This window comes from Aethalodelphis obliquidens, unplaced genomic scaffold, assembly GCF_003676395.1.
Source record: "Aethalodelphis obliquidens isolate GAN/ISIS:26980383/991018 unplaced genomic scaffold, ASM367639v1 scaffold2, whole genome shotgun sequence".
In the NCBI taxonomy this organism is placed as follows: domain Eukaryota; kingdom Metazoa; phylum Chordata; class Mammalia; order Artiodactyla; family Delphinidae; genus Aethalodelphis; species Aethalodelphis obliquidens.
Window position 1 is genome coordinate 43338825 of NW_020837946.1, and position 144179 is coordinate 43483003.

Below are 144179 nucleotides of genomic sequence, written 5' to 3' on the forward strand. Positions count from 1 at the left end.
TACATGACCTAAATGTAGCATATTATTTTCACATTTCATAGTTTTTAAATAATTCCTGACAATAATATCATTCAAATTTTATTTTGCTGAACCTGTTGGAATTTGCTTCACTTGGAAAAGCACACTGTTTCAATTTCAATCAGCTTTCAGTTATAGAATCTTAAAAGTAATCATCTGACACAGAAGACATCCAACACTGTTCTATTTGCTTTCTCCATATCATATCTTTTCCATAAAAAGAAATTTATTCTGCACGAGAAATGTCTACAGAAGCAAGAAAAACGCATTCATTTAGGGAGTTACTCCCGTAGCCGAAAATCAAGACTGGAAAAATTTGGCCAAAAGATCCCACTTTTCTGTGCTTTTTTGTTTGTTTTGGGTCCCTCTCTCTTCAGTTTTCTTTTGCAGTTTTTTGAATAGGAAACTTCTTGGGAGTCTATTAAGGGTTCAAAATTTAGACAATAAAACAAATCACTTGTTCCCAGTAAACAGCACCATGCCTTGCAGTAGTAAGTGTCATAATTTTAGCTGACTGAGACTTCAGGAGACTGTCAGCTAATCTCATGGTTGATATCCAACTTATAATTGCACAGTGCAGTGTGCATTTATGTGTTGCAAGATTCTCACCAGAGATTGTTGTTTGGTATTTCTACTCAAGAACACCAAAGGAACAAGACAGCTTACATTTAGCCTATTATTCAAGGAGTTACTTAATTAACCAGCATGATATTCCCAATTAATTCCAGTGTGTCCACATGAATTCCTGTAGACTGGAGTCCCAAGATGGTCAACAAGCTAGTTACCTTTTAAACCAGCTCTGAATTTAAAATAATTTCTGTTGTGGGAAATCATGTAGGATTTAATCATTAAACAGCTAATTGGTTTGTTTCAGAGAACACTGTTGCAAAATCACTTGAAAATGTGGCCATTTTGCTACCTACCAGGCCATCAGTCACTAGCTGGGCTGAAGGTGTACCTTTTCTTCTATTCTATAGCAATGTGCTTAGCTTTACATGGATAATACCAATGTCTTCTCCCTGTTGCTAAAAAACCACAGTTATAAGTCAATGAATCTTTTAATCTGTGATATTAGGAAATCCATAAAATTCAGAGGCCAAGAAATTTCCTTTGGAAAACAATGTTCTGGTGTTTTAGTTTTCCAGGGATGCTGTAACAACGTACCACAGACTCAGTGGCTTAAAAAACAGAAACCTATTTTCTCACAATTCTAGAGGCTATTAGTCCACGATCAAAGTGTCAGCAGGGTTGGTTCCTTCTGAGGGCTGTGAGGGAGGGACCTGTTTCAGACCTCTCTCCTTGCCTTGTAGATAGGCACCTTCTCCCTAAATCTTCACATTGTCTTTCCTCTGTACACTGTGTCTTCTGTCTAAATTTCCTTATCTATATAAGGACAACAGTGATATTAGGTTAAGGCCCACCCATAAGACCTTATTTCAATTTAATTACCTCTTTCAAGACCCTATCTCCAAATATGATTACATTCTGAAGTACTAGGGTTGGGGGGGGTGGTTAAAACTTCAATACACAAATTTTTAGGGGAACATGATTCACCCCATAACATCTGGAGACAAGGTTTTATGGATCTTAAAGGTCTTTAGCCCCTATTTGAGTCAGTGTAGACACTGGCTCTCAGGCAAAGTGAGTCCCAAATGCGTCCCCAAACCACACCAGTACTGCCCGACATGCACCCTGGGCTTGCTTTCTTCTATTTTTTTACTTCAGCTCCAGCTTCATCACATCTGCTCCTCAGAAGGCTGCTGGGAGAAGGCTCACTGTGGTCACCAGCCTGTGAGATCTCCAGAGTCTTTGTCCAGGGTGCAGGGTCTACTCTCACAGCTGCCAGTCCTTGGGGTGCCACAGCCATGCTCCCAACCACACTTGTCGTCTGGGCTCCTGAAGCAGCCCTGACTGTCCTCAAAGTCTCACAAAGTCTTCTTGACTAACTCACTCAGCTCCAGCCTCCAAACCTCACCACACAGAGGACCCCAAATCAGTCCAAGGGATTTGGAGGAGAGACTTCATTCTGCCCTTCTCCAGCCTTCTCCCCACTCCACCTCAGCCCATAAAACCTACAAAATGTCCTCATGGTTTCAAGACAGGGACTTTAACTCTGAGGAATGGAAACAAGCAACCTCTGGCTTACAAATGTATGTGGGGTGGTGAGGGTGGGCAGTGTGGGTGGGTGGGTGGTAAAATGCTGTGCAGGTGGGGAGAAGGTGTGTGGTGTGTTTGTATGTATAGGCAGTATTGGTATTTTAGCACAGAAGTTGATTTTTCAGTCCTAGCTCTGAATGATCAGCCTGTCTACAGACATTTACAGATGTGTTAAGATAATCATAGAATCTTAAAGAGTCTTAAGAAATCTTACAGATCCTTAAAATATTATCTTTAGAGTTTATGTGAAAAAACTGGGGCACAGAAATATTAAATGTCCAAAATTACATAATAGTTCATAAAAGATTAAATTTTATATGTCTGAATGCTAACATATTGTCTAATGATCTGATACTGAGTTATAACTGTGTAAAGAGTTTCATATGAAAGCACTTTGGAGTGTCTGCCCAGTTCATGACATCCCCCTAAAATATTCCCTGCCCCCCCCACCACCCCTCCCCACCTAAAGTGGATGAATCTCCACTCTCTTTTCCACAGTTGGTTGGACTGGAGTGGACACCTGACCCAGGCTATGCCAATCAGAATTCCTCCCCTGGGAATTTGGAATTAACTTGGAGATAGAAAGCAGCCATGTGTGTGATCTTATGATGAGGTAAGGTTCTCCACTGCCCAGTAGTATCCAAGTAAAGGGAGAGTGGCATCTTGCTCCCACAATCACTACCCGCCTTTGAGGTCAGGGCCCACCCTCTGTGGTGAAAAACTTAGGAATGTCCCACTCTGTTGAAATGGCTGATAGTTCACATGGGCAGATCAGTTGGAGATCCTTAACTTCTTAAGTCTAGGAGGCCCTCTTCTGCTGGATGGGCCAAGGTGATGTGATGTGCTAGCTGCTGTCAGTGGAAGGACCTCTACAGGTAGCAAAGCACAGAGCCCAGCTAATTGTGGCTCCCTTACACAAGGACCAGGGCAAGTGTAGCCTCACTCCAGTGGTGACCCAAGGTCTGCAGGCCTGGCTGGCTCCCCCATGTGGCTCCCAGCCCTGCTGAGTAAGGTACTCACATCTCCAGGCAAACTCTGCTTCCATCCATGTGGCTCCCCCAAGGTCCTGGTCCCTCATCCCCGGCTCCACTGACCTGCCTCCCTTCTCCCTGGGGGTAGGGGGTAGTTACATTCAGCATCTTCTTCCAGCCTCTTTCCAAGGTATTGTTGTTAGGATATAAATTCTATACCCTGCTTCCTTCAAGGCCTTTTCTTTCATTTCTCACAATGTTTTCTTCTCTCAACAAAACCTACCTCATTCAAATCAAAAGCTTTGGCTTCTGTACATGTCTTCATGAAGACTTTGGCTTTTATGCAAGACTTCTATGAAGTCTTCAGGGAAATTTGTCTACTGTGGGCTGGTATTCCAGAAATAACCCTTATGGGTGAAGAACTTTGGTATCTGGCTGCGCTATGACTCCCAGAGTGGTACCCACCACTATACCGAGAGTTCAGGGACCTGAACACCGCGGGTGCCATCACCCAGTGCTACCAAGATGTAGCACCTGGCACCGCGCCCAGGCCCACTGGATCCAGATCTTTGATGCTGCCCAGCAGTGGTCAAGTGGTTCCATGACTCCAAGGTCAAGTTCCCACTGCCTCATTGGGTCCTGAGTCACTAGAACAAACCACGCTTCACCATCAAGAGGCTCAACACCCTCCTATTTTTTTTTCTTTTCCATTATGGGTTATTACAGGATATTGAATATAGTTCCCTGTGCTATACAGTAGGACCTTGTTGTTTATCCATTCTACATAATAGTTTTTATCTGCTAATCCCAAACACCCAGTCCATCCTTCTCCCACCTCCCCTCCCCTTTGGCAACCACAAGTCTGTTCTCTATGCCTGTCAACACCTCTTTTAGATGCAGAGCCTCCCCACCCAAGTCTGCCCAAATAAACTCCTTGGGAAGGTGGGGGGAGAAGGGCAGAGAATAATAGGAAATATCTGTACCTTCCTCTCCATTTTACTGTGAATCTTAAACTATTCTAAAATGTAAAGACTTACCCAAAAAAAGAAGAAAAAAAAAGTTGCTGCTTCCAGTACTATTGTTGCTGACAGACTCTTACAAAAGAGCTTATTTTGTTAAAAAACAAAACAAACATTGACTGTTTCTTTATCTTTGCATACTGGCTGGAACATTCTTAATTCTCTTTCAGTCAGTGTGGATGGCTCTGGAGGAGCAGAAAGAACTACAAAACAGAAACACACACACAAATTCTTATTTCAAAAACTCACCTCCTAAGTGGGTAAACTCGCTATTGCTGGCAGTCATATTCCACTTCATGAATTAAGGAACAGGTAAAAGCCAGGTGGCAGGGATAAAAAGGAAGTAGACTTAGAGAAGCAGAGAAGACAGTGGGAACAGAACTATGTGGGTTCCTGATAGTGTCAGTTTCCTAGTTTCTGCCCAACAGAGCTGTCCTTTTATCCTCATATTCTTAAACATCACTATATTTTTTTAATAAGTTTCTAATTTTTCTTAAGCTAGCTCAAATGAGCTTACGTATTTAGCAATCAGAGCAGTGCTAATGAATACAGTTTTAAAGTTTCAAAGCTAATCTACATTTTCCCAACTGTCCCAAGTTGTCTTTCCCAACTGTCCCAACACTTTAAAATATATTAATAGATGGTCAAATGGTCCTACAATTTTTATTGTGAAAATCTGTGTTATTGACTGCAACTCTATGGTTAACATTTTCTTGATGAAGAGTTCAGAATGCAGTTGTCACATAAAATCTTAAGTGTTGGTATCCATCTGGAAAGAGATACAGGCAAGAGAGTAGACTAGCTCCCTGATGCTAACTGGTAGCTGCTGGGCTATGGATGTCTTCTCCAGATAAAGGCTCCCTCTGAGCATGAGGAGTAGCAGGAAGAGACTGGACTTTGGGAGCAAGCGTCAGTGCTCCAACCTCAGTCACTACCAACAAGTAGTTGATTCCCTTGCCTCGACTTGAGATCTGCCATATGCTAGGGATGAAAGTCATTTCCTTTCCCTATTATTTTCACTCTTCCTGACACCCTCTTTTAAGGAAAGCTTATGGGAAATTTTGCTCCCATGACTCTTCCTGCCTTAAGCTGGAGCAATCAAATCCCCCCTGGAGGAAATTTGGAATTGGGCTTTCAATCTTAGTTGGGATCTGGACAGAAAGTCGTGCTTAGCTGGGCAGCCATGAATATTCTGAAGCAGACACTGCTAGTGGGACAGATGAAGCACATGTGCAGAGGGAAGGGGAAACTAGGAAACATTTAGCTTCTCTGAGACAGTGGAAACAAATAAACATCACTTCTGAATTCCCAGCTTCTTGGGTATTGGTTCTTCCTGAGGCTGTACCGATATCCTGCCCTGGATTCCTTGCGATATACTTGTATTCTTCCAAAAAACTTCCCTGTGTGCCTAAACTGATTTGAATGGACTCTTTTGCGTCAACCAAGAGCTCACACTAGTCATTATGTAATTGACAGAGTATGTAGTCTGTCACTTATTCACCTGATTCTCAGAACAGGTTAATATCAAAAAAAAAAAAAAAGAAGAGCATAATCCAAGTTTATTTCTTCCCTTTCCATGTATCTTTTCAAGGAAAGAAGGGTTTTTCAATTTCTCAAATTTCTTTTTAATATGAGCAAAGATTTAAGAACTTGTTATATAAAGTGCCATTGTATTTTAGTTGTTGGCCTAGATATGAGAACCAAAAATTACCTATGCTTAAGATATGGGATGACAGATTCAGGAGTTCCTATTTTAAATAATACTGAGGCCATCAGATCCTTTTCCTCACAAATTTCAACTACTTATGGGGTGATGTTGTGCCAGAAATCTCCTACCATCTGTAGGATCCAGGTTGAACTCTAATGAATAAAAAAAGCTAACTGAAAATGGAATGCTATCTTTGTCCAAAATAGACATAGACAGCTTGGTTGTAGCTTTCCTAGACAGTTAAATCCAGAAGAGACCAATGAGGTCAGGGATTCCTAACCTGGAGTCCATTCTATATTGGGTGAGTCTATGAGTCCACTGAAATTTATGCAAAAGTTAAGGCCTGGGTGCATTATGAGGAGAGGATCAATATACTTCATCAGATTATCAGAAGGACATGAGTGGACAACCAGTGAAAACCCAACCTTCTTTTTACTGAAGAGGAAATTAAAGTACAGCAAAGATGTGATCTGATAAGTCACACATTAAGACAATGGCAGAGCCAAAGACTGGAATCCAGCATCCCGAACCTCAGTCAGTGTTCTTTTGCTGCAGGACAGCACCTCCCATGTGCTTGAATAAAACCCTTTTTGTTTTTTTAAATCGGATTGTAACAAATAAGCAAAGCATGTTCTTTAAGGAAAGAAAGGTTGCAGACTCCAATAATGTTTTTTCTTCAGTTACTATTAGCAATAACTTAAACATTATAAGGATAGCCTCCTGGATTCTTGGGGATACCCATGGAATCAGGTAAGACAATATCTGTACCTCATAAAAGACTGTGACTGTTTACAACACTTTTATGTCTCTTATATGCCATAATTCCACTGCAGTCCTGGGATCTGGAGAGCATCTCTTATGATCCACATCTTACAAATGAGAGAACTGAAGGGCAAAAAGTTTTAATGACTTGTTTAAAAGTCTCGTCACCTGAAGATAAAACCAGTTATAAAACAGAGGCTTTCTGGGGACTACCCTGGTGGCAGAGTGGTTAAGAATCCGCCTGCCAATGCAGGGGACACAGGTTTGAGCCCTGGTCTGTGAAGATCCCACATGCTGCGGAGCAACTAAGCCTGTGCACCACAACTACTGAGCCTGCACTCCAGAGCCTGCGAGCCACAAGTACTGAGCCCGAATGCCACAACTACTGAAGCCCGCACACCTCAGTGAAGAGTAGCCCCCACTCACCGCAACTAGATAAAGCCCGTGCGCAGCAACAAAGACCCAACACAGCCAAAAATTGATTAATTAATTAATTAATTTTTAAAAAACAGAGGCTTTCTGACCCCCAGTCCTTAACCTATATAGCACATGTCTTTGAATTACCAAAGTGTACTTCTCTGGTTAAAGGAAATGCAGCTATAGATGTAGAGATATAAGTGACTTGTTGATGGCAAATAAATGGTAGATGAGCCAGAACTCAAATTCATGTTTCCTGAATTTTCTCTGACCACTAATAGTAAAGTGTTTTGTTTTGTTTAGGGGTACACTCTTCACCTAGTGGAGAGGCAGGATGGTGCAGGAGAGAGAGCACTGGACTAGGGAGACAGGGACCTAGGGTCTCACCGTGGGTCTATCACCTCTCAGTTGTGAGACCTTTGACAAGTCACTTAACAGCTGGGCCCAGGTTCGTTTAGGGAATTGGGCAGATGATTTTAACATTCTACCCTCTTTCAATAGAAACAGTTCCTTAGACTCTTCCATCTATATGTGTGTATATATGTATCACTACCCATGTTATAAATTCTACCTCAGAATTCTGGTGCCCCATCTGCAGTCAGAACAAACATAAAATGGACATCTTGTGAGAGATTTTGAGAGAATAAAGTGACTTTCAAAAGCTACTTTTATTAAGTTAAAAATAGCAAATTACAAAGAATGAGGCTAGTGTAATTTTCTAACTCAAAGATTTTTACAAAAGCTAATGACCTTGTACTTTAAGAATAGTGGATTGTAGGCTACTACATAGAATAGTTCAAGAATAGCAGATTGTAGGCTACTAAAATATTAGTTTTTATAGCTCTTTACTCCCAATTCCAATGTTGAGTTTGGGCAGATCCTATCTTCCCAAAGCTGCCAGGATGTGGTTGGGCACATATTCCTTCTTAGGCTCTGCTATGTATACATTCACTCCCTTTGTTGGCAGAAGCAAAGAGCAGATGTAACCAGTTTCCCTTCATAGAATTAAAGTCACAAGTTCATCATTTCTGTGAGATCAGGGAGAATATGTTTTGGCTAAACTACAGCTATTAGAGTGTTTTAATCATAACTCAAAGCTGCCCTTAGCATGAGGAAAACAAGTACATTCTAGAGGTTAAAATGTATTTTAAATCTTTAAAAATACATATACATTGGTGAACTTCTGTTTTCTTCTAAACATTCTCTTCATTCTTGTTTTTTACTACCTATTTTTGAAGACATAAAAACTGCAAATAAGCAGTGATAAAATAAATGAAGTGTTTTAGAACAAATAAACACAGATTATTATAAACAGCCAGATGTTTACTTTGGTAGCCTGGCATCATGGGTCGAGTCATTAGTATTTTACAGTTAAAAGCTCATTTTACTGAGATGCATAGAAAAACAAAAAACCCAAATGTTTTCTTTTACACAAACTTGTTCTGCTGTGAAGTTTGGTGTTCCTGATCAGTTGTTGTGGGATTCTACTTCAGCCTTTTGAGATGCAGACTGTGTGACAGGGGCTGAGCTGAGGAGCTTAAGGGATCCAGATGCACTGAATTCTGACTTGCATCGTGAGCTGGGGTGTGTCAAATAGCTCTAAGTAAATCTGTCTAATCTGTGATGAAGGAGGGATGTGGTGTTTATCAAGGAATAGGCCACCCTTAGATTTGCATAAAAGATGCCCTATATCAAGGCCATTACTAATTTTCATACTCTATTTACTTTTATCAGTATGTTGTATTTTACTTTAGCGAATTGCATTAGACAGTTGCACCAATTCTTTTCCCCAATTACCCTGTTTGGTAGCACACTCTTAAAGGTTAACAATGCCCTACTGAATAATCACATCCAACAGCCTGTTCTCATCCTAAGTGACTCTTGTCTAATTTGACATTACTGATCACCTCTACTCTGTAGCTTCCAGGATGTTACTCTCTCTCTCTGTTCTTCTCTCTAACTGCCCTTTTGTATCTCTGGCGGTTCTTCTCATTCCACATGCTCCATATGAGTTAATATTTCCCAGGATTCTATGTTTAACTTTCTCCTATTTCTACCCTCTCTCATTCACTCCCATGGCTTCAACTACCATTTATAAGACACACTACCATTTATAACCCCCCAATCCATGACCCCAGTCTTGACCTGAGCTCCAGGCTTTCCTCATCTCCAGACTTTTGTTTCCAAGTAAATCCTAAATAGCTCCACTAAGATAAACTGATGGCCTCTCAAACTCAGCATGTCAAACAGAGCTCATTGTCCCCTCCTCCCCGTGGAAGGCAGCCTTCAAGATGGCCCACAATGATACCCATTCCTGGTGTGCACATCCTTGAGTGAAGGCAGAGTATGGGTCTGGATGGTGGGCACAGTTTGTAATTTTTTCTCTTATTCTTTAAATTTGTTCAGAATAATGTCGTCTGTTTTATATTATAAATGTTTCAAGTTCAGGAATCATACCTTAATTTGTTCTTAACATCACCTTGTCCTTAGATGCATGCCTAAAAAATGTTCGTGATAATTTTTGTTGGATTTAGAAAACCCTTGAGTTTTAAGAAAATATTTAACAAAACAACACACGATTTCTCTATCTTAAAAAAAGACTCTCCATTTAAGAAACAAAGTAACAATCTTTACATTTGACTTCGAATTTATCTTAAGCCGTCAGTGCCTATGCTGCTTCTTCCTCAACCTTCTGTAATTGTCTCATTGGAGCCCTCACATTGGTCCACATAAAGGGGCTGGAGGCAACCTATATTTTTTAAATACACAGTCTGATTTTCTTTCCTCATTAAAGACAGAAATCAAAGCAGAAACAATTGTCACCTGCAAACTAATTCCTTCTCAAAGTATCAGTGAGCTCCTAAACCTCTCAGTGCAGTTTTTCTTTCATAAAATGAGAAAAATAATGCCAAATTTGCTGGTTTGTGGAAAGGATTAATTTGGTCACAATTATAATGATAAAGATAGCCTTGCAAGCTTTAAATAAAGGTGCTATTTCTAGAATTTTTCCACTCATTTCAGGAAAGGATAATAAACTAGATTTCACAATTGTAAAATTAGCTTTTTCCCTTTGTAATAAATAATTTGTGGGTGAAATTTGGAGGCACAAATGAAGTGAAACATGGTTTGAAATCTAGCTAATTTTTTCCTTCACTCAGTCCCTCCTTCCTCTCTTCCCTCTAAACGACACACGCAAAACACACCTAAACCTTTATTCGGGGGTCTTTTTAGGTTTATTTGTGGATTATCAGTTTATCTATAACTAACTTTGCTCTTGGTGGAGTCTCTCTAGGAAAATGACTTCAAATTCTCAAAAATCAACTCCAGCTTAGACCATCATTATCATTGGTTTGATATTTCTTGCTGCCTGCAGGGCAGCGCTCTCACATATACCAACAACTTCCAAATTGAACCTGTCTGAAACGAAATATTATTGAACACCAAAACTCACTCTCCTTCCTAAATTCCTCTGTAAAGTGGTGCTACTATTCCCTCCTTTTCCCAGGGCCACAAACATGGATAATTTTTTATCCAGTTGACCAATATGTTCCCTTCACATGAGCCAGACATTTATTTTAGTCTATTATCAAGTCCTGCCAATTCATCAACAACAACAATCGCTGTCTTCCTCTGCTAGACAGTGAGTATCTCTCAAGGGGGGGGACCATGTCTTATGATCTTTTCATCCCCAGTTCCTAACACTGTACCTGGATATTTTTAAGCAGGTGGCTTAACAAATGTTTGCTGAATTAATGAATTATTGAATGATTGGACAGCCTTAACTATTATTCCCCTTGCTCCTTATTCTCACTGCTCAAGTCTAGTTTGACCACCTGAAGGCTGAACACTGCAACAGCATCCTAGTCAGTCTTTCCACATGTCAGAGCCAGAATCAAGCTTTTTGGAGGCTCCTTGGAATACCTTATATTAAGAATCTGATATATATTACTTTTATCCTGTTTCAAACATTTTTGGACTGTTTCACTCCCCTCCTCAAACACTCTTAATTGCTTCCCAAATTAAATGAGAACTTTGTATGAGTTTCAAAAGACTCCATTTAGTGAGCATTTTTTTTTCTAGATGTTTCATCTCTAAATTTTTATCTAAATTCTCTGCTCCAGTGCATTACATTTCCCAGTGGTACCTGAATGTGACTTTTCTGCTCCCCAACCTGGGCCTTTCATACGTGCTAGCCCTAAAGCAGCGTAATGCCCCTTAAATTCTCTGCTGCCTTCAGAATGGCTTGACACTTACTTCCTTTAGGAAGCTTTTGCTGGAATCTAGACACCACTAACAACTAACCAGTGGATCTATACTCATGTGCATATAGCCCAATAGTTCCTTTTTAAAAAAAATATAACATAAACAATATTTTACTAACATTACTGTTAAATCTGAGAATTTACCAGTATTTTAAGATAACTATTTTTAAAATTTTATTTGTTTATTTTTTATACAGCAGGTTCTTATTAGTTATCTATTTTATATATATTAGTGTATATATGTCAATCCCAATCTCCCAATTCATCCCACCACCACCCCGCCCCCAACTTTCCATCCTTGGTGTCCATACATTTGTTCTCTACATGTGTCTCTTATTTCTGCCTTGCAAACTGGTTCATCTGTACCATTTTTCTAGATTTCACATATATGCGTTAATACACGATATTTGTTTTTCTCTTTCTGACTTCACTCTCTATGACAGTCTCTAGGTCCATCCATGTCTCTACAAATGACCCAGTTTCGTTCCTTTTTAGGGCTGAGTAATATTCCATTGTATATGTGTACCACATCTTCTTTATCCATTTGTCTGTCAATGGGCATTTAGGTTGCTTCCATGACCTGGCTATTGTAAATGGTGCTGCAGTGAACACTGGGGTGCATGTGTTTTTTTGAATTATGGTTTTCTCTGGGTATATGCACAGTAGTGGGATTGCTGGGTCATATGGTAATTCTATTTTTAGTTTTTTAAGGAATCTCCATACTGTTTTCCATAGTGTCTGTATCAATTTATATTCCCACCAACAGTGCCAGAGGGTTCCCTTTTCTCCATACCCTCTCCAGCAATTGTTGTTTGTAGATTGCCTGATGATGCCCATTCTAACTGGTGTGAGGTGATACCTCATTGTAGTTTTGATTTGCATTTCTCTAATAATTAGTGATGTTGAGCAGCTTTTCATGTGCTTCTTGGCCATTTGTATGACTTCTTTGGAGAAATGTCTATTTAGGTCTTCTGCCCAGGTTTGGATTGAGTTGTTTGTCTTTTTTAAATTGAGCTGCATGAACTGTTTATATATTTTGGAGATTAATCCTTTGTGGGTTTTTTTGTTTTTTTTTTTGCGGTACGCGGGCCTCTCACTGCTGTGGCCTCCCCCGTTGCGGAGCACAGGCTCCGGAGGCGCAGGCTCAGCGGCCATGGCTTACGGGCCCAGCCACTCCGCAGCACGTGGGATCCTCCCAGACCAGGGCACAAACCTGCATCCCCTGCATCAGCAGGCGGACTCTCAACCACTGCGCCACTTGGAAGCCCTGTGCAAAAGCTTTTAAGTTTCACTAGGTCCCATTCTTTTATTTTTGTTTTTATTTCCATTACTCTAGGAGGTGGGTCAAAAAAGATCTTGCTGTGATTTATGTCAAAGAGTGTTCTGCCTATGTTTTCCTCTAAGAGTTTTATAGTGTCTGGCCTTACATTTAGGTCTTTAATCCATTTTGAGTTTATTTCTCTGTATGCTGTTAGGGAGTGTTCTAATTTCATTCTTTTACATGTAGCTGTCCAGTTTTCCCAGCACCACTTTTCTTTTTTTAATAAATTTATTTATTTATTCATTTATTTAATTTTTGTCTGCCTTGTGTCTTTGCTGCTGCACGCGGGCCCTCTCTAGTTGCTGAGAGCGTGGGCCACTCTTCACTGTGGTACACGGGCTTCTCATTGCGGTGGCCTCTCCTGTTGCAGAGCATGGGCTCTAGGTGTGCAGGCTTCAGCAGCTGTGGCACATGGGCTTCAGTAGTTGTGGCTTGCGGGCTCTAGAGCACAGGCTCAGTAGTTGTGGCACACGGGCTCAGTTACTCCGTGGCATGTGGGATCTCAGACCAGGGCTCGAACCCATGCCCCCTGCATTGCCAGGCAGACTCCCAACCACTGTGCCACCAGGGAAGCCCCCCAGCACCACTTATTGAAGAGACTGTCTTTTCTCCATTGTATATCCTTGCCTCCTTTGTCATAGATTAGTGGACCATAGGTGCATGGGTTTATCTCTGGGCTTTCTATTCTGTTCCATTGATCTATATTTCTGTTTTTGTGCCAGTACTATATTGTCTTGATTACTGTAGTTTGGAGAATAGTGTGAAGTCAGGGAGTCTGATTCCTCCAGCTCCATTTTTTCCCCTCAAGATTGCTTTGGTTATTTGGGGTCTTTTGTGTCTCCATACAAATTTTAAGGTTTTTTGTTCTAGTTCTGTAAAAAATGCCATTGGTAATTTGACAGGGATTGCATTGAATCTGTAGATTGCTTTGGGTAGTATAGTCATTTTCACAATATTGATTCTTCCAATCCAAGAACATGGAATATCTCTCCATCTCTTTGTGTCATCTCTGATTTCTTTCATCAGTGTCTTACAGTTTTCTGAGTACAGGTCTTTTACCTCCTTAGGTGAGTTTATTCCTAGGTATTTTATTCTTTTTGTTGCAGTGGTGAATGGGATTGTTTCCTTAATTTCTCTTTCTGATCTTTTGTTGTTAGTGTATAGGAATGCAAGAGATTTCTGTGCATTAATTTTGTATCCTGCAACTTTACCAAATTCACTGATTAGCTCTAGTAGTTTTCTGGTGGCATCTTTAGGATTCTCTATGTATAGTATCATGTCATCTGCAAACAGTGACTGTTTTACTTCTTCTTTTCCAATTTGTATTCCTGTTACTTCTTTTTCTTCTCTGATTGCTGTGGCTAGGACTTCCAAAACTATGTTGAATAGTAGTGGCGAGAGTGGACTTCCTTGTCTTGTTCCTGATCTGAGAGGAAATGCTTTCAGTTTTTCACCATTGAGAATGATGTTTGCTATGGGTTTATCATATATGGCCTTTATTATGTTGAGGTAAGTTCCCTCTATGCCCACTTTCTGGAGAGTTTTTATCATAAATGGGTGTTGAATTTTGTCAAAAGCTTTTTCTGCATGTATTGAGATGATCATATGGTTTTTCTTCTTCAATTTGTTAATATGGTGTATCACATTGATTGATTTGCGTATATTGAAGAATCCTTGCATCCCTGGGATAAATCCCACTTGATCATGGTGTCTGATCCTTTTAATGTGTTGTTGGATTCTGTTTGCTAGTATTTTGTTGAGGATTTTTGCATCTGTATTCATGGGTGATATTGGTCTGTAATTTTCTTTTTCTGTAGTACCTCTGCCTGGTTTTGGTATCAGGGTGATGGTGGCCTCATAGAATGAGTTTAGGAGTGTTCCTTCCTCTGCAATTTTTTGAAAGATTTGAGAAGGGTGGGTGTTAGCTCTTGTCTAAATGTTTGATAGAATTCACCCATGAAGCCATCTGGTCCTGAACTTTTGTTTGTTGGAAGACTTTTAATCACAGTTTCAATATCATTACTTGTGATCGGTCTGTTCATATTTTCTATTTCTTCTTAGTTCAGTCTTGGAAGGTTATATCTTTCCAAGAATTTGCCCATTTCTTTCAGGTTGTCCATTTTACTGGCATAGAGTTGCTTGTAGTAGTCTCTTAGGATGCTTTGTATTTCTGCAGTGTGTGTTGTAACTTCTCCTTTTTCATTTCTAATTTTATTGATTTGAGTCCTCTCCCTCTTTTTCTTGATGAGTCTGGCTAAAGATTTATCAATTTTGTTTATCTTCTCAAAGAACCAGCTTTTACTTTTATTCATCTTTGCTATTGTTTTCTTTGTTTCTATTTCATTTATTTCTGCCCTGATCTATATGATTTCTTTCCTCCTACTAACTTTGGGTTTTGCTTATTCTTCTTTATCTAGTTCCTTTAGGTGTAAGGTTAGATTGTTTATTTGGGATTTTTCTAGTTTCTTGAGGTAGGATTGTATTGCTATAAACTTCCCTCTTAGAACTACTTTTGTTGCATCCCATAGGTTTTGGATTGTCATGTTTTCGTTGTCATTTGTCTCTAGGTTTTTTTGTTTTGTTTTGTTTTGTTTTTTGCGGTACGCAGGCCTCTCACTGTTGTGGCCTCTCCCGTTGCAGAGCACAGGCTCCAGACGCGCAGGCTCAGCGGCCATGGCTCACGGGCCCAGCCACTCCATGGATGTGGGATCTTCCCGGACCGGGGTACGAACCCGTGTCCCTGCATCAGCAGGTGGACTCTCAACCATTGCGCCACCAGGGAAGCCCTCTAGGTATTTTTTGATATACCCTTTGATTTCTTCAGTGATCTATTGGTTATTTAGTAACGTATTGTTTAGTCTCCATGTGTTTATGTTTTCTTTGGTTTTTTTCCCTGTAATTGATTTCTAATCTCATAGCGTTGTGGTCGGAAAAGATGCTTGATATGATTTCAGTTTTCTTAAATTTACTGAGGCTTGATTTGTGACCCAAGATGTGATCTATCCTGGAGAATGTTCTGTGTGCGCTTGAGAAGAAAGTATAATCTGCTGTTTTTGGATGGAATGTCCTATAAATATCAATTAAATCTATCTGGTCTATTGTGTCATTTAAAGCTTGTGTTTCCTCAGTAATTTTCTGTTTGGATGATCTGTCCATTGGTGTAAGTGAGGTGTTAAAGTCCCCCACTATTATTGTGTTACTGTTGATTTCCTCTTTTATAGCTGTTAGCAGTTGCCTTATGTATTGAGGTGCTCCTATGTTGGGTGCATATATATTTATAATTGTTATATTTTCTTCTTGGACTGACCCCTTGATCATTATGTAGTGTCCTTCCTTGTCTCTTGTAATATTCTTTATTTTAAAGTCTATTTTATCTGATATGAGTACTGCTACTCCAGCTTTCTTTTGATTTCCATTTGCATGGAATATCTTTTTTCATCCCCTCACTTTCAGGCTGTATGTGTCCCTAGGTCTGAAGTGGGTCTCTTGTAGACAGCATATATATGGGTCTTGTTTTTGTATCCATTCAGCAAGCCTGTGTCTTTTGGTTGGAGCATTTAATCCATTCACGGTTAAGGTAATTATCGATATGTATGTTCATATGACCATTTTCTTAATTGTTTTGGGTTTGTTTTGTAGGTCTATTTCTTCTCTTGCGTTTCCCACTTAGAGAAGTTCCTTTAGCGTTTGTTGTAGAGCTGGTTTGGTGGTGCTGAATTCTCTTAGTTTTTGCTTGTCTGTAAAGCTTTTGATTTCTCCATCGAATCTGAATGAGATCCTTGCCAGGCAGAGTAATCTTGGTTGTAGGTTCTTCCCTTTCATCCCTTTACACATATTGTGCCACTCCCTTCTGGCTTGTAGAGTTTGTGCTGAGAAATCACCTGTTAACTGTATGGGAGTTCCCTTGTATGTTATTTGTTGCTTTTCCTTTGTTGCTTTTAATAATTTTTCTTTGTCTTTAATTTTTGTCAATTTGATTACTATGTGTCTCAGCGTTTTTCTCCTTGGGTTTATCCTGCCTGGGACTCTCTGCACTTCCTGGACTTGGGTGGCTATTTCCTTTCCCATGTTAGGGAAGTTTTCGACTATAATCTCTTCAAATATTTTCTCGGGTCCTTTCTCTCTCTCGTCTCCTTCTGGGACCCCTATAATGCAAATATTGTTGCAATTAATGTTGTCCCAGAGGTCTCTTAGGCTGTTGTCATTTCTTTTAATTCTTTTTTCTTTATTCTGTTCCACAGCTGCGAGTTCCACCATATTGTCTTCCCGGTCACTTATCCATTCTTCTGCCTCAGTTATTCTGCTATTGATTCCTTCTAGTGTACTTTTCATTTCAGTTATTATATTGTTCATCTCTGTCTGTTTGTTCTTTAATTCTTCTAGGTCTTTGTTAAACATTTCTTGCATCTTCTCGATCTTTGCCCCCATTCTTTTTCCGAGGTCCTGGATCATCTTCACTATCATCATTCCGAATTCTTTTTCTGGAAGGTTGCCTATCTCCACTTCATTTAATTGTTTTTCTGGGGTTTTATCTTGTTCCTTCATCTGGTACATAGTCTTCTGCCTTTCTGTCTTTCTGTGAATGCAGTTTTCATTCCACAGGCTGCAGAATTGTAGTTCTTCTTGCTTCTGCTGTCTGCCCTTTGGTGCATGAGGCTATGCAAGCTTCCTGACGGGAGGGTCTGGTGGTGTGTACAGCTGGGTGTTGCTCTGGTGGGCAGAACTCAGTAAATATTTAATCTACTTGTCTGCTGATGAGTGGGGCTGGGTTCCCTCTCTGTTTGGCTTGAGGTGACCCAGCACTGCAGCCTACCTGGCTCTTTGGTGGGGCTAATGGCAGACTCTGGGAGGGCTCACACCAAGGAGTACTTCCCAGAACTTCTGCTGCCAGTGTCCTTGTCCCTGCAGTGAGCCACAGCCACCCCCCCACCTCAGCAGGAGACCCTCCAACACTAGCAGGTAGGTCTGATTCAGTCTCCTATGGGGTCACTGCTCTTTCCCCTGGGTCCTGATGTGCACACTACTTTGTGTGTGCCCTCCAAGAGTGGAGTCTCTGTTTCCCCCAGTCCTGTTGAAGTCCTGCAATCAAATCCCCTAGACTTCAAAGTCTGATTCTCTAGGAATTCCTCCTCCTGTTGCTGGACCCCCAGGTTGGGAAGCCTGACATGGGGCTCAGAACCTTCATTCCAGTGGGTGGACTTCTGTGGTATAAGAGTTCCCCAGTTTGTGAGTCACCCACCCAGCAGTTATGGGATTCAATTTTATTGTGATTGCGGCCCTCCTACCGTCTCATTGTGGCTTCTCCTGTGTCTGTATGTGGGGTATCTTTTTTGGTGAGTTATAGTGTCTTCCTATCAATGACTGTTCAGCAGTTAGTTGTGATTCCAGTGCTCTCACGAGAGGGAGTGAGGGCACGTCCTTCTACTCTGCCCAAGATAACTATTGATAATTTTTTCTAGTTTTTAAAAAAAGGTTTTTATTGAAGTATAGTTGATTTACAATGTTGAGTGAATTTCTGCTGTACAGCAAAGTGATTCAGTTATACATTTATATATTTTTCATATGCGTTTCCATTATGGGTTATCACAGGATACTGAATATAATTTCCTGTGCTATACAGTAGGACCTTTTGGTTTATCCATCCTAGACATACTAGATTGCATCTGCTAATCCCAAACTCCCAATCCTTCCTTCCCCTACCTCCCCTCCCCCTTGGCAACCACACATCTGTTCTCTATATCTGTGAGTCTGTTGTTTCTGTTTTGTAGATATGTTCATTTGTGTCATATTTATTTAATTGTTTTAAACTTATTTATTTATTTATTTTTATTTTTGGCTGCATTGGGTCTTCGTTGCTGCACACAGGCTCCTTTAGTTGTGGTGAGCGGGGGCTACTCTTCATTGCAGTGTGCAGGCTTCTCGTTGTGGTGGCTTCTCTTGTTGCAGAGCACGGGCTCTAGGCGCACGGGCTTCAGCAGTTGTGACTTGTGGGCTCTAGAGCGCAGGCTCAGTAGTTGTGGTGCACGGGCTTAGTTGCCCCATGGCATGTGGGATCTTCCCAGACCAGGGCTTGAACCCGTGTCCCCTGCCTTGGCAGGCGGATTCTTAACCACTGTGCCACCAGGGAAGCCCATTTGCGTTGTATCTTAGATTCCACATGTAAGTGATACCATATGGTATTTGTCTTTCTGACTTACTTCACTTGGTATGATAATCTCTAGGTCCATGTTGCAACCATGTTGCTGCAAATGGCATTAGTTCATTTTTTTTTTTTTTTTTTTTTTTGCGGTACGCGGGCCTCTCACTATTGTGACCTCTCCCATTGCGGAGCACAGGCTCCGGACGCGCAGGCTCAGTGGCCATGGCTCATGGGCCTAGCCGCTCCACCGCATGTGGGATCTTCCGGACCGGGGCACGAACCCGCGTCCCCTGCATCGGCAGGTGGACTCTCAACCACTGCGCCACCAGGGAAGCCCTAGTTCATTCTTTTTTATGGCTGAGTAATATTCCATTGTATATAAACACCACATCTTCTATATCCATTGCTCTGTCAAGGGACATTTAGGTTCTTTCCATGTCTTGGCCCAGTAGTTTCTATATATGTGTATATTTAAGCTGTATCTGCATTTCAAAGTGTTTATTGTGTTAAACATTGAAAGAGTATAGGCCACTCAGTTGAGAGGAAATTTGACAGGTTAGGGTGCACAGGGACTGGCATCCAACAAGTGGACTGGCCCAAGTTACTACTTACTAGGGGTGTGATAACTAATTACCTAATCTGGAGACCTCCGTTTCCTCATCTGTAAAATGAGGGTAATAATAATTACCTCCTGGAGTTGCAGAGAGGATTAAATGTACAGCAGTTAGCCCAGTGCCAGAAAATGGTAAATTTGATATATTGCACTACTACAACTGTCACTAGAAATATAAGCCTGTTTTAGATCATGTGCTTTGCAAAGCAGAACTAGTTGTCTTTTTAATAAAGGAGCATACAAGTGACATATTTTTCCTATAAACTATTATATACATAATAGTTAAAATCTTGGGAAATTAGGGCTTCCCTGGTGGCGCAGTGGTTGAGAGTCCGCCTGCCGATGCAGGGGACATGGGTTCGTGCCCCGGCCCGGGAAGATCCCACATGCCGCGGAGCGGCTGGGCCCGTGAGCCATGGCCGCTGAGCCTGCGTGTCCGGAGCCTGTGCTCCGCACGGGAGAGGCCACAACAGTGAGAGGCCCGTGTACCACAAAAAAAAAAAAAAAAAAAAAAAAAAAATCTTGGGAAATTAGATCTCTCTTCTCACTTTTAAATATTACAATATATTATTTTTTTTCTTCTCTTTGAATAAGTTTAGGTAACCTAAAATTTACTTGTTAATCTTTTTAACAAGTGGATATTGCTTTTTAATATTCTAAGAATTGGAGTTAAGTACCTGGTTATATCTGTGATATGTCTGTCTTATTTTACACAAGCTGTCTTCCCATAAGTAAAACTCAGAAAGATGTGCTCCAATTTGAGAATTAGCTGATGCATGCAGAAGAAATTCACTCATCAATGTACGGGCATGTTCTGATGATAGAATAACTGGCTGATTTCAGAAAGGAAAAAGATGACCTAGTCCATTTTACCTGCTGATGGAAAACATCCTTACATTACGTTGTCAGAGACCTGAGGGTAGAAAGTGTGTACTCCTTTTTGGAATTGTAACTAAAATGATGTGACTCTGGAGGACCCACAGTATGAGAACATGCTACCAAAAAGATCACTTTGTCTTCTGGGAAGGATACTAAATGGCAGGGCATGGGGCTAGACCACAGATGTTTGGCTTAACAGTTCACAGTTGAGGATGGTAGGTAGTCTCAGAAAATTATAAAATGCCTCTGCTGAGCCGGTTACCACTAAGATTCCACCTACGTGTGCACTACTTAAATACCTTCCTACATACTTGAGCCTTAGTGACCTGTCAGCAGAGGGTGTCTGTGACAGTTACATGAGAATGGCCTTATTTGCTTAGGATTGTGTGTGGGTGTTGAACACGGCACTTTTAGCATAAATTTATGAGGTGCAAGCTTTTAATGCAAAGATGACTCATAAGGTTTCAGAATGTGTAAATATGAAGCACAATCTAACTTATACCGTCACTGGTACTCACCCACAGCAAAACTAGCCTGGGTTGATTACCAAATTGTTTGGACTACCAGGAAATTCACAAAGTTTGTCACTCTTAATAGGCTGATGACAAAAATTCTTGGGTTGATTGTAACACTTGTTTGGCACTACCATCTTAAACCAGTGTTATATGTACTTAATCTGCATTTTGCAATATTATGATTGATGGCAGCATTCAATTAACTCTATTTCCGAGATTGTGAAGAAGTCAATTCTTTTGAGAAGTTACACTAGAAAACTTAAACAGACAGCAATTGTATAATACAGTACAAAAAAATTAGAGGCAACAGAAAAAGGATCATAACTAAACATTTGATATGGATGTTGAAATAAAACTAACATCAGCATTTTTCGTGATTCGTTTCTGATGAATCACAGAACTCGCATTTCTCTTGCGAGTTTTATGCAATTGCTACAAAAATGTCATAAAAATTTCCTTTAACTGAAGATGAACTGGTAAAGAATAGACCTTTAACCTTATTGGGAGCAATACCTGGAAGTAGATTATTTAGCTGTCAGAACAATAAAACCTTGGAAACTGTGACCAAACAGATACATCCTGGAGACCCAGAATTCAACAGGATATTGTTTTAATACTTTAAAATGTTGTGGCCCTTAGAAGACAGGCAGAATATGAAAGAATAAAAATATAAAGGATCTTAACCAATTTTGTAAATGGAATCAACCGTTATTCATAGTTCCCGTAAAATTGCTACTGATACTATGTATAAAATAGATAACTAATGAGAACCTACTGTGTAGCACAGGGAACTCTACTCAGTGCTCTGTGGTGACCTAAATGGGAAGGAAATCCAAAAAAGAGGGGATAGATATATACATATAGCTGATTCACTTTGCTGTGCAGTAGAAACTAACACAACGTTGTAAAGCAACTATAATAAAAATTTAAAAATAAATAAACTTATGGATAGAAAAAGATTTATGTTGAACTTAAAAAGTTAAACACAGTAAGTTTTTGGATTCTAACTTTATCAGTTGATTGTGAACTTACAAAATAAATTTCTGATTAGCTCTGCATAAAAAATTTAAAACACCATAGAGGTGTTTTTTTCCTTTTTAAAAAAATTTCGTATGTCAGTAGAAACAAAGGCCAGAGAAGAGGTTTTAAAGCTTTAACTACTGCATACTCAGAAAGTAAGAAAAACACTGGCATTTAGCTTTTGATCACTCCTATGTAAAATAAGAATCATAGAGTCACTAAAGAAACAGTCAACAGGAAGGATTTTTGAGATTAAACATATTTACAATAAAAACAAATTTCTGGACATTGGATCATTCTTTTATTAACTTTGGAGGCCCACTTGAGAATCTCATTTATGAGAACACCCACAGATAACAAATAAATAAGCCTGTATTCCCTGAAATGCCACCCGTGCACACAGCTGGGCCATAAGTTGGTTTTTAGTTAAATAGCAGCTACCATATTTGGTCTTATGCTTCAAGCTGTTACAAACACAACACGTTTGCTCAATTCTAACTTCAGCTTTTTACTAACTGAATTCATTTCCTATAAGAGACAGACCTCCTAGTTTCATTAGGTTAATGTCTTGTTGATTTTCTTTTGAAGACTCAGTGCAGTATTAAGTGAAGTCACCAGCAAAATGGGTACTGTGTCAGTAATACTTAAAACATTTGAGTAGCCAAGTGAGCAGACCATGTGTTAGGAAATTCCTTGCATGCTTATTTAGGTTTCAAGTCTTTCAATACCATCAACTATAATTGTAAAGGCACACTAGGTGCTCACAGTCACCAAACCTTAAAGCTTTTACCCAAGTGGTTTTACTAATTAAGGACAGGAAAAAGCACTTTTTCCCCCCTGCCTTCTGATAGGTTCAACGGGACTGTCAAAAGAATGATTATTCATGGCAAGCATTATTTTCAAGCATTCAGCTTAATAATTTTTTAAAAAGTGACCTCAAGTTGAAATGTACTACCATTATGACTTTATAAGCACACCCCATCTCTTTCTGTTAACTATTCCAGTCCTGGCTGATCTCGAGTGTCACTCACTAAATGTGCTTTCTTTCACCTGTAAAGTATCTACTACCATAATACCTACTGAACACAGAATGCAGTTAAATGTCAGTTCCTTATTCATCCCTCTGTAACACACTGAAATTTGGATTTTATCTGAGTGGTAATAGTTCCCATTCAACTAGGTATTGGGTTCCCAAAGGGCAAAGACCATGTCTTATATTTCTTCTGTGGCCTCCACCCTCACCTGAGTGTGTGGCTCAGCACTGTTTTTGAAGCTGAGCCATCAGCTCAGTGAGTGTGTGGCTTCAGCACTATTTTTGCACTTTGTTGCAAAGCTTCTGCTAATTCTCTACCACAGGTTAGTTGAATTTCATATAATTAGCCCTTAATACTGAGACCAAATCACATTAAGACTTTGCAAATATTAGCATATCATGAATGTTAAATCCTAATGTTCCCCCTTTTATTTATTAATTTAGCTGGTTAGACATGGTGGGTAGTTTTCAAAATGTCTTTGTAACATTCTCTTAAGTGAGAACAAAATAAACCAAATTCTCTCTCTGACAGACCAGAGTACCTGTCTGCCAAATAACTTTATAAAAATGAAGGTAGCTGACAATAATATTTAGTCTTAAGGTATAATAAGCCCCTGGCCCCTAACACTCAAGTCCAGACCAAATGAGAGAGGGGAGACAGGTAGGCTAATACTACTGTGAGGAGTGCTATGCAGAAAGCTCTATAAACAGAGATACGTGGGGCACACAAAGTCTTTATTGCCACAGGAAGCAACTGCACTCATCCCACGTCACCAACAGCTTTAATAGTCACAGAAACGCAGACTTCACGTAATAAAGTACAAAACAGACTTGGGGAGAAATGGTCCCTTGGACTATATTGGTTGTAATACTGAGGTAACCAATTGACCTTGTTCAGTGAAAATACCTCTAACACAATGAAAAAAATCAACTAGTTATAACATCCAATTCATATATACAATTCAAATAAAAATATATATTATTTGCTTCAATGTATAGCAAGTTTAATACATTAGTGTTTACAAAATAAAAACTGTATTCTACTGAAATTTTTCTTGTGCTTCCCCCTTATCACTAAGCATGAAAGACCAGAAAAGTATGATACTTAAGGAAACTTATTTATGGATTTAAAGATGCAGTTTGTGCGGTCATGAAAGACAGATAAATATTAGTTGTAAGATTACCACATCTTTAAAAATTTTTGCTTATTAAAATCTACAAACTTGAACCATAAGACACAATTAAAAAAAACCCACAGAATTTCTCAAAATAGATTAGAATACAGGAAACGTTTCATGAAACTACTGAGATACTAACCAGTTCTATGGCTAATATTAAAAACTGAACAATCTATGTAAATCGTATTCATACTATTTCTATGCACAGTGAACAATACAATCACAATAATCAACCTCAAGCTAGCAACAAAGTTGCAAAGTCCATAAAAAGCTTCTTCAGTGGGCAAAACACTATGGTACAATTAAAACATTTAGGAAGGAAAAAAAGCCTTTTAATAGTATAAAAGTTGTTTACTGGTGTTTCTACTGTAAAGCTATTCTACAAATCAAAATGAAAAAGGAATTATATATGTGACAGTGATCAGAGACTACAGTGCAGACATTTCATCTAACATTTGGCTGATGAATTTTAGTATAATAGATTATAACTTAATATTTTTTACATAGTTATGACCTAGAGCAGAACCGAAAACAACACAAAAAACACATATTCCAAGTCAATACACTCTTCTCAGCAATATCTGGGTTTAGATGAATCTGGAGGAAGTAGGTAAAGCTGTCAAACATCTTCTCTTAAACCAACAGAAAAAATGTAAATTGGTAGAAGTAGTATTTGTTTTTCACTATGGATTCCAATGTGAAATTCTAGTAAGTATGCAAGTATGTTATTAACATCTAAGCACACCCTCATATATAGGCATACAACCCATTAATTAAATAGGGGGAATTAAAACAGATTTTCAAGTTAAAATGAGTTTTAAGAAAAAACTGCATTCATAAATCTGAAAAGTATACGAAAATGAAATTGTAAAATAAATAATATGTGTCAACTAAACCTCCATAGAAATATGCCTGCAAATGTGGATGCACTGATTGTCTAAACCTGTGATGGTCTGCATGGGAAGACATTCCCCAGGGAGAGCCATCTAGCTTCTCTGACTCTGGTGCGTAGAGAAGAATTTCTGGATATAAAACAGTACTTACTCTACTATATATTATAGCCTTTGTTAACAGTCACCATCCTTATCACATTTAGGGTTAACTTACTATGTCTTAATCTATATAACACATTCTGAAATAATAATTTTAAGTCAAGGCTTTTACACATCTGTCCACTTGTTTCTAGTTCTCTGTCCAACTAATAGCTTCCTATTTTTGTTATACCTTAAGTAGCTATCATAAAATGCAACCTGGGTCAACTAGGTAAGAGAGGTTTTTATACTCTATTGCTCATTTTTTTGACATTACTCCAGTATTTATTAACTATGTGCCTAATTAAGCCAGTAAAAATGACATGTGACTACTATGAAATGACACATTTCCTATTAAACAAAATCAGTTTTATCAGATATTAAATCTACAACATTTTCCTGACTTAAATTGAGTATTTGCTTTCCATTTTTCCAAAGTCATTACAACTTTGCCAATAACTACATCACTTAAACTTTCTTTTTTATGACTGCAAAGATTCTAAACTCTGACATACAATATTTACGCAAAACACACTTAAAGTAGACAATGAAATTTCAAGTAAGATAAACTGTATCCACACCTATTGGCCCAAACAGGTCTCAACATCTAGATTTTACTTCTATAAATTATACAAATACATTGTACATTCTTAAATAATTAATGCTTACAATATTAATTTGTAAGCCTTTCCACATAAAATGACTTACAGAGGAATGTGGATCAGTATTTCTGTTACAGATTGTAACATTCTCTTAATTTTCTTTTGTGGCTGTAGTTTTGTCTTCCTGGTTTCCACAGATTACTGTATCAGTCCTTAAGCTTTGGCTATGAAATCTGTTTGTGCTGAATGAGGCAACATTGGTTATTAAGGCTTATTTCTATGATGGAGCATTATCCTTAAATCTGATGCCATTTCCAGAGAACAGTGGGAGAATCATAGCTATCTTGAATCTTCAGGCTCTGTTTTGATGACTTTCTTTTCTAAAGTAAAAGCTGAGTGAGGGTAGTCTTTTAAAATCCCCAGGCTCTCTGTATAAAAAGAGAAACACAAAATGTATTGATATTTTAAATCAATGGATACAAAAAAACAAACTTAAAAACAAACCCCCAAACTCCAAAGCAAGCAGTATCAATTATTCATGACTCTGCAATTCCATATAAAATTTTTATGTTTACAGAGTTGAGGTTAAGAGTTTGGATTCTGGATTTATATTCCATTTCTGCCAATTACTAGCTGTATACATCTCTGGGCAAGTTACACACCTCTCTGAGCCTTAGTGTCTTCATCTATAAAATGGGGATAGTATCTACACAGGGTGATATGAGACTTAAATCATAAAATGTATATAAAGCACACAGCATATAGAACCTACTGATTTTTATTTAATGCTTGGTCCAAAGTGATACATAAAATATATAAAATAAAACTGGCCACTCGTATGCAACAAAGTTATTGTCTAAAATATTTACTATCAATGAAGACATGAGGCAGAAAAACAGCTTCTATGTTTAAACATGGAACTATTTTTAAAAGTTTCTCTAGCCATGAAACCTTAAGGTGGGAGAAATAGGGATAAAAGAATGAAGATTCTATTTTCACAGGACTCATTCCTTGGAGTTACATGAATAATTATTTCAACGTCAAACAAATACTACAGAATGCCAATAAAATGTAATATTTACATGAAGTACTAATACTGGGGGATACACACACACACACACACACACACACACACACACTTTAAAAAGGATTCTAGAAAAGTAACCAACATTAATAGCTTATCTGAAATTAGGCAGTTCACTTCATGAATTTTCCTCTCTATACAGAAATTCAGCATAAGAAGAAGAATAAAAATAGTAGCTACCATTTACTGAGTTCCTATCAGCCAGGCAATGCCTATAGGCGATCTTGTTTAATCCTCATAACTATTCTATGAGGCAGAAATTATTTCTATTTTACAGATGAAACAAGTGATTTCAAGTAACTCCTAAAGTTACTTTAGCTCAAAGATTGGATGATACCAGATTCTTTCAAATGGTGTTGGTGTCTAATACTTTAAGTCTGTATAACTCACTTTACTTGGATAAAAACATGAAAACACCAAACTATAATAAGGAACAGCTTGTCCTTTTATGGAGCTCAGTTTACTTCTGAAATACAAATATCATCCCCCAAATGCAGCTGCATGAAAAGTTTAGATTTTGGTACACAAGGTTTTCTTAGCAGGACAGCAAACATATAGTCCATCAATTTCATATTATGAAAGGCTGGAAAAGGGAATTACATAACTGAAACCAGCCATTTATTATCTGGTTCAGAATTGTGTATAAAGTCACCATTCATGTAATAGCTAATCAAAATAATCTCAATCTTCAAGAGCTTTTCCCTGTCAGTCCTTTGGAATATCATGTTCTCAAAAAGACTGGCTATTAACATAGCAATCTGTTACTTCCAAGGGGAGAAAACGGACTAGTAACATCATTAGTAATGACCCTTTTTTAAGGAGGGGGACAGTGGAAGTTAGGAGATTAGAATGGAAAGATGGTTTATTCAAATATTACTCCCTCTAAGCACATCCCACATTCTCACCTGATGAGTGGGACTTCGCCTCACTGGAGTAATGTCTACTCAGCTCCCCATCCACCACAAAATGACGGAGTTGTCTGTTCTGTAAATTAGGCATTCGGAGGTTCAAAGGTCTTTCACCTAATGAAAAGAAAAAAAAAAGCAATATGAGTAATTAAAGACGCATCATGGTTTTTCTTAAAAATAAGTTTTCACAAATCGCCTGAACACTCCTTAGGAAATAAGTAAGGAAAGTCGACAGGCACTGGAAGAATTTAAATAGCTGGAGAAATATCTAAAATAATAGTTTAGGAGGAAAATGGCAACTCATGCTAGTCTCAAGATCTACCATTCTGCCAGGACATTTTGAAGAGCTAATCACAAACTAAAGAAAAGACTGAGATTTCCAGTATGCACCCCAGCTCTGGCAGATAATGCATCACCTCTGTGGGGCATTTTCTTACTAGTGCAACCATTTTACCAAGGCAGGTCACTAACCACATAACAACAAATACTACAGAGACAGAGATGGCTTCAAGCCAATTACCCATTACTAGAACAACAACAACAACAAAACCTATGGCAAATCCATGAAAAAATATAATTAGAACAGATATGGTAAAAAAGGTTTCATATGCCAAATCATACTCTATCATAAACCTAAATCCATCATACTTAGCAAATTGTTGCCCTACACTGGATTATCCTGGGGTCACAAATTAGAGTCATCAAATCTTTCATTAATGCCTTTGCATCTTAACTCCAGTCTTTTTTAAAAAAAATTAACTAATTAATTAATTTATTTTTGGCTGTGTTGGGTCTTCGTTGTTGCACGCGGGCTTTCTTTAGTTGTGGCGAGCAGGGGCTACTCTTCATTGCAGTGCGCGGGCTTCTCGTGGTGGCTTCTCTTGTTGCAGAGCACAGGCTCCAGGCGCAAGGGCCTCAGTAGTTGTGGCTCGCAGGCTCTAGAGCCCAGGCTCAGCAGTTGTGGTGCACGGGCTTAGTTGCTCCACGGCATGTGGGATCTTCCCAGACCAGGGCTCGAACCCGTGTCCCCTGCACTGGCAGGCGGATTCTTAACCACTGCGCCACCAGGGAAGTCCCTTAACTCCAGTCTTAACTGTCAAGGATGACTGGAGAAGTTAAACAAGACTTCTACTAAAAAGTTTCTGTAATATTTTAAAAAGGAAGAACGTTCTTTGCCAGTACTCTGATCTGCTGATGTGTAATGTTTTACTCTATAGTTAAAGAATGCGGGTTAAGATGGTATTCTTACTTAGAAAGAAAACTTATTTTTTTGACGACAGTAACCACTCTCTGAAAAAAGTATAATAATACATAAAAAAAAAGTCCTACAAAATTGTTTTTCTTCAAACACTATCACTATTTGAAACTAGAGGATCTAGTTCTATACCTATATGCTATGCATCTCCCTCCACGCAAGTGCAAGCTCCAAGGGAGCAGGGAGCTTTATCTTATTCACTGCTACATTTTCAGTGCCTAGAAGTGTGCCTGGCACATAGGAGATACTAAAAAAATATTTGTTGAATGAGTGAATGACAATGACTTGGGATTTTCTTCACATTGTGGATACAAAAAAATGAAATAATTTTTAAAATGGTAAAAATGCTCATGAATCAAAACTTTCTACACCTGTGTTTAAGGGAACAATTTCCAAAGTATACACCACACAAAATATTTTCATAGGGACTACAGGCCAATGTGAAGCCTGAAAGAAGACAAAATTTCTACAAGTCTCTCCATTCTTATATTGTCTCCTCAAATCTCTGTACTCTGTCCTAGTACTTTAGAAGCAGTCACCACATTCTCTTAGGAACCAAATGTTATAAATTTCAGACAAATCTGTTTATGAAGCCTAAAAAAATCCAAAGTTTTAATCTTTTAAAAAATGATAAACATCTCCCATGGAATCCATTTCTTCAGGAAAAATGATCTGTACTGTTTACATCTCCCATTCCCATCCACCCTCTACAAAATATATGTCAATCACATGTGCCAGCTATTATTTAGGGATAATAAGGTTAAAAAAAAACTCTACAAGTTATATTTGCAGGAAGAATTCTTTCCTTTTTATAAAAAGGGACAATTTAAAAATTAATTTTGATAGAGAACCTATAAAATAATCTCCATAAAATATCAAGTTTTAAAAAACCAGCCATTTTTTGTTTCCCTTTGAAGTGCACAGAGTAGCTGGCTCTAAAGGTGTGGGTCACTCTAAAGATGTACCTTGTCCATCAGTGTTATCAGAAGTCAAGCCATTAGGGCTGTGCTCTTCTGAGCTTTGCCTGTAAAGTCCTGCACACAGTCTTCTTTCAGCATGCTGCAGTCTGTCATAGCCAGCTTGGGTGCAAAGGAACTCCATCTGCTTTGCCATCACCTTTTCAGGCTGCTAGTAAGTAAAGTGAAAATAAAGTAACTAAAACATTCTAGATTTTTTAATGGTTTAAAGATGCCAATTTCAGACTGCAGCAAATATATTTAGTAGTCATTAAAATTAGTTCATACTTCATGTGGTATACACGTTCCATAAATATGCACTGATGTCTATATCATCATGTTAAAACACAGAATGTTAGATTTTGTACGAAAGGAAAAAACTTTCTGCTCAATTCTGTAAAGAGAATTCCATTCTAGCTCAAAAGCAAAATAACCTTAGCTTTGTTTTCTAAGATACCAAGTCCTTTTAAAGATTTTTTAAAAAAGGAACCTCAGAGCAACAGCAACATCTGTTATAAACTGCTTCTAAAACACAGGGCGAAGTCTTGGCGTTTTTATTTTAGGATCTGGCACTACACAAACTCTGATATGATGACAGTATATTTGGGGGAGAAAAGGTGTAAAACGGCTGTCTAGAAGAACAAGACAAACACACCTCCCTCTAAAATTAAGCAATGCAACTTATGCAGAAAAACATCAGTGCCAACGAGGATCTTCACCTTCATCATGGAATGAAACTGCAGTATTTTCCAACCCATCATAAAAAGACATGTTTTAAAGTACACAATTAGTTGGCTGACATATAAATTTATCTCTGCATGTGTTCTCTAAGTCCCTTCTCTATGCACTGCTCTAAATTACCTATGTGTGATAATACCTATGACAGTCAAAGCAGTGATATTCTGCCAAGGAGGTAATAGTCAAAATACACAGATAGGAATCACTGCCATGCTATACAGAAGAGCAATACAAGGCATCTACTATATAAAGTTATATATATGTTACAAACAATCCTGATTCACAGTAGTAAAAATCAATAGGTGAAATATATTAACTCATAGAATAGGATGAAAGCTTATACTGTTATTCTGAATCAAATAAACGAATGGATAAAGAAGATGTGACACATATATACAATGGAATATTACTCAGCCATAAAAAGAAACGAAATTGAGTTATTTGTAGTGAGGTGGATGGACCTAGAGTCTGTCATACAGAGTGAAGTCAGAAAGAGAAAAACAAATACCGTATGCTAACACATATATATGGAATCTAAAAAAAAAAAAAAAAAAAAAGGTTTTGAAGAACCTAGGGGCAGGACAGGAATAAAGACGCAGACGTAGAGAATGGACTTGAGGATACGGGGAGGGGGAAGGGTAAGCTGGGACAAAGTGAGAGAGTGGCACAGACATATATACACTACCAAATGTAAAACCGATAGCTAGTGGGAAGCAGCCGCATAGCACAGGGAGTTCAGCTCGGTGCTTTGTGACCACCTGGACGGTTGGGATAGGGAGGGTTAGAGGGAGACGCAAGAGGGAGGAGATATGGGGATATATGTATATATATATATGTATATATATATATATATGTATATATATATATATATATATATATATATATATATATATATGTATATATATATGTATATATATATATGTATATATATATGTATATATATATATAGCTGATTCACTTTGTTATAAAGCAGAAACTAACACACCATTGTAAAGCAATTATACTCCAATACAGATGTTAAAAATAAATAAATAAACGAGATCAAAAGGAACCATAACTTCAATTCATTTAAATTTGTAACTAATTAATTAATAAAATTTCAATAAGATTTCTGAGGGGGAAATGTATTTTTCATCCTCTTAACATGAAAACACAAAACTTGGCACTACTAAATCTGACCAAAAGCAGTCACTAGTGAGAAGATCAACAGGAATAAAACTTACAGTACTTTCTAAAAGGCAAAAATGACTTTTTAAAATGTTAATTTCTGTGTACACGATCAAATAACTTAGCAGCAAAAGCACCTGAAGCTATATATTAATTAATTTTGCATTATACATGAATTGAAATGATTCAACAATAGTTACAATGTTGACTATTAATATATTATTGAGAACTAGAACTATTTTATCTCAGAGTTGTATTACACACATAATCAACATGGCTGTTTTCCTGGTATCAAGTTGCTTCTTTCTTAAGTAGAGAATCTGTATTAATTCCTACAAAACTTCAAAGAAAAAATAAGTAGCAGATGTCGGGTTTTGCTCACAAAGCAAACTAAACCTAGCTGATGCTGCTATCTCACTGATACAGCTGTGGATCAGGTGACATTGTAAAAACAACCAGAAATAAATTCAGTCTTTGGATGAAAGTGAATTTAAAACTGAAGCTAGTCGAAGCAGCCATTTATTTTTTAACCTACAGATGCTGTTATGAAATAGTAACTGGTGGTTGACGTTACCTGTGAACTAAGAGCAGCGAGTTCCTCACTCTTAGCTTTAGCCTGCTGGAAGAGTGTCTGCACAGAGTCCTGGAAATCTGGAAACCCATCCTGTGGGTCAAAGAATATGTCCTTTTTACTTTCAAATAACCATATTATCAAAAACTCAGAAAATGAAGTAAAGAAATCCACCTTAATCCTATTACCTGAATAATCATGATTAAGATTTTAATGTACAATACTTGATTTCAGTCTCTCAAGGTACAATTACCTTATTTCTACAGTTGTAACCTCAATAAAAACATAAATGAAAAAGATTAAAAGTTTATACATCCACAGTGTTTTACACTGGAACATAGATTTTATGATCATTGATAATAATGATTATATAACATTTCATCTGGTGGTTTGACAGTTTAATCACTATCTTCATATTGGACATTTAGATTATTCGCCTTATTTTTGGTTTTATGAGAAACACTGCAAAAATATTTTCATGGAGACAGCATTTTCCATAGTTTAGATGATCTAATACAATAGGTTCCCAGAAGTAGAATTAGTACAAAGGGATGAATATTTTTATGTCCTTTACATATGTTCCTCAAGGGCCTTTATTGCTTTATTGTATCATAAGCAATATATGACAGTTTTCCTTGCCAGTACTGGGTGTTGTTTTCTTAATTGTAGCCAATTTATACTTTTGTTTTGATAATCAAAAAATTTTTTAGGGCTTCCCTGGTGGCGCAGTGGTTGAGAGTCCGCCTGCCGATGCAGGGGACACGGGTTCGTGCCCCTGTCCGGGAAGATCCCACATGCTGCGGAGCGGCTGGGCCCGTGAGCCATGGCCGCTGAGCCTGCGCGACCGGAGCCTGTTGCTCCGCGACAGGAGAGGCCACAACAGTGAGAGGCCCGCGTACCGCAAAAAAAAAAAAAAGTTTTAATTTTGTATACTATAGTTGTATATTACTTATATTTTACTTTGTGACTTCTTCTATTACTATACTATTCAAAAAGACATTCTCCTTTAGAGATTTGAGAAGTACTCAAATCTACCCTCTAGTTTTCTAAAGCTTTATTTTATTGCTTCTTTTGTTTTTAAATTTTAACTCTCTATCCCATCTGGAATTTATTTTGTTATATGTAATGTGGTAAAAATCCAAAGTAAATTCCCAACCTGAATTTCTGCAGAATTCTTCCATGCTGACTTGTGATTTCTCCTTTACCAGTTCAAAGGACAGGTGATAGGGCTTTGGAATTAGAAAGACCTGCACTTGTGTTCCGATTCCACCACCACTTACTAGCTACATGACACTGGATGAGTAACTTAACCTTTCTGAACTTCAGTTCCTTCATATGAATAATAAGGATAAGAGAACCTATCTATTGGGGTTGTTGTGAGATAAAGTAAATGAGATATTGCCTTTAGCATACAATAACTGCTGAGTATCAGTGTGTATTCTTATATATTCTTATTTATATGTATTCTTATATTAAATAGTACATTCTTATATTAAACATAAGTATATTCTTTTTTTTTTTTTTTTGCGGTACACAGGCCTCTCACTGCCGTGGCCTGTCCCGCTGTGGAGCACAGGCTCCAGATGCGCAGCCTCAGCAGCCATGGCTCACGGGCACAGCCGCTCCACGGCATGTGGGATCTTCCCGGACCGGGGCACGAACCCGTGTCCCCTGCATCGGCAGGCGGACTCTCAACCACTGTGCCACCAGCGAAGCCCCTAAGTATATTCTTATATTAAGTAGAGTGTACTCGGGACACTGTACTCCTGCACAACACTGCAACTTAAATTATTTCCGTTTTATACCATACACATACACACACACACACACACACACACACACACATGCGCAAATATGTTTACTAATTTTATCAAGGTTGTTTTTGGCCTGTTTAGTGCTCCACATGAAATTTATAACTACAAACATCATGACAGCATGGTTTTACTAACTTTACTGAAAACTACGCAAGGAACCCTCAAAGACATTGTCAGTAACTTCCAAAACGTTTCTCTCCTTGTTTGATAAAGCTGTATATTTGTAGCAAAAGGTGAATAATGAAAAACTGAAGTTGTTATATAATAACAGAGCAGAAAAAGTTGTAATAATAACAAAATATGTACCTTATTTGAAATATGAAACACTGGTTCAAAGATTTTCCCCATTGGGGTCTTTTCAAAAAATTATTTCTCCACTGCAAATCTCATGTTTTCAAATACTTCATCTACCAAAGTTCATTTCCTAGGTAATAATTAATTTCCCATTTTTTAAAATCCAAAGACATGAAATAAAATAATTAGAATCAAGAACAAATAAATTTAACATCTTGAAATAGTCTTATGTAGCTCCATGGTGGGTTATACAATCAGCCTTTTTAAATTATTAAAAATAGCCACCTTTCTAGGCCCCTACAAGACCAAGGACCCTGGGCTTAGAGGAATGTATAGAATATAATCATTAACTGAGCTAGAATGAATTTTATACAAGTATATATACTTGAAATCTAAATGAAAAGTTCACTTTTCTTAGTCATTCCATTTTTCTCCTAAGAATTTATTTAGGCCTAAAAATCCAGCTTTATCTTTAACAAACTCTCCTTTAATTTAAGTTCTGAAGTTCAGTGAGGTAAGCTAGTAGGAGATTTAGAAAACAACATCAGTAAGAGGAGCTATCATTTTTCAGGTGCCTACAATGAACCAGTTCCTGACTATGTTCTGTAATTTACTTATATTGTCTCATTTAATCCTCACACAAACAACCCTGTGTTTCCCTCATTTTACAGCTACAGAGATTAGCTTCAAAGCCTATGCTAAAATCACAAAATCCCTGAGTTGCCACCTTTATGAGACTCACAACAGTAAGTAGAGGCATTTCTTTTATTTCCTTTACTTTAGAAGACAGATCCAAAAAAATATTGCTGTGATTTATGTCAAGGAGTGTTCTGCCTGTGTTTTCTTCTAGGAATTTTATAGTATCCGGTCTTACATTTAGGTCTTTAATCCATTTTGAGCTTATTGTTGTATATGGTGTTAGAGAATGTTCTGATTTCATTCTTTTACATGTAGTTGTCCAGTTTTCCCAGCACCACTTACTGAAGAGACTGTCTTTCTCCACTGTATAGTCTTGCCTCCTTTCTCGTAAATTAATTGGCCATAACTGTGTGGGTTTATTTCTGGGCTCTCTATCCTATTCCATTGATCTGTGTGTCTATTTTTGTGCCAATACCATACTGTTTTGATTACTGCAGCTTTGTAGCATAGAACTATCATATGACCCAGCATTTCCACTCCTGCTTATATATTCGAAAGAAACAAAAACACTAATTCAAAAAGATACATGCACCCCAATGTTCATAGCAGCATTATTTACAATTGCCAAGATATAGAAGCAACCTAAGTGTCTACCAACAGATGAATGGATAAAGAAGATGTGGTAATATATATACAATGGAATATTACTCAGCCATAAAAAAGAATGAAATTTTGCCATTTGCAGCAACATGGATGGATGTGGAGAGCATTATGCTAAGTAAGTCAGACAGAGAAAGACAAATACTGTGTATCACTTATATGTAGAATCTAAGAAAATATAACAAACTAGTGACTATAACAAAAAAGAAGCAGATTCATAGATATAGAGAACAAATTAGTGGTTACCAGTTGGTGGGGGCATAATATAGGGGTGGGGAGTAAAGGTACAAACTCTCAGGTATAAGACAGACTCAAGGATGTATTGTAAAACACGGGGATATAGCCAATATTTTATAATAACTCTAAATGGAAAGCAACCTTTAAAAACTGTATAAAAAATAATTTTTAAATAAAAAAAAATTCTTTAAGAAAATTTTTAAAAATGCGGATAACCACAGTACCCAGCTAACTTCACAACAATTTTAAAGAAGCAAAAAATTCTTGAAAAACACTCGGCACAATGCGTGGCATGCAGAAATTAACCCAATAAATGTTTGTTACGGATACTTATTAAGTTAACCCAAAAAGTCACCAGATTTAATCAGAGTAAAACAATAGCATGCTGTGATATTACTATATCTCTGTGATACAGGGGGAATAAGATAAATTTTAGAAATATTTACATAGTATAGATATCTTAGAGAATGAGCTAGGCATTTAACACTAAAACCACCAAGAGAATATTGACTATATTGGTGGGGAACTATTTTAGTGAAAAAACAATGGAAATCTAGAAACACTTGTTTATTCACTCAATCTTGTTTGCCTAACAGGTTCTATCCTCTGAACTCAGTGATGGGGATACAATGACTCCTGCCTTCCTGACAAATACAGTGTAGAAAGGGAAATGGACAAAGAGATCCAGAGCACAGGGGAGTCACTGTGTCAGGGAAGGCTTCCCAGAGGGCATGATGTCTTGGCTGAGACTTGAAAGAAAAGAGATCTCTAGGGAAAGAGAGCAGCTTTATATAAAGGCCTAGAGGCAAAAAGAACAAGATACCCTTGAGAAACTGGAAAATACTTAATACGGTAATATAGGTAACACAGGGAATACACTAAGAGGGAGTGGTCTGAGAAGCTGGAAACCCAGGGCCAAATTCTATGAGGCCTTGTAAGTCATGTTAAGAATTTTAGATTTTATCCTAAATGCAAACAGAAGTCCTTGAAGGTCTAGGGAAAAGACTAATTAGATCTGCATTAGAAAACCCAATCAGAATGAGATGGGGATAATGTACTGGGGGAGGGGGGTCCAGGATGGTGGTTAGAGGGCTGTAGTGAAGACAGAGACTAGTGGCCTAGTCCCACACAATGGCAGATGCAACAGAGAAACACATGAATTCCTGAGATATGGCTTAGGCAACTGGGAGTTTGGTGATAACATTCACTAGAATCAGAAACTCAAGACCAGGAGGTTTGAGGAGAGAGCAGAAAGTTGATGAATTTCGTTGGGGACATATTGAGTCTGATCTGCTGCTGGTGAGACCTCTGGTAGGCAGATGCACTGACTCTGGAACCTGGGGTAAGGTCAGGGCTGGAGAGTTCCAGCCCATCAGGCCCTGAGTGGAGTGAGCCCAGGCCAGAACCCCCAGGAGCTCGAATATCTCAATATTATCTTTGATGGAGCTTGCAGAAGGAGAAAGGAGTGATCTAATCTTCTCATGTTAGGAACCAGAAGTGTAATCTCAGGCAAGAAAGTTAACCTCATTATTTCCAGTGTTCCCAGTTTTTAAATGGAGATTAAAACATAGCTTAACTGCCCAATGGAGATTTGTGGGGATTAAATAAAGTAATGCAAATAATAAAGCTTGAAAAAGTATACACTGCTATACAAATATATGGCAGCACCATTATTAGGACTATTAACCATGAGAATATTGAAAAGCCGGAAGGGGGAACTTCAAGCTCTACATGCGAAAGTTTTTAGAAAATGGACACTGCTCCATCATTAATAAAGAGAAATACAAGCATGCAATAAGAAATAAATAACAATAAATAACACAGATCAGTGGTCTCTCTGCAACTGGGAACATTACTATTCCGATTTTCTCTCAATCTTTGACAGTTCATCGTGGATGGGAAGACTACTGGACTAAGTAGCTATCATTTCATGACATATAAAGTAGGTTTGTACCCCAAAATATATGACTTAGAAATAAAAGTGAGAACATTCCCAAGAAAATGGTCTCTTTCACATTATGTTTGCTACAGGACTCTCTTGATATGTCTCTGAAGCTTTTTTCCCAGGAACCAGCTGTACCATGCTATGAGCAATTTATCTTCTTGTCATATTCTTGGCTGCTGCCATTAATCACAGTGTTCCCTTATGAGACTCTGAGTCTAAGCACTGAGAAAATAAAAGATATAGGGTGGGATGCTGTTCATGACCTAATTAATTACTCTCATCGCATTGGTCTCCACCCCCATTCCTCCTCATCCTTTCCACCAAACACTATCAAGTTGCTTTAAAACCACTGCTTAGCTATCTTTAAAACAACTTGTTCCAACAGATGTTCTCGGCCTCACACGTGCATTTTCCCTTTCTCTACTCACACTTTCTATATGAATAGCAGATTGTAATGCTTCTGTTTTTCTGATCCAGAGGGGAAGAGTCTACATCAAATTAGACCAGCTTTCTTTTCAACAAGCTTAGTAACAGCGTAGGTGGGTATTCTGACCCTCTTCCCTCCCCCTTCCTCACTCTGCCACCCTCAACCCACTGGAACTGCTAGCAGATGTTTCCTCTAAGTCTTTCTTTTTCAAGCCCCGATTCTCTGACTTTCTGGTCTCTATTAACAAACTTCATTTCTTTCATCCAGTTATCTCTGATTGCTTTGCACTCCCAGCCCACACAGGATGAAGAATGCTGTCACCTCTCATCTCTTTACCTAGTCTCCAGCAATTTCAGTGAACGAAGAAAACTGACAGACGAGAAATGAACAGTAACCGTCCATTTAGTCAGCTACCATCGCCAGGGCTGAGACTGGTTGTTTTACACACCCTTCCTCTCTTCTAATACTTATTATACTGGAGGCAATGACAGGGTTTATTCATAGGAGATGTTCTTGATGAAAAAGAAAAAATATCAACTGAATCCACTTATAACTAATTTTAAAAAAACTGAGAGGAAGACAAGAGAGCCAGGGACTTTGGCTCTTGATTTTTCATCTCCTTTAGTAGTCAAGCCATCTTAAATATGTTCTGTCACAGGTAGAGTATAAATAAGTCAAACTAATTTTTCTTGATTTACTGTTTATCTTCCCAACAAACTGTTTTGCTTCATTGTAAAAAATAAGTATGTCAAATGGTGATATCTTATATTTAAATACATTTTGTCACTTATATTGTTGAATTTTCTACTCAAAATGTATAATCGTTGGGCTTCCCTGGTGGCGCAGTGGTTGAGAGTCCGCCTGCCAATGCAGGGGACACGGGTTCGTGCCCCGGTCCGGGAAGATCCCACATGCCGCGGAGCGGCTGGGTCCGTGAGCCATGGCTGCTGAGCCTGCGCGTCCGGAGCCTGTGCTCCGCAACGGGAGAGGCCACAACAGTGAGAGGCCCGCGTACCGCAAAAAAAAAAAAAAAAGTATAATTGTTAAACTTCCTTGCATTAGAAAATAACTGTGATTCTTTCCCCCTTCTTCAAAGACTACCAATCCTGTGCACACTTTGCCCTTCTTACCATACTAGCAGGAGGAAAGGTATAATCTGGATAGCGTTTTTCACACCTAAGATGCTTTGTGAATGCTCATTAGCACCCAGGAGAGTGGTATTGCTTTGAAGTTTAGAAGTCAGACCTAGATTTGAAGCCCTGGCTCTGCCACTGCAATGTAGAAAGTTGGGCAGGTTACCAAGCCCTTTCTGAGTCTCTCCTTGGCTGTAAATGGAAATCATAAAGCCTCCATATAGAGTAGACAAGGTCTGTGATAATTTCAAATGCCTAGCATGGACAGGCATACAACAGGTTCAATAAAAACAGTTATTTCAAAAAAAAAAAAACCCAGTTATTTCGACAACTGACCCAGAGCTGGATTTGAGGCCTCTGATCAAAAAGAAAAGAATAAGCATAATCCATTTGCAGTTTAGCTGAAAGCAGATTCACACAGAAGGTTGTATTCCAGGTGGACAAGCTATTCATCTAGCCTCAGTAGGATATTCCCAAACCTCACGTACTGACATAGAGGGCTAAAGAGGCTTTCCTTAGAGGCTGCATTCCAAATGACAGGCTACCCTAATAAGGCCTCCCAAAGTTAGCAGGCTTTTTCCTCTGTGACTATCTCATATATTCTAGGAACTATGAAGTTCAAAATCTCTATGTCTTTTAATGTCTTACATGCCCTGTAGGAAGGAGCACTATTCAAGGACAAGAGATTATCCTGAGTACTTCACAACATATATACTGATATTAAACAACGACAACGACAATCAAATAAATAGTTAACTATCCTTAGGGCAGGAACAACCTACTATATAATAAGAAGAGAAAAATATGACAAGGATTTTAAAATTTCATTCCACCCAACCCTTCACAAACATCAGGAAAATACATCATTTAGCAATAAGTAAACAACTACTGAGCTTGAACAAAGCACTAATTTTTTTTAGTGTATACTCATGCACTGAAAACGGCATACAAGAAAACGTTTCTCTTTCCTTTACACGTCTCTTTTGAGTTATTTCTGTTTCATCTACTGGACATGACATTTCTTTTTGTTCTCTGATCTTAAAAATGATCTGTTTAAGATTGAAAAAACGTAGCAACTTGGCATGTACACTCATTGGTTGCTGTCAAGGATTTTGGAAAAATAAAGATGAAAAGGAAGAGAAAAAAGGACTCATTAATTTGAGCCTAGTAATTAGGAATCTTATACTGCTTTACAATGGGTTAAGTTTATTTTTATATTACTTTTTCTTAATAGAGAGTTAATAAGCTAAGAATCACAAAACAAATAATCAAATAAGACAAACAGTATGTTCAAAGAATTCTAAAATCTTTGTAGTTTTACTTATGACTGTCTTTTGTGTCAGCCACATATTCTGGACAAACTGGTCTCATTGTTCTCTAAACACACAGAGTATTTTCTTACCTCTGTGTCTTTGCCCATGCTAGTCTTTCTTTGCAACTCCCCTCCGCCCTCCACCCCACATCCCTACCTTCTGAAATCCTATCCTTCTTTTAAAACCCAGCTCAGATGGTATCTCCTCAATAAAGCCTCCTCTAATCTCTCCTCATGCCAGAAATTCTCCTCCTCCCCAGTAGACACACAGAAGGTAGACATAAATAAAGCACTAACGCTTGGTGAAAAATCTTCTTAGGGGAGTAGTAACCCTATACGACCAATACTAACTACCTCAGTATCAGCTTCCACAACCAAATGAACAGCTCCAGTATCTCGAATTTGACTTAGAGTATATACCACAAGGGAATTCAGACAGCATTTATGCCAATATTGTGTATTTTGCAAAGGATTACACAATACACTATATACATGTGTAAGTATACACACATGTATAACACACACATTTTGCAGATATTGATGCTCTGCAAAACACAAACTTTTTAAAAAACTAAGCAAAAACAAGACAAAATTAAAACAAACCAACAAAAGTAAACTACTGTCCTAAATTCAAAGCTAAAGTCGCTATTCATTTCTGGGAAACAAAATCAAGAGTTTAGTATAAGAACATTTACAGACACCTGAGGTTGATTAGTCACTTGTCTATTTAGGAAAGGTTAGAATTGTTATTCACAGAAAAAGGAAACACTGATTATCTTAATTCTAAATCTGCAACTGTTCAAATCGCTTTGTGATGTCTATTAAAGTAACAAACTAATCATATAGAACTATAATTCAGTTATCTCTAGTGGAATATAAAGGACTAGAAGGGTCACATCTAATGCTATAACCTAACATTGTAAGCTCCTAAAAAGAAACTCACAACACTGTAACTGGATACAAGAAACAACTTGTTTACATTTCAGATCAGGGCCATTGAGAGGGTCAGAAAGACTTATCAACACAGCCTAACAAGAAAACACTATAGCTCCGAGAGTCCATGAGATTCATGATTTCAAACTTCAATGTTCACTAGTGACCTCTGAAGCTAGACAAACCAGGGCTTAAATGTGAGAACAGCTTGAGTCATGATGACATGGAGAGCCAATCGTGAGAAAGAGAGGCGAACGTAATTTCTAACCTAGTAGCTGCCTGCCTTTACTGGACATTGGGTAGGTTTTGTACCTTCTTTCCCCTAAATCCTCCAATGGCACATGCCTTTTAGCAGTTTCTCTGTTTATCCAATTTCCCTTTCAGTGGTAGAGTCACTAACAGCTAAATCCACAGGGATACTCTCTTACTTATTATCTTGAGATGCAACAGGAGAAAACTATTTCACTAGTTAGTTCTTTCAATGGCCTTAGATCATTTCAATAAATTTTCTGAGTGGTATCTGAGGCTAACCCATCTTAAACATTATTCCAGAGCTAACAGTGAGATAGATTACAAATATAAGCACAATTTTTAAAAAGGTGCTCGTTTGGGACAACATTTTTCTCTTCTTTGAGAACCACTGCTTGGGGCTAAAGCTTTCAGAAGTCAAAGATGTTTATCCATGGCCATTCATCATTTCACCTAACAGATTTTATTAAGTTCTATTAAGTGCAAGGCACTATTATAAACTAAGTAAAAGTAGTAGATAGACAGATAAGAGCTCTATTGTCATCTAATGGGGCAGACCAATAATAAATTGAAAATAAATATATAATAGTTTCAGAAACTGGTAAGTGCTATGAAAACAAAACAAGCCAGGACAAAGAGCCTTAATGTGATGTTGGGGTAACAGTGCCTCTTTAGAAAGGGAAGCAGGGAAGTCAGAGAAAACTCTTTGCTATGAGCTGAAGCCATGTGAAGATCTACAGAAAGATCTACAGCGGAGGAACAAACAGAGAAGGCTGAGGCACAAATGAGTTTGACGTGTTCCAGGAACAGAAAGTCGGTCAGTGGAGCTGGGACACAGTAAGAATGGGGAAGTGTGGTAGCAGATGGGGTTAGATGCAAGCCAGAGTCAGATCATGCAGGGTCTTAGATGCCTCAGGAAAAAGCGTAGATTTTATTCTAGGCACAGTAGAAAGCCACTGGAAAGACTGAAGCAAGAAAAGGGATTTATGTTTTTAAAAGATTAACTCTGGCTTTGGTATAAATGAAAGATTATTACATACAAACAGATGCTACTAACAAATTACTAGCAAGAATAATTTGATGATGGAAATTTAGGGTAGTTAAACATAGCTTGTTTTCTTTAACTTGAAATTAAATAATGAATGGCTAAGAGCACCGACCGCTATCCCCCACCCAAGAAAAAAAGGAAGGAGTTTCCTGACTTCAAATTTCTGCTCTGTTGCAGACTGGCCTTTAAAAAAGTATTCAATCCAAATTAAGGAGCAGTCATTCTGAAACCAGTTCTGAGAGCCCTAAGAAAAACACATTTTTCTTGCTCAACTCACCTTACGACTCGCAGGTCTGAAATCAGGACTGCCTCAACCATGATCCCCTAAAAGAGGCTTTTAATTACAGTAAAGTCCCCATAACTTGCAGCTACTAAATTGTCACTTCTCTCAGATATTTAATATAAAGAAATTAAACCTTAGCTCCTCTCAGTCTATTTGATAAGATGACTAATGATGTAAATAAAATTATAAAAGGAATAGTTTAACCAGTAAAGAGTTTTAAATCTGTAAGAAACATCTATTTACAAATCAACCTTTGATAAACTGACTGGACATCATGCTTATCATTGTTGTTTCCTTCTAAGAACTTTCTGAGTATCTTAGTTCAAATTACTATAGATACTTCAAAGCAACCAAATTCTATATAATTTTTAAGATTCTACAATTCACATTTTCTCACTAGTTGATGGGACCATTCTTTTTTTTTAGTTTGAACTAGTAAGCAAACATTATTAGCATAAGAAAATATAATACATAATCATACCTCCACTTTAATTCTCTTCGGGGATAATTCATCTCTTTCTCCACATTTTGATCTGAGGGGAATGGGGGAGAGAGAAAAACTTGAGAAGGTAACGAATTTTTTCTAAAGGCACCTCAATCTATAAGCTTCCACCAAAACATATAACCCTGGAGCCCTGCCACCAGAAATAAGACTTCATAATGAACATTAAAATAGTGAAAAAGAGACTTTTTATCATTTCTAAATTAACGTTGGGGAAATAGGCAGACACAGTTATATTACACATTTTAAAATTATTGCACACTACCTAAGAATGCCTCACACAGAAAGTACTCAATAAGTATTAATGAGTACCACATAATGAAAAAGGAAAAAAATCAAGGAGGACTGTATTCCATGACACCCTTCATGGATCAGTATAATTTAGGATAAAATGAAAAAAAATGGCCATTTAAGACAAATGCTTAAGGCTACATGAGATTAAAATGCATTTTGTCTATCAGAACTATAAATGCATTTTCCCTGGACCTAGGGATCCCTCTGCTGGGAATCTCTCCCACAGAAGCACCTACATATACATGAAATATAACTGCCAATTAAACGATGGCAAGTCATAAATTTTAAGTTATACCTCAACTTGAAAGATGTTAAAATGTGGAAAAATACACCTCAGAATCAACAAAATATGATATGTATGATGTTATTTACTGTGGTATTACTTATAACGGCAAAAGACTAGAAACAACTCAAGTATCCATCAACAGGGGACTAGTTAAATGAATCATGGTATATCCACACAAGGCAGTATCATGCAGCTGTATAAAATAATGAGGAAGATGTATATGTACTAATATAGCAAGATCTCCAAGACACGTTAAACTAAAAGCAAAATACAGAATAATATAGACACATGCTACTTATTGTTTTTTCAAAAAAAGGTATAAGTGAGAAAACATATTTATATTTATTTACATGTGCATAAACAAACACTAGAAGGATGAAAAAGAAATTAATAAAAACTACCTACAATGAGAAGAGGAACAGAGTAAAAAGAGACAGAAATGAGAGTGCAACTTTTTTGCATTAGCTTTATACATAGTTTTGGCTTATAAATAATGTAAAAGTCTTGTGTATTTTAAAATGATTTGACTTTAAAAACATATAAATGTAAATAAACACTACAAAAAATAACTAAAAGTTGTTGAAAGCAGTCGCCTCTGGGTCGTAGTATTCAGAAAGAAGGGGGATGGAGCAGGGGAATTGCTGAGTTTCGTGATAAGCCTTGTGTACTATGTGACTTCATAAATCATGTACATGTACTACTTTGATTAAAGAAAATTATTTAAGTAAAGCAGTCAGAAAGAAAATATTGTATAATACGGTGAAGAAAACAAAGTCACAAAAATCAGCTCTTGATCACTCAACTCAAAAAGAATCTTGTAAATAATCCTATACTATTGCTGTGTATTCTTATCCTGTTCATTTATTTTGCATAATTTTACTTGTTCCCAGTTTGTAAGTATATGGGCTCTTGAGATAGGACAGACAACAAAGCTGCTGTGAGCTGGGGAAAATAATGGTGATGACAGCAAGTGCCTGTATCAGTGGTTTTCAAACTTGAATATACACAAGAATCATAGGAGATGCTTGTGAATGTTTGGACTCTAAGGCTCCATCCCCAGAAAATGTGATTTATTAGAGCTGGAAAGGGTGCTCAGGATGTGTTGTTTTTTTTTTTAAACACACACTCAGTCACACTAATGCATCTCCTCCGAGAAGCAGTGGCAAGCACAACCAATGGTGCACTGGAAATCAGGGTCCATGTGGAATAAGTGAACAAAATCAAAATGGTCTGCTATCTATAGACAATGCTTAGGCTTCAAGTGAGGATAAGATGAAAAATAATAAGGTATGTTTACATTAAATTTTAAAATCACCACTGCTTTTCAACATGGGGTTTTTTATTTCAAACACATGTTCCATATTGCCTTTGCTAGTAACCTAGTATTTTCCAATTTTCCTTTAAATACTGGGCAATGGAGTCTTTTTATCTATTCAGCTAATCTCATTAGATCGCAGACACCTTGCAAAAGGAAACACGTTGCTTCCACAGAGAGTTCAACAAGTTCATGTAGTTGGTAGGGTATACAAATAGGTCTATAAATGATGACTAACTAAATCCCATCATCACACTCAAAACCAAAGAAAGCATCTGTGTGAGAGAAGAATGTCGAGAACCACACCAAACCAATGCTATAGTCCTAGGGAACTATCTTTCAAAAGACAATAAAAGAGGATTCAACAAATCAATGAAAACCACTTCAGCAATAATGTTTTGAACTTCACTGTTTAATCTTATAGAACTATAATCACACTTCAACTTTTTCAGATATGCTTATATTCTATCAACGGATGGTGTTTCAAGCTCTACTTCTAACAAACAATGCAAAAATACTGCCAAACACTTACTTGGTGGTTCTGTAAGTATATTTATAGGTGACTTCTCGAGAAATCTGCCTAGCCAGGGCAAAAAGTTCATCTCTTCTTGTCAGTAGAGCGTTATCCTTCACACAAAGCTGAGCAGCCGCTTCATTAACAGTGAGCTGCATGTTCAAAACAAAGTTTCGAAAATTATAAACATTTTTATTTCATCAATACAGAAAATGTTTCACTTAAGAATATAAGAAGTCACATCATTATATAATGAAATCATAATTTACGAAAATCAGGTTAGCCTTCACTCCTAATTAGTCCTACTGCCTAACTTCAGAAGCAAATCAAGTTATCTACATCTCTCAGAACTTGAACTAATCAAAATAGTCATCTTGGTTTTATTTATTTATATGCTTTATTTATTTTTGTTTAAGTAGGAGAGTTTATAGAAAATAAGCAAAATAAAAAGTTAAAAAATGTTCTGCATCTTATTTTGCTTATGAGAAACCAAGGGATATGATTTTATGATATGCTGATAATATTTCCTTAACTACAAGTGAGTATACATGGTCTTACAGATTTTTTTTTTTTTTTTTTTTGCGGTACACAGGCCTCTCACTGTTGTGGCCTCTCTCGTTGCGGAGCACAGGCTCCGGACGTACAGGCTCTGCGGCCATGGCTCACGGGCCCAGCCGCTCCGCGGCATGTGGGATCTTCCCGGACCGGGGCACGAACCCATGTCCCCTGCATCGGCAGGCGGACTCTCAACCACTGCGCCACCAGGGAAGCCCCAGATGTTTTTTTTAAGGTGAACTGATATGAAAATTCTTAGGAAGAAATAAAAAATGATTTTAGTTAAGTATTTATAAAATCAGTAAAAGATAGCATTATCACAAATGAGGGTTATAATGGAAAATCAAGGTCTTGGAGTCACTAAATCTCTAAGATTCATCTAATTCAACTCTTTCATCTAAGTGCTAAATATTGCCAATATAGAGTTGCTAGTTGACCAAACACCTGTACTAAAATTTAAAATATCAAAGGTTATCCTAAACTGAAAATCTATAATTTGTTTACTAGACTACAAAATATTTTTCACATAATTTTGTCAACTTAAATAGATGTAAGTAAGGAACTGCCAAGAGGTATATCAGGCTTTTTTAAAAAGCAAGAAACATACTCATTCCAGGCGTGACTGACGGCAAACTGATGGGATGTGATGGCAGAGAGACCTAGGATGAGTCTTGCTCCGTCACTTACCAGCTGTGTGATTTTGGACATGTAAAAACTTCTCAGAGCCTCAGTTTTCTCAGAGGCAAAATGGGATAATATCACTACCTCCAAGGACTGTAACAAGAAGTAAGTGAGAAGACAGCTGGCACAAAGTTGTTGTTAGTATTAGTTCTCGTTTTCCTTTGACAAAGAATCAGGCATTTACCTTTCTCCCTACCCAGTTATCCCACTTTATTCACAGTTTTTCTTATTTAAAATTTTTGAAAATACAGAGAAGCAAAAGAAAATGAATGCAGCATGCAGTCCTTCCATCCAGAATGACTATTAATATTTTAATGCATATTATTCCAATATTTCTCTGTGTACATATATACATGTGAATGTAGATGTGTAACTTCCTTTCCTTCACTTACGTATGCTGCATTTTTTACTTTTTCATATATTAAGGCAGAGACTTGGCTTGTTTACAACAGTATCTGGCATGGTTAGTAAGCTTAATAAACACTGATTGACTGATGAATGAATTTAAATATCCTGTACAATGTAATTTTTACTACCTAGACATAAATATTACATTGTAGAAAATAGCAATATATTATTTAAATCAACCTCACTCTGGACATTGCCCTCATTTTTCATGTACTACAAAGAAAGCTGCAAAGAGCATTCTTTGTGCATCTTTACACACATATTCAGTTATTTACCTGGAATAAATTAGTACAAAGAGACTTCTTGGTCACAGAATATACTAAATTTTAAGAGATTTACATATTTCATCAAATTACTCTCCAAAAAAATTGTTTCAAATCTTAATGCTACCAACAATTATATGAAGAGTTCATTTCCCAGAATCTTGACCAACACTGGCTGTTATCTAAAAGCTTTACCAATCTGATGTATTTTCAATGACTTTTGGTTATAATTTGCATTTCTTTGGCTATAACACTGAAATTTTTATGTTTTTGACTTATTTTAAAATCTGCTTGCTCATGGTAGCTGCCTGTTTCTTCTATTGCACTATTTTGTTTCTTAGGGACTTACGGAATTCGTTATGTATGAAGAGCATTAACTCTTCATGTGTAGTGGTTTTGTTTTTTTATTTTTTCATAGTTTGTCATTAGCCCTATAGTTTTGTCTTGAGTGCTATGCACAGAAGCTCCCTTCTTACCCTAATACATATAAATGTTCTCCTATAATTTAGTCTAATGGTTTTATTTTTTTCCACATATTTACTCCATCTAGAATGTGTTATGGTATGCAGTATATGGTATGATATAGGTATCTAATATCCTCCTCCCCAGATTTCCAACTGTAGGTTACACTGGCTTATTCTCAAATACAGGCATATCTCATTTTATTGTGCTTCGCTTTATTGCACTTTGCAGATACTAATTTTTTACAAATTGAAGGTCCGTGGTGACCCTGTGTTATCAGATGATGGTTAGCATTTTTTAGCAATAAAGTATTTTTTAATTAAGGTATGTACATTTTTTTTAGACATAATGCTGCTGCACACAATACACTACAGTATAGTGTAAATATAACTTTTATATGCACTGGGAAACCAAAAAAAATTTGTGTGTCTCACTTTATTGTGGTGGTTTGGAACCAAACCTGCAATATCACCAATATGCTTGTAATGCGGCTACTGGCAACAAGGTTACAATAAGCCCAGGCTTCTTATTTTAAACCCATAACTGAATATAAAAACATAATAGGAGGAATTTATTTTCAGCTTTCTCCCCTCCTCCTAAAGAATCCTCAGTAGATCAATTTCTGCCCTAAGTGCTTTTGACAGGCACAATGTTACAGGAGTTAAAAGTAAAACATACTTCAAGGAATAATCTCCTAAATAAATTAACTTCAATTTCAGCTTAGCAGTAGCTACAATAACCTTGAAAGATCCTTCTCAAGTTGCTTTTTATGTAGCTGTTTCTCTTTTGTACTCATAAATCTAAATTAGTATGGAGAAATTCTGATTGTCAGTAAGATATCTGAATTGACAACATTCAGAGGTACCAGCTCATTCAAAACTGCAGAAAATAAAAAAATATTCTAAGATTCCTTCCATCATCCTACCAGAAACCAAGAAAAAAAAACATAACACAATCTTTGTGCCTGAATTCAGGCTCCAACAGACGGAAAAACTATACTGAACTCTCCAGGCCCTCAGAGAGACTTCTGGTAGAAAAACTGAGGCTGGAGAAATAATTATAGCTCACCCCAAGTTGTAACATGAAGCTGATTCATCAAGCTTTCCCCTCAAAAATGTATTTTCTGTATCTTCTCGATTTCATGCTCCCAGTTGCTAATAATTAAATCAATAACTATTATGATATATTTTAAATAGAAAAATGATACAAATACTCTAAAACCAGTAGTCATTCACTGCAGCACCAAGCTAGCTTTTTAGAAGTTTTAAGTTTCTAATTTTGTTAAAAGTATAAAATAAGATATTCTCCCTCATTGGTTTACTTACTTCCTCCACTTCCTCCTTTCATGGCTAAAAATACCAAAATTCCATTCATATCTTCATGTAAAAGATTTCTTAAAGTTAACTTTCTATTATTTTTAACTAGATTTTAAAACTTTCTCTACTGGTAGTTATAATCTTTAACAATCAAATGATTGTGACTTTCAATTAAGTTTCAAGTAAGTGTTAGCATAAAAATACTACATGAATGCTGTGTGATAGGGATGTGTGATAGGGAAGCTCTAAAGGCAATCAAGACTTTCATTTCTAGCACAGGGAGGGCTAGGTACCGTGACCGGCCCCTCTCACATTTCTCACAGGAAAAATGTTGGCTAAAATAGAAGGAAAAAATATCTTAAATGCATCAATAAGCCAGCAAGACAGTAAGAACGATTCAGGCCAAAATGAATGAAGACAGTATCTCAAAGGAGTAAGTTGAGGACAGTTGCTAAACCAGATGAACTTCAATCTTTACACCCTCACTGGGCTGGTGAGTGTGGGAAGAGAATAACAGGAAAAGCTGAGTATCCATCAAAGGTGAGGCTGAGGAGTCTACGAAAAACAATACGAAAGTACTACAGCCTGATGCAAGACAGAATTAGAAATATACCCATACCCCACAGGAGAATGCAAGGAGAATTACCTGTCTTTAACCTTGTTACTAAATGGGAGAGAACAGAAGATACTCTCCTGAGATTTCATAACCCCAAATCAGCTCTTCACATGGATTTTCAGCCCTAATTTACAGTAAACAGCCTGAGAATTAATTTTCATAGGGTCCCAGAGTTGTTATGTGCAGCGTACAGGTGCCTGGTAGAAGCAAAAACAGCCTCTAGGAGAATCCATTTTCTTCCTAGGCCTCAAAACATTTCCACAGTTCCAAGAAATATGAGTTCATAGACAGAAATCATAAAACATCCAAAGAAACAAGGAACCAAAAGTAAAAACCAGCAGAAACAACAGACAGCAGAAACAGACCCTCAAAGATTTCATTTAAAGAAATAAAAGGAGTTGAAAATATGACTAAAGAGTAATATAGTAAAAATGACTAAGAAAAATTGAGAAGTCAGAAGGAGAGAAGAAATTGGGGCACGGTAAAAGAGAAGATTTCAAAAGCAGACAATAGTCAGATAACCACTGGCTTCTAAACACAACAATGAAAGCTGAAGGCCAAGGAAATGATATCTTCAATTACTAACAGAAAATAACTGACAATACAGAATTTGATACCCAGAATAAGTAGCAATTAAGAATGAGGGCAAAATAAAGATATTTTCCAATGGGGTGAGGAAGGACAGAGTTTGCTATCAGTAGGCCTTCATTAAGAAAATTCTACATAATGCACTTCAGGCTAAAGGACACTAATTCCAGATGGTAAATCTGAGATATAAAGAGGAGGAAGGGAAGAAATACAAAATAAAATAAAGGAAATAAATTCAAAACATCAGTCATTATAATAAATGTAAATGGACCAAATGTTGCAGTTAAAAGACAAGGAATGTAAGAGAATTTTTTAAAAATCCAATTATTGGTATTTACAAGAGATGTATCTAAAACATGGATTCAGAAAGACTAAAAGTAAAAGGATGGAAAAAAGAAGTAACAAGAAATTACTAACAAGAAGAAAGCATATGTACTTATATTAATATCAAACAAAAAAGTTTTTTAAAACTAAATGCATTATTAAAGATTAATAAGGTTGCTGCATAGTACATAGAGAAATAGACAACTCCACAATCAGAGTAGGTGATTTTAAGACACAACTCTTAGCTACTGATAGAGCAAGCAGACAAAAAAAAAAAAAAAACAGTCTATAGAAGGTTTGAAAAACAGTTAATAAGCTTGTTAAAACAGACACATACAGAACACTCTACCAACAACTGCAGAAGCACATTAAAAACACTGACCACATACTGGGCCATAACTCATATCTCAACAAATTTTAAAGGGCTGGCATCATACAAACCATGTTCTCTGACCACAATGTAATTCAGTTAGAAATCACTGGGAAAAAGAATAAAGGAAAAACCCCCTCATATTAGGAAATGAAAAAAACTTCTTAATAACTCATGGATTAGAAAAGAAGTCATAAATAAAAAGAGAAATAATCAGAATTAAAAAATAATAACCACATATCAAAACTTTGGGAATAATGCTAATTCAATACATAGTGAGAATTTATGGCCTTCACTCCTTACATGAGAAAAGAAGAACAGCTGAACATTAATGAACTCAGGACAAAATATAAGTTAGAACAATAAAATAAACTGTAAGAAAGCAAATGTAAACACAAACACAGCACAACTAAAAATATCAATTAAGCCAAAAGTGCTTCCTCAAAAAGAAGTTGGAAAGCTTTTCTGTAAAAGGTCAGATAGTAAATATTTTAGGCTTTATAGGCCAGTCTGTGTTACAACTACCCAATGCTACATCATAGCTCAAAAGTAGCCATAGATAATACATAAACAAATAGGCATGGCTGTATTCCGATAAAAGTTTATGTGCAAAATCAGGAGGTGGGCTAGATTTTGCTCACAGGCTCTAGTTTGTAGATCCCTGAAAAGATTAATATAGTTGACAAACCTCTGGCAAGACTGATCAGGGAAAAAGAGACAAATGTACAAACAATATTAGGTCTTAAAAACGATAAACGACTTTATGCCAATATGTTTGAAAACTTAGATGAAATGGACAAATTCTCAGAAAAATGTGACTTATCAAAAGTGACTCAAGAAGAACGACTACCCTAATAGTCCTATAATCCACTTTTTTAAATGATCAAAAGGGAATGTCCAACATTTCTTTTCAAGTATTAGACGTTGAAATTGATCCACTCAAGCTGAGAGTTCGGAATTTAGCATCATAACTCACTAGTAATATGCTCAGGTCTAAGAGGTTCCCGGATTTGGCATTCCCCCTCTCTCAGAACTAAGACTGTTGGGCTTCTCTGAAACACTCAGCCTTGCCTTCTCAACACTACACTGGTAACTGACCTAAACTTGGCATCACCATGTATTCTGTGGGCCGAGGTCCTTATGTTAGTAACTTGCTTAGCACTCCAGTTCCTGTAGCATTTCCACTAGGTCTACAACTTACCCACTAACTCCACATTCTCCTCTTCTTCCCCTTCCTATCTTTGAGTTCCAGAGCTCTTCAGCTGGACGTTGCTATCTGCTGACAAATATTCTATTGATATAATGCCGACTTGTCTATGTGCTTTTATTTCTGAATATTACAAGCCCCTACATTCTCCACGGCCTTGCTATTCTCAACTTTCAGTTTCTCTCTCTTTATCCATTCATTTCTTTAAGATTTGATGCATACTGCTTACCTAGTTTACCAAATACTCTGCCAACACACCTTTGGACAGATGGAACTCTGCCTGCCTGGACTTCCTTCTAGTACTGCTTCTGGGTTTGTCCCTTAGCACCTGTCCCACACCAGTAACTAGGCCTCAGCCCCTCACACCATCTTCATGGTCTGACTCCTATGGCCAGGCCATACCTAGCCATGTCCTAAGACTATCACTGATTCTCTAGCTTAAAAACAGTGTGTGTAACAATGATTCATTCTACAATTCTTTACTGTAAAATGTAAAGAATTATATATTTACAATGTATACTTGGAAACAAGTATAAAAATGCATGTAAGAATAAGAGGGCTTCCCTGGTGGCACAGTGGTTGAGAGTCCGCCTGCCGATGCAGGGGACACGGGTTCGTGCCCCGGTCCGGGAAGATCCCACATGTCGTGGAGCGGCTGGGCCTGTGAGCCATGGCCGCGGAGCCTGCGCGTCCGGAGCCTGTGCTCTGCAACGGGAGAGGCCACAACAGTGAGAGGCCCGCATACCGCAAAAAAAAAAATAAAAAAATAAAAAAAGAATAAGAATTTTATATGCTTGTGAGTTGAAAAATTTTTTTCAGGTATAGGTAACTTTCTGATTTTCATCTGCTCGTGACCTACTTATATGTCTTGAAAGAGAGTGAGTGTTCAGTGTTTATATGAAGAAAACTCTCAGAAATACTACCAAAAGTGAATTAAGAATAAGTCACGTATTTCCTTATTTAGAAACTGAGGACAAATTAGTAACATTCTTTAATCTTAGGAATTTGGAAAAACTCAAAAATCTTGCTCTCATTGTAAACAGTCAAATGAAAAAATGTGAAATTATCACAAGTGTACCTAAAAGGTACACTTGACAGTACCTTCTTTCTTTTAATTCCCTCAGGATTTTGTGATTTCCACCAAACTCTTGAATGGTTACTAGTTTGAAGCAAGTGTCCTGATTCATAAACTTCTATCCTAAACTATATTATTAGACCAGACTCACATACTTGAGTTACAAATAATAAGTGGTCTAAGTTAAGCTTCACAAGTCACACTTTCCAAAACCCCCAACCCCACATCTCAGCCACTGGCATTCATTTTGACTGTTCCCTTATTTTGTGAAACCCACAATGGTCTCATTACGTAAATACCACCTGTGCCTATTTATCCAAAGAAGCAAAGAGCCCCTTAGCAAAAGCAAAGTGTGAAATAATTCACTTTGCATTTTTTTAAAGTAGGTTGGGATTTTTTTAAGTGAGGTTGACAGGCTTTATTAAAGTCATCTCTTTAACATACTTTTGCTTTAATAAAAAGACAGGCCCTTGACTGTGTTTCATCTGCTCTGTTTTAAAAATTATATGAAAACTGGATTATAGCATGAACCTAAAACTGCCAACATGTTTTGCCCTTTGTTTCCTATTACTGACGACCTTGTAGTAGATTTCTCTATTGGTTCATAGGTAATGAAAGTGTCAAAGTGTATCCGAATTATAATGCTACCTGAATTTTCTAGATCTACTCACAAGTTCTTGTGAGTCCATTATTGTATGGCAACAATATATAACAATTACAAAAGGATATGCCCAAAATAGATCAAATCACAGAATCCCCTGTGACTAATTTTGCTAACCACTTCTGATATTAAGCACCAGTATCCATTCATATCTAAAATAATTTATTTTGTTTTTTTTGTTTGTTTCTTGTTTTTGTTTTTGTTTCTTGCGGTACGCGGGCCTCTCACTGTTGTGGCCTCTCCCGTTGCGGAGCACAGGCTCCGGACGCTCAGGCTCAGCGGCCATGGCTCACAGGCCCAGCCGCTCCGCGGCATGTGGGATCTTCCCGGACCGGGGCACGAACCCGTGTCCCCTGCATCGGCAGGCGGACTCTCAACCACTGCGCCACCAGGGAAGCCCTAAAATAATTTATTTTAAAATATCAGATGGTGAAATTGCTGAAGACAAGATTAATATACAAAAATCGGCCAGTGATAGTAATTTTAAAAAGCAGGAAAAAATTTCATTTACGATTATACACTTTTATATCTTATATACCTGTATATATATGCAAAATAAATGTATGTTTATGATACAGACATTTAATATACATATATAATACACAGTATTTGACCTAACAAGAAATGTGCAAAACCTATGAATAAAGAACTAAGAAATTACTGAGGAATATAAAAGATCTAAGTAAACACATATAGTATATTACTGTACGGGAGTTTTCATTATTGTAAATATATCATTTTTGTCCAAATTAATCTATACCTTTAAGGCATTTCTAATCAAAACACCAACAGAAATTTTGGGGAAATTTGACAAATGCATTAAAAATTTCATTTGGAAGGAGAAATGTGTAAGATTACCTAAAAAAACAGAGGCTGCAGAACAGTACTATAAAAGGGGCACTTGCCTTTCCATATATTAAAGTACATTATTTAGCTACAGTAATTAACCTAACTCTATACTGGTGAAGGAATAGAGAATTAGACAAATGAAATCACACAGGACAAGATCAATAAATATTACTATATAAAATTAAACTTCCACATGGCAACCAGTCTGAAAGGTCAAAGGACAAATGACAATCTGGGAAAATGTTTACAACATAAGACAAAGGTTAATATCCTTAAAATATAAAAAGTTCTTACCAATATTTTAAAGGTTAGACAAAACAACCAAACAACTCCAACATTAAAACAAAGGATATGAATATAGAATTGGATGTCTGTTAAACATAAGAAAAGATACTCATACTCACTAAGGAAAGTTAATTTGAGCAATGATAATTTTTTCATCCCTTAGACTGACAAAGATTAAAAATGATAAATGCAAGAGAGTGGAAAAATGGACACCTGCGTACAACGACTGTGAAAATATAAATTGCTGCAGCTTTTTTAGAAGGCAATTTAGCAGTATCTACTAAAATATTAAATCTACTTATTCTTTGATCCCATAATTTTACATGTTGGGACTCTATTCTATAGTAAAACATGCACAAGTCTGTAAAGATATATATGTGTAATGTTCACGTCCTACCATATATAAAATTTTAAAAATGGAAACAACTTAAGTGACATCAAAAAGTGAATGGTTAAGATAAATAACAGCACATTCATATTGTGAAATATAATATAACCCATAAATGAATAAGGTAGCTCTATATGTAATCACTTAAAAAATACATCTAATAGTACACTGTACTTTGAGTATATTGTTAAGTTTAAAAAAAAGAATTTGGAGGAAGAGTGTACAAAATATGATCCCACATTTGTATAGGTAAATAAAAGAATCTGAATGTTTACAGATTCAATCACTTCACATCCTTTTGTAATGACTGAATACTTTTTCAATAAATATATAATATTTTTTGTGTTAAAGTATAAGTCTGGGGGGAAGATCTAATGTTTCTAACATGAAATACTGCATTCAACTGAACATTTTTTTCAAGGAGAGTTTCTCTTTCTTCTAATGGATAAATGGCTATAAATTTTAGCTATGAAATCGTTTTTTAACTTTTGAAATGCATTTATTTTTCAAGCATTTGTTGGGTGCATTAGATTCTGAAGATATAAAAATGAATGAGACATTTTCTCTGCCTTGAAGAATCCCAAAGTATACTGTGAGGGATAGACCAATATATATATAAGTACAATAAAGTGTTGAAGTTACTGTGACAGAAGTGTACATTATACAGGGATAAAAATGGAAAGGAAAGGTCACTTGGGGGAAAACATATCAAAAAAGACTTAAGCTTATGCTTGAGTCTTAAGGTCTTAAAGATGCTTGAGTCTTAAATATGATGTGTTGGCCAGATAGACAAGAAAAAGGGAGTAAATGAGAAAGACACATACGTATATGCATTCTTCTGCTTAAGCAAAGTATTTCTGGATAGAGTGCTACAAAAATAAAATGAGAATTTTTAATGCCAAATGTCAAACCAAAACAATATTCAAAGCTATAATAATTCTTCTAACATTCATCTAAAATAATTTTGTTTTCTATGCTAGCTGAAAATCACTTTAAGTTGTGGTTTTATTGTTTACAAATTTTTTTTCTAAAAAAAGTCTACAAAAATGATTTTTGTTCTACTTAAAATCTCATTTTATTTCTTAATTAAAAGACAAACTGCCTTGTACATGCAAAGACTTTATGCTCTCACTGCTTAAATTCTGATATTTTTCTAAAAGTCACCCTACACTGTAGTTCCAAAGCTCAACGTGTTTGAATTCAACACAAAAATACCCTAACACACACAATAGATATGGTCTATTTTCACTAGAGTTACATTTTGCTAAACCTAAATGTCTTTAATACTGCTTTCAGGTAATGTATCTCCTTAGCTGCAAACTATTACCAAATTAATCTCTAAGAGACACAACACACCACATATGCACAAAGAAAAATGTGGGCTTTCTACCTCATGAAGCGTGAGATGTTTCCCGTCCTTTCTCTTGGAGTCAAATCTGCCATATATTGCACTATATTTTCGAATTTCCTCCTCTTTGTGTGGATCATCATCACTCATCTCAAAGATGTGACCAATCATTTTGGCCAACTTCTTGTTGGTTTTTAGCAGCTCTTTCACTTCGTTTAAGTCACTTTTCGGCAGCGTGGGGGCCATTCGTTCCACACACTCGGCTACAGAGAGCGCGGCAGCAGCATCCAGCGCCTCGCTACTTTCTTTTGGGGAAGCTGGAGAGCCAAGGTCAGCTGGGGAGAGGCTGTGCTCGCTCTCAGTGGCATGGTGGCCTTGCCAGAGTCGGGACTCACTGATACTCTGCAGCGCTAAGCTCCCCACCACGTCTGATTTCCCCTGTCCCAAGCTCTGCACACAGGTGGTGGCAGCACACTTGGGGATTTTTAAATGAGGTTCCCGGGCATTGCTGTTTCTTTCATAACTGCTGCAGGATATTCCCAGCCAGGTTGGTGATCCCTCTGGTAATTTATAGATGGGTATGCTACTGACAGGCAGGGACGTCAGCGGCTGATTGAAAAGGCCAGGGTTTGTAACCCAGTCTCTCAAAGCCTTCTGTAGCCTCCTAACGTGAAGGGGCTTGCTAGCCATGCCCACGAGTGCCATGATTTCCAAGAATTCCTCTTCTCCAGCTTCACAGAGTTGCTGGACATCATCACCACCTTGTTGGATAAAGGCATCGAAATAAGAAAGCAGATTGGCTTTTTGTAATATTCTGTACAGCTGCAACTCCCCCAGGGTCCTGGGTAGGGCCGCGGCCATTACTGTGGATGGGCTTAACCTGCAAAAAGAAGAGGAAATACTCATCACACTTGCTCCAAACTTCTTAAGCCTATCTGTTAGACACTATAGGATTTAAGAGTTCAGTATGGGAAGAATAGAAAACAAGCAGCATTTGCATAGCAACTGACTGTTAAGGAAGCATTCTCTCTATGCCTAAGTTATCTTATTTTACTCTCCTATCAACCTTAATGGTCAATATTCAGTAATAGTTTCCATTTTAAAGAAAAAATTATAAAGGCTCAAAGAATATAAATAATTTGCCTGAGATCTCACAAATAGCTAAGCAGAAGTCTAGGGACTGAAACCAAGGCTCACAGGGCTCTATATCCCATATTTTTGACTATTCACTTTGCTGCTTCCATGGTGTGGACACAGAGGCAAAGTGAAGGATAATCAAATTCAGAAGGGGGTAAGAAGTATACTATGCTACCATGCACTGAATACTTATTTTGTGTCACACTGTATGACAAACACTTTATATTATGTCTAATCCTCACAACAGCCCTGTGAGATAGGTAGAGTTAATTCCCATTTTATAAAAAAAAAGTAGCAAGATTAGTCTGGCAGGCAGAGGATGAGAGATTTCAGTATGAACTGGAGTTGATAAGATAGAAGGTGGTATATTTAGGAACTGAGAAAAAAGAGGCAGGAAAAATTCAGACAAGACTTGGTGATCACTTAGATGTAAGTGATGAAAAGGAGAGGAAATGTCTAGAACTGCAACAGGCATTCGGGATACAGAAAATCAGGGATGATGGAATTCCCTTTCAAACACATGGCACCTGAACATGGCACAAGGTAGAATGCTTAAGTAGAACTGTCCTGTGTGCAAAATAACAGACTGGAGCCTAAGTGTGTCTCAGGGTTAGAGACACAGGATGAAGCCAAGGAGGGTGGAAGATCCCTCCAAAGAAGCAGCAGAGAGCCTAAGACAGAGACAAGGAACCAATACTTTTAGAGCTCAAGCGAGGCAGAGAAGTCTGCCTTTAAAGAGACAGAACAAGACCCAGCAAAGCACTGCTTGACCTCTTAGCAGCCTTTAAAAGTTATTCACAGTTGCCTGGAGACCTTCCACAGGCAAAGAGGAGTTGGCCAAGTACTTCCATTTAAGAGAAACAAACTTGTAATCAATGCACCTTTAGGATTAAAAGGACCCTATAGCCCTCTAAGGGCAAAAATTATAGTAGGCTAAAAGAATACATACACCAAAGGAAAGTGAAAGCTCCACTCTCAACTCAGAAAGTAAGGAGCAATTGTTAACTGGGAGATAAGACAAGCAGAGGAATATTAGGAACACCAGATCACCACATTTGGGACTTCTGCTTTATGCCATCAACCAGAATTCTACCCAGAATTCCAGTTTCAGTCATCCCATCCAAGGAGAATGCATTTCCCTACCACCTAAGGACTGACTCCTGGGAAGCCCCCATCTCCTGGAACCTCTGTGTCATCCACAATCTGCTCTAATCAATTACTGACCTCCTCAAATTTTATGGTTCTTTATTTTATAAGGGCATTGCCAGGTGACCTGATGACTTCCCAAGATACATAAAAAAAGACTGCATCTGAGCCCCACTAAATGTCTGCTGACAGCCAAGAAATCATGTGGGGTGCTTCTGAAAAAATATAATTTCCTAGGTCCTTGGGTTGCATCTCAGCAGACTCTCATGATTTGGCAAATCTGGCAAACTACACTAGAGGATCCCTATTTAGTGCACTCTCTGGGCACCATGAACTCCTACAGGTTTTGAGACCACCGTCATGTTCATGCCACCTCAGTTCTCTGGAAAAAACATTCCTGCATCTTCTGAATCACCCATAGGAGGATCTGCTTTGTCCTCCCACTCCAGGGGAGACTTTTTGGGGAGAGAATCTATCATCCAGCTGGACACTAACCCACAAAAACAAGCTCTTGGGAGTTACAGACACAAGTTAAAGTCTGTATTGAACAACATTATACCAAATGGAAGGGTTTCTAGAAAGTGTCTGAGGTAGAGGAAAGGAAACCTACTTTCCCTTCATACACCTAATGCAATAGCTCCACGGGCTTTCAACTCAAGAGGATACACACAAAAAAATATCTATACACACGCATAAATATATATGTATGCACATACACACACAAAATCATTTTTATAAGAGGACTGTAACCTTGCAAGATTTATGGTGTCATCAATTATCTCACCATAAATACTCCCCCAAATTATGGAATAAAGTAAAAATTACATGAGAAAATCTAGAACAGATTTCTTAAATCTTTTTATGAGCAACAAGAGAACAAAGAATATATGATGGACAAATGTAAAAGAGAAACTAAAGGAGAACTAAAAACCCAAACTTAGGTTTTATTCTTCTGAGATAAGCCAAAGATTTTAGAAAATATTAATTTTCAACTTTTATCCTTTCTCATCTTTACCCAGAAAGAAAGGAAACCCACTAGTTCCTAAGAGAAATCCCTTATGTTCCGGTAAGAAAGTAGTTATGATTATAATATCCCCATAAGGACTGATAGGACCCAGTGTACATTTCCAAAGTCAAGACACCAGATGAAAGATAAATAAGTGAACTATTTAGACTCCCAGGAGGCTTTCTAAAGGCCCACACTTACTGCTGGGAAAGGAGTTTTCTCCCTAAGCTTTTTGCTTTAAGAGAATGTTTCAGTTTCCTACAAAGCCTGTTGGGATAATTTAAACAACCACCACTTCATACATTAACTTGATTTGATTTAAAAGAAAATTTTTATGAGATTTTCTGTTTTTACAAACCCTGTATCTATTCGTGTTTCGACATGCAGGTCAAATAAATCAAAAGAAAACTTCATCTCTCCAATCTAAAGTAAACATGAAAGGATCCTAACACAATGCTATATAATATAGGCAGCTGCGAGTAGAGTAAATCTACTCAGCTGCAAACTCCAGTTACCTCGCCTGTTCAAGAGATGCTGGAACAATCATGCTGAGTGTGACCTTTTCATAAATTCCACAATTAAGAGAAACCGGTTACCCATTTTTTAACTTCACTCAAAAGCTAAACCAAGGGCCTATATACAGCAAACCTCCACTTGCACCAGCTTAAATGTTCCTCAGCCTGGTCAGCTCCAGAGGAAGAGGAATTAAACAATGGACTCATTTAAGGCCATTTGTTGTTGTTTGTTATTCAATGATCTATTTTAAATGGTAATGATTTGTTCCTGAAGCTTTTAAAAACAAACTCACTTTGGCTCCTTATGGGGTAGGATCAGTCATCTGCCAGATTTAAACTATGCTAAGTGAAATAAGGAGCTGGTTTGGCTCAGAAAACTTGACTGGTCAACTCCAGCTTTGTCCTCGAACCACAACACAGCACTTAACATGAATATGGGAAACAAAACTTCTCTGACTTTCTCCAAGCTGGGACGTGGGGATTTAGAGTAAGGCAGAGTCTTTAATGGTCACAAGGGAAAAGAAGAACTATTCCTTCAAACCTGCCTCAATCTGTTCCAAGAAGCTTCAGCCTGCCTTCTGTCCTGACTCCTCGATCAAAACTCTCGAGGAACTCCTGAGTGATCACCAGCTTTTCTCTTTAACCTCTCTGCAGCTTGACATCACTCCTTGAAACACTCTTCACCTGACTTTTTGCTATATTATGTTGCCTTCCCTTACTCTATTGTAAGTGCAGGAATTTTCCAACGTTTTATATTAGATCCCATTTCTACTGTCTTTCCATATTCTCCCATGATGATCTCGTCCACTCCCAGGCTTCAATATCACCTATAGCAGACTGACCTCCAAACTGCTATCTGTAGCTTGGACCAGTGGTTCGTGGAGTTCCTGCAAAGTGTTCTCAAATCCAAACATACACCAAGCACTGTCTCACACATAGGCATCTACTTTGCAAATAAAAGTAAATAAATACTTTGCGATTTAATACAAACTCATTTAAAAGTGTAACTGAATTCACAGTTGTTGCCATTATATCAACAAACACTAAGCAAAATTAATGAGTACTTGTTTTTTTTTTTTTTTAGTTTAAAAAGTGATCTTCATACCCGAAAAGTTTGAGAACCCAAACTTTTTCTGATAATTCAGCATTTCAACTACCATGTGGAGATTGTCAAACATCTCAAATTTGGTAAGTCCAAAAGCAAGTGTGTTATCTCATTTTCCTCCCTTCTTCCAGATTCCCAAATCTACTCTTCCCAACTCTCATTTCTTTTAGTTGCACCACTACTCTTCCAGTTTCCTGGATTAATAAAAGTAGAGATTCCTTTTTTTTTCTAATTTTATTGAGGTATAGTTGATGTACAATATTATATAAGTTTCAGGTGTACAACATAATGATTCACAATTTTTAAAGGTCATATTCCATTTATAGTCATTATAAAATATTGGCTATATTCCCTGTGCTGTACAATATATCCTTGTAGCTTATTTATTTTATACATAGTAGTTTGTACCTCTTAATCCCCTTCCCCTTCCCCACTGGTAATTACTTGTTTGTTCTATATCTGTGAGTCTGTTTCTTTTTTGTCATATTCACTAGTTTTATTTTTAAGATTCCACATATAAGTGATATTAATCAGTGTCTTTCTCTGACTTATTTCACTTAGCAAAATACCCTCCAATTCCATCCATGTTGTTGCAAATAGCAGAATTTCATTCTTTTTTATGGCTGAGTAATATTCCATTGCATGTATATACCATATTTTCTTTATCCGTTCATGTTTCTGTTTTCCTCTTCCTTCCTCCAATCTACATGTCCTTAGGCCACATCACCACCCTTTTTCTTTCTCTGCCTCAAAAGCACCTAATTCTAATTTTCCCCTTGCTTCTTGCCCCAACTTTGAAAACAGCTACCTCACCTTCAATACTTCCCATACTGCAATGCCAACTTTATCTTCCTAAAGTACAGGTGTGGCTCTTTACTCACCTATGCAAATCTCCCCACTTCATGGAGAAAAAAATCCAAACTACTCATATAGGCATCCCAGACCTGTCCAGCCTCCTCTGTGGTCCTTAACCTGCCCCTATGCTCATGCCAAACACTGGACTTTCCTCAAATGGTTCTTCACAGAGAAACTGTTAAGAATTAAGATACAGACGAGTAAACACACACTTAACCACTCTGATAAATGCTATGCCAAATGTTATCTTCAATACATAAGGAGCCATGGAACAGAGAAGCAGACTGCCATGGTCCTGTAGAACAGGTTACCTTAGGCTACAGGCTCCTTGATGGTAGGGACTAGTTCTCATTCATCTTTTATCCCCCTCTACTCCCAGCAAAGCGTTCAAGGTAGAACAACATCTCTATAAAGGCTTCTGTTGAATGAAACCCAACATTTGAGTCAGAATCTGATCAGCAGCCTCCTTTTATATTCCAAAAGGAATAACCTCTGTGTAAATTAGGGTCCAATCTAACAAAAGCACATCCTGCTACTTTACCTACAATCTTTTTCATTCTCTCATCCTCAATACTTCCCCTTTTTTATAGCCTGTGTGGTGGATTCCCATAAGATGGCCGGATGCTCTCCCTTTACAGGAACACACGTGGTTGCAGCGACAACAGACATCATGTTAGCCCAGCCCCAAAAGCAGCCTTTTAAGTCAATTTCAGACACGAGAGATCCCAGGTCTCTTTCCTCTTGGTTTCAACGAATTAAAATGTTATCCCCTAATAAACATCAATCCTATAAATGATCATTAGACTCAAATGCATTCATGAACACTACACTTGAATCTTCCTCTTCGTGATGCAGGAAATATATATGAATACACACACTTTTATGAAGTCCATGGCATTCCAAAGAAGAGAGACTCTGCCAGGAGTGGGGAGAAACCAAGGGAAAAATCCTAGTAAAATCTGACTTATTTATGCAGAGGACTGTAAATTCCTGCCTCCCAACACAGCCTGAAATTTTTACTTTAAAATGATCTAAGTTAACAGCAAGCTCTTAACAGACTTCTAAAAAAATGTGAAAAAACTTGGGAAGCGTTAGCTCACGAGTCACTTACAGATTAAGGTGAATTAGTTCCACCAGACTGTTTTCCTCTAACACCTAGATGAGATTCAGTACACGCTAAGGGAATGAAAGCTAGAGATGGGAAACGGCAAGGAAGGAGATAGGAAATCTGAGGCGAGTGACCGCGTTTAAAGCCTCGGAAGTATTGCCAAGGTTGGGAGAATGTAGCCTGAAGGTATAGGAGCCTAGGGAAAGGGTACAATGGGTACACTACAGGTTGAGACTGGAAAGGTTTATGACAAGCCAGAATTTGGCTTAGGGAAGGATAAGCCTTAAGCCTAGGAAATGAATTCTTCTCATTTTTGTCCCAGTCCTAGAACTCAACCTAAAATACTTAAATGTAGTTTAGTTACATGATGGGTTATTTAAGATAGCAGGTCGACCCAGGTCCTCACTCCTGTGTATGTGTTTTAAGTACCAAACAATTTAACTAGGCCTATTTATTAATAAGCATGCAGGGATATATCCTAAGTCAAGATATTTTTGGATCTTATTACTGTAATAGCTATGAATTAAACATATAGCTTCTAATGAATTAACAGTAATTTAGGAAACTTAAAATGTTCTCTCCTACTGATTTTTTCTGAATTCTGAATGAAGCTGGAAAAAATTTCTTATAGACCTCAAAATTTTAATTAAAGTTTCAGTGTATAACCCTAAATTTATCAAAGTTAGAAAAAAATCAGATTTATTTTGCAATTAAACAATAACTTAGCTGTGATACCAACAGGTAAACACTAGTATTTCATATAATATGGCTGGAAATTCTTCAATCAACTAACAGTCAAGTTACTCAACATACATTAAGTGCCATTTGAGCATTTAGTATGCACACAGTACATATAAATTTTTTCATTTTTTTCCCAGAAATTTATCTTTAAAAATTATTAAATTAACATACTGTACAAGTTAAGGTGCAACTCTCTAAATACAATGTATTGAGAAATGACAAAACTATTTGAAAGCTTAATGGTATGTTTTAGCTGTGAGAATTCTGACGAGGATTGCTACTTTTTCCTCCAAAATCAACTTCTCTAATTCCCACTTGTTCCATTGTTAAGTTTAAGGGAGTATATTCTACTACTGCACTAGTTTTTGAAAATGTCAGATCAAAAAGGAAATTTGCATTTAATATAAAAACTGTACTGTTTTTCATTCTACTAAAAAGAATGAACGAAGCAGTTAAAATAAAACTAAATCCAAAGCAAAGGGGCTAGGAACCTTGTATTATGCTTAAGTGGGCATTATTTATTCCTTATTATTTTTAATAAACTCCACATGAAATATGCATACACAAGATGATTATACAAGCAAGATCTTAACCTGTTCAAAACATATTAAAAAATGGTCATTTCCATGAAAGTAACATAAAATATATCATGCTTCTGTGGTATCCAGAATACAGCTTCACACTTAAAGGTAAATTGTACAAAGCTTTTATTTCCAATAATGCACATGAGTAGCACCAACAAAAACAACCTGACTTACCATAATGGAATAGATGAACCCCAAGTCTTAGGACAGAGTCTAGATCAACAGATACAAAAACCTGACATACTTCTGTTTCCATGCAACCATCTTTTACTTTCAATTTTTAAAGTTCATGCAATAAATTCTTCAAAGGTCTCCCCCACTTTGTCATACATTATAATTTCTTTCAAAGCAGCCACGGTACAAACACCCAAAATCTTTAATAAGAAATCAATATGCTCTTAATATGTGATTAAAAGAAAATATCTAATACTTTAACTGATTCTCCAAATAGCAACAAGGAGAATGAAAATATATTAACTTTTCTACAGGGCAATGGATATTTACTAGTCATCAAAAAAGAAAAATTTTTAATTAATTTAGCTGAGATTATTCAATTTTATTAATAATTCTGAAACAAGACAAGATGTATTCACCAGATATATCAAATTATTTATTAGCTATATAAGCTCACTAAATTTCCTTGTATCAGCTATAGTATTCCTAAGGATTTCTGTCATGTTCATTACATCCACAATTAGCAGGAAGAATGAAATAAAAATCTACACTGCCTCCATGTTTTTATTATTATTATTGATTTATTCACATATAATAGGAAATCACCAGAGCCAAGGAAAACGAAATTTTTCCAACACCAGGATGGCATATTAACTTTTGTGCAAGATGTTAAAAATAGTAAAATTAAAACAAGAAAGCTTCCAATGGTTCCTTAACATTTTCTTTCAAGACTTGATTTTCCAATAACTAATAGTCAAACAGGAATAAAGAAAGCTGACCTTGCCAGACATCTATAAACTCTCAAGAGAACACTTACATGCAAGGTAATACCTATAAGGACAACATAATTTTTAAAACTTAACGAAAATACTAAATGTTTCAAATGCTGGAAAATGGAGGAAAAAAGGATATCCCCTGAATCTAAGCCACTTTTACTGGCACTTAGACTAGACTAGAGGCAGCTTTTTAGGTCTTCTGGAAAATATCAGTCCCCACCCGAAATAGAGAAAGTAAATCCTCTGCATCCTTTCTCCCAATATTCCTTCTTAAAACCCACACATAAATCAGGACGTGTCATAATCTGTTATGTTTTAGAGGGGAAATTTTTCAAAAAAGTGAAAATCTAAGAAGGTATTTCATTGCGTGCGCACTTCTCTAACAAAACAGCCTAGCATTTCCTACGTGACTAATCTTTTTAAAATTCAGTTCCTATGCAATCTAATATTATCTATTAAAACTGCCAAAATATTTTTAAACAAGATCCGAGTATCTCCCTCTCAGCTCTGATCTTTGCACTCCTTAAGTTTGCAGACACGTCACTGGCAAACCAATTGGTAGTGACAGGTTACTCCAAATCAACTCTTTCGGAAGGAAATTTTAAATTGACATCTACCCCCAAATTTTCCATGCCTCCCGGATCTCACGTAGTGAGGAATTAAGTATATGCAAGTCAAGGATTCCTCCTGATCACCTGCTGCAAAACGTGGTCTGCGGAACCTATAAATGCAAATATATTCCAATTCAATTATCCTTTCCCCCAAGATCTTACAACAATTAGGCTCACTCGAAGTGTCGTTTCATATCTTGCGCCTTGTGAACCCTGACAATGCAGCCCATAAGCATTTGATTGCACTTGCAACGTTTCTCCATGAATAAGGTCACAGACTACTGCATCCAAAGCTTGTATGTGCCACATGTGTTTGCAAATCCCACACTCGGCCTTAACGAGCACGAGTCTCTCGCTTCCATCGCACCTCAGTGCCAAGTTTCTGTAAGCCACTTCCAAACAAAACTCTCCTTCCGCTTTCCAAAAGAAAACTACATTCCAAAGGAGAGGATACCCAGGACGAAAATTAAGGCTCTAAGTGCAACACTCTTACAAAGTAAACAAACCAACAAAAAGATTCTGCCCCTGCGGAAGGTGGCTGCAAAACTCTGGGGCCGGCGCGCGCACCCACCGCGCACCACAGACCACGCAACCCACCACCGCTCCGCGCTCCGCGTCCCGCGCGACGGCCCCAGCCAGGTCAGGAGAATGGACGCTGCGCCCCCGGCTTTCTGGGAGGAGAATGCACAGGTCGGCCCCGCTGACTCGCTCGCCCTCTTCTCGCTGCCCCTGCGCACCGAATTTCTCCGGGAATCGCCCACACGAGCCCGATGCCGCCCTCTCCTTCCGGCGGCGGCCGCGCGGGGCCAGCTGCCCTGGACGCCCGCCTCCCCAGGTGCCGGCGCGGCCCGGAGACTCCGCCGCTCCAAGTTCGCCCGCGGTCGCACGAGCTTGAACGCATCCCGCAGTTGGCGGACAGCCAGTTGGTACGTACTAGGCCAGCGGCTGCAGCAGTCTTGGCGCGCTCTCCCCCAGGACGCCTTAGCAACTCCGAAGTGACGGCCCCCGGCTCTCTCTCATTCGGCTGCTGCGGCCGGGACGCCCCCGCTCCCATCGATGGGGGAAGGAAAGGTGGTGGGCGCTCTCTCCCTGCTCCCCCCACCCCCAGCTAGGGCCCGCCACTCCTTCCCGCCCGCCAGCCCCGACGGCGCTCGCTCGGCCGCGGTGGCGGTGGCGGCGGCTCCTCCCGGCGCGGGCGGCGGCGGCACCTCCCCCGCCGCGTCCTGCCCCCTGCTCCCCGCCTCCCTTCCCTCCCCGCGCGCGCTGCCCGTCCCCTCCCCCTCCCCCGCCCGCCTCCGCCGCCTCTACCCCCCCACCCCGCCCGCTGTCACATTGGGAGATTCCGCTCTTGGTACATTCGCCGCTCTGGCTCCCGCCCACGCGCGGCCGAGTGACGCAGATCCCGGCGTGGGCAGCCGCTGGGCGGGGGCGGAGGCGGCGGCCGCCGGGGCCCGGGCTCGGCCTCGGCCTCGGCCTCTTCCCGCCGCCCCCTCCGCGGAACCCGGAGGGAGGCCCATTCACTCGGCAGCTGGGAGGAACCAAGTGGGCGCCCGGGAGGGGGCGGCTCCCGCGAATCCTGCTCCCGGCGGGGGGAGGGGGCGGGAAGGAGGAAAACGGGGGTGGCGGGAGGGAGGGAGGGGACGTCGCCTCGGGCCTGCTCTCCAGCTGCCGAGGGAACTGGGAAGGTTTGCAATTTAAAAAAAAAATTTTTTTTTTAAATGTGTGAGGTTCCCAATATAGTGTTTCAAAGAGCACGCCCCGCCAAATCCAACATCCCCCGGGAGGCTGATTTAAAAAAAAAATAGCACGCTCAGCCCACTAATCTGGGCGCCCGTCTCGCCTCTGCTCCCGCCCGAGCCGGCTTGAGGCTGGTGGGCCAGGTGCGCCCCTCCCGGCCGGCCCAGGCATCCTGCGGGAAGTGGGCTGCGACCGCAGGGAGTGGGGGTGGCAGGTGCGCGGCGCTGGGAGGAAAACTGGCAGTTCCAGAGCATCTCAGCCCCGCCCATCTTGCCCCGTGCCCACCACCGTCCTGGCGTAGGGAGGAGGGGAGGAGTGGGAACCCACAAACCCGAAGTGAGGGGTTGACAACCGTCTTGTTTGCTGGGTAACTTAATTCCAACCTTCTCAACCCTCCGGAAAACCTGCTTGTTACTTAACTGGCTAATATTTTCTGTTTCCACGGTGTAAAAATCCGACAGCGCTAGAACAGTCCTGGCGTGTGTTCGAATAGAGTTCCCAAGGCACGCTGTAGAATTTTTGAGTTTGGTTTGCATGAACTTTTTCTAACCAAAGAAAGTATTAAAACACCTCCAAAAATGTACTTAAACGATTGCCAAAAAATTTGGAAATTTGTTTTAGGGTCTATTTTTCCTTTCTTTGCAAAAACGGGAAAAGGGAAGAATTCCTCGAATTTTAGCATTGTGTTCTTGAAGTGTAGAGAGCATCTAGTAAATCTAAAACTACTGCAAATACAGGTAAAATTCCGTTTAAACGTACATATACAAACAGCTTTATAGGAGGCCAGTCCCACATCCTGGCTGGCCTCCCAGAGTGTGCCTACTTTGCTGATGGGGATACAAGGCATTCTTTGAGATGGGAAATTCTTCACACCACATCTTTATGTTGCAGCAATGGATGGGGATGATAACATTGAAAGAAAAAAAACCTTATTAAAGTACTGAATCTTTCTTTTTCTTTTTGCAAAAACATGTTATAGGAATGAGTAATGCCACAATGGAATATATATAATTAAACCTCTTTCTCCAGTATTAGTGAAAGGTTCTGTCTGGAATAGTTGTGTTGATTTTCATATGAATAAGCATGCTTACTTCCTTGAATTTTTTTTCAGCGGAAGAATCACTACTGGAAGCGTATCTTAGCCTAATTGTCTCGGTTTTGCAGCTGTGGACCCTATTCTGCTAAAGAGAAAGTTAACTTCGGTTGTAATAAAATAAAGACAGCTTTTTTGGAAAGATATAGGTTAACAGATTTTCAAATGAACAAATGAAATCTGCAGAATTATTTTCTTCCAGTTCCTCTCTGGAATCCTGATGTTTTGCAAACATTGTTTGTTCTGAACAGCTAGAGAAAGATAATTTTCTTCCATAAAGATGTACAATCAGTGATTCATAAGTCATGAAATGAGTAGTCTTACCTGGACTTTTGAGCCTCCCAGTAAAATTGTTTCCAGAGTTGGAAGAAATGACATTAAATCCTCTTCCCAAACTTGTATCTGTCTGACCAGCACTGAACATAATGCTGAAAAGGAAATGTGTCAGGGCAGATAGTTTTTTTTCTGACTTGTAACTGGTTATTTCTACAGTTAAGCACTGAAATCTCTCCTTGTTTGTTTTCTGAGCACATTTAGGTAGTATATTTTTCCCACATTAAGAATGGCATTTTTGGCCCACTTTGCATTGCCTTAAACACCCATGGTACTGGGGGAAATGGGAGGAAGGAAAATGAAGGAAAGATAAAATTTTAAGCTTTTAGTATCTAATTCTGTATGTCTGTATGACAACAGTGTAGTTAATATGGCTGCTCAAAAAGAGAATGGAGGCATTCACCCGTATCTGAGACAGCTCAGATAAAGAAACATTGATTCTTATTTACCTCCTTACCACTTACTTTCATAGCCAGTGCTACCCCTGAACACCACCTCCTCTGCAACACACACACAGTCTTCTGCCATTCCCAGGCCCTGGTGGTTTGTTAAGGAACAGCATTCCATCCTGTAAGGTAACAGTTATGGTTTCTGATTATTCTATATTCCATTCTATCCTGTAAGTATGTCTTACACTTCCCTTGAATTCAGTAAATTCTTAAAATTCAGTAAAATTCTTTAAAAAAATAATTATTAAAAATACTTCGGTGATTAGTGCATTTGCAAAAATAAGGGGTTTTTGGACAAAAAAAAAAATTTCCACATTGTGAAACTAAAAATAAAGTTTTTAATAAAAAAAAAAATGTAGGGCTTCCCTGGTGGCGCAGTGGTTGAGAGTCCGCCTGCCGATGCAGGGGACACGGTTTCGTGCCCCGGCCCGGGAAGGTACCACATGATGCGGAGCAGCTGGGCCCATGAGCCATGGTTGTACCGCAAAAAAAAAAAAATGTAGAAAGTTGATAGTGGTTCTGACATTAGAGTGAAAGTTTCCCTGAAAGAGCATTAGTTTATTACTTTTAGAAAGATTTCTTTAAAATGCTTCAGTGATTCAAAACAAAAGAACAAATGATTTTAAATGTTCTTAGAGTAGAGAAGGAATAACACTATGGCTTGTAACCTACAAGATCTAAGATATAGTATAATTCTATCCTGTTGTTCTTCTGTTGCCTTAGAACAATTCCATACTTAACGAATTTTCCACTCTATGTGGTGGTGGTCCTAGAGTTAACTGAGTCCTGTGTAATATTCATAATATCAGAAATATAATTTAAATTTCACTTATTTTACAATATGAAATTTAAAGTTTTGGATGTATATGTAGATTAAATAGATTTTTTAGTGTATAGAGATTTGACTATTTTAAAATATAGGGAGATTATAAACAAGTTTCTTAAAGGTATGCTAATAGGAATATATATAACTGATCATTCCAAGAGCCGTGACTTTAAAAACATTTGCTCTTCTAAAAAAATAAACAAATCTTCATACATTGCATTTTATTACAAGACACTATAGAATTTTTTTTTAACATCTTTATTGGAGTATAATTGCTGTACAATGGTATGTTAGTTTCTGCTGTGTAACAAAGTGAATCAGCTATACGTATACATACATCCCCATATCCCCTCCCTCTTGCATCTCCCTGCCACCCTCCCTATCCCATCCCTCTAGGTGGACACAAAGCACCAAGATGATCTCCCTGTGCTATGTGGCTGCTTCCCACTAGCTATCTATTTTACATTTGGTAGTATATATAAGTCCATGCCACTCTCTTGACACTATAGAATTTTAAGAGGTAAAGGATTGTGAAGTTCACCTAGTTCAACCTCCTTCGTATATTCAAAGTATTTTCAAATAATTTTCAGAAATTCAGCATACAACTAATCTAGCTTCCAGTAAGTTGGTTATTTGGAACTTGTATTGCAATCCCTGGTGGGAAAAGAAAGGAAATTGTTATATTCCCAAGATGGACTATAAATCCTTATAAAATGCAAGTGAAAATACACAATTACAGACTTAGTGGGGAGCTAGGTAGGATCTTAGGAATCATCTAATCCAATTGACTTCTACAGATAAGGACATTTATACTATACCTTCCTGATATAAAGAGAAGAAAAATACTAATATAGTATTAGGCAGTAAATACAGCCAAACATTTAGTTGAATGAAGAGTAATTCTGGTTTCAATAACTGCTCCAATATAAAATAAAAATTTCTTAAAAAACTGGCATTCAGGGACAATAATCCTCTCATTTTTCAAATAAAGATTCTTGGAATTTGAGAGAAAAATAAATAATGTTAAATGGTTAAAAAATAATTAATTAAAAAAATAAAAGTTTGTCTTCAAGACAGAAGAGAATGTAAATGGAAACTTTTGAAAAGACTATCTAAAGAGAATTTCTGGACATTTTTTAGGGATAATGCCTTGTTTTTCTTCCTCCTCTATCCTCTCTGGCAGCAGTGGTTACAACTCAGCTACTCTTTCTCTTTTCTTCCCACCTTTTCCCATTTTTCTGGCATTCACTGTGCAGGACCTGTATAGTTAACTGTTCCATGACACTATTTCAGGCCTCAACAACACTAACTACTGTCCACTCATTCCTGGCTGTTACAAACTGAATGTCTGTGTCCCCACCAAATTCATATATTGAAATGCAAACCTCCAATGTGATGCTATTAGAAGTGAGCTGTTGGGAGACAATTAGGTCATGAGGTCGAAGCCCTCATTAATGGGATTAGTGTTCTTATAAGCGAGACCCCACAGAGCTCTTTTGACCATTCTGATATGTGAGGACATAGCAAGAAGACAGCCATCTATAAACCAGGAAGTGGCCCCTCACCAGATACAGAATCATCTTCCAGTGCCTTGATCCCAGACTTCCAGATTCCAGACTGTGAGAAGTAAATGTTTGTTGCTTAAGCCATCAGCTGTATGGTACTTTTTTTTTTAAATAAATTTATTTAGTTATTTTTGGCTGCATTGGGTCTTTGCTGCTGCGCGCAGGCTTTCTCTAGTTGCAGTGCGCGGGCTTCTCATTGGGGTGGCTTTTCTTGTTGCCACCGCACGGGCTCTAGGCGTGCAGGCTTCAGTAGTTGTGGCACGTGGGCTCAGTAGTTGTGGCTCATGGGCTCTAGAGCACAGGCTCAGTAGTTGTGGCACACGGACTTAGTTGCTCTGCAGCATGTGGCATCTTCCCGGACCAGGGATCGAACCTGTGTCCCCTACATTTAGCAGGTGGATTCCTAACCACTGTGCCACCAGTGAAGCCCCATATGGTACTTTTTGTTATAGCAGCCTGAGTGGACTAAGGCACTGGCCATTAATAATTCTCAGCTAACTACACAAGGCACAGTGGAGAGTAGGTTAAAAAAAAAATACTCTGCTCAGCCTCTGGAATCTATCTAAACCGTCTTCCATTTGCACACTTCATTCTTGGCTTTCTTTCTTATTCCTCACAATCCCATGTTTAGCTTTTGCTTTTCTCCACCCAATTTGCTGGATTGACAGTAAGTCTGTGCTCACTCTCCCACCTTGTCTCTGTGCTTGTCTTTTTCTTCATATCTACACTCTGCCGGCAGAGGACCCACCAGCTCAAGTCCCCCTTTTAAGCATTCCACATGAGAGTGGATGGAAGATTTTGTTTGTTTCCTTAACAAAGGTTTATGACTTGTTAACCAAGATGTGAGAAAAGGAGTAAGAAAAGAGCATGTGAAGGAAGAGAACCTTTCTTGAAGTAAATGGGCAAGAGTTGGAAGAAAGAGGGAAGAGATGAAGAGACAAAAAGAAGATAACTGCATTTGTGAGAAGCTGACTAAAGTGGTCATAACTCTTCTGGAAGAAGTGAAAAACCAAAGAAAAAGTACCTGAGTCCATGGCTCTCCTGAAGGAGAAAAAAGAAGAGACAGAGATCATCCCAACATAAATTCCTCTAAGCTCGCCACAAAAGTGTGCTCTTGACCTGGGACAGATGGCAGTGATGGAATGGAGTATTGGGGATAGATGTGCAGGAAGAAGGGACAGAGAAACAGCGGGCATCCTGCTCTCTTCACTTGCAGAGAGCCTGTATATTATCTTTAAGTTGGATTGGAAGAGGTGGTGAATGTATCAGGTACAAATGTGTATCAGGAAAAGGAAAGAAAAGCAGAATGGTTTCAAAAAACACCCTCTGCACCAAGTGCTTTCACCACACTATGGTTCACATATGAAGAAATTGAGTGTGTTAATATTAATGATTGGGCTAATTGTCCCAACAAAGTACTCAACACTGCCTTCTAGGAGCAGACACTTGGAAAGGACAATGCATGTATTGTACAATAAGAGACTTAGAACTATTGAGATAAAAGTAAATCAAACAAGGTTCTGTTCACATATAATTGACAAGTTACGGTTTGGATTAGATTGTTGTGCTTACCCAGATTTACACATCGTGATTCATCAGCCTGCCCAGGATTGGCAATAATATGTGGTAGTCAAAAATTTTAAGGACCTTGATTTCTTAATAATAGAAACTATTGCTGCATTTTTTTTTTCTCTTTCTACCGTAACAACAGTCGTGACAGAAAGAGAGTCTTTTCCAACTACAAATATATTCCTCAAATAAAATTTTCCAAATCTGGTGTCGGGGCTCTTATGCAAATTGCTGGTCAAAGGGTAAATAACCTTTAGAAGGGTAATTTGGCAAATTGAGCCAGGAGTTTCAAAAGTGTTCATACAATTTTTTTTTTTTTTTTTTTTTTCGGTACGTGGGCCTCTCACTGTTGTGGCCTCTCCCATTGCGGAGCACAGGCTCCGGACGCGCAGGCTCAGCGGCCATGGCTCATGGGCCCAGCCACTCCGCGGCATGTGGGATCTTCCCGGACCGGACCGGGGCACGAACCTGTATCTCCTGCATCGGTAGGCAGACTCTCAACCACTGCACCACCAGGGAAGCCCAAAAAGTGTTCATACAATTTGATCCAACAGATTCACTTCTAGGTTATTCTAAGTTTATAAACATTAAGAGGAAGATATTTATTACAACATTATTTACAAAATTGAAAAAGCAAAACATCCGAGATGATGAATTGGTTAAGTTATAGCACATCGATATAACGGAATACATTTAATAACATTGGGAAATGCTCATGATACAATAGTAGTGGTCAAAATAGGACAGAGCAGAACAAACTATAATCACTGTACCTAAATATGAAAGGAAATTTACCAAATGTTAGCAGTAGTTATCTCTAGATGATGGTATTATAATTTTTTTTGCTTCTTTTAGTTTTCAAAACTTTAACAACAAACATGCATTACTTTAAAAATCGGGGGAATTTTAAATGTTATTTTAAAGAAAGATCCTGCTTCAAAAGCAGTTTACAATGAACTAAAAATGAAAACAAAGTTGTATGTTTATCTATTTGAAGACAGCAACAAAAATCAGGAACTTATCCAACAAATATGTATGTATGGAGCCCTTCGTACGTTATTAGTCCTGTATAACTCTGTGTGTTGTGAGCCTACCATGTGTGAGATGTGAATATATGTGTGTGTGTATATATATATATCATTATATATGTGTATATATATATCATTATATGTGTGTATATATCATTATATATATCTGTGTATATATATATATAATGTTACAAATATAGTCATCCTTCTTTTATTTTTCTGATTAATCATTCAGGCAGGTATAAACTTGTATCTTCTTGAAGGTGCCCCTACTCCAGGGACGTATGCAGTCCCTGGGCTTTTGTAATTCTTTCATTGGGCTTCCACAGGCAAACAGTGACAGAATTGGCTTCTGGGCAGCCCCTGGTGTCACTGTTTCTCACTGCCCCTGTTTTGCCGCAGTAAACTTGGGCCCACCAGATGCAGTGCTGGCCCACCAGGTCCAGTACTGCTGAGACCCTTCTGCAGCCTGCGTGGTTCTTTAGGGGAGGACAGAGGAGCCCACTCTCTATCTCCAAGACTGCCCTTTGCAGGGCTCTGCTCTTCCTTCATTTCACAAACACAACCATCTCCCAAGAGTGTTGGCTCCATGCTGGCCTTGGTCAGCTCCAGACTCAAAGCCACTCCTATCCGCATCCCAGAATCAAACTACCAGCAGCGGCTCTCTTTCAGACTACTTTCTGATAGATTTTAAATTTGTCTTACAGTATCTTTTCTGGATTATATAAATTTTGAGTCATTCTTCTCAGTCCTGTTCTTCCAACCTCTCAGCTTGCCTAACAGTCGAGGTTCATTTGCGTAAGGACTATTTACATTGCTGAGAAGGTTCCCGTGGCAGGCTGCCCAGATGCTTACGATCCAGATCCTCTGAGCACCAGGGTAGTTGCACAAGGCCCCTCTGTGTGCCTGGTTGTCGCCCTCCACTCCTACTCACACATACTATAGAGGAGTAGGAGTTTTGAAGAACTGAACGCTCCACCTTCCTTGTATGCTAAGGTCAAGAAATAGGCAGGTTACTTATAAGGTGGCATTTTTCAAACAAGAATGGACATCCAGAAACAGATGGACAGTGGGACGGCCATTAGAGGCAGGACAAGATGTTATAAAGAAGTAAGAATTGTCTAGGCTTTCCACTCAGCACAGCAGTCTGACAGCTATGTGTCCTGTCTGAGAAAGGGGGACTCAGGTGAGGCAGGTCCCCAGTGCTGCCAGGAGCAATGTGGTTGCTCCTTTCTCTGCAGGGCTGCACAGAGATCTAGGCAACATCACTTTGGATTTCATCCTACTTCCTTCACTAGCTTTCACCCCCCCTGTCAGGCACCCAGTGTTCTTCTGATGTCTGAGTTTGGTTTGTTTCCTGAGAAGGAAGAATATGATCTGATCCAGATATACCTGGAGGTGTTAATGTTGCAGTGTGCTACTTTTCCAAAGATGTGCATGCCTGGAGATTGTTTGAGCAATAACTAAACACCTACTGAAGGACACACACACTGTACTATACTCAAGAGAATTTAAAAAATAAATAGACAAGCCTCTGCCCTAATTCCTGGTCTAGAAAGGGGAATAGACATGTGAAAGAATAGTTGCTCCACGTTGTAAGATGTTCTTAGTCACACAGTGGAAAAGGTGATGATTCTGCCTTGGATGGGGCACAGGGGTGAAAGTCATGAGGCTTACAAGAAAGTGACAGTTGGACAGGTCTTGAAGGATGAATTTAATAGAAAGACTCAGGAAGTACGGGCACTCCCCAGCAAGTACAGAGGCAGTGAAACAGCATGAAGCAAGAGCAGTGAGTTAGGGCAATAATTGTAAAATGAAACCTAACTGGTTCCAAATGACTTCAGAATGAAATGTGAGGAGGGCAGAGGCAGAAGATGAGGTTGCAAAGAACAAATTATGTAGCATCCTCATATGATACTCTAAGCAGTTGTGGGTTTTATCCTGCTGGTATAGCCCTCATCTTCAGTGAGTCCAAGAATCAAACTGGTAGTGTTAGACATCAGAATAGTAGTTAAAATTAGGGAAGAAGGAGGTGATTGGAAGGGGAACAATCAGGACTTCTGAAGTGTTGGCAAGGCTCTCTTTCTTGTTTTAGGCTGTGCTTATATGGCTGTTTACTTTGTAAGAATTTATTGAACTGCATGTTTATGATTTCAGTACTTTTCTTAATGCATGTTACACTTCTCGATTGTAAAAAAGTTTTCCTTTTAATCAAACTGGGTAATTTGTTCAAAACACAGATTCCAGGGCCTCACACTCAGACATTCTGAGTGTAGGCCTGGGCTGGGACTCAGGAATCTGCATTTTTTAAACAATTACCTTGGAGAATCTAAAGCCAAAAGGGACCCCTAGACCACACTTTGAGAACACTGCTAGGGCTGTTGGGGAGTCACCCAAAAGGTTTAAGCAAGAAATCAAGAACAACGATTTGCCTGTCTGAATGTGCTGGATTAGGGAGAGGAATAAGTTGAGGATGGCTTCCATCTTATACCCAATAGCACTTGCAGGCCCTATATCCCATTCCCTCTTTGCTTTTGAAAGAGATGTGACAAACAAGGTGCTAATGTATTTTTTGAGATGTGTTTTCTTTTGGGGGTTTCTTAAATATGAAAAAATTTGACCCCAGTACAATAATTTCTGATAGTCAAATTTAAGGCATGGAACAAGCCCGTGGGATAGATATTCTGGGGCAAGGAGCAACTTTCTAGAATTTTTTAAATGAGTGCATGCTTAGCCTATGAGTGATAGTTGTTCAGCTACTGACCCACCACTGTTATGTCATGTACTTAGATAAGTGATTTACATGAATGCAGCTAAATTCTTTTTCTTGTGCCCCTTTATAATCAGAGGGATATTGTTGTGACATAAAGCAGCCAACATGGTATTCTTCCAAACCATAATCCCTATGGGAAAAAAAAAGACAAATTTCGTTTTTCCTTTGGTGTTCACAGAGTTGGACAAAGAAAGGGGAAACTTTACTTGGCCTTAAACAGAGAATGGGAAAGTCCAAAAATATGACACAAAATGTGCACAGATTTTTCTCCTCATGACTGAAATACTGAGGAAATGCCACAAGGTTTTTTAATTGCCAAAATTATTGCTTTGTAACCAGAGTCTGTCAGTCCATTCATTAGATCAGCAAAAATGTTTAAGTCTGACAACACAAAGTGTTGGCTAGGATTAAAAGCATAAGGACTCATATGCGTATAAATTGATGTAATCACTTTGGAGAGCAATTTGGCAATATTTAGTCAAGTTAAAGGTGTGCATACTCTTTGACCCAGAAATTGCACTCCCAGGTATATTCTCAGAGGAACTCTCTTACCTATGCCCAAGAATATTCACAGCATCACTGGTTGCAGTACTTAAAACTTGGAAACAACCTGTTGATATATTATATCAATAGGAGAATTTATGAGTAAATTGTGATATATTCATACAGTGGATATAGCTGTGAAAATAAATGAAATAGATCTACATATCTTCCATGGGAGCATCTCACAAATATGATGTTGGATAAAAGAGCAAGTGGCAGGGCTTCCCTGGTGGCGCAGTGGTTGAGAATCTGCCTGCTAATGCAAGGGGACACGGGTTCGAGCCCTGGTCTGGGAGGATCCCACATGCCGCGGAGCAACTAGGCCCGTGAGCCACAACTACTGAGCCTGCGCATCTGGAGCCTGTGCACCACAACAAGAGAGGCCGCAATAGTGAGAGGCCCGCGCACCGCGATGAAGAGTGGCCCCCGCTTGCCACAACTAGAGAAAGCCCTCGCATAGAAACAAAGACCTAACACAGCAAAAATAAATTAATTAATTAATAAACTCCTACCCCCAACATCTTCTTTAAAAAAAAAAAAAAAGAGCAAGTGGCAGATAAATGTGTACAATATGATGACATTTATATCTAGGTTAAAAATTGTAAATACTATTGTTGTGTGGGAAATTACCTTGCTGCTACGGAAGCCTGTTAAGTATAACAACAGGCAAGCTATCCAAGAGATCACAGAACAGAAGGGCTTACAGACCAAAATGAGGTGCTTAAATCTCATGGTTTATTAAATCAATTGAAAACACACAGCAAGAAGCAAGGTGAAAGAACTGGGTGGTTTAAGATGACACAACCTGAATCCTCAGCCCTGTCCCTATCTTCCTCGATAAGGATATGCCAACAAGGACCAGAGTTGAGATTTGAGCAAAGCTACCCAACACATAGAAGGTGCCTAGTGTCAAAATGTACACTTGCTCTGCAGGTTTGGGAGCAAGTGCATCTGGCTGATAGCTGTATTGTAATTAGCCTGATGAGCAGTTATGGATTTTATTTTGCATTAGTTGTGCAGAGGACGTGAGGAGCCAATGGTCAGCCGAACTAAGAGCTCGTAAATAGTGAATGCCTCGTGTGCCTCCTGTATCTTCAGTGTGTCATGAGTATTTGATGATTCATGGCCTCATATATGTCTAGTGTATCATGACTATTAGGTATTTCTTGGTCTTTCCATCCATTTCTAATTATGTTCATTATAGTTCATTATTCAAATGCTCTACTTTATCTATGTCTAACATGTCTCAGAAGTTACTGACTAAAAAAAAAAAAGAAGTTACTGACTTATCTTACGTATTTTACAAAATTTGCCTGTCTCATAAGCTATTTGCTTTAATTCTAGTTTCACTTTTCTCCCTATGTATTCATTTCTCTTATTTTTTAAAGCAGAATTGAATATTCTTTGTTAATTGAAATATAGTTAACATATAATATCATGGTAGTTTTAGATGTACTACATAGTGATTTGACATTTGCATACATTACAAAATGATCACCTTGATAAGTCTAGTAACCATCTGTCTTCATATGAAGTTATTACAGTATTATTGACCATACTCCTTATGCTGTATATTACATCTCTGTTACTTATTTATTTTATAACCAGAAGCTGTTACTGCTTAATCCCCTTCACCTATATTGCCCATTCCCACCCCCCTCCCTTCTGGCAACAACCTGTTTGTTCTCTGTATCTATGAATCTGTTTTCATTTTGTTTTGTTTGTTTTGTTTTTTAGATTACACGTAAAAGTGAGATCATATGGTATTTATCTTTGTCTGACGCATTTCACTTAGCATGATACCCTCTAGATCCATCCATGTTGTCACAAATGATTTCATTTTTTATGGCTAAGTAGTATTCCATTATATATATATACCACATCTTTATCTATTCAACTGTCAATGGATACTTAGGTTGCTTCCATATCTTGACTGTTTTAACTAATGCCACTATGAACATTAGTGTGTATATTTCTTATAGAATTAGTATTTTTGTTTTCTTTGGGTAAATGCCCAGTGGAGTTGCTGGATTGTGTGGTAGTTCTATGTTTAATTTTTTGAGGCACCTCCTTACTGTGTTCCACAGTGGCTGCGCCAGTTTACAAGCCCACCAGCAGCACACAAGGGTTCCCTTTTCTCCACATCTTCATCAGTGCTTGTTATTTGTTGCCTTTTTCATGATAGCCATTTTGACAGGTGTGAGGTAGTATCTCATTGTGGTTTTTTGCATTTCCCTCATCATTAGTGATGTTGAGCATCTTTTCATGTGATGTTGGCCATCTGTATGTCTTCTTTGGAAAAATGTCAACTCAGATTCTTTGCCCAGTCTGGTGCTTGTTTTTTTGATGTTGAGTTATATGAGCTATTTATTTTACATAGTATCCCCTTACTGGATATATTGTTTGCAATTATCTTGTCCCATTCAGTAGGCTGCCTTTTTGTTTTGTTGGTGGTTTCTTTTGCTGTGCAAAAGAATTTTAATTTGATATGGTCCTATTTGTTTATTTTTGGTTTTATTTCCCTTGCCTAAGGAGATCCAAAAATATTGCTAAGATGGATGTCAAAGAGCATACTGCCTATATTTTCTTCTGGGAGTTTTATGGTTTCAGGTCTTATATTTAAGTCTTTAATCCATTTTGAATTTATTGTTATATATGATGTGAGAAAGTAGTACAATTTGATCCTTTTGCATGTAGCTGTCCAGTTTTCCCAGCACCATTTATCAAAAAGGCTGTCTTCCCCATTGTATATTCTTGCCTCCTTTGTCATAGATTAATTGGCCATATAAGTGTGGGTTCATTTCTGGGCTCTCTATTCTGTTCCATTGATCTGTGTCTGTTTTTGTGCCAGTACCATACTGTTTTGATTGCCATAGCTTTGTAGTATAGTTTTAGGATGCTTGATACCTCCAGTTTTGTTCTTCTTTCCCAAGATTGCTTTGGCTATTCTGGGTCTTTTACGGTTCCAATACAAATTTTAGAATTATTTGTTCTAGCTCTGTGAAAATTGTCATGAGTATTTTGGTAGAGATTGCATTGAATCTGTAGATTGCCTTGGGTAGTATGGTCATTTTAACAATATTAATTCTTCTAATTCATAAGCATATCTTTCCATTTGTTTTTGTCTTCTTCAATTTCTTTCATCAGTGTCTTATAGTTTTCAGAGGACAAGTCTTTCAGAATTGAATACTTATAAATAATTCAGTAAACAGACATTGTAAATATATGTGTAACATGGTTAAAGTATAAATAAATGCTTGGAAAGAGTAATCCCCAAGTTCAGCATTTGGCTCAAGATGGTGGAGAGGGAAAAAAAATGTATTCAGATGGAGTTCACAGGGCTTTAATTACATTAGTAATGTTTTATTTTTCAATATGGATGGTAGATATATGAGTATTTATTATATTATTCTTTAAATTTTTCACATCTGGACTTTTTCAAAATAAATTTAAGAAAATTTTGAAACAGTAAATATCTGGTGTCTTACATGTAATAGGTATTTAATACATATCATTTTGATCTTAATAAAGTTAAAGAATTTGACTGGGCTAACTAAATTGATATGTCATCCTTCTATTGCTGGTACATACATATATTTTTCAACAAATATTTGCTGAGTACCTACTATTTACAAGGAAGGCATTGCACCAGTAGATATGGACGATGAAAAGTTGAGTGAAAGAAAATTCTTACTCTCAAGAGTTACTCTCAAGGTTGCAATTTAATCAGAGAGTTGAGACTACTGAAAAAATAAGAACAATACCAGAGCATAATATAAGTGCCTTTAGAGATGTACAGATTGTGGCTAGTCAGTCAGTCTAGGATGAGATCAAAATACCTTTGAGAAGTGGCAGTCAATCTGGGCCTTGAAAGAAGTACATGTCAACAGGTGAAAACAGTGAGGAAAGCATTCCAGGAAAAGGAAATACAATGGACAGAGAAGTAAAGTGTAGGGCATGCTCACTCCGTGTCAAGGGTGGGTATGGGAGAGTGGCACAGAGGGTGTTAATAAGTTAAGTCAGGACAAGAATCCTTCTATACAACATTAGCATTGGTTACCTATGGTTGAGATTACGGGTAATTTCAATTTTTTTCTTTGTAATATTCTGTATAGTCAACATATTCTACAGTGACCATATATTACCATATATTACAGTGACCACAAAATTGATTTTTGTTGAAATAGCTGGACAATTTGCGTATGGAGCTCTGACCATCTCGAAAGGCAGGGACAAATACTCTATTTTGCTCTTTTTGAGATTTATCAGGATTGCCTGGCTAAAGCCCATTAACAGAGAATAGTAATGAGGCCCTGAAATAAAATTATCTTTAGGAATGGGCAGACTTAGGTGTCCTGTCATAAACATAAGAGCCTAGGCATTCTTGGAGGAAGCATAGCACATGGCTAAGCTGGAAGTGCCTTGGGACCCAGCCACCCTGGCCCAATGCTGTGCATTAGGGGAAAATGGTAACTATTGCTGAGTATGTGAAGGACTTGAAGAGAGCTATAACTGCAGATCCACAGGTCAGGGCCCTACCATAGCTGGGCAGGGGCCAAAACCAGCAAAGGCATTTTCACAGAATGGACTATGTACTGATGAAAGGACCTAGATCTTTCCCTCTAGACCTGGCATTGGAAACACAACTCACACTTGTCCTTTGGACTAAACCCCTGAGGTCTTTAGACAGTTTGAGGAGAGTCTATGTTAGACTTTCTGCTGATAGGGCAAGTAAAGGTCTAAGAAATTTATTATAAAAATAAAGATATGGGGCTTCCCTGGTGGCGCAGTGGTTGAGAGTCCGCCTGCCGATGCAGGGTACATGGATTCGTGCCCCGGTCCGGGAAGATCCCACATGCCGCGGAGCGGCTAGGCCCGTGAGCCATGGCCGCTGAGCCTGCGCGTCCGGAACCTGTGCTCCGCAACGGGAGAGGCCACAACAGTGAGAGGCCCACGTACCGCAAAAAAATAAATAAATAAATAAATAAAGATATGACTATAGCAATAAAATGGCTTTCTGAGTTAGGCCAGAAAATATTGATCTATGTTATGCAAATATTCTGCATTAAATATGTGTTAATTTATAATCAGATAGATGTTACTTTTATGAGTCCTATTCTAAACACAAAATTAACTTAAAAATACAGCATGAACTTTGACCCATAATAAATATAAAAGTGGCAAAAATATTAATATAAAGATTTCTATACTTTAATCTCTTAAAATGACTTGATATTATAACTGGTCTCTGACAGTGTCTAAATAAGGTTTGTTACCTTGACGAAAAGGACTTTGCTGTACTGTCAACATAGATAGCCTGGTTCAAAATTCAACATGATCATATCAAAGTTGGTGGTTCTACACAACCAGAGGAGGGAAGTTAAATCGTGTGTAATCTGCTTCATCTGGCTGGACATGTAAGCATCTTGGAAGATACTGTTTCTTCCTCATCTAGAACTCTGCAACACTCATCCAACACCTTTGAAAGAATTTTAGTTAGTCAAACCTTAAAAGTTGTTGAGATTTTTGTAGCTGAGGCTCATGCTTGGCTTCTTGAAATATGAAACAAATAAAATCTGCAAAGTAGTATTATAATTTAATTTCTTAACACGGAGATTTTCATTGAGAGCAGTGTTAAAGGAGATTGAATCCTTTCACCAGTGTACATTAGGGAAATATGGTACACTCTTCTTATTTAACTTCCACTAGATAGAGAGCTCCTAGGAGGCAGGGGCTGTGTCTTAATGGTTTTTAAACCTTCAGTATTTGACCTGGCATAGAGCCTATAGCAGCTGCCCTATATATATATATATATATATATATATATATATATATATATATATATGGTGAATTACTGTCTTTTTGAGGAAGGATAGTTGGCAGGGTTATGTGCAGCTGCAAGTGATGCTCTGTATCATTCTGGACCGAAAACATACATTTTACTATTTGGATATATCGTAGGATTACTTCTGTGTTCTAAAGTTCTTGAGAGTTTGGATAATTGAACTTGATAAAAGGACTGCGATTGTGCTTTGTTGTCATATAACTTGTGGAGTCAATGTTTTAGAAAAGACTTTTTAACGTTGCACAGAAGAGAAGCGAACTTCAGGCCAAGGGTGGAGGCAGCTCTGTCTCCTGGGGGACTAGAACCAAGAGTCAGGAAGCCTGCAGGAAGCAGGGAAGCATGCTCTCTTTCTCCTCTCTGCTTTTCTCTCTGTAGATTTCGTTCCTCTTTTTCTGCAGGTGTTTTTACTTTCTCAGGGCGCATAGCCCCAAGCACTGCTGATCCACAGCTCCCCATCTCTCATCTTTTCTGTTGGAGAAACCAGGACAGACTGAAATGAGCATTTTTGTCTCAATTTCAGACTCCAGTGAGAAAGACTGATCTGCCCAGCTCACGCCAGGGGGATACTCTTCACTCAGTAATTTGTGTGATAACAGAGACTGAAGTTACAGGCATTACAGACTGATTTTATATTTTCTAAGGAAAAATGTGCATCGTATATATCGCTAGTTAAAATCACGTTACACTGTTGGGCTCTAAATTCTCAGAAGCCTGGGAGGTTTCCTTCCTTGAAGGGTGAAAAAGTAGTGAACAGATGGGCCTCCCACCATCAGGCCCATTTCCCTGGGGGCCTAGAACACATCTTTGGACCTCTGCTTTCAGAGGAGACTGACCAACCATGCCCAGGATGTCAGAGCTGACAGTCAGCTGGCCCCAGTGCCTCCCCCAGTCCGTTCCCGATGGCTAAGTGTGAAGAGTAAAGAATCTGCAGAAATTCAGTGGTGTCAAAGGAGCTAGTCCAAAGTCATGCCGTGATGCTCTGATTTTAATGACGCCCAGGAACAGCCCCAGAGGCGAGTGTGCAGCTGCCAGGGGAGCAGCTGGTGGGCTCGCGGCTGGGCTACGGGAGGCTAGGCCCTGGGGGGGCGGGGAGGGGTGGAGAGGAAGAGCTTGGCAGGGGCGCGCGGAGGCGGCCCTCCGTGCCGCAGCCTGTTTCGCTCGGCTTGTTAGGTTGGCACGCGGATTGAAAAATGTACGTCTAAATCTATTTCTGGCTTTTAAATGTGTGAAGGAAACACATAACTTTATTATTTTATTTTTGTCAAGTTAAAGACAGAGCCAGATGCCCCTAAAGCTTATGCATTCTGTAAGGAGTTTCTATTCTTTGGTGGAGCATCTTTGGAAGCAAAAACTCAAAGACAAATAGGTCATCTCTTCTAAGTTTTCTGGAGGAATATTGGCAATAAAAAGAATAGAGTCAGCACTGGTAACTAATGGAGATGAAGGAAATAAAACCAGGGAAGATGTTGAAATTTTTTAAAAGAACTTGTAAAGGAAAAACAATGAAGTAAGTATTGATGTAACATGAACATGTTATTATTTGTTAAAATGCCAAAAATACTGCAGATATACATAACCTTTTAAAATTTAGTGAGAAACATATGAACAGTTGCAGAAATTCCCTCGCCAGAGGAGTTTGGAAATCTTCAAAGCTTAATATCCTTTTGTGAATGGTCAGAGTGATTAGGAATGAAAGAAATCTGGGAAAATAAAAGCACATTAGCAATACAACAGATATATTCCTGGGAGGGGTTGTTATGATCAATTGAACTTCAACTGTAGTGCTTCACAGTCAAAGAAAATCTTATAAAACAAAATACTGTAGATGTGTGTTTATTTTGTTCAGTAACAAATGAACTGTAACATCAGGGGAGCAGCTGGTGGGCTGCTCCCCTGATAGATATTTTTTGAGCATATGCTATGTTCCAGGCACTGTGCTAAGCATAGGGAATATACTGGTAAATAAGTTGGATTCTGTTCCTACACACATATCCCTGCCTAAGCTTTGAGTTGATCAGAGAAATATCATAATCACCAAATCAAATAGCTGCATGGGACCTAAGAGATCAGTTAGTCCAAACTTTTATTTTACACAGGAAACTGAGGCCTAAAATATTGTATAAGTGAAACTGGCTGTGCTCTTGGCCTCTCTATTTTTGCTCTCAAAAAGAAGCATTTCTTGTCCTATAGGTCCTTCTCAAATCTCCAAATTGTATGCCATGTAACAAATGTAGACATTAGTCTATTTCTATTATAGACTTTCAATATTCCTATGCTTTTCTGGAAATGAAACAGGAAATCAAATTAAAAAAAAAAACCCTAAAGTCCAATTTTCAATATCTAATCCAGTTTTTTCAGGAGGTGTTAGCCATGTGATTTCTATTGCCATCAAAAACAGTCATGTCGTGTGATACTGACCATCTGTTTAGGAAATGGCAGATACGCTTGGAAAATCCAGAGTGATAAGAGCTCAAAACCATCATTGGTTAGAGAAGTTATCAGTCCAAGAAGATGCCACTTCGGTCAGATGTGAATGAAGCATTATTAGATGGACCATCTGGATTTCACGCCTACCTGTGCTCTAGACTTGTGTGATAACTGTGTGTCCCTTGGTTGTCTGACCTGCAGTTGTACTGCACTGTTAGCACAATGCTTGCCAGCCACAAGGATGTTGTGACAGTTGTTCAAGTAAATGCTATAAAGCAGTCTGAGCAATTCAAAAGAAGGGTGCTAGGCTTCCCTGGTGGCGCAGTGGTTGAGAGTCCACCTGCTGATGCAGGGGACATGGGTTCGTGCCCCAGTCCGGGAAGATCCCACATGCTGCGGAGCGGCTGGGCCCGTGGGCCATAGCCACTGAGCCTGCGCGTCCAGAGCCTGTGCTCCGCAATGGGAGAGGCCACAACAGTGAGAGGCCCGCGTACCGCAAAAAAAAAAAAAAAAAAAAAGAAGGGTGCTGCAAAACCACCCAAAATCATTATACAGGTACAGCTCTTTTTTTATATCTATGTAGTCTTAATACAGTAATATAAAAGATTCCTCAAGATATGTTTGAATGTCTGTGTGTTTCATTCCATTTGTTATTCATTCTAACTTTTAAATTTATTATTATTATAAACCTGGCACTAAAGGGAACCTATTCTCTAGAGCCCCACCCCCCAGCCCCACCTGTTAATCTATAACATAATGAATTAGGTCGTGATTTCCTAGCTGAATCTGGATCATTTGGCCATGGACTCCGATATGTTGGAAACACATGTTTGAGAATCTATTTGGTTGGATGACTTGGACTGAAGCCTCAATGTAAAAAAAAGCACAACTAAATACAAGCTAATAAATCCAAATACCTGACAGCATTGAAGCTGTCAGGGATGATGGTGACCTAACCATCACAGATGAGTTTCTATACAGCCCTCTTTGTTTTTCTTCCTCCCCCTTCCCTCCCTCCCTTCTCTCCTTCCATCCTTCCCTTCTCTTTCTTTCTTTTTCTTTCTTACAATAGGTTTATTGAGATGTAATGCACCTACCAAAAAATTTACCCTTTGAAAGTGTGCAATTCAGTGTTTTTAGTATATTCACAGAGTTGTACAATTATCAGCCAAAATTCCACAACATTTTCATCAGCCCCCAAAGAAACCCCATACCCATTAACAGTCACTCCCCAGTGCCCCTCCCCCAACAGCTACTAATCAACTTTCTGTCTCTATGGATTTGCCTACTTTGGACATTTTATATAAATGGAATCATACAATAAGTGGCCTTCAGCATCTGACTTCTTTCACCCAGAATAATGCTTTCAAGGTTCATTCATATTCATTCCTTTTTATGGCCAAATAATATTCCATTTATGGATATGCCACATATTGTTATCCATTCATCAGGACATTTAGGTTATTTGCACTTTTTAGCTATTATGAATAATGCTATTATGAATATTAGTGTACAAGTTTTTGTGTGAACATATATCGATATTTTTAACTAGAATTGCTAGATTATATGGTAACTCTGTTTAACTTTTTGAGGAACTAAAACTACCATTCAAAGTGACTGCATCATTTTACATTCCCACCGACAAATAATAAGGGTTGAAATTTGTCCACATCCTTGTTGGCACTTGTTATTGTCCAAATTTTTGCTTATAGCCATCTTGGAGGGTGTAAAGTGGTTTCTCATTATGATTTTGATTTGCATTTCCTTAATGACTAATAACATTGAGCATCTTTTCATGTATTTGTTGGTCATTTATATATCTTCTTTGAAGAAATATCTAAGTCCTTTGCCTATTTTTAATTGGGTTATTTCTTTCTTATTGTTAAATTTTAAGAATTCTTTGTATATTCTGGTACAAGTCCCTTAACAGATAAGTGACTTACAAATATTTTGTACCATTCTGTGTGTTGTCTTTTCATTTTCTTAAAATGAAGCACAAAATTTTTAATTTTGATGTTGTCCAATTTACCTTCTTTTGTTGTTGCTTGTGCTATTGGTGTCATATTTAAGAAACCATTCCTAATCCAAGGTCACAAAGATTTCTTCCTATATTTTCTTCTAAGAGTTTTGTAATTTTAACATTTACATTTAGGTCTGACTCATTTTGAGGTAATTATTTTATATGATGCAAAGTCAGAATCCAACTTCATTCTTTTGTGTGTAGATATCTAGTTGTTCCCGTGAATTGTCTTGGTTAGCCTCCTTGTAGAAGATCAGTTGACCATAAATATGAGGGTTTGTTTTTGGATTCTCAGTTCTGTTCGGTTGATCTGAATGTCTATCCTTATGCCACTACCACCCTGTCTTGATTGCCATAACTTTGTAGTAAGGTCTGAAATGGGGAAGTGTGAGAAAATTTCTGCAAAAAAGCCAGCTGAAATTTTGATATGTATTATATCGAATCTGTAGACCAATTTAAGGAGTACCACTACTTTAACAATATTAAGTCTTCCAATCCATGAACCTGGGGTGTCATTTCCATTTATTTAGATCTTCTTTAATTTCTTCCAGTGATGTTTTAAGAGTTTTCAGTGTGCAAATCTTTTATTTATTTTGCTCAATTTATTCCTATTTTTATTCTTTTTGATGTTACTGTAAGTGAAATTGTTTTCTTAGTTTCGCTTTCACCTTGTTCATTGCTAGCGTATAGAAATATACTGACATTTGTATATTGATCTTGTATCCTGCAACCTTAGACGTTGTTTGTTAGTTCTAGCATTTTTTTAGTAAATTCCTTAGGATTTTCTATATACAAAAGCATGTCATCTACAACTAGAGATAATTTAACTTTTTTCTTTCCAATTTAGATGCCTTCTATTTCTTTTTCTTGCCTAGTTTCCCTGTCTAGAGCCTCTAGTACAGTATTGAACAGAAGTGGCAAGAATGGATATCCTTGTCTGTTTCCTAATCTTAGGGGGAAAGCATCTGTTCTTTCACTATCATGTATGATCTAAATTGTGGACTTTCTGTAGATGACCTTTATCAGGTTCAGGAAGTTCCCTGTGTAGCTCTCTTTAAATGCCATTGATGGGCAGGGCTGAATTGTTCAAACTAATGATATCTAAAAGTTAATTTGGTACTTTATGTCCTTTTCAATGTTGTAATAAGATATGGAAACAATATGCCCACTAGAGCCAGATTATTTATTTTTTTTCTGGAAAAGGCTGCATGTTGCAGAAGGAACTTTTCTGTATTTCTCTTTTTCTATCCCCCAAGCATTATTCCTTATCTCCCACCACATGAGAGCAAACAACTTATTGTGGCAGGTAAATATAATAGCTTCTCTCCATACTCTCCTTATGCTTGTAGGATGCAGTATATTTGTACACAAATTTCAATAGCACATATTCTATGGATGATATATAAAATAAGCTGCAGGAAGTCAGTAAAGGTGTCAACTCCAGAAAACCACCTCAACAGACTGCTAAGAAGACAAGACATTATCAAATCCAACTTAAATTTTAGTTCTCAGGGGACCTGGCAAATTAGGACTTGCTCCGCATCCTGGAAAAAGAATTGCTGATTTGATGGTGATTGTGACAATGATAAAGATGATGATGATGCAGCCTCATCAGTTCAATGTATAAGAACTACCAGGTGCTAAGTGGTACCTTTAAGAGGCGGAAGTCAAAGAGCCAATGCAGGACTGGCCACCCAGGTAAAAACAATCCCAGCCAGGGAAGACACAGTATGGCAGAATTAATTGAACGGCTTTGGTTCTATTCTCTAACTGCTATTCTCAATTTTCCAACTTCCTATTGCAATTAGACTGCCATTTTCCCTAGTGGCCAGTATTCATCTCTCACTCTCAACTTTTAGCACTTTGCCTTTTGCTCTGTGTAGTGTCTAGGGACAATAAGTACTGCCTTTGGCTGCCCCATGAACCTCTCCCTTAAATGGCAGAATAGAAACACTGCATGTCTCTTGTGTCTGGAACTGACCCTGCACGCACCCCAGGTTTGACTTTGCTTAGCCTTGCATTATTTATGTACGACAATTATAATCTGAAAAGCAAACCATAACATTAAAAAAAAAATCTTTGAAGTCCACATCATGTGCTTTCAGAGCCAAGTAACAAACGTGTAGTACTCTAAGTCTTAATAGCAAGACCAGTTCTGCTCTTTGAATTGAGAGCCAGCTTCGCTACCTCTGATAGAAGAGAGATTATTCTTTGCTTATTTCCATTCTTTTTTTTGGCATTCTCACGCATTTTATTTTATTTATTTGTTATTTTATTGGATTATAGTTGATTTACGATGTTGTGTTATGCGTATTTCCATTCTGCCAACTCCCAACATTTTAGGCAAGGATTGTCAGGATAAAAAGAACTTTAAAAGAACAGAGAATCTTCCTTTGCTTTCAGATGAAACTACAACCCAATCACAGAGTAAGTTAGAAGTTAGGTAATTGGGAATTATTTCTTCTGCATAAGGCTGACATCATTTACCCCTATCTAATAACTTCGGTTTGGTGGAGGGGAAGGATGAAGGAATGATGGAAGAAAAAGGGGTTGGGATACATGAAAACTCACGACAGTACTATACCTTTTTCAGGTCTCAGTGAAGGAGTTTGGGTGTTTCTCATGAAGTACCACCGATCCCTATGAGAAATATGTTTGTAGTGCTCCACGCCTGCTTGGAGAGTCCAAGAACTGCTGAAAACTGATGGTAAGAACTAAGGAACAACCTAGAACAGCTGGCCAAGGGTGAAGAACCGATAGACAAGAGGAGATGAGATTTGATTTGCACTTTGGGTCACACTAAGTAAACAGTGAGGCAAAACAGTGGAAAGGCAGGACTATTTTTGCTAAAGCCTTGATGAGTTGTCACACTAAGTTGTGAGCAAAGTGGAGAACAAGCTCAGGTCTTAGGCTCTGACTTAGCTCTACGATGAGACATCATGTCCTTCGGAGGCTTCTCGTGTGGCCTCACTAAGAATCCCAGGAGAGGGATTTTCCATTCAGCTACTTGATAATAAAATTTAAGTCCTGATTTTCAGGCAGTTAAAAGAAAGGACAAAGCTAATGTCCTCGTAAAAGCCTGAAAAATGGAAACGATTAAGGAAATGATCATGAAACTCTAAGAACCATTTCCAAGATTGAATCATAAAAAATGTAGACTAAAAACTTATTAGCGGTAATCATGGTGATGAGGATAAAGAAGACTGTACTGCAAGCAGAGAAATCATTCAGTTCCCACATGGCTGTCCTAAGAGAAAAGAGACTCTGGCCTAAAGGAAATATCAAAGCTTATTTTTTAAAATATATGATCCTGTTGTTTTTTTCAGAGAATTTGCATTTGGAGGTTTATTCTGAGTAAATTTCCCCAGAGAAACGTTATGCTCTCTTACTCCGATACAGAGAGTACAGATAGTGTCAGAACAAGAAATGGAAATGACACTCAGAAATTAAATAGGGGCCAAATGGAAATACTGTGCAGGTGAAATGTTTTTCAATCATCAGTGTGTTTTCCCAATCTCTCTGATAGGGGTAATTTAGTTTTGGGTGAGAGTGGGGATAGGATGGGTGGGGTGGAGCTGGGGGGAAATTGTGGTACCCTTAGAACCACAGGACTAGAAAGGGAAAGGAAGAGTATAAAATCCACCTTTGGTTCCTCCATCTGGATTACCCTAAACAATTTCCAAGTAAATAATACCTTCTCAGGAGTACTTCTCAGGAAAAAAAAAAGAAAAGATTACTGAGCCTCCAAGTGGAGTCTCACTTCAGATGACATAAAGGCCTTGGGAAGACCCTAGGGTAGCGGACATTAATTAAAACTGAAGTGGAGTGGGTTACCTTAGGGCTAGGAATTGAAATGTTCACAAATCAAGTTATTCAAATAGTCTAGAAACTATTTTTAGGAAAAACGTCACAAAATGTATTTACAGTGCACAGGTAAGATGATTAAGGAGAAATTTGTCTGAGAAACAAGTCTCAGAGTTTAGAATTAGGAGCTCAGCACATGGGTTCTGCATCTGTGAGAGCCAAGGGGGCTGCAGGAGGGATCCAAAAGTACAGTTTCCTGCAACCCCAAAGAGGATGCACCGCAGTGAACATTTCCTCTGATGTTTTGAGGTGGTGAGAAGATCTCCAAGATACGTATCTCCGTGTTATCTTACAGTTTATGAAGTCCCTTATTTGTATGTAAGAGTTTACTGTGCAGGTGCAACTTGCGATAGGATTTGATTTTAACGCATTTAAGTTTTAACACATTTTACTCTACACTGAATTATTGCTCTGCATAATAATTAGACATAAATACTAACTTTGTATTTTTCTTCTTCTCATTTTGCCATTTCTTCAACACGCAAAACTAAGGTCAATGTCTATGTCCCTAATGCCAAGTACAATTTAACTATCATACTCTTTGGTCCTAACTTTCTCATCACGTACCTACTTATTTGATTCAGTATCTGCCCCTCAGTACCTGAGTCCATGCTCCTGGCCTGGTATTCTCCGTGCCTAAGTATTTTATCCCAGCATCCCTCTGCCCCATCTACCCATATTCCAGGATTTGGGCAAGTGCTTTCTGCTCCCATTCCTGCTCATTGTGTCTTGGGCAATGAAAGGCTTGAGGTGGCAGGAACTCTGGGCCATGACTTAAACTGCAGTCTTCAACAGAAGGGCAACAGTAATGTTTCTATGTTGTGGGTGAGGAAGAGAAGGACCAGAGATGGCAAAGTAGAGAGTAAAGAAGGGAAGGGATGGGGTGGGCCTAGAGAGAATAGGCTGGGGATTCCCGGATACCTTAGATTCCTCTCTAAATTTTAGTAAAATGCCAGTGGCACCCCAGCACCACGAGGCCAAAGCAAGCAAGAGGAGACCTCTTTGCGATGTGGTAGTTGATGCGATGTGTCACTCAGGTCTCCTTCTAGGCATGAAGGCTTTATTTCTCCAAATGCCGGAAGTGCTGGTAGCCGACAGCCTTCAGCTGTCTGCCTTCTTTAGAACTGCTTGGGCTGAAGAGAGCTGCCTCGCCCTCAGTCACAGCCCGTTCTTGAAGCACCCTTGTGTCCAATGACTGGTCAAAATCAAAGGCCATTCCCTTCACCCCCAACAAAGAACACCTCTGAAAGTCCATCTCAGCCTCACTGTGGTGAGGAATGGGGAATTAGTGTTTAGTGGACATAGAGTTTCACTTGGAGATAATGAAAAACTCTGGAGATGGATGGTGATGAAGATGGTTGCACGATCATGTGAGTGTACTTAATGCCACAAATTTGGGTTGGTGTGATTTCAGGGGCCAGATTATACAGCAGTTCTCAATTCTGGCTGCACACTAGAATCACTTTGGGAGCTTTAAAAAAATGATGCTTCAGTACCCCCATACTGATTTATATGTAATTGTCTAGGGACCCGGGTTTTGGTATTTTTCAAAGCTCCCAGTGATTCCAGTATGCAAAACACAGTAGAGATTTACTGGGCTAGAAGAACGCCAACCCACACCTTCCCCACCCACTTGCTATTACTGCTGAGGATTTGGCCACTTGCTTATCTTTCTAGACTCATCTTTCCAGCTCACCCCCTCCTACGCATACCCAAGGTACAGCTGAACCAAATGACTTGTCATGTATCCTCTCCCATCAAACCCTGTCTGACTCTGTCCCTTTGCTCCTGTTTCCTCTAACAAGATTGCCCCCATCTGACTGATGTCAGCCCCAGTGGACCACTTCTTTGAGCCCTCAGCACCCTTCGCTAGGCTGTGCCAGGTACCCTCCTCTAAACTCTAGAAGCGCTTCATGTGTAGACCCTTATACTGCTGCCCTTATCACAGAGGTGGGAAATCCAACTCCCCAGTGCTGGGATCCAGTCTTTCTTCCTGAGTTCCCAGGTCTGAAGAAAGACACTAAGGAAGTTAACCAGCAGATATAGTTGAACAAGTAGGTTTCTTTAATTAGAGATAATTCATCCCACAATTGAATAGCATTTTTTGAAGTAAATGCATTAGGAAGGACTAGCATATCAGTGTAAATAAGACAGCTTTTCATTTAACATTAGTTGAGCTATTATTATGTGTCTGGGATTGTGCTAATACTTAGAATTTCTTACTGCATCTCTGTGGCAACCATAGGAGGCAGGTACTATCATCTCCATGTTGTAAATGAGGAACCAATTTCAGGCAGCTTAAGAGCTTGCCCAGGATCCCAGCTAGTGTGTAGCAGAGCTGGGAGTTGCCGTTGGTATACAAGTGATGATTCTAGATCCTTCCTGATTTGGGGAAAGGGACAGAGCAAAAAATGTATGAGGTCACTGGGAATCTAAAATGGGAAGAGAGGAACTTCCCTGGTGGCACAGTGGTTGAGAATCCGCCTGCCAATGCAGGGGACACGGATTCGATCCCTGGTCCGGGAAGATCCCATATGCTGCAGAGCAACTAAGCCCGTGTGCCACGACTACTGAACCTGCGCTCTAGAGCCCGTGAGCCATAACTACGGAGCCCACTCGCCACAACTGCTGAAGCCAGCGCGCCTAGAGCCTGTGCTCCGCAACAAGAGAAGCCACCGCAACAAGAAGCCCGCGCACTGCAATGAAGAGTAGCCCCCGCTCGCCGCAACTAGGGAAAGACCGTGTGCAGCAATGAAGACCCAACGCAGCCAAAAAAAAAAGAAAAGTTTTTTTAAAAAACGGGAATAGAGGCTGTTACTGGTAGGAAAAGGGAACCAAAAAAAGGTGAGGTCGCAGACAGAAAAGACAAATGTTGAAATCTTGCTTATTTTACTCAGGCCTCAGCTTAATTGTGAGTAGGTATTTAAATCACATTCTCAGCCTGGAAGGTAGGTGCTGTGAGCCCCTCATTCCTCAGATACACTTCAGTTAAGCCCAGCCCAACGATATTTACTGAGGATCTATTACACGCCAGAAACGGTACGAGATATCTGCATTCCAAGCACAGATGATACTAGATCTCTGCCCAGATAGAGTTCTCCTTCTAGTGGGGGCAAGAGGTACACTGTCAGCAGACATCCCAAGTACAAAGGTATGTGTTCTTATCATCAAGGTATGTATCGGCAGCTGTAGAAGTGCAAGAGGACCAAGTATCCCAGAGAAGTTAGGGAGGGCTTTACAGCATTTGAACTTGGGTTTGGTGGGTGTATAGGAATGACATTTGAGCTTGGGGTTGGTGTGTGAATAGGGGTGGCCACATGGAAAAAGAAGATGAAAGTTCAGCAGGTGTGAAAGCATGGCTTCAAAGGACATAGTAGTTTGGGAATGGGCCAAGGAGTCAGGGTTGCGATAGGGAATAGGGATGGGAGGGAGACAGGGCCATCTATGCCAGGCTAAGGAATTCTGACCAAATACATATTTTAGAAAAAAACGTATTTTGATGGCAACATGGAGGTTTGAAAGAGAGAACAGTTAGAACTCTTACAAAATGAAAAATGAGAGTCCAGGAGTAGGGCTACACTGTATGTGTATGTACGTATGTGTTTGTGGGAGAAAGAATCTGTAGGACTTGGTACCAGTTTTTTAAAAAGAGAGTGAGAAAAAGGGAAAAGTCAAGGGTCCTAGGTTTCTAGTTTAAGCATCTGAGTTGATTGAATTGAAGACTGGGAACATAGGAGCAGTTTTGAATTCGGTTTTGATCAGGTGGAATGTGAAGTACCCCAGAGACATTCAAGTGAGGGCAGAAATAACATAGGAAGCATGAGGCTGTGATCCAAGATGTCAGGTTAGGGAGGCAGCAGAATAAAAATACCGTCAGTTTTTAAAAAATGAATGCCAGACTGCCAGATGACATTAAAACACATCTGGGAGTAGACATGGGCTTTGGAGCTGCAAGACTCAAGCTTCTAGACTTGGCCACTTAGTGCTGTGATCTTGGGATATTTCCTAGCTTCTGGGACTCTCCAATGTAAAATGGAAACAATATTAACCTATCTTGCAGGGTTGTATTCAGATTAGCAATAAAGTTTGCAAACTCCTAACAATGCAGGTCCAACTGAGTTGGCCCGTGGTAGTTTTTGTTAAAGTTCATGGATGGAAGGAGTAGGGTTAAATTTGGGAGAGGGGACTGTCCTATGTTCAAAAGAAAGAAAAAGAGTCCATGGAAGGGACTATCTGCCTAAAGTGGCTAGGGTACAAGGTGGACTTACCCTCTGTAGAGAAACGGATCGTCATCATCCATGGCCCTGTTCAGGTCCCGGAAGTAGGTGTTTGAGGTAGAAAAAGACCATAACCACCTTTTCTATTTGATTCCCTCTAGTCACCCTCAAAGAATTAAAATCAGTGTACTGGGGACTTCCCTGGTGGTGCAGTGGTTAAGAATCTGCCTGCCAATGCAGGGGCCACGGGTTCGAGCCCTGGTCTGGGAAGATCCCACATGCCACAGAGCAACTAAGCCCGTGTGCCACAACTACTGAGCCTGTGCTCTAGAGCCCGCGAGCCACAGCTACTGAGCCCATGTGCCACGACTACTGAAGCCCATGCGCCTAGAGCCCATGCTCCGCAGCAAGTGAAGCCACCGCAATGAGAAGCCCATGCTCCGCAACGAAGTGTAGCCCCCGCTCGCCACAACTAGAGAAAGCCTGCGTGCGGCAACGAAGACCCAACACAGCCCAAAATTAAATAAATAAATTTATTGAAAAAAAGAAAATCAGTGTACTGCTAGGATTGGTCTTCAGAGTAACCCTGTCCATGCCCACCCTTTCCCCAAGAAGGAAAGCAGAAAGAAAGGGAGAGAAGAAAGGAGGCACCTGTAGATGGACAGGAGGACTGTCGCCATCTGCTTATTCATACCTGGCTTTCCTTTCAGAGTGTAACACATTCTTTCATTTTATAATAGAGAAAAAATTCAAATGAAATTCATTAATTCCAAATTATAATCAGTTGATTAATTTACAAGTAAAAATGATTAAAGTGAGGTCCTTTCCTATTTCGATAGGAGGAGGGAATGAAGAGGGTAGGGGAGATTTGAACATGGAAAAGAGAAGGATGGTTGGGAGAGTTGTTTAAAAAGAGAAATTTTTTTTTAAAGGTGAAGAGTGAGGGTATAGAAAACATACTTCAGATTTTGCCTACAGTTGGTTTCCAATATTTGACAGACATTAGCTGCATGTAAGATTTTTGTCGTACGCAGCTGCCAACAGTTGCAGCTGTGCATGTAGAAATTTGTAGAGCTGTCATTGTTATAATGTTGTTGACTTTTGTTTTAAAGGAGCTTTGTTCACTGAGAATCCACAGAACTCTCTACCTTCCTAAGAGCCCAGGCTCCCCGAATACCAATGTTTAGTGCAACTTAACACACACTGATGCAGTAAACTCCATATGTCAGAGACCACACCGGGAGTGAGATAAATAAAGGTAGTTTTTGTCCTCAAGGAGCGTCCAGTGTGGAGAGGAGTAGGGGTAGCAGCCATTGGTGGTGGAAGCAGATGAGGGTGGGGGGAGGCAGATGAATAATGGCCACATAAACAGATACGTTTATTAATTCCCCGATGTGACTGGGACCTTGACCCATTTGCAAACATTATGTAATCACTGAAACAAGTCCAGCTAAATTATTCAAAAATCTCTAAATGCCAATTCCATTTAATTTTAAATAACAAGCATCCCTGAGAGGGATGATTTTCGGAACGGTGACTAAGGGAAAATATTTTTCCAGCAGGGTTTCTGCACAGGAAAAAATTCATTGCTTCCATCCCCACATCCCACACCCTGCATTCCACACCCCTTGGTGTAAAAATATTTGTATTTAAATAATTTTAAATGTCATGCATTTATAATTAAAAGCAATTCTGTGCTCAGAGGAACAGAAATTACTGACTTTAAATCAATGAGAAAAACTAAATTTTCCTCAAAGGAAGATTTCATGAGATTCAAAGGTAGTGTAGATCAAGCTAATGTGATATAAGGCTATTCGTTGCATGTGGTCTGTGGTGTGACCACTGATATAACGGCCCACCTCCAGTGGCAGGAGCGTAGAGGACATTCCAGCAAGAACACTTCGTGTCTCCCAAAGGGTCTCTTCTCTCTCCCTTCTCCTTCCCATCTTTAAGTACCCAAGGACTGGATTTGCCCAGAATGTTTCATTTTCCTTCAAAACCACACTCCCCTACCCCATACCCTTTGGTTGGTGAGATCTTTCTAGTTAAACAGCTCCTGATGCCTTCTCAGCATCCCTTCTGAAACACAACAGCCTCTCTCCCCATTCTCGACCCTAGTCAGGGCATTGCATTCCCTCAGCCACAGTGATTGATTCAGCAGGGCATGAACTGGGAGATGAGCCAGCCAAAGCCTTCACTAAGGAAGACAGGGAGGGGTGGGTTCCTGGTAACTTTGGGGCACTCCATGGATTCTACTCTGCCTGTGGTGGTTAACTTTATGTGTCAACTTGCCTAAGCTGCGGTGCCCAGTTGTTTAGTCAGACACCAGTCTAGGCATTTATGTGAATGTATTTTTTAGATGTGATTAACATTTAAATCACCAGACTTTGGGTAAAGCAGACTACCCTCCATAATGTAGGTAGGCCTCATCCAATCAGCTGAAAGCCTTAAGAACAAAGATAGATTTCCCAAGAAGGAATTCTCCTCAAGACTGCAACATAGAAACACTGCTTGAGTTTCCAGACTGCTGCCCTGCAGAGTTCAGACTGAAGACAACATCAACTTTTACCTCATTTTCCAGCCTGCCAGCCTGCCCTAAAAATTACCCTCACAATCACGTGAGCAAAGTCCTTAAAGAAATCTCTTCTCTCTGTCTGTCTCTCCTTCCCTTCCTCCACCCTTCCCCTACCTTTTCTCTCTCATTTCCTCTGTCTTCTGTTGATTCTGTTTCTCTGGAGAACCCTGACTAATACACTGACTAAGTCATATTTTCACCCTCAAAAAACACAGGGTTTTATTTGTGTGTTTGTTTAAGCCAGCTTGAGTTGTGTTCCCATCACCTGTACTAAGAGTCTTGAACATTCCTGGGTGTAAATGGACAGAATGCCCTATAGGTTCATAGATGAAAGATTCTTCCAGAAATCTGCCTTATCAGTTACTATACAATAAGCTGCCTAAGGACTGGGATTGTGTCTGATGCTTTATTCAACTGCCATTGCTTAGAATTCTTGTTACATAGTCATATTAATAAATGTTGGTTGAGCCGAATTATAGAAGGAGGTGACCAGGAGTGCTCAGCTCCTGGAATTGCCCTGGTAGGTAGAGATACAGATCTGCTGACATTTAAGAAGCCCAAGAGTGACCACAGGTTTTTATCATTTGGTTATGATAACCATAACAAGTAGCCTCAGCAATTATTATTTTCATGGAGTTTCTTAGAAATTGTTGCAGTGTGTTTTCATTTGTGTCCTTACATGTATATGTCTATTATCAATACACATGGGTTCCATTCTAGGTGTTTGGATTGGATGGTGCACATTTCTTAGCCGCATCAAAGCTGCACCCCTCCAGGGAGATTCTAGTCAAGAGCAGGACAGCTCCATCATTGCTACATTGTTGTATTAGTTTGCTTGGCCTGTCTTTTAACAAATTACCACAGACTGAGTGGTTTAAACAACAAAAATCTATTGTCTCATGGTTCTTGAAACTGGCAGTCTGAGATCAAGGTGTGAGCAGGACCTTAATTCCTCTAAAGGCACAGGGAAGGATTGTTCCAAGCCTCTCTTCTGGCTTCTGATAGCTCCTTGGCTTAGAACAGCGAAACTCCAAACTTCATGTGATATTCTTCGTGTCTGTGTGTGTTCATACACAAATTTCCCCTTTTAATAAGAACGCCAGTCATATTGGATTACAGGTCCACCCTAATCCAGTATGAGCTCATCTTAATTAATTACATCTGCAGTGACCCTATTTCTAAATAAGGTCGTATTCTGAGATATTGGGGGTTAGGACTTCAACATATTTCAACCCATAACAATTGCCTGTACTTCTTCAACTCATTTCTGAGCAGCCTTCATATGAAGGCACTAGAGCTGTGAGTGACAGAAGGACAGGAGAGCTGGCTGCCAGAGCTAGGAAGCACAATGTTAAGATTCTGACCACTTGGTGGCTCCGTGATTGCAGCTACACACTCCTACACCAAACAAATCATTTCTATCTAGAAGCAGCAGCCTTGTTCCAAAACTAATACTGATCGTCTTCCTCTTGTACCCTCCTCTAGTGGGTCTCCTTTCCTTCTCCAGTATCTTCTAGTTGGTTTTCAACCCACTTCTTCTCCCTTCTTGAAAAGAATAACCAAGAAACAAGAATTAGAAACAACATAAAAAGAAAAGAATGAGAGGAAGAGCAAGAGAGGTTTTAAAAATAACACCGTTAAAGATGGCAAACGTACTATTTTCTGTGACGTATAGAGCTGAGGTTGGAAACTTCGGAAAGTCATTTTCTGAGGTTCTAGGTGCTTTGTACCGCTCAGACTAGCTAGAGATGTAGGAGGTGACAGATGCAGAAGCAGCACGGATGGCACTCGGCAGTGGAAGTGGAAGAGCGTGAGGCCATTGTACTGCTGCAAACTCTCCATTTCAATGCAGGAGGGGGTCAAAGACAGTTCTTTCAGGTGACTGGGGAGAGGGAATGTGACTAGGATGGGGGGCAGGGAGCTTGGAGGAGGTTGGTGAGTTTGTGGAGAAAACTTGCCTAAGGGACACTGCAAATAGGCCCAGGTGCTGTCTTTGTCATGCTTGCTATAGGTCACAGCCACCTACTCTTGGAAAGCTTTCAGTGTAGTCCCTGATGCATAAAGAGCTGTGAACACCTGGCCTATATCAATTGGATAATTTTACATAACTCCTCAGCCAAGTAAATCGACACCAGATTAGGGGCCGGAACCTAACACAGAAGATAGCATCTAAAAGCAAGTAAGAATTAAAGTTAAAATTAAAACTCTTAAATGTATTGGCAATACTTACGCTATTCCTATTTACTTACATTTAACATATTACTAGTAAATCGGTAGCAAATATGGAAAAATATGATGAATAATTTATGGGCCAGAAAGTATATATTTTTTCCAGAAATTGTCTGAAACAGATGTTTCAAGAGTTTTACCTGTGATGTTCTTCTGGGCCTGCCATCCATCTAGCCAAAAATAAAAATTTAGCCCAAGAGCATTTTTTTGTTTGTTTACTTGTCTACAAGTAGTAAAACAATAGGAAACAGAATTTTCACCACATAGTGTAATCTTATAAAGCTAGATGTTTGGCTTTATAAAAACCCAGCCTACCTTGTGTAGAGTCCCTCTCCCCTATTCATTGATTTCTGTCGTACATTTACAGCTGGAAAAGCCAGTAGTTTTTGTGGTAATCTTCATTAATATCAAAATAATGGAGAAAAGATTAATTACAGCACAGTTTTAAAAGAAATATACCTGATTTTTCTGTGAAAATAAAATCTGCTTAAAATTGGTACAAATCCTGGTCCACAGTCAGTGTTCAATTAAGTGATAGTTGAAATAAATTATAGAAGGAAGGGGCCTGGAATGCTACTGCCAACAAACACACACATACATACACACACACACACACACACAAAACCTTACCATTTGTGGTTGTTTTCTATTCTTTAGGAGCAAAATACAAGGTAAGATGTAAACACTGAAGAAGGGTGTATCCTGAAGCTTCAGATTAAGGTATATTAATTTTTAGTCTCTCTGAAGATAATGAGGTTTGGTCATAAGGTTATTCAGTAAGGTCAGTGTTGTCTGCAAATTACAATTTTGCTGGTAACAAAATATTTTAAGTCTGTGTGGCAACATGGTAAAATGGATCTAGATAACTATGTCTCAGTTATGTTAAGAATAAAGATGGTTGCTCTCCTAGCTAGTAGACACAGTGGGTTCTTAGAGAATCACAGTAAAAAATAAGTTATTCTGCTAAAATGTGTTTTCGGCAGTGTTTCAAAGTAATTTGCAAAGTTTGGGGGAAGAAAGGAAAGCACCACTTGATGCTCTTCCATGGGGAAGGCCACAGCGCCACAAGTGATGAAACAGTGACTGAATCGATAGCATTCTTCAAGGCAGATGCTTGAATCCAGTAAGACATTCTGTCGAAAAGCAGTTATAAGTTACAGTTTAAAATAGTATTTGTAATACTGGCTTGCTTGGAATAAGATCAGGTTCCTCAAAACACTTGTAGGCATCTTTGAATAACTTTTCCATAAACAGAATAACTTTAAGAATAAATATCTGAATCTTTCCTCACTCTCTTGGAATCTTCTCTTCCCCTTCACTAAAGATCCTCATCTCAGCCTAAAGCAGTGATTTTCAACTAAGGGAGATTTTGTCCCCCAGGAGACTCTTGGCAATGTTTGGAGACGTTATTGGTTGTCACATCTGGTGGGGGGGGGCGGCGGGAGGAGGGAGGGGCCACTGGCATCTGGCGGATGAGGCCAGGGCTGCTGCCGAACATCCTACAGTGCACAGGACAGCCCCACAGCAAAGAATTATCTGGCCCAAAATATCGATAGTTCTGAGACTGAGAAACACTAGCCTGGAGGTATAAATGAGGCAGGTGCGTGTGTGTGTGTGTGTGTGTGCACGCGCGTGTGTGTATGTGCAGCGTTGTCACACAAACAAGTGGACTATACACATGCTTGAGCTCTAAAAGCCCACTGAAACCCACATAAACTGGTAGCCTTACACATCAGCAGTTCCAGTAAAGAAATTCTACTTTCAAGCTAGATGTGAGGCAAGCTCAGAAAGGGTTTTTTTATTCGTTGCTCCACCCCAACTCCTCAAGTAGACGTTCTAAAGGAAGCATTGTTGTAAACAATCAGAGGGACCGTTGACTTTATTCTAAGGTTTTAGAATTGTGGCTGGGCCTTAGCCTGAGAGTCTCCACTACTGGATGGGACGCCTCCATGAGTTTGTTCCTTCTATCCTGAAAGTTTTAACTGTGTATTTTAACAGTGACTGCCATGTGAGCATTCTTTATGTCATCCCTTTTGGTTACGTGTTGTTTTCTCTTCTCACCCTCCAGGCCCTTGTCCGAGACAACAGGAAATTTTCAGGTCACGTGTTTCCTTTCCAGAGAGTTGTTTTGTGGATACAATGGAGTCTTTAGCATTCACAAGATTTAGAGGACTTCAGCATAATTTTATTTTCACATACCAACAATCACTTACGGCAAGTACCTTTTCTCTCCTGACCACCATAGAGCACACTTTTGTTTCCCCATCCAGTCCCCTGTCTCACTGGCCGCAGCTCTGAAACGGCTGTGTTCTTTACCACAGTCTTCCTGAGACAGGTTGCTGCCTCCTTTTAGGAATACCCATGGTAAACCCACCTGAGGAGGGTTTTGACTCAACTAAAACTTCAACCAGCATCAGAGGCTTTCGAAGTATAACTGATAGGTACTAAAAATGTCAGTAATGTTGGTAGATACCACACAAGAAATTTTAAGCAGATAAAGCACCGTTTAGCAAAATTACCTACCAACATCCTTTTTTTTTTTTTTGTGGTACGCGGGCCTCTCACTGTTATGGCCTCTCCTGCTGTGGGATCTTCCCAGACCGGGGCACGAACCCGCGTCCCCTGCATTGGCAGGCGGACTCTCAACCACTGCACCACCAGGGAAGCCCTTAAGGTCCCTTTTTTTTTTCCAACATCCTTTTAACAGACAAAAAAAGGCAAGAGGAAAAAAAAGCAATAACTTATATAATTAATCTGTACAAAATAACACAATTGATATATTTTTTAACAGTAATAATCACGGAATGCTAAAGCTGGATGGGACATTCTGTACTGCTTAGGTGGGCTGCCTGGTGTAACAAGTGCTGGCTTCTTTCCTTTTCTCTCTCTTGTTTTACTTTGGTGATGAAGACACGAAGGCTCAGGGAGGGGAATTGACCTGGCCAAAGTCACACAGGCAGCTGGGCAAAGTCAGAATCGGAAACACAATGTGCACTTTCTTCCACATATATAAGAGGCTGAAAACACAGAAGACTGTGATATTTATATGCATACTTTTCCAATTTTTTTTCCAGTGTTTCCTTTTTTCCCTGTTATCTTTTAACCCAAATTTCCCAACTCCTTACACAGACTATTTTGGAAATTAGAAGACATAGTTTTAATGCAAATAATGCCTTTTTAAAAGAAGTTGTAAGCACCCACAACATTTTTATGCTTAGTGACTTGATGCCAACTATATATATTCATGGGTGGATGGGTATATCTGGATCTATAAATGTCATTTGTATATTCATATACATTCGTACACCAGATTTCCAAATCTAGTTGTTTCCCCTCACCTCCAAGGAACACACTGCTCCTGACATTTCGGTAGCATAGCCTAACTATACAGTTCCATCATGGGAGTTTGTATTATATATAAGTTTATGGTAAAGGTAAAAATACGGGTCTTGATAGTTTTCTTCCAGTGATATTCATTATCTTTTGCTAGGAAAGGTGAAAATATAAGCAATCAGTGCATTTCTGTCGAAAGGAAGGAGAATTAGATCTAAATAAGAATAAGCAGCATCTCAGGCTTGACAAACTTTTCCGGAAATTTTTTTTTCCCTGCTCTGCAGAGAGCCCTCAGCATGGGCCATGGGTCTGGCTGCTGAAAGAAGTGTCCGTGCAAATCTCATTCTCTATTTTCTGTAATCACCACCTGAAATACGTAAGTAAAACACACAGTCTAATGTACCTTAATGTTCATCCTCATACTTTAAAATAAGCATTATTTCTTGGTGACTATACTTGAGAAGTTTTCTATTTAAACTGCGTATACATACGATGCCAATTTTTAAAAATCTTGTGTGTATTCACATATATAGGAACAAAAATCTATATGTATGTTTACCAAGATGTCGACGATGGTTTTCTTTTAGTGGTATGACTTTTCTTTATACTTATCTCTATTTTTTACAACGATTATTGATTTCTTTAATGTTCAGAAAATTATTAACTTAGCACAAAATATTACGTAAAGCCTTTTCAAATGGCATCCTTTGTCTCTCTGATTCACTGGAGTTTGTAGCTACTTCTATTCATTCAATAAATATTTAATGAATACCTACTATGTGCAAGGTCCTGTGCTAATGGCTGTCAGATAAATAGTTTTACTATTTTACAAAGCTCAATCCTATCAGCTAACAGATATTCACGGAGTGCCTGCTCTGTGTTCACAGCTGCCCAGTAGGAGTTCTGGATGCAGTGGTGAACAAGATAGTGTTCTGTCTCCAGGAGCTTATATGCTATAAACACGTAAACAATAAATAACAGTGGTCAAGACGCATGTTATGAAGGACATTTTGAGGTAATGTCACAGATAGTAACTGGGAGGATGAGGCTGCTTTAGCTGAGAGTTTGTGGAAGCCCTCGCTGAACAGGTCACATTTGGATTGAAGACTGAATATTAGAAGGAGACACTTTGTGAAGATAAGGCCTCGAGCAGGAGGAACAGCAGGAGGGAAAGACCCAAGATGAGAGCAAGCTTGGTATATTCAGGGAAAACAGCAAAAACTGGCAGAGTACAGAGAAGGAAGAGAAGGAAGCAGAAGCCAGTAGGGCAGCCTTCCAGGCCACAGTACAGAATTTAGATTTGATTCTCTGTTGCAAAGAGAGGTCTTTGGTGAGTTCCAAGCAGAGAAGTGATGTTGCCTAGTTTACATTCGAAAAAGATCCTGCTGGCTTCTGTGTCAACAGTGGATTTGGGGGAGGCAAGTGTAGTGGCAGGGTGCTGTTGAGGACATAGCGAGAAGCTGCCACATAAGGATAGTTGTGGAGGAGAGATACTGAAAACTTTAAAATGGGAGAATACCTCTTGGTTGGGGCAAAAAAAAAAATGTGTTCTACCATTGTATAGGTACTCTTCTCTCTCTCTTCTTTTTTTGTTTTAAATAAATTTATTTATTTATTTTTGGCTGCATTGGGCCTTAGTTGCTGTGCACGGGCTTTCTCTAGTTGCGGCGAGCGGGGGCTACTCTTTGTTGCGGTGCGGGGGCTTCTCATTGCGGTGGCTTCTCTTGTTGCAGAGCACAGGCTCTAGGCTCGCAGGCTCAGTAGTTGTGGCGCACAGGCTTGGTTGCTCCGCCGCATGTGGGATCTTCCTGGACCAGGGCTTGAACCCATGTCCCCTGCACTGGCAGGTGGATTCTTAACCACTGCGCCACCAGGGAAGTCGACTACTCTTCTAACTTTTGTCTTTTAGAGTGTGGCTGAGATTACTATCATCTCTCGGTATCCTTTCTCCTCTATTTTTATAATAGAACTTCCTGAGTTCTAGCTAGACACATGGGTATTAGGTCGTCAACTACATTTCCCAGCTTTCCTTGCTACTGGGAGTGACCTTATGACTAAATTTAGACCGCTGGGAAATGAAGTAATGTGTGCTCAGTCTAGATTATCTCCTTAAGGACATAGTCACTTGGTAAACTTTCTTCATTCTTCCCTTGGGCTGAAACTCAGACGTGCATCAGCCCATCTTTGACCCCGGGGTGTGAGAACATCACCCTAGGGCATGGTGGAGCACCAGATGGAAGGACCGACTTCCCTGAATGACCTCATGGGACAGCCCTCCAGCTGGCCCTCAATGCTCCTGTTCAATCTATATCACGTGAGAAAAAGAAAGTTCTTTCTTTTTTAGAGCTGTGCTGTATTCTAGGGTGTTTTGGTTAGAACCGCTTATCCCATACCTTAAGGAAATGAGGAGATTTGGGGAAGCCAAAAGAAGCATTTACAGCAGAGAAACCGGGGCATGGCAGATGTCTTTGAGCCCATCAGTGCCCCCTTGTCTGGAATAGGAAGAAAGCATAGCCAAATGAGAGAAAAACTATTTGGATACTAATCTGCTCCAAAGCCCTAGGGCCATACCCAAGGCTTGGGAGAGTCCTGACCGCCAGCTAAGATTTAGGGTGAGTAATAAAGGAACATTCCAATCATGAACTCTGTATAACATTAAGTTGTGATAAGCTGATAAAAAAGAAACTGAAAAATAACATAGACTCGTTTTCTCTACCAGTTATTTTAAAGAAACTTTACATTTTGAATTAATGACTCCTAGTGAAGAAGTATGTATATACTACACACAAATGGAAAATACACCAAGTTCCATATCAGTGGAGCACATTTCACACGAGGCCTTGTTCCTCTATCTGTACTGGGTGGCTACAGCTGACTCTTCTCATCTGGTTGCAGTGTGCCTTAATTTGGAACCTTACTCATTTTTTTAAAAAGCCCATCTCAAGGTTATGGAGGTTTACCCACACACAAAACAAGATGAATTAGGTAATACTAATATTATGTTAGGTAAGAAAATGATCTTCAATATGGAAGAAACCCAAGCTCCCTTAGAGAGTTTTTTTTTTTTTTTTTTAGGATTAAAAAAGAGAATGTATGTAAAGCAACCAGCAAAAAATATTATTGTTGTTGTTAGTTTCTCCCTTTCCTATACTCACTCAATTATTTGTCTTTCAAATTCCAAAATACTCTGAAATCTGCCATGAGTCCCTGAAAGAATGACTAAATGATCATTCTCAGTAAGCTGGTAATTTGGGTTTTCTACATCCCTCAATATAGGATTGAAGTGAAAGGTGGGAGGGAAGGGACACTAATATTTATGGAGCATCTACCATGTGTACACTTTAGGTCGGTTATTTCCTCTGATCTTAATAATTCAATGTGGTGATACCATCATTCTTTTTTTTTAATTATTGCAGTAGTTAATTTACAATATTGTGTTAGTTTCAGGTGTCCAGCAAAGTGATTCATTTATATTTTTTTCACATTATATTCCGTTAAAGGTTATTACAAGTTTATAGTTCCCTGTGCTATACAGTAAATCGTTGGGGTTTTTTTGTTTTTTTTTTTATTTTTGCGGTACGCGGGCCTCTCACTGTTGTGGCCTCTCCCGTTGCGGAGCACAGGCTCCGGACACGCAGGCTCAGCGGCCATGGCTCACGGGCCCAGCCGCTCCGCGGCATGTGGCATCTTCCCGGACCGGGGCACGAACCTGTGTCCCCTGCATCGGCAGGCGGACTCTCAACCACTGCGCCAGCAGGGAAGCCTTACAGTAAATCTTTGTTGCTTATCTATTTTATGTATAGTAGTTTGTATCTGTTAATCCAATACTTTTTTAAATTTTTAAAAAATTTTATTGGAGTATAGTTGATTTACAACATGTTAGTTTCAGGTGTACAGCAAAATGAATCAGCTATACATATACATATATCCACTCTTCTTTTAGATTATTTTCCCATATAGGCCATTACAGAGTACTGAGTAGAGTTCCCAGTGCTATATAATAGGTCCTTATTAGTTATCTATTTTACATATAGTAGTGTGTTTATGTCAACCCCAATCTCCCAATTTATCCCTCCCCCCCACCTCCACTTACTCCCTGGTGACCATAAGTTTGTTTTCTACATCTGTAACTTTGTTTCTGTTTCGTATATAGGTTCATTTGTACCTTTTTTTTAGGTTTCATATATAAGTGATATCATATCCCATACTCTTAATTTGTCCCTCACTCCCTCCCTCTCTCCCTCTCCCCTTTGGTAACCATAAGTTTGTTCTCTATGTCTGTGAGTCTGTTTCTGTTTTGTATATACATTCATTTGTACTATTTTTTTAGATTCCACGTATGTGATGTCATATAGTGTTTATCTTTCTCTGTCTGACTTACTTCACTAAGTATAATATCCTCTAGGTCCATCCATGTTGCTGCAAATGGCAATATTTCATTCTTTTTTATGGCTGAGTAATATTCCATTGTGTGTGTGTGTGTGTGTGTGTGTGTGTGTGTGTGTGTACACATACACATACACATACTTGGGTTGTTTCCATGTCTTGGCTATTGTAAATAGTGCTGCTATAAACATTGGTGTGCATTTATCTTTTCAAATTAGAGTTTTTGTTTTTTCCAGATATGTACCCAGGAGTGGGATTGCTGGTCATGTGGCAGCTCTACTTTAGTTTTTTAAGGAACCTCCATACTGTTCTGCATAGTGACTGCACTAATTTACATTCCCACCAACAGTGCAGGAGGGTTCCCTTTTCTCCACACCCTCTCCAGCATTTATTGTTTAGAGATTTTTTTGATGATGGTCATTCTGACCAGTGTGAGGTGACACCTCATTGTAGTTTTGATTTGCATTTCTCTAATGCTTAGTGATGTCGAGCATCTTTTCGTGTGCCTGTTGGCCATCTGTAAGTCTTCTTTGGAAAAATGTCTATTTAGGTCTTCTGCCCACTTTTTGTTTGGGTTGTTTGTATTTTCAATATTGAGCTATATGAGCTGTTTGTATATTTTGGATACTAACTTCTTGTTGGTCACATCATTTGCAAATATTTTCTCCCATTCCATAGGTTGTCTTTTCAGTTTGTTGATAGTTTCCTTTGCTGTGCAAAAGCTTTTTTTTTTTTTTTTTTTTGTGGTACGCGGGCCTCTCACTGTTGTGGCCTCTCCCGTTGCGGAGCACACGCTCTGGACGCGCAGGCTCAGCGGCCATGGCTAATGAGCCTAGCCGCTCCACGACATGTGGGATCTTCCTGGACCGGGACACGAACCCGTGTCCCCTGCATCGGCAGGCGGACTCTCAACCACTGCACCACCAGGGAAGCCCAGTGCAAAAGCTTTTGAGTTTGATTAGGTCCCATTTGCTTAAGTTTGCTTTTATTTCTTTTGCCTTGGGAAACTGATCTACGAAAATATTGCTACGATTTATGTTGGAGAATGTTAAACATCATTCCTATTTTAACAATAAAGAAACCACGTTTGACAGAGGTTAAATTCCTTACTCAGTCACATAACTAATAAGTGGTTGTTAACGGTTGAGCTGCAGTTCAAACTCAGAGCTGTGTGACTCCAAAGCTTCCCATTCTGGCTGTACCTCTGGAGTGGTCTAAGCCTCATGGTACATAGGATGCAAGGTTGTATGTGACAGTCCCAAACATAGTAGTGGACCCCAAAACCACTTCCTACTCTCAATTTTCTTTTTTAATCCCAGGCAGAATTAATCATTTCCTCCTCTGTATTCCCATTTAACATCTTGTATACACATCCATATGTAGAGTAACTATTGGTTTACAGACCTATTCATGGTTGCCTTCACTAGACTGACAGCTTTTCATCAAACATTTAGGCAAACATTTTGGCATCTGTGTACTCTTCGTGTCTAGTATAATACCTGCAGGTAGCAGACACCTAATGAATGTTTATTGAATCATCCACAGATTCCCGAACAGCAATAACATATCATCATCCAGTTGCCCATGACCATCGCCAGGACTGTCTCTGAGTTATCTTCAGTCTAGGCCCCCAAGCCTTGTGAGGTTTCCATGAGCAGCAGGTATCACATGTGTGTGAAGACACGTGAAGCACTGCCTGTCAGAACTGTCACACATTGACTAATATAAACAAAGACCTTTTGAAGTTGTGCTTTATGGTAACTGCAGAAACCTTTCTTAGTAAATGAGAAAACAGCTTTTTCACTCTGCCTTGGTTTGCTGCATTAAAATGTTCTGAAGGGCAGCACATGTACACACACAGACACACACACACACACACACACACACACCCCTACACACACAGTGAGAGCTAGCATTATCCCTACAGTATCAGGGACCTCCTGAACTGTAATCTCACTGCATGGGGGCTGAGTCACAATAGTAAACATAAGAGGAACTTTCACAACAAATTCTTTAAACATATTCATAGCTGTCAGCAACGATATTAGATTTAGTTAGGCAACCCTGATTTGTGCCGCATACAATCTTTACTGTAATTAGATTCTTTGTTGTACACATTTTGTCACCACTGAGGAAAGGTCATTAAGAGGCGCACTCTCCTATAGGTAATCGCACCCTGGACCCTATAAGCGTGACAGTAACTGGCAAAGAAAATGCACAGCTTCTTCCCCTGCATGGTAATACGAAGGGAACAAACAGTGCCTGAATCTTACTCATTTCCATTTTCTGTCAAAATGTTCTTTGTATAATCTTGCTGAGTCCATAAGAGCATGTAACAGAATTATCACTATCATTTTGACAACACTAGGCAGAAAGGTAAAAAGCAAGCGTCATTTCTATAGAGCTCTGTGCTGTGATTGTTGTTTCACAATCCAGACTGCTGTTCAATTTGGGGATAGTGTCAAGAACTATGGAAAAGTCTGATATTGTACTCTACTTGCAAGCTGCCAAGTTAGCCTGCCATAGTTTCATGTATTCTGGTAGAAGAAATAAGAAAATAAGAAGAAATCAGAGACAAAGGACAGCTTATTATTCACAGCAATAGTAGTAGGTGAACCAACTGTGCTGGCCTGGGATTGCCATTAGGAGAAAAGTTAAAGCATCTTACCTGGGAATGGTCAGAAAAGAATCCTAAATTTTGTAATTAGGATTATAGAACTTCCTACCCCTTTCATCCTAATCATTACCCAGGAAGCAGCTGAGAGAAACTGATCCCCTTCTGGGGAGAGTTGCATTCAATGATCTAATTGTCTGAGTAAGGTGTGTGGACCAGGAGGAGGTGAGGGAGGTAGAGTTGGAAACATTGTTGAATCAATTATCGAGGACACCATTCCAAAGCTCAGTAATACCAGATGCCCGTGGATGTCAGGAGGCATGGAAGGTCCATCAGATAGCTTGACTATAAGTCCACTGCTGAGTAGCTTGTGATAAAAAGCACACCATTGTCAGACGGTAAGTGTCCAGACAGCCAAAAACTTGACCTGGATTAGTTTCAAGGACCACAATAGTGTTGCCAGAGTTGGCAGATCAGACTGGAACAGAAATAGCATAACCTGAAAAAGTATTAACAGCCTTGAGACCCCATGGATAGCCCTGGGAAGGGACCAAAGGTCAAATGTAGTTCTTCTGCCAGGAGTCGGTAGGGTTGATGGCCCACATGATGTGTCCTGCCTTGTGCAAGACAGATGGGTCAACTTTTGGCAGGTGTTCCAAGTCTGGCATGCAGCAGTAATCTCTGTGCCAGAAACTAGAGACCTTGACTTTGTGCCCAGCCTACGATGCTTCCATAGTAAGTGTTTCCATGTCTGGTACAGTGATGGATCCAGGCAAGGATGGTGAGAATCTGGACAGTAACAGCTTAATGAGCAGCTTGAGTCAAGTCAGTATCGTCAGAGAACAGACTCTTAGCATGGGCTTGATCCAGACGGTTCTGTCGGCAGCCACAATTTATTCCCACAGTTTGCAGCCCCAAAGAGGGTGTCTCCAACCTGCCGTTCTTTAGTTTCTAAGAGGCAGATCAAATAGCTAGGCCACTGGCAACAGCCCAAGAGTCGGTAAAAAATATAACAAGGTTCTTCAAGGATAATATTATCTAGAACTATGAGGACAGCCTTGAGTTCTGCCCACTGAGTGGAGCAACTTCATTGTCATTTGGTTTTTGCATCACAGCACTGAAGTTGAACAGCCATAGCAGCCCAGTGAATACCACCAGGTTTCAGATAAATGGAATAAGTAGACCCAGGCATTTAGGGAAACTGCGGTGAATTGACAGCCCTGTAAGGGCCAGTGAGTTTGCTTCAGTTGACATAATGGGGCATAGAGTTTCCCCCAAAGGAATAGGTACCACTTTTACATGTAAAGCCTAGATGCTGAGGCCAAGCTGGCTGTGTTTTTGAATATGCCATTTTCATTTGACAGTGAAGCTTGTTGGGACTGTCCCCCTTTGTTAGTCCTTGAATCTGAGTTGACTCACCCAAAAATAGAAATATCATATCAGAGAGTCACAAGGTTTCCATGGGTTAGGCATTCAGTTTTGATAAGAGCACAGTAGCAAGCTAATAGCTACTTTTCAAAAAGAATGTTTCTGGTAGTTGCATCAGGGAAGTAATGAATCCAAAACCCCAAGGGAGCATCCCTGGGTGGAGACAGCCGCCTTTTGCTAGAGGCACCAATCAAAAAATCATCAGTCACAGAGGACAGGGAAATATTGACCTCCATCTCTAACTGTTTCTCCATAATGTGGCTGAGGTCAGAAGGGTAGAAGGACATCATTTCCTCATTCTCATTCATCAGCATTGTAAACCCAATCCAGAGTGGTAAGAGCTTGGATCCTAGTCAATGCCACATCTGTGGTCTCCCACAGGAGTTTTTCTGTCTCAGAAAAATCTCTCCATGAAGGCCAATGCTTGCTTATAGAAGCCAGGACCCACTGCAAAAGAAGTTGAGACCTTTTACTGTCATCTCCAAGTGGATCTAAAGTTAGCACTGTAGATTGCAGGAGGATTTGAACTATGAGAAAGCCCAGCTGTTGTCATTCTTTCTTGATAAGCATTACACACTCCATTCCCCAACTCCCAGGCAAATCAGCTCTATTGATTTGTCTGGTTTTTGCCTACAACAATAGCAATTTTCCTTCCTTTCATGCTCAGTGTGGATTTGGGTCTTTGTAACTTGTCTGAATGGAAGTGGAACCTTCTGCCCACCCGAGAAGAATCTTAGTACCTACTAGCTGTTACAATGGGGCAGATTTGAGGTTGACCCCTGGGTCGATGAGGAAGTTCCCCCACCTGGAGGAGAGTTAGCACTAAGCAGGGCACTGGTCAGGCAATCACCTTCCCAATTCCTTCTCTTTAACAGGCAATAAAGTAAAAAACAAACAGACAAACAAAAGCATTTATTTTCCAGTTGGCCATAACATTTGGTCAACTCCCTACTGATTCCCTTGAACTTTCCTCAAACCCTGTTAATTGGCCTGGGAGGCACTCATGCTTTCTCTTTCAGAAGGCCATGTCTTTGTCAGCATCTCGCCATCATTGTCCAAACTGCCAAGAACTGTGAAGGGTCTGACATTTACCCTACTTGCAAACTAAAAAGTTAGCCTGCCATAGTGTCATGTATGCTAATAGAAAGCCTGCGATTCCTAGGCCAGAGATGCGGTTTATTACAGCACTAACAACAACCTGAGAATCAGCATTTTTATATCCGTTCCTAATTCCCACGGAATGCAAATAGGATCAGGTAACATCCGCCCATGCAGTAGGTTGCGTTACAGAAGGACCCCAAGCTCAGGGAACCAGGATCTTTCTATAATGGCCCATAAGTATGCCTGCCCTTTGTTCCAGAGGGAGACACTACCTCTCACTTCCAAGGCTCTTGGCTATACAAACATCCTTTTAAAGGAACAAAGGGCAAGTCAGTGCTTTGGCTCACAGGTGTGCAGAAATATGAGAAACCCTCAGAGAATTGCCTCCATTCGCAAAAAGCAATAGCTAGCAACAACAGTATGGGAGTGGCACTCAAACACCCGTGACTAGGAATTGAGTCCACAGCTCATGTCATTCTGTGGATTATACACCTGGAGGTATTGGGAGCTTGTGATTACACAGATAAATTTTCAACCTTCTGCAAGAAGTTAAAATAAAAATCCTCACAAAAAGTGGAAGAATCTGAGAATTTCAGGTATCTAAGTGACAGTAGAAGTCAAGGCATTTTTTTTATACTAGATTAAATTCAAGAGCTACTGAAAATTGTTGAAGCAGGATGATGGGTATCTGGGGGTTCTTTTTACTGTTCACTCTATTTCTATGTGTTTAAAAATTTTTTTGTAATAAGTTAAACTTTTTTTTTTTAATTAAACAATGTGAAAATAACAAAATTCTCTGTTGAAGAGAAAGTGCTTAGGATAAAAACTTCTAATGGTTGAAGTTGGTATAGAATGTTTCTACCCCAGAAAACCTGTGGTAGGAAGAAGAAAAATATTCTAGTATTTCATCTACAGCTATTACTGAAATTGACATTTAGTTTTAGAAATACTTGATATATTTTAAATATGGGGACAAAGACCTGGGGTGAAAGAAAGTTGAACAACTGAATTTTACCGGATGATTAACTGCTGAGGATCTAACATATAACCCAAACATCACTAAGATTCCAGTGTTCACTGAGCAGAACAAAAAGGAGGGACTTGCAAATGTTTACAGCAGAGGCTGCTTCTATATAGCAAATGGAATCAAAACAAACGGTAAGGGGAGTCTAGTCATTCATTCTTGCGTCGTGTACCAACCAAGTGTCAGCACCGGGCCAGGTGAGTGTATCTAAAAGGAGAACAGGTTTAAAGATTTTTTTTTTAAGAGAGGGGGAATAAACTCATGATCTTCAGTATTTTTCTTAAAATTGTATTAACCTTATATTGTGATAGTTCTTGTATTATTTAGGATTTGAACATATTTGGGGAAAGGAAATAGAGAATGAAATCTGAAAGGGGACAGGTACAGGTGATACAGATCTGAACTGACGAAGATAAAATGCAAAGATACCTCATCAAGCTTGGAAAATGGATAGAAAAGTATGCAGTGACTCTCTGCACGGGCCACAAGATGACAGTGAGTGAGTCTTGGGCAAAGTAACCTAAACTATGATTATAAGATGATCATCTCTGACTTATTTGACTCATTAGAAACCCTGGCAATAGAATCCGTTATTGTCTTGTTCCTCTGGCCCCTGTTCTATAGCTGCCTCAACCCCACATCCCGAGAAGGGTCAGTAGGCTCTAAATTAAGAATTAATAGGAAGATTAAAATCCCTTAGGAAGATAATTGCTGAGAAAGGATATTATCAAAATATGTAAAACCTTGGTGAAGCCCAGGAGTGCTGTATAACACTGTACCAGTTGCACCCAGCAGGGGCACCAGGCAAGGGCATGGTGAGGGGGAGGGAGTCGGGAGGGGACCAAGCTGGGAGTGAAACCTAGCCATGCTCTGCTCACGGAACCGTGCACCTGGCACAAGACTGCATCTGCCTGAAAGAGGGAGCACCCTTTCCTCAACTGAGTGCCCAGAGCGGGTGCTTTTTTCTTATGTGCATAAAGCTCTGTCTGTGCTAGCTACGGCTCAGTGTGAGAACATCCTCAAATCCTGGAATGTTTCAGGGCATCCACTGAAATTCTATGAAAGTAGTTTAAAGATAAATAAAAGATGGCATTACTTTATACAGTGGGTAGTAAACATATGGAACTCATTATCCTCAAGATGTTGCGTAGTCCACAAATATAAATAGGATAAAGAAAGATTTAGATAAATTCATGCTTGTTAGAGTCATATGAGCTGTTAGAGCGTTGTTAGAAACACACAGGGAACGTCTCCAAATGCTTTCAGGGAAAACACCATGTTTATCTTCAAAATGTCCTGTAGTGCCAGTGCCATGAATTGAACAGGCAGATCTCTGGCTCTCCAGGTTTCTCAGCATCCGTGATACTCAAGTTTTCCAAATAACTGAGGGCTGAGCTTCTGTATCATAAGGATTTTCTTTACATTAACAAATTGTGTACACATTTTTTCTCAGTGGTGGTATGAAGTTTTATGTGATCTTAAACTGAGTTTGCCAAACTTAACCTTTTCTTGAGAACTTGGAAATGTCATGACAAATGTGCATTTTTGTACTGGGCTGTAAGAGTGATATCTTTATACTGGGCTGTAAGTGTACCCAGGGCATCAACTCAGATGTGTGGCACTATTTGACTCTCACCTATTCCCACAGAGTTACTGTGGTTGGTTCTTTTCATTTCTTTCCGTATTTGTGCTTACTTTACATACAAATTTTCATCTTCTCTCCTGTTCTTCAAGCTTCTGTTTTCACTCTTGTCAGTGGGCTTGCAGGGAGAACCCTTTCACTCCTAATATGCTGCTCCCACCTCTTTGACTTTGGAGGAAAAGCATCCTACTCTCCTCTGTGTCATGTCACCTCAGCTGTGAAACAGACCTTACCTTAATTCACTACAGCCCTCGGAGACCAGGCTGCACTTTTAACAACCTTAACTGAAGGTTGGGGAGTAACAGAGGAGAAGTACATTTTAGTACTGCTGCTGGATTTGGTTACCAGATGAGCTTACTCTGAACCCAGCAAGGTTCAAACCCATTCTGAGTCTTCCACAAAGATATGCCTGTTTAGTTCCCATCCCTGTCCAGCTCCATCCAACACCAGAAGCAGGTCAAAGGTATCCACAACTCCAAGCACAAGCCCACTGCCAAGCTCCAGACATGGGAAGGAGATGTTTCCTCCCTCCAGTTCAAGGCCTGTTTCTCCAATCATCATTCATTGGGGCCAGCATCTTATTACTTTCCTAAGATGACAGACCAACAGAATCATGAACTTGTCCCATGGTTCCCAGTAGGATAATGCATCAAAACACAACAGTGCAACATCAGTACTTTCTAGATTATTTGACCTTATGTAGCCCACAGACATGAGCCCTACCAAGTGCAATTCTGTCCTTGGTGTAGTCTGTCCACTAGTGTGAGATGCATGTCTTGTCTACTCATCCTTCCGGCAATCTCCAGATTTTGCTTCTGAGCAAGCATGCACACAAATCTCCAAATGAATAAGGGGTACTTTCCAGGCACGATTTAGTCTAAATTCACTCTTTGAAGATAATAAATATTTATCAAAGGGCAAATACAATGTGCAGAGATGCAATTCTGCATATTACAAAACAGGCATTTGTTGTTAGGTTATAAAACAAAGATGTTTAACAACTCAGAGTCACCCTGATTGAAAGTCAACAGCTCAGAACAAGGCCTTTGCTTAGGTTTGACACCTAAATGACTCATTCTGATGATTTTCTCAAAATAAGAGAACAGTCTACCCTGAAGGTGAATTCTAGCTGCCACCTCTAGGGAGGCAAAAACTGTCTATAGCGTTTAAATCACAGAGCTTTCTCCCTCCTTCTGTCCATCAAGTTTTCAAAGATCTTTAAGCCTGAGTTTCAGTGCAGTTTCCTCCATAGGTAAGCATGCTATTTAATAGATTCTAAAACACCCTTATTTTATTTTATTCATTTAAATTTTTACATTTCAACATCTCTGAAATCAGGACACATAATCTGTGACAATCACATTTTGCCAAGCAGCACTCGTGACATAGTTGCCTACATCGTGAGAAATTAGTCCATTAAAAACTGAACTTGCTGAAAATATAGTGACTTGGTTGTTCCCATCAGGGCCTGACTGGACAACTGCACAGCTTCAGACAGCAAATCGTTCGAGGTTTTCTGAGTTAGGAGTATAAACCTGTTGTCTGAACACCTTCCAGCAACTTCCAGGAGGATTCATAAAGCTCCAGATTTAAAACTTGCATAATGGGTGTTACTGGCTTGGGGAAAAGTCGTTGAGATAATAATGAACACTCTCTTAAGAAATGCTGCCTCAGCCACACTCTTAGTGACACAGTGTCTATAGCAAACCACAGATTCCAGTGATTCTGAATTCAAAAGTGATTCAGAAGCACAAGCCTCTAAATGTGCAGAAGCTTTAGAGAGTACTTTTTTTTTTACTGAAATATAGTTTATTTACAATGTTGTGTTAATTTCTGCTATACAGCAAAGTGATTTAGTTATGGATGTATATACATTCTTTTTCATATTCACTTCCATTATGGTTTATCACAGGATATTAAATATAGTTCCTCATGCTATATGGTAGGACCTTACTGTTTATCCATTCCGCATATAAGAGTTTGCATCTGCTAATCCCAAACTCCCAGTCCACCCCTCCCTTGCCCTCCCCCTTGGCAACCACAAGTCTGTTCTCTATGTCTGTGAGTCTGTTTCTGTTTCGTAGATATATTCGTTTGTGTCATATTTTAGATTCCACATATAAGTGATATCATATGGTAATTGTCTTTCTCTTTCTGACTTACTTCACTTAGCATGATAATCTTTAGGTCCACTCATGTTGCTGCCTTATTGCAGTATGGCATTATTGCATTCTTTTTTACGGCTGAGTAGTATTCCATTGTATATATGTACCACACCTTCTTTACCATTCATCTGTCAATGGACATTTAGGTTGTTTCCATGGCTTGGCTATTGTTAATAGTGCTGCTATGAACATTGGGGTGCATGTGTCTTTTTGAATTAGAGTTTTGTCTGGAGATATGCCCAGGAGTGGGATTGCTGGATCATATGGCAACTCTATTTTTAGTTTCTTGAGGAACCTCCATACTGTTTTCCACAGTGGCTGCACCAGCTTACATTGCTACCAACAGTGTACGAGGGTTCCCTTTTCTCCACACCCTCTCCAGGATTTGTTATTTGTAGACTTTTTAACGAGGGTCATTCTGACTGGTGTGAAGTGGTACCTCACTGTAATTTTGATTTGCATTTCTTTTAGAGATTACCTTAACCAATTTATTCTGATTAATTTACCTCTTCATTATGCAAAAGAGTGATAAATGATTTTTTTAATCTGTTGTCCAAATAACTCATTCAGTGTTATAAGAAAGCCTCAAGTCATAGTTGGACAGTGTTTTTTTTTTCCTTAGAGACATGTAAACGAATGGTTTATGTGACTGAACAGTGTACTCACCCAATCTGTCCCCCAGACTTCCTTGTGCTCTTTTAAGTAGGCTGTGCATGTGACGAATTCTGGCCAGAGGATATGGATGGAAAGTGACTTGTGTTATTTCTCAATCTAAGCATGGAAAAACTAGGTCTTGACTTCCAGTCACTTTTCTCTCACCATAGTAAACCCTGAAACTTCTTATAGAGATGATGGAGCCTTCATCAGCATGTGTCTCCTGAGTGACTAAGTAGAACAGAAGCCTCAAGTGACCTTCACTGTAGCATGAAACGAACTTTTGTTGCGTAAGGCCCTGATGTGTGGGGTTTGTTTTCACTACACCCTGAGTCTAGCATATCCTTACTGTAATATTATAACGCACAACAACAACCAATGATATCTTACATTTGGTGAAATACAGTACAGGCCTACTCAGTGATGTGCTAGTAAGTGCCCAACCACCAGCTCTCATGGGGGTGGGAGGAGTCCCTGACTTGTAATATTTGCTTATTTTTGCGGTGTAAATACTCCATCATAGCCGATTTTGAGTTATCAATGTGACATCCACCAGCTTGCTAAATTCCAGAAAATTTAACAATTGGCTCTTGTGAACCAGTATAAGTGAGCTCCAGCATACCACCAGACATATGCTATAAACCTCCCCAGTTTACTTCTCATATAGCATCTCTTGGTTTTTGACACCCAAATTCACAGAACATATATCGCTCTCAATATACCATTTTGGGGCTGACATTTTTATGGGGAAAATATACATTTACATACTCAAAACTCAGTAGAACATTTTTAAAAAGCAATACGTGGGGAAAATAACTGATAGAAAGTTAGAATCATGCACGGACTTTAAAAAGTGCACGTTGTCAATGAAGGTGAGTCTCTGCGTCACTGGTACCAAGACATCGAAGCATTCAGAGCAGCTGTTAACTTCTGTGTCCATTCTTTCATAATCAGTAAGCTTGCTTAGTCATTTTACATCATCATAAGTCATTTGTTACTTACATATACACATCTTAACTATGGTTTCATTACCTTTTTAGAAATTTGTCGGTGGTTTGGGGCTGATGTGTGACACATTATAATTTTTCCCATTTGAAATAATGGGAAACAGGCATCCAGACAGTTTGTTTCAAGTAGAACAGCTGATTTTCAGTAATGGATTACTGACATGAGGTAGGAGATGTGGATTCTATAAATTCTAAGACCTTTAGTTCTTACGAGCGTGAGCATATGAATTTAATGACATCTATTTTGCCTGCTCAGGGAACTTTTTGCAGAATTCTTGGTTTGTAGTTGTGTTCCAGACAGACAATACTTCTGGGGAGCTAAGCTGTGGATGGCTGAAGCAAAGAATTCCTACATTTCTAATATAGTTAAAAATATATGGAACAACATTCGTTGTTATCTATTCTGAGGTGAGAAACAAAGTGGAATCGAATTATTTCTGATTCATTGATGCAAAATAAATCAGTAACCATTCAGAGAATGGTTAACAACCTTAGCTAATTCATGTGCTCAAATGTCTTTCCTCTGGACCAGAACTTTCATCCTTTGACCTTCTCAATCCTGATGAGTCAGAATGAGACTGAGACCCTTCTTAAGACTTTTCCCAGCACTATCACTTTTCCCCACTCCTTTTATCCTGGGCAAGGTCAGTCTGTGGAGGAATGAAAAGGCCATTTAAGCAAGTCCACCTATTAAAATATACTTTTCTGCTTGTCACAGGGTCTGACATTTTCCTGATAGAGCTTTATCCTTCTGTGTCTTGAAAATCTGGAGTCTTAAAGAGTCCCCTGGGAAAGGTCACACCTTAAATTCTTTACTGTCTGTTTCCTTGGAGGAGATTAAGACAATTAGTTGAGGTCAAAGTCCTGAGAAAAAAAAGATCAAAGTAGCCTCTTAGGGAAAAGTATGTTCTAAGAAGGGAAAAGACAAGCAGGTAAGAAAGGACTAAAACAAACTTCATTTCCTTGACAGTGTAGTTTGGAATTCCCAAGAAGTCCCAGACATTTACCCTAATAGACCGTATTATCACCACCCTAAGGAGACATCAATCCAGCTCCACACAGATTTCACACTCCCTCACATAATAAATTCTGGCCAGTGAAAAGAGCCAAATTATGGTTTTCAGATGGCATCACAAGGCTCCTTTCCTTTTATACTATTAATTTTGTGATTCCATGGATGGGATAGTATTGAATCTTATCCTCCTAATGCAGTGTGTGTCCTTGCCTAGGAAAATAGGTGAGTACCTGAAACTCCCTCAATGCTTTCATCTACAGCCTTGCTTCTTTTTTTTTTTTTAGCATCTTTATTGGAGTATAATTACTTTACAAAAGTGTGTTAGTTTCTGCTTTATAACAAAGTGAATCAGCTATACATATACATATATCCCCATATCTCCTCCCTCTTGTGTCTCCCTCCCACCCTCCCTATCCCTCCCCTCTAGGTGGTCACAGAGCACCGAGCTGACCTCCCTGTGCTATGCGGCTGCTTCCCACTAGCTATCTATTTTACGTTTGGTAGTGTGTATATGTCCATGCCATTCTCTCACTTCGTCCCAGCTTACCCTTCCCCCTCCCTGTGTCCTCAAGTCCATTCTCTATGTCTGCGTCTTTATTCCTGTCCTGCCCCTAGGTTCTTCAGAACCTTTTTTTTTATTTTTTAGATTCCATATATATGTGTTAGCATACAGCATTTGTTTTTCTCTTTCTGACTTACTTCACTCTGTATGACAGACTCTAGGTCCATCCACCTCACTACAAATAACTCAATTTCATTTCTTTTTATGGCTGAGTAATATTCCATTGTATATTTGTGCCACATCTTCTATATCCATTCATCTGTCGATGGACACTTAGGTTGCTTCCATGTCCTGGCTATTGTAAATAGAGCTGCAATGAACATTTTGGTACATGACTCTTTTTGAATTATGGTTTTCTTAGGGTATATGCCCAGTAGTGGGATTGCTGGGTCGTATGGTAGTTCTATTTTTAGTTTTTTAAGGAACCTCCGTACTGTTCTCCATAGTGGCTGTATCAATTTACATTCCCACCAACAGTGCAAGAGGGTTCCCTTTTCTCCACACCCTCTCCAGCATGTATTGTTTGTAGATTTTTTGATGATCAGCCTTGCTTCTTTGAGTGGCCTGTGGACAAGCATGATTAGCATCTCTTAGAAATATAGAATCTTAGGCCCACCCCGTACCTACTAAATCAGAATCTGTGTTTTGATAGATCCCCAAGTGATTAAAATGCACGATAACATTTGAGAAGACTGATCAACAGTACTTGGAAAGCTAAGGAAGCTCTAAGGACTTCTGAACCATCTCTCAAACGAGTACCGCATATGTATCCGAACTTGGTGCTTAGCAAACATCTGAAAGTTTTTATCACTGAGGAGAACACTTCTGGTCTTCTTTCAGTACTACACAAAGTTGGACTGGCTGGCTTATAGGAATAGAGGCTATTCAGAAATGACTGATAAGCATTCCAGCCTGTTTTTATTAAATAATTCTCCCTAGTACATAGCAGGGCCTTCTTCTCTATATTCAGTTTGCTTTAGCGTTACTGTGGAGGACTTGGGCCTCAAGTTCTCTCTGCATTTATATGTTTTACATACAGCCTGTCCAATAATAGTGCTAATCATACAGAGACTTTCTTTTGTTAGCTGATCATTTAATACCTTGATCATTTCATATCTAAGGCACTTTAATATTTGAAATAATTCTATATTGCTTAAAGCACTGTATGGTCCTAGAATCATAACGTCTTAGGGTTTTTGCCTAACTCTTCAGTGTATCTTTAGTACACCTCTCATTTGTTGCTGGACAGCCAACAACTGGTCATCTTCCCTCTGTTTGGACATTTCTAATGACACGACACATACCACTGAAACCACACAACTCAGATTGGGACTTGAACCCACTGTCCTTTAATTTAAATCACACACCTGGTCTCAGGACTTAATGAAGCTCAGGTTCTTTATGTCTCAATGCAGAAAGAATTCAGTGAGAGACGAAGTGATAGGTAAGAAGTGGATTTATTTAGAGAGATACACATTCCTTAGACACAATGCAGTCTGTGGCAGAAGGTGAGAGCGACCCGAAATACAGGGTGGTTAGTTTTTATGAGCTAGTTAATTTCATAGGCTAATGAGTGGAAGGATTATTCCAACTATTTTGGAGAAGGGGCAGGGATTTCCAGGAATTGGGCCACCGCCCACCTTTTGGCCTTTTATGGTCAGCCTCAGAACTGTCATGGAGCCTATGGGTGGGTTATTTAGCATATGTTAGTGTATTACAATGAGCATATGATGAGGCTCAAGATCTATGAGAAACCGGATCTTCCGCCATCTTGGGCCTAGTAGGTTCTAACCAATTTATGTCATATCCTCAACAACTATGTCATTCTTCTAAAGGTTGTGCCCTGCCCCCTTCCCTCCTGTTTCGCTTCCTCCTAGATTTGAACAATTCTAATTAGTAGAAGTTCTTTCTCATACTGGATTAAAACTTATTGTCCATTTGTCTTTATAATCATTTATTCATTGCAGTTATTAATTCTACATCATATTTTCCTTAGCTGGTTGATATATTCTTTCTTGTTACTAGGAAAATTGGGAACCAAGACACAGAAATATTATAGCACAGTTCCATCAAAAAGCACATGAAGAAACCAAGACACTAGGCTTTCTTTCTAATTTATAGTTCTGTTCACTAGACTGTGCCAGGAAATGCTGCTCTGTGACCAACACTGTGATAATACGCAAGCAAAAACATCAGTCCCTGGGAAAGATCATGGATCAGGGTGTGGTAAAAATCCAGAAACTCTGTCCCTCCCTTTTGGGATCAAAAAATCTGGCAGACATCCTGGGGTAGGATCTGTGGCCAGAATCCACCATGGGGAGCTGATTTGTTCCCACAGGGAGATCTGAGTCTCTGGCAACTGGCAGTCTCCCTTTGTGAAATGGGTGTTCCTGGCACTCCATAAAAGTCCTCCCTCCCTCCACACTCTTTCTTCTCTCCACCCCTGCACTCCACACCCTACTGCACACACCCTCCCACTCCTACATCAATGAAACCCCTCCCTAACATACATTCTGCACACACACACATGCCCCCAGAGGTTCCTCTGCAAACACACCCACACCTCTCTCAGACACACACCAGGCAGCACAAGGCTTTCTGTCGCACGCCCTCATCCTTGCCTCCACTCAGCCTCCTCAGAGCACCTTATACCATATCTACCAGCCCTACTTCCTGTTCTCATCATCTCTTCTATTTGACTTTATTTTGTGATTTTCCTTCACCTCATCCCAGCCTACCCCGCTTTGCTCCCGGGGCCTGGGAACGCTGGCACTGTAATTTTGTTCTGCACATGTGTAATCTGGAGCTGTGACAGGCAGGAAAGTAGTCAGCCTGCCTGTGCCTGCCTGTCCTTCTCCCACAGCTAGTCTAAGATGGAGGATGGGAAAGATCTGGCAGTCACTCCTATTTCTGGAAACTACAAAAACTCTTGTTTTCCCTCTTCAAATTCCTGGAAGAACCAATACTGTCTCTACTATAGTCATTCCTCCTTCCCTCTAACTCTGTTGCAGGCTTTCCCATCCTTTCTTCAGATGCCCTTCCAATATGAAGCTGGGGGTGGCATCCCTCACATCCTGTCCATTACAACCAGTCACTCAGGGCTAGGAGACCCCACAGAGGATATAAAGGACAATGAAAGAGGGCAATTAGTTTGATCATGTTTAACCAGAACCTTAGATAATTTAAATATATGCTAGTCTTCTGGAATCTACCTACAGATATAGCATTGAAACACATGCTGAATCAGTGAAATACAGAACATATCAGTTTATAGAACTTCTGTGCTCATAGTACCTGATAACTTTGCTAGGATTTAAAAGTGATCTTCGGGCTTCCCTGGTGGCGCAGTGGTTGAGAGTCCGCCTGCCGATGCAGGGGACACGGGTTCGTGCCCCGGTCTGGGAGGATCCCACATGCCACGGAGCGGCTGGGCCCGTGAGCGATGGCCTCTGAGCCTGCGCGTCCGGAGCCTGTGCTCCGCAACGGGAGAGGCCACAACAGTGAGAGGCCCATGTACCGCAAAAAAAAAAAAAAAAAAAGTGGTCTTCTTGGGCAAATGATTTGCCACAGTTGCCTAGGTTTCTTATTTTTCCTTGGTGACGTAGATGGTAGGTTAGCTAAATAAATGTTCAGAACAAAGGGGGTCCTTTATTCCTTTCATACTACTAATTCTTGAATTTTTAATAACAGCTGTTTACATCAACTAAATATTAAGCATAACTAACACATTGCATTGGACATTAAAAGCAAGTAAAATAGATATTGTTTTTGTTCACTGAAAATTTACTATCTAAAAAAAGATCATATCAACAGGACAAAAAATATGTGAATAAATAGCCACAAACAGCTTTGGTCACTTTCTTTTCACATTAAAAGGAAAATAAATTAATGAGTCCCTGCTTTCCAAAGAATAAAGTCCTAACATAAATTTGGTATTCAGGAACCTACTGATTGGAGTCCTACACTCCTCTTCAACTCTGTCTTTCTTCCATTTTCCCCACCATTGTAGTAGTCTACGCACGCGACTCATTGATTCGCAAATATCTTCTGTGCTTTCCCACATGATCCAGGGGTCCTGTTATTTCTACATTGTATCCCTCATAGTTCCTAGCCATTGAGTTATGCATAATTTTATAGTTGTTGAATAAACATTTGCTGAAAGTAAGCTTCATGAGAACAGGGCAGTTGCAAATAGAGCAGAAGTAGAATTTGGAAAGCTCATTGAATAAAAGAAAGGAATGTCATGTCCTCTTAGCCTTCATAGTACTTGCTGTTCCCTTACATTAAGCCATTGCCCTTTAAGCATTCTTACTCATCAACACTGTTTTTCTGTTGCCATAACTGCCCAACAATGTTAATACATTTCATAGCTTTAGGATGTGCTTATTCAGTCTCACATATCCAGGCTTCGCTTATCTTTGGACTGGTTTTACCAGAAACTAACAAGTTGCTATCACCACATGTATCCAAAACACACAGAAAACAAAGTCAGCACAGCACAAGTAGAGACTAGAACCAGACCCCCATAAACTAGTTAATTCATCCTCAATTCAGTACATCGTTGAAGTACTGTCTTCAGGGGTATATAAGCATTCACATGTTTCATTAATTTCTTCCCTCCTAGGGAACAGTTAATCTCTTGCATCCTCTTAATGCTTTGGTGCATTTTGTTGCTTCCTATTTTATTTAATATCAATACCTATGATAAAGTTTAATTTATAAACTAGGCACAGTAAGAGATCAACGATAATTTAATAATAAAATAGAACAATTACAACAAAATATTGTCGGGACTTCCCTGGTGGCACAGTAAAGAATCTGCTTGCCAATGCAGGGGGCACGGGTTCGAGCCCTGGTCTGGGAAGATCCCACATGCCATGGAGCAGCTAAGCCCGTGTGCCACAACTGAGGCTGCGCTCCAGAGCCCGCAAGCCATGACTACTGAGCCCCTGTGCCACAACTACTGAAGCCCACGTGCCTAGAGCCCGTGCTCCCCAACAAGAGAAGCCACCGCAATGAGAAGCCCGCGCACCGCAACGAAGACCCAACGCGGCCAAAAATAAATAAATTTAAAAACCCAACAATATATTGTAGTAAAAGTTGTGTGAATGTGGTCTTTCTCTCTCAAAATACCTTACTGTACAAATTTTTCCATCTTAACTAAGCACTTACCATGTACGGTGACCGTCACTTTTGCAGTTTGAGGTGCAACAGCAAAACTAGCATGAATTTCTTTTTCCTTCTTCACAATTTCGCGGGTAGAAGATTCATTCTTACCATAGATCTTAGCACCCTTGGCATATGATTTTTTTCTTTCCTTTTTAAGTAGAGAACTCTCACCTTTTCACTTAAAAGGAGCACTTTACGGCTTCTCTTTGGCATTTTCGAATTGCTGGTATCACTACTTTCGCGCTTTGGGGCCATTAAGTAAATAAAGGCTTACTTGAACACAAGCACTGCAGTACCGCAGCTGTTGACCTGATAACCCAGATGGCTACTAAGTGACTAACGGGAGGGATGCGCTGAACAAAGGGATGATTCACATCCCGGGCAGGATGGAGCTGGACGATGAGAGATTGTGTCACACTACTCAGAATGGCACACAATTGAAAACTTATGAATTGTTTATTTCTGGAATTTGCCATTTAATATTTTTGGACATGGTTGACTGCCGGTAACCACAGAAAGCATAACCGTGGGTAAGGGGGACTACTGTTCCCTTTTGAACCGTTGATTTCAATTTCTGCCTTCTCCTAACCAACACTTTAAAAATAGCAGAGTCATAGGAGAGCAATTTTAATTTAATCTCACCTATTTGACCACTTTATATAATGAGTCAGAGGTACTAACAAGCTGTGAAATGTCTCATAAGAGAACAATGGAAGAGAAGAAAAAGTTTGAAACCTCTACGAACTAGATAATCAGGTCATGAACAGATGAGAGCTTTAAAAAAAAAATCATATATTTTTTAAACCTCTAGTAATATTGATACATTGCAAGGAAATTCTAAGTTTTTAGTAAAGTAAAAAAGAAATTAGTTTCTTACACCAGATACTTTAGAATTTAAGCTTTGAATTAAAAATAATTGAACAAAGCTTTGCAGAGTTGGGCATGGGGCTAGAGTGGTGGGATGGGGGGAGAACCATTTGTTGGGGATGGAGGGAAACTGAAATTCTGGGAGCCACTGTAAAAAAGAGACAAGAGTCCAGAAATTAAATTAGTAATTGTCTAGGCCTGGGGGGTGAGGTGAGGGGTGGATGGAGAGATTCAAGTGATGGCTAAGGGGTGTGGGATTTCTCTTTGAGGTAATGAAAATACTCTAAAATTGACTCAAATTGATTGGGGTGATGAATACACAACTCTGTGACAATACTAAAAGCCACTGAATTGTAACTTTAAGTGGTTGAATTGAATGGTATGTGAATTATATCCTAATAAAGTTGTTAAAAGACAGAGAGAGAGAGAGAATCAGTAAGTGTTTGGTTTGAGAATTTACTTAATCTGACTCATTCTAATCTGACTCATTCCACTCCAATTTTGAAACCATTTTTTACTTTTTATAAGCATATATATCTTAACTGCTCTCAGGTATATTCAAGCCGAGAAAAACGTAAAAGGTACCTGAGTTCATGTGGTTTCTTCTGCGGAACAAGCAGGGGCTTGAATAGCAAGCTGCTGTACCTTTGAGTCAATTTCTGTTTATCTTCCAGCAAGTTTGAGAAAATAGAGGTTTTACTGCAGGAATAAATATGAAGTTTAGAAAACAAATGTTAAAAAATTCACATAATGATGTAAATAATGCCATAAACTTCCAAAAACAAAGAAAAAAGATAAAGATGGAAAGAAACACACCAGGTTTGAATCCCAGCTCTGCTGGATGATGTTAGGCAAAATACTAATCATTCCAAGCTTTGCTTTTCTCCTTTATAAATGGAGGGTTTTATAATATGCAGGGTTGTGCTGAAGATTAGAGACAATATATAAAAATACCTGGCAAGGAGAGGGCATTGAATGAATGGTAGTAATTATTATCATAAAGGATATATATTGAGCCTCTACCATTTGTCCAACATCTCATTCATATTATGTTATTAATCCTGAGAAAACTTTCAGCAATCAGGATAGGCTATGTTATGCTGCAATAAAAGACAATGTCAAAGTCTCAGTGGCTTAAAAACAAACCTGAAGATTTATTTCTTACTAAATTCACACATCCATCACAGGTTGGCTTAATGCTTCGCTCTGTGCCGTCCTTACTCTAAGACATTTAAAGAGCTGGTATGATCTGAAGTATTTCCGATCACACGGCATAGGGAAAAAAGAATGTGGCACATAACACACAGATCCTTAAAATGTATGCCTGGAGATGACACATGTTACTTTTGCTTCCATTTCACTGGCTAAAGCAAGTCACTTGGCCATATCTCTCGTCAGTGGAGCATGAAATTGCATTTTCACCTGTGCATGATGATAAAACAGATAAAGCAGATGATAAAACAATATTTGTCAACAACCTTAAAGATCACCACACAACCTTATGAGGGGATTTTTATCCTCAATTTTAAAATAAGGAATCTGAGGCACAGGGAGAGTAAGAACTTGCCTACAGCTATATAACTAGGAAGTGGCAGCATAAGACTCAAACCCAAGTCTTGTGTTTCCTGATCATTCCAGCCAGACCCTGAAAATGGAAAATATTCTACCTATGAGGATATGTGAATATGTCTTCCTCCCCACATTCATAGAAAAATATGCAGATTTCCTTTGGGAACAAACTGGTACTGCCTTCTCAGAAACCAATTTGGAACAAAAACATTAAGAATCATAAACTGTTCACACACCCTTTGACCTAGTAATCCTAGTTCTGGGAATTTATCCTAAGGGAATCATCCCAAGATTAAAAAAATAATGCTTATGGAAAGATCTATTGTGACATTGTAAAGAACTGAAAAGAATCTTCATTTTCAATAATAGGAAGGGTCAAAGAATTTATTGATTATACACACAATTATTATAAAGCCATTGCTTTATAATTATGAAGACCACGTAGTAACACGAAGAAAAAAGCTTTTGATATAATGTTAAGTAAAAAGCAAAATAAAATTGCTTTTACTATATTGCAACTATGTGATCAACATTTGTGTGGCAAAGACTGCTAACACTCTGCACATTTGTTCTCTCTTTTCTCCTTTTGATAATAGAAACCCCACCTCCAGTTTTAGTTGGTCCCAGCTACGGAACACACTTCCCAGCCTCCCTTGAAGCTAGGTATTGCCATGTGACTAGGTTCTTACCAATAGAATATGAGCAGAAGAAATGTGTACAACTTCCAAATTTTGCCCAGAAATGTGATGAGACACATGTTCTCCATCCCTTATTTACCCTCTCTCTAGAAAGGAAATGGTGACAACTGAAGCAGCTGCCTTAGGTCCAAAGATGAACGCCACATGTTAATGGAAATGTGAATTTTTTATTTTTTCTAAAACTTCCTTAATGTAAATTTTGTTATTTTTAAAATGTGTGAAAGTCTTTTAGCTATAGTTGTAATGCCATTAATAATCGAAATTTCACTTAAATATTGCTTTTCTAAAAGGAAAATAGATTCTCTCATACTTGCAGAGATGTTTGAGGAAAACCTGGAAAAGAAACAACAGAAAATAATAGAGAAACACATGAAAATGACATTTTTCCCCCAATCTGGGCAGTTTATAATTTTGAACCACCAGAAATGATTAGGGAACATGACTGGTAATGACTGTGGATGGGCAAGGCATGCTGCAGTGCTGGGGGTAAAGATACCAAGAATCTGTATAGCCTGGGGCAACAGGAGACTGTCAGGCTGTGGCAGGGAGAGGAGAGGCGGTGATATCATCAGTACAGTCTATTAAAGGAGGAAGTGGGAGAAAGAGAGAGAAAAAGAGACAAACTAGTTATTGTTCAGTTTCACCAGTGTCTAACTCCTTTCCTTTCATAATGCTACTGTGGAACAGAACATTTATTAGCTCAAGTAAAGCCCTGTGGTTTGACTCCACGGATCAGCATTTTAAAGTTATCTACCAACACAAAACCAGGAAAATACTGCATACCTGGAAATTCTTAATAGAGAATCAGATTGTCACAGCTACCTATGATTTTAAAGGAAAAGATTTTAATTTAAGTAAAAGATATATTAATAGCTAATATTTATTGAGAACTTATTATATATGCCAGACACTATTTTAAGTACATTACATGTATTAGCTCATTTAATCTTCCAAAACCCTATTAAATAGGTACTATTATTTTTATCTCCACTTTACGAAAAAGCAAACTAAGGCACAGAGCACTGAAGCAGTTTTCTTGAGGTCACACAATAATAAATAATAATAAGTGGAAGCCAGCAGTCTGCTTCAGAATCTGAATTTTACCTCCTAGCTACACTCCCTTAATCATGAATTATTAAATCCAACACAAATATGTAATCAAAACTTCAGATAATGAATTTGCTAATTAGTCTTAATGCTTATGTCAGCTTTTCCGGCAGTGTATATAAAATAACAAATCGATAGATTATTTTTGTTTGAAATGAATTACACAGCAGTTACTAAAACATGTAAAGATTGCTTTTTGCCTATCAAATATTCATTCTCCTCTGTCAAAGTAATGAAACTCCTGTCTCAAGCTGGACATATTGTTACCTACCTAAAAGACCACAACTTGCTACCAAGCTTGCAGCTATTGGTCATGTGACTAAATTCCTCACAAAGAGACCTAAATGGGAGTAGGATAGTGACTTCTGGAAAGTCTTCCCTTCTCCTCCTCCATCCTGCTCTTCGGGGTGTGGATGTACTGGCTTACATTCCCTGAGCCTTAGCAATAAAGCAGCAGGGTTTTTGATGACTATGAAGCCACCATGCCAGGCCTGGGCTACTTTCTCCAGATTTCTTTTTACAGGAGGGAGTAATCTAATTGTTAAACAACCATCTTGGGTCTCTGTTAAGTTACTTGAAGCTGAATTTAGTAATCCAAAGTAATCCATAAACCTAATGTTACATAATTTCCATTCAGATTTGGGAGACATCAAAAAATCATCTAAAGGCATGCAAATTTAACTATTCTTATAAATTTAATAAGGAAGCAACTTTTTTCAGACTTTATCTAAATAGCTGTCATTCCTTATAATGGATTTTTATGGCACCTGGGTAAGGCATTGCTTCCCAACCTTTTTCATGACCGGGCACCCAAAGAAAACTCATAATAATCATACAGTACGGTATAAAACAATTAGGCTGTTCTTGGCCAGAGGCTGCTGATTCAGGGGGTCCGCCTACCCTAAGAAATGAGGGGATCAATTTCTCAACCCCCCATTCCTGACCCATTCCCCACAGCCCAGCTTTAATGGGATTCCACAATGGATAGATTGGTTCTAATTACTATTAGATAAAATTTGAATCTGGAACTTATTCAGAAATCAGTAAGGCTTGAGAAAAGTCAAGTGAGTGAACTATGTATTGCACTTTATTGTTGAAAAAAATAGATTCATTGCAAAGCTAGCCAGATTACACAAAGGGCATTTCTTATTTCACATAGGATACTTTTTTTAATACCTTCATTATATATGTGCACACTAAGTATCCCTTTTACATCCAGAGTGTAACGGGAGGGTCCTTGTGAGTCCAAGCAAAGAGGGGTTTCAAAGAATGAGTTTATACTACTGAAAACTAGTGTCTTGGTTTTTTATCTGTAAGAGGAAAGAAGGGAACCTATATTGATCATTTTCTTTTACTCTTTTCTTTCTTTTAATTTTATTTATTTATTTTTGGCTGCATTGGGTCTTCGTTGCTGTGCTCGGGCTTTCTCTAGTTGCGGCAAGCGGGGGCTACTCTTCATTGCAGTGCGCGGGCTTCTCGTTGCGGTGGCTTCTCTTATGGAGCACGGGCTCTAGAGCGCAGGCTTCAGTAGTTGTGGCGCACGGGCTTAGTTTCTCCGCAGCATGTGGGATCTTTCTGGACCAGGGCTCGAACCCATGTCCCCTGCAATGGCAGGTGGATTCTTAACCACTGCGCCACCAGGGAGGCCCTATATTGATCATTTTCAACCCACCAGGAGCTTCCAGGTGTTTTTTCTCATCAACTGCTTACACTTTGTAAGGAATATGTTAAAGATTTTAAAGATTAGGAACCTGCAAGCAGCAGAGCTAAAATTCAAAGCCCTTCCTAAGTGTCTATGTGACTGAATTAATTCCTGCAAATTCATTGTTTTTATTTTTCATTCTAAAAATTTATTCAATGTAAGGTCGTCACAAGTCTACAAAATCAAATGGTTTAATAGTGCTTACAGTGAAGCTCAACTCCAGTCCCGTTCCACCCCCCACCCCCAGAAAAAACTTTCAAAATTTTCCCTTTAGCTTTTATTAAGTTATACTTAACATACAATATTATTTGATATTTTATACATTTTGAAATAATCACCACAATAAGTCCAGTTACCATCCATCACCAAAGTTGTTAAAATATTATTACTATATTCCCTACGTGTTCATTACATCCCTGTGACTTCCTGTAGCTTTAAAGATGTTTGCCTCCATATCTGAAAAATGATATGCCTATATTATCATTTTTCTTTCTGAAATTGTTTATATTTTCATCTAAGTTATAAATGTACAGAGTTTAAAAAGCCAAATCTCTCTTGAAAATCCAAAAGAAAAAGAGTAGCCCCTTTCCCTGCACAATCTGCAAGTTCTAGTTCTAATTCCATCCCCAAAGCAACCACACTCAACTTTTAGCCGTTTCTTATGGTATTTATCTCCACATTTCTAATGCTATTTCTTGGTTTTTCAAAGTTCCAGATATTATCTAGGACTCTCTTCTGTGGAAGATATGGATTTAGCTTCTTATACCCTCCTCTCATTCTCCCAATATAGTTATATCACAATGCTTTTTTCAGGTCACTATTCGGTTTTATATAATTAAGATAATGTAAATATTATTTAAGGCTGAGGCATGTAATATACTATGATTATATTACCTCTCTCAGGACAAATTTGTTTTCCCTGGAATTGATCATCTCATTTTATTTGTATGCTTGCATTTCTATGTACCTGTCAAAAAATTCCCTATTCTCTTCCAGAAATGCAGATCGCTCAATACATTCAAATTCATGACGCATTCTGTAAATTTCTCAATTTTCTTGGAGACCTGCTTCCTGAAGCCCTGCGTCCTCTTGCATCAGTCTGAACTTGCTGCTCTCTAGGCTTCTTGCAGAGCTGCTGTGCTCAAATCACCTTCACAATGACACAATCAATGATCATGTGGATTCCCAATGTGATGGCTCTCCTTTTTTTTTTTTTTTGCATCTGATGTCTTTCTCTTTCTTGTCCTCCCCCCTTATTTTTCTAGATCATATCCTGCAGTAGCTTCCTACAAAAGACACATGAGAGGTAAATTTTCTGAATTCTTCTATGTTTGAAATATCTTTATTCTGCCCTCACACTTTATTGATAATTTGGCTGGGTGTTGCATTCTAGGTTAAAAAATTATCCTTCATAATTCATAAGGCATTGCTCCTTTGCTTTTTTGAGTCCATTGCTATTGTAGTTGTGAAACCTGATGCATTCTGATTCCTACTTTTTAGTATAAGACTCATTTGTTTTCTTTTTCTGGATGTTTTTGAGATTCTTTCATTATTCCCAGTGGTCTGACACTTATTTCTCAATGATGTGCCCTTTTTAACTTGTGCTGAGTAGTTGGTAGGCACTTTCAATTTTCAGACTTATGCCTTCCTGTTCTGGAAACTTTTCTTGGATAATTTTCCCTTCATTTCTTCTCTTTCTAGAGCTCCTTCGAGTCAGATATTGTACCTACTGTACTGAGCCTCTAAATCTCGTATCTTTTCTTTCTTATTGTTCATCTACTGATCTTTTGGTTCTATTTTCAGATTTCCTTGATTTTATCTTCCAATTCTTCTACTGAAGTTTTATTATATTTTTAATTTCCAAGAGCCCTCTCTTGTTTCTTTCTTAGCGTTCTTTTTATCATAGCATTCTGCCTTCATTTTACATATACAAATCTTCTCATAATTTTTTGAGGCTATAAATTAGCATATAAACAGTATTTTTCTGTTCTCTATCGTTTTCTCTTGTATTCTATTTTCTGTTTATCATAATGAGTCCTCTTTTCTAGGTTAGAGTTTGCCTTATATACCTGGTGGTCTTTTTTTGTCTGTTCATATTTAAGAACAGCATGCTAAAAAAGCGGATGAGGAACTCTGTGAGTGTGGATGGTGTTTACAAGGTGACGGTTCACTTTTGGATGGTGGAGAAAACATTTTGTTTCTTCTCTGAGTCAGTTTAGCTTTTTTGAAAAACATTCCTCTAATCTCTTGCCTAGGGAAGTGACTTTTAAACATTTTTGACAGAAAGAAATTATTTTTCATCATGTCCAGTACACACACACACACACACATATGTACATATATGTATATATGTATATGCAAAAAAGTTTCATGAAACAATATTTAACTTTTCTAAATATAATGCGCTCAGATATTTTCTATTTAGTCTATTGAATTTTATGTTTTTAAATGTTTGTGACAGACCTTGTGATGTACCAGTCATATTCTCTGCAATGAAAGTCTGGTTGCCCCAGTCGCTGAGCACTGCTGGTGGGCAGTCTTCAGCTGTCAGCCCCTCCAGGGATTCCCTCAGTTCAGAGAGTTGACATGCCCAAGGTCACACTTCCTAGGATGGCCACATCCAATGAGGGAGGATGTATTAATTTCCTAGGGCTGCCACAATAAAATACTGTGGACTGGGTGACTTAAACAACAGAAATTTATTTTCTCTCTGTTCTGGAGGATAGAAGTCCAAGATTAAGATGTCAGCAGTTTGTTTTCTCCTGAGGCCTCTCTCCTTGGCTTGCAGATGGCCATCTTCTCACTGTGTCCTCACATGGCCTCTTCTTTATGCAATGCCCCTGATGTTTCTTTCTCTTCTTATAAGAACACCAGTCACATTGGATTAGGGCTCTACCCTGAGGACCTCATTTAACTTAATCACCTCTTTAAAGACCTCATCACCAAATCAAAGATAAAGGGGATAAAGGCCTGGCTACCTTGGCCTGACTTGGGACAATTCTGAAGAGCCATTCTAGCTTCAGTATTCCCCATGGGCTTGGCCAAAGAGCTCATTGGGCCTTGAATCACAGCTCTACTTCATCTTTTGTCCAATTCTGTTTCCTTCTACAGGTTTTGATCCCAAAGTCTCACCCTAATGAATATTCTCAACTCTCAGTTCTGTCTCAGAATCTGCTTCCTAGGGAACCCAACCAATGACAGTGTTCGTTATGACCCATTAAAGTGATTTCATAACCCACAGTTTGAAAAAGCCTGGCCTAGGGGTTAGTTTCCTGATTAACAGTGCTTTGATTGTGTGGCAGTGGAGAGGGCACAGATGATCCGGCCAATGCAGATCTCGAATTCATTTTGCTGTTTATATCCCCATGCCTTATCCATGTCTTTCCTTTTCTTTTTTAAAACGTTTTTTATTTATTTATTTTTGTGGCTGCATTGGGTCTTCGTTGCTGTGCGCGAGCTTCCTCTAGTTGCAGTGAGTGGGGGCTACTCTTCGTTGCAGTGCGTGGGCTTCTCATTGTGGTGGCTTCTCTTGTTGCGGAGCACAGGCTTCTAGGTGCGCGGGCTTCAGTAGTTGTGGCTCGCGGGCTCTAGAGCACAGGCTCAGTAGTTGTGGCACATAGGTTTTGTTGCTCCGTGGCATGTGGGATCTTCCCAGACCAGAGATCAAACCCGTGTCCCCTGCATTGGTCGACAGATTCTTAACCACTGCGCCACCAGGGAAGTCCCTCCATGTCTTCTGTAGACCTGATTTCTCTGATGCCCAGGCCTTTCCTGCTGAGTATCTCCAGGAATAAATCTCCCTCCTCACCCTCCAAAAAGGAGTAGGCTGGCTGCTGATTTTCTGTGCCTGGGGGTACAAGAGTAGGTGACTGTTCCATATATAAGCTTTCAACTTTGGCTTTACACCACACACCTTACCCTCACTTTCTGCCAAATGTGGTGACTCCAAGTCCTGAGCCTCTTTCAGGTTCTTCAAGGTGAAGTATCTTCCTTATCTTCAGCATGCCCCACTGCACACACTTTAGATTGTGACTTCGTCTCCCATTGGGCCACTTAAAATTCCCCCATTCTCTTTCCACCAAATATTTATTGAAATCTTGCATCTATTCATAACTCCTCTTCTCATCTCTACTAAGAGGAGATATATGCCTCTGTTTGTTGCACCATCTTTTAGCTAGAAGTTCACAGCTAGAAACTTGGTGGCAGTCATATCACCACTGTAACTGTGGAATGGGCTAGGAGGTATTTGTTTCTTACTTTTTATACTTTGCTTGCATCTTTCTATGTGAGGTCTTTTTTAAAAAATATTTATTTATTTATTTATTTTGGGTGTGCCGGGTCTTAGTTGCTGCATGCAGGATCTTCATTGCAGCATGCGGGATCTTTTAGTTGCAGCATGCGTGCTCTTAGTTGCAGCATGCGGGCTTCTTAGTTGCAGCATGCGGGCTTCTTAGTTGCAGCATGCATGTGGGATCTAGTTCCCTGACTGAATCCCGGCGCCCTGCATTGGGAGCTCAGAGTCTTACCCATTGGACCACCAGGAAATTCCCGAGGAGTTTTTTTATGTAAGGGTCTTTGCTTAGTGTGAGGACATAAAGTTAAATCATATACTTAAAAGTCCTTATGAGCCATGATGAGCTCTAAGATTAAATATGATACAGGAGAGAAAGTGATAAATGCATAAGAGAGTAGAGCCAGCATTGTGGAAATTTAAAGGAGAAAGTAGTTATATTCAAAATAAAGAGTAAAATACTGGTGGATAAAAAGTAGAATAAAATTGGCCCTAAGGTTTAGTGCTGACAAGAGAAATTACCAGCCTTGTTAGGCATGTTACTACACCTCAGAGAGATAAATGAGGAGAAATGGTCCCAGCCTTCCTTCAAGGAGTGCACATCAATTTAATATAGAGAAAGCCAAATGACAAAACCAAATAAAAATATACCAACACAAATTCAATTGTGCACTTCTTAAAACCCATCATTATGCTCTTATTTCCTATTAACGAGTGGACTTGTAATATTGCAGAACAGATTCTCTTCACAACATGTGGCGTATTATCTGAGCTCCTTGAAAAGATGAAAATAGTTACCACAAATGGGAAGAAACTCCAGCAATATCTTTCTAATTCTTCATACTTTAAATACTGAGAAGGTTCAGGAATGACTCTCTAATGCTGGAGTTTTAGGCAAAGCAACATCAGGTTAAGGGTGATTTGGGGAAGGCCTTTCTGGTAGCCTTAAAAATACACACAAGGAGCAAAGACTGGCCTCCCCGCCTCCTCGGGGGCCAGCCTCCCCAAGAAGAGGCCTTGGCAGGGCTTTGATGAGTGGGCTGACCCTTGTGTTGGCTCTGGAGTTGCTCTGGCATAATTCACAGCCAATTTAAGAATAAAAGAACTGTTTATTGACTATTTATGTGTGGATAGAGCTTGTTAATTAAAAAACACATGACGGTCGTTGGAAAAATTATTCTCTCCCCACCCTTAAGCCATTATTGTGTTTTGGCTGCTGAGCAGTAGGAGTACGAATATGTCCACCTGTGTAAAGGAGAGCAGATGAGTGGGTGGGTTTGTGGGAGAACAAAGGAGAGGGTCGATAGTAGGTGCCAGGTCGCTGAGTGTGTGTGTGGGCAGAGGCTGGACCCATGAGTTAGCAGGGAGTAGGAGGCCAGGTATGTGTGGGCAGTGAGTGGGTGAGAGGAGAAAACAGTACAAAGGCCTTTTGCAAATGTGAATATCTTAAGAAAATATCCATAGGACAGTACAAAAGAGCATTAGAAAACAATTCATTAGCAATTCTAATTTTAAAAAGCAAAGCATTGCTGATAATGCCATCTTATAGATAGTCATTTTTAATTTTTAACTATGTCATTCAGAATTATATGTGTGTTATTTAGCCGGATAATCGGTGGTGAACCTGCCAACGTCACTGAGGAGAATGTTTCAGCAGTGATCTCAGAGTTGCCTCCATAAACAAGAGTGGCTCAAGACAGAGCAGAGGAGCAAGCTGCAGACCCATAGTTGAGGTAAGCTTAAATTTTCTATCTAAAATAAGCTGAAAATCCCAGGAAGAAAGGGGTACCTTTTCTCCCTCTGTCTGTTAGGCACAGGCATCTATATTAAGTTTCTTTTGTAACTATACATGGGATTTTTTTTAAAAATCTGCATTAAAGTCTGAAACTTAAGAATAGACTCATGTAATATTAGGGTGAAGAGGAATCAAAGAGATCATCTTGATGAACAATCACATTTATAGAATGAATTACAGACTCAGAGCTGAAAAGGACTCAGCCAAGGAGTAGTGTGGGGAGTCTATAAAGTCTGATAACTCAATCAACTAACTGGAAACAAGGGCACTGCCCCCACCCCGCACCCCCCCAGCAGCCTCCTGAAATAGATATAAAATGAGAAACTCCGAAGCAGAAGCTGGGGAGTGTTCACTCCACGGAGAGGTAAGAGGCAGGAGATGAGGCATGTGGACTGGCACAGCAGGATGCAGACTAGGAAGAGCCCTGCTCTGATGCTACAGGGCAAGTCTATGCGTAACTGAGTGGGGGACTGGAGACGCCCAGTCCGTCTGTAACCATATGAGCTTCCTGGCTGGGAAGTGGCCTTATCAGACCAGAGCTTAGCTAAGGAGTTCTTGTCCCCTTTCTACTGGTCTTAGCCTGTGTTTTTCCTTTGAGCTAATTCAGATCCGCTGGGCTTGCTTCTTGCAGAACTTCCCGAAGAGAGGAAGGGCTGTTTGGGTTTTCTCTTTTCAGTCAGCCCAGTGAATCCCAAACCACAGATTTCTTCTCTTTCTCTTCTCTCTTACTGAAGTGCTTTAATTACCATATACCAGCTTTTCGTGCAAACTTTTCTATGTGTTGAGAACGTCCAGTCAAGGGCAGGGTGAAGCAGTTGGGCAGCAGTTAAGTACACAGTAAAATAAAAACTAAGACCTCCTTATTAAAAAAGAAATTAAGACTTTCCAAGGGGGCCACTAAAATGGAAGCTCTGTCTATCCATAATAGAATTAAGTAACTGAATTCATTATATCATGAAAATAAAGCTGTGATGTGATTTGTAATGCTGGTATTTTGGCATTTATTTTGTATAACATAAAAATGGCTGTATTTGATTTTTTTAAAAATAAACATAAATGGTGCTATGGACTGTTGACCTAAAACAAATAGACTGCTAGTTATTTCTCCAGCAAAAATGGGTTTATATAGGATCAACAAAGAATTGCAATTCACAGTGTGCAACCATGGTGATCCCAGGTGCAAGTGCCCACAAAACTGGAGCGAACTCTTTTACAGAGTGTAAAAAGAAACTGGGGGAGGTATAGTAAACAAAGAGCCCATGGCTTTTCATTGGCTGAGTCATGACTGTCTCTCATAGGCTGGGGGCTTACCCGGAAAGAAGGAGTCTTTCTTCTTCCTGTTGGGCTCATGGTAGGGCATGAGAGCTCCCTCTTCTGGTCTCCTGACTGTATTTAATTGAGATTTCTGTTTATTAGTTTTTTACAGGGCTGAATTTTGTCCCCCCGCCAAAAAAATTTGTACGTTGAAGTCCTAAACCCTAGTACCTCAAAATGTGAGTGTATTTGGAGATAGGGCCTTTAAAGAGGTAATTAAGTGAAAATGAGGTCTTACGGGTGGGCCCTAATTCAATCCGATTGGTCTCCTTATAAGAAGAGATTAAGACACAGACACACAGAAGGAAGATCATGTGAAGACACAGGGAGAAGTTAGCCATCTGCAAGCCAAGGAGAGAGGCCTCAGAAGAAACCAACCCTGTTAACATCTTGATCTTAACTTTGTAGCCTCCAGAACTGTGAGAAAATCAATTTCTGTTATTTAAGCCACCCAGTCTGTGGTACTTTGTTATGCAGCCTTAGGAAACTAATACATATAGTCTTCATTATGTGCTACATTTTACCCTCAGTGTTCTCTATCTGAGAGAGAGAGTTAAAGTTCAATACAGAGATTACCCTCTCCCACTTCTTGGGTCTTCTCAAGTAGGATGACTAGAGAAGGTTCTGTTTGAAGTCAATTATCCTAGGAGAGAAGGGGGCAGGCTGCAAGAGAATGAATGGTACAGAGGAGGGCAGAGAGAATCTGGCCCCAGGGAAAGGGTGTGCAGGCTGCCAGGAAAATCATGGTAATAGGGCCTGGGAACCTACCCTCCTCTTCCTTCCCAATAACATCTCCTAAACCTCCTGGAAGAAGCATTGAAGTGTTTCTTAATGAGTACAACTTTGTTCCATTCAAAATGTTAATGAAGTGTATAAATTCTCTGGTTACCTGAGGTGCACTCCATCAGGGGTTGTGCAACCAACTTAGTGGATTGAATTAACTTTTCCTAGATGAAATTGGTTAGGGTGGAAAATATATAAATATCAGTCAAGTTTCAACAAATTTTTATTTTACATATATACATATGTAATCACATACATGCATATGCATGTATATTATGTATAATATATAATCTGCATGTATTGGCATGTAAAATGTTCTGTTTTGGTTTGGTTTTGGCTGCGTTGGGTCTTCCTTGCTGTGTGTGGGCTTTCTCTAGTTGCGGCAAGCAGGGCTGCCCTTTGTTGCAGTGCACGGACTTCTCATTATGGTGGCTTCTCTTGTTGCAGAGCATGGGCTCTAGGTGCATGGGATTCAGTAGTTGTGGCTCGTGGGCTCAGCAGTTGTAGCTCTTGGGCTCTAGAGCACAGGCTTAGCAGTTGTGGTGCACGGGCTTAGTTGCTCCGCGGCATGTGGGATCTTCCCAGAGCAGGGCTCAAACCCGTGCCCCCTGCATTGGCAGGCGGATTCTTAACCACTGCGCCACCAGGGAAGCCCTGTATTTCTTACGATAGACGATGATCAAAGAAATTTAAAGCCATTCCTCTAAAACACGAAACTGATCAGGTCACTTTCTTTTTTGAAATGCTTCATTGGTTCCTCAATGTCTACAGAACAAAGTCCAAAGATTTAGCAAAACCTTCAAACTCCCAAGATGGAGCCCCAGTCTACTTCTCTGTATTTCTTCTTATGCTTTCAGACTGAGGAACACTTCAGGAGTACATGGTAACGTGCCAGGAGGCACCAAGAGCCACCAGAGGAACAGTCTGCATTTTCCTATAACGAAAATTTTACTTGCTGGCATGTATGGAAAACACGCTCTTTGTATTCAATAGCACAGATATATTGCGAAGTGGAATTTAAACGTTGCATGAATTTTAAGGTAAGATATTAGAATGCAATGAGAGGCTGCCTGGAGGTTGGGACAGGATTCTCCCCTCCGCTGCTCAGGGTACTCGGGAGTAAACACTGGAGAAGCAGTGCCGCAAGCACCAGAGATGCTGACACTGTCCTTTCACATCTACCATGAAGCAAAGCTACTCATGTCCAGCAACAAGCAGGTACAGCGATACCGCGTGGAGCCACTCCGAGTACTACAGGTCACACAAAGCACACTGCTGACTCTGACCTTAGCCAGCGGGAAAAGCAAACCGCAGGGGCTAGAGTCCAAAAACCCGGGTTCAAGTGCTACTCTGTCTCCTCCAGGCTCTAAAGTGCTAGACAAAGCTCTTAACCAGACTGTGAGAGAGATCTCCCTGCAGCACCTGTCACCCTGTGGGTCCTCAAGAAATATTTGACTGTAGAGCTGGCCAGGCAGGTTCCACTTCCACCCACGTGCT

The 144179-nt window shown here is 39.2% G+C and overlaps 1 protein-coding gene and 2 long non-coding RNA genes across 11 annotated transcripts; 2 read left to right on the forward strand and 1 right to left on the reverse strand.

Annotated features, from left to right (window-relative positions):
* Positions 1–23548: 23548 nt before the first annotated feature.
* NAB1 (NGFI-A binding protein 1) lies at positions 23549–68564 on the reverse strand. Of its 9 annotated transcripts, XM_027125617.1 has the most exons (10): positions 68298–68554; positions 67370–67473; positions 57648–58485; positions 46228–46361; positions 43780–43831; positions 32328–32417; positions 29858–30020; positions 27635–27751; positions 26828–26863; positions 23549–26073 (listed from the first exon to the last, which is right to left on the reverse strand). In XM_027125617.1, the coding sequence occupies exons 3-10, from the start codon at positions 58464–58466 to the stop codon at positions 25985–25987; spliced, it is 1500 nt and encodes a 499-aa protein (XP_026981418.1). In that variant the 5' UTR covers positions 58467–58485; positions 67370–67473; positions 68298–68554; the 3' UTR covers positions 23549–25984. The 9 variants fall into 9 exon arrangements, with proteins under 9 accessions (XP_026981418.1, XP_026981409.1, XP_026981379.1 ...); XM_027125608.1 differs by lacking the exon at positions 67370–67473 and having other exon boundaries at positions 68298–68553; XM_027125578.1 differs by lacking the exons at positions 67370–67473; positions 68298–68554 and adding an exon at positions 68101–68285 and having other exon boundaries at positions 29858–30017.
* On the forward strand, positions 34585–64168 carry LOC113630378 (uncharacterized). Its single transcript, XR_003436943.1, has 3 exons — positions 34585–35178; positions 62494–62597; positions 63960–64168. It is a non-coding gene; the product is annotated as an uncharacterized LOC113630378 (long non-coding RNA).
* On the forward strand, positions 68188–105035 carry LOC113630382 (uncharacterized). Its single transcript, XR_003436947.1, has 3 exons — positions 68188–68289; positions 92165–92278; positions 104525–105035. It is a non-coding gene; the product is annotated as an uncharacterized LOC113630382 (long non-coding RNA).
* Positions 105036–144179: the final 39144 nt, after the last annotated feature.

Coding starts and splice junctions, on each gene's coding strand:
- NAB1 (XM_027125567.1), bottom strand. CDS start 68,264: ATGCGTTCAAGCTCGTGCGACCGCGGGCGAACTTGGAGCGGCGGAGTC. Junction 46,362..57,647: donor AACATCTCACGCTTCATGAG/GTAGAAAGCCCA, acceptor TTGAACATGCAG/CTCACTGTTAATGAAGCGGC. Junction 30,021..32,327: donor TCGCTGCTCTTAGTTCACAG/GTAACGTCAACC, acceptor TTTACTTACTAG/CAGCCTGAAAAGGTGATGGC.